General features: G+C 45.6%; 1 protein-coding gene across 3 annotated transcripts; it reads right to left on the bottom strand.

Moving 5' to 3' along the window:
- Positions 1-12155: 12155 nt before the first annotated feature.
- VIT (vitrin) lies at positions 12156-113150 on the bottom strand. Of its 3 annotated transcripts, none has more exons than XM_078056182.1 (15): positions 112876-113150; positions 92376-92445; positions 83831-83902; positions 69811-69967; positions 64321-64454; positions 59594-59671; positions 53662-53853; positions 48577-48633; positions 39522-39584; positions 35504-35651; positions 23278-23381; positions 19736-19962; positions 16733-17246; positions 13233-13422; positions 12156-12903 (listed from the first exon to the last, which is right to left on the bottom strand). In XM_078056182.1, the coding sequence occupies exons 2-14, from the start codon at positions 92431-92433 to the stop codon at positions 13244-13246; spliced, it is 1983 nt and encodes a 660-aa protein (XP_077912308.1). In that variant the 5' UTR covers positions 92434-92445; positions 112876-113150; the 3' UTR covers positions 12156-12903; positions 13233-13243. The 3 variants fall into 3 exon arrangements, with proteins under 3 accessions (XP_077912308.1, XP_077912309.1, XP_035977393.1); XM_078056183.1 differs by having other exon boundaries at positions 12156-12249; XM_036121500.2 differs by having other exon boundaries at positions 12156-13422.
- Between the last annotated feature and the right edge of the window lie 5795 nt (positions 113151-118945).

Genomic DNA, 118945 nt, shown 5'->3' with positions numbered 1-118945 from the left:
AAGGGAGTTGTTGGCATTGGTCCAACTGTTCAAAATGTCAAGAAGGGTCCAGGCCTCTTTTTATTCCTCTTCTGCCCTTCTTAGAGGATTGGATTTTCATCTATTGTTTGGTTTCAAGATGGCTCCCACAATAGCAGTCATGCTATCCAACCTCAAGGCAAGAAGAAGGTAAAAAATGGGGAAGGGTAGTACTAATTAGGACTTTTCTTCTTTTGACAGCAAAGGAAATCTGCCCAGTGGCCCTCCAGCAGATTTCTCCACGTATCTAACTGGCCACAACACTGCCTCCCTACATTTAATGGATGTTGAGAAAGTATCTCACTTTTCAGCTTCTATAGTAGAAGATGGCAGTGAGAAGTCAATTTCAAATGGATTTTGGGTTAAACCACAAATGTTCTCTTTCCCAAATGCCCCATTAGACAGGAATCTCTTTAATCACTCATTTCTATTTTGCATTTTCCCTCATTTTTTCTCTCTCACCCTGATTATAAAAGATAATATATGTAATTTGTAGACACTGAGTCCTGATATCCTGACTCTTGAGAACAGTGCCTCAAATCACCTTCCAAATGAGACATTCACTTTTTCTATATGATATCTCAATCATTCTAATCTTGTTTGTTCATCCCCTGTTTTGAATTCACTCACTCTCTGAAGAATGATCAAACAAATCCTCCTAAGTAGGCTTCCTTTCACACAAATCCTGAGGAACATTGTTGTCTTAGATATAGCCTTGAGTTTGTCCCTAAGGTTGTTTAAGTTTTCTCTCAGTCGATTAATGACTCTTCTTGCATTCTTTCTACTCCAAGAGGATTATCTTTTATACCTTAGAAGAAGTTGGTTTGTTTTCCTAAAGATGCTAAATAAAAACCTTAAGAAATGTCATAAAAAATAAACATCTTTAGGCATAAATTCTTTGGCCCAACCAGTACCAAAAAACCCCCTAAATTTCAACCTTCTGATATAAAAAATGTAGGCCTCCTTTACTCTTTATAATGAAAGACCAAATCATGCTTCTGGCCAAGTGAAGTAACAGACCAGATTTATCTCCCCCCTTTAAACAATAGAGGGGAAAAAAAAACCACAGTAGTTTTCATATATTGAACAACAGCCAGAACAAGGCAATAATTCCTGAGAAAGAGGAAAACAAGTTGTGGCCCTAGCTTACTGCCTAGCGTGTCCCTGACATGAGGTAAAACCTGGCAGAGCCTAGAGGTCTTTGTGAATTGAAGAGACAGAGTTCGGAGTTTGGTGAGTCCAAGATAGCTAGAGATTTCAGGACAGCATACTACTGGAAAGCTCTGGAGATCTGAACTGGGTCTTCCCCAAGTCTTCAGCTAAGTATTGATAAGTATAAGCATATGAGGAGCCTATCAGAGGCTGAGGAAAGAATCACCTAATAGATAGGCAGAACAATCCTCTGATGTTACACAGGGTTGGGAATAGTTCATGTTTCCACCAGGCACAGTAGAATATATTATAAAGTTTGAGGCATTAGGTAGAGGACTCAGAAGGATATTATTGCCTCATCACTGTGTAAAAATTCAGCCCTAGGTTAAAGGTTGCTTTGGCTCTGTCTTAAAGTTTAAAAGTAAGACATGAAAAGCTCAAATACACACACACACACACACACACACACACACACACACACACACACAAGAATATCTAGTTCCCAAAAAGGTAAAATTCATAATGTTTGGGATCCAATTATCTGGTATGGGAAGGAGCAGGAAAACACATCCCAAATGAAGAGAAAATGTAATAAATTGAAAATAACCCAGAATTAACACATGTCATAGAATTAGTGTTGCAAGTTTCTTACACTATTTGTGAAGTAGCATAATATATAAATGTATACCATTGAATCTAAAGCAACCACTTAAAGAAACTATAGCTAATATATATATATTTATTTTAAATAAATACATATATATTTAAGATTTATTTATTTTAGAGAGGGGATAGGGGCAGAGGGAGATGGAAAGAGTCTTAAGCAGACTCCACGCTGAGTGCAGAGCCTGACGCAGGGCTTGATCTCATCACCCTGAGATCATGACCTGAGCCAAAACCAAGATTTGGATGCTTAATTGTGCCACCCAGGTGCCCCTCAAAAAACTATAGCTAATAAGCCAAAAAAGGAGACAGAATAGAATAATAATAAAATACTCAATTAATCCAAAAGAAGACAGGAAAAGGAAAAGGGGAATAAAGAACAAGTATGACAAATAGAAAACAAATAGCAAGGTGCTAGATTACTACATAAGTAATCACATTAAGTGTAAATGGTGTAAACACCATAATTAAAAGGCAAGATTGACAAATTATATACAAATAATGAGACATTGCCTACATAAAATGCCGCATACAAGAAATCCACTTTAAACATAAAGACTCAAATAAGTTAAAAGTAAAAGGATAGAAAAAGATGCCATACCAAAAGAAAGCCTCAGTGACTATATTAACATCAGACAAAACAGATTTCAGAGAACAGGGATAAAGAGGTTTATTTCATAATGATTAAGAGGTTAATTCATCAAGAGAACATAACAATCCTAAAAGTGTATGCACCTAATAACAGAGCTTCAAAATAAGTGGAGCAAAAACTGATAGAATGAAGGGAGAAATAGACAAATCTACAATTATAGTTTTGGAGATTTCAATATTCCTCTCAATAACTGAGAGAAGAAATAGACAGAAAGGCAATCAGGATATGGAAGACTTGGCTAACACTACCAACCTAATTAACATTTATAGAACATTCTACCCAACAAGAGCAGAAAAACACTTTTTTTTTTCATGTGCCAAGAACATTTACCAAGATAGACCATATTCTGAACCATAAAACATGTCTCAATAAATTAAAGAGGGTCCAAATCATACAAAGTATGTACACTGACCACAGTAAAATTAAATTAGAAGCCAATAAAAAAAGGTGTCTGGAAAATCCCCAAATATTTGGAAACTAAATAACATACTTCTTAATAACCAAAGGGTCAAAGGAAAATTAAAAAGTATTTTGCCTGGTAAGGATGTGGAACAAGAAATCTCATTCACTGATAGTGGGAATGCAAATGGTACTGCTACTTTGACAGACAGTTTGGCAGTTTCTTACAAAACTAGACCTGCTCTTAGCATACAATCCAGCAATAATGCTCCATGGTATTTACCCAACTGAGTTGAAAGGTTATAATCACAGAAAAACATGCATATAGCAGCTTTATTCATAATTGCCAAAACTTAGAAGTAACTGAGATGTCCTTTGGTAGGTGAATGGATAAATAAATGGTGGTACATCCAGAAAATGGAATATTATTCAGCACTAAAAAGAAATGAATTGTCAAGCCATGAGAAGACATGGTGGAAATTTAAATGTATATTACTAAGTGAAAGATATGATTTCAATTATATGACATTCTGGAAACTCTGGAGATATTAAAAAGATCAGTAGTTTTCAGGGACTTGGGAGAGGAAGGATGAATGGGCAGACCTCAGAGAATTTTTAGGGCATGAAACTATTTGTATGATACTATAATGGTGGATACATGTCATTATACATTTGTGCAAACCCATAGAATGTACAACACCAAGAGTGAACTCTAATGTAAATTGTGAGCTTTGGGTAATAATGATGTGTCAACGTAGGCTCATCTATTATAATAAATGTACCACCTGGCTATGAGACCTTGGCAGTAGGGGAGGCTGCATGTGTGGGGGGGCGGGGCACAGGGGGCTGGGCAGGGAGTATATAAGAAATTTCTGTACTTTCTGGTCGATTTCACTGTGAGCCTAAAACTGTTCTAAAAAGTAAAGTCTATTGAAAATATTGGGAAAAATATTTTGAGTTGAATGAAAACAAAAACACAACATACTAAAATTTGTGGGATGTAACTAAAGAGTACTCAGAGGGAAATTTATAGCACTAAACTATATAAGAAAAGAAGAAAGCTTTCAATTCAATGACCTCAGCTTTCACATTAAGAAACTAGACAAAGAAGAGTAAAATAAACCCAAAGTCAGCTGAACAAAGGAATGAAAAAGATAAAAGCAGAAATCAATAAAATGTAAAACAGAAAAGCAAAAGAGAAAGTCAATGAAAAGCTGTATTTTTTAGAAGACGAATAAAATGAAGGCTAATCTTGTAGATTCTGCAGACAAGCTCCTGTCCACATAGGTGGAGGAGGGGACTTGCAATGCCTTTTCACACCCAAGAAACATGACAAAAGAGGTCTCTGGATAATGAGAAATACCCACTACCATCCCATACGCAGGTGGTGATCTGCTTCCAAAATTAAGTAAGATCTGTGTTCTTCAGTGAGGGAAAAATATAGGATTTCTTTCTTCATCCAGGAAACTTGTTCTTACCTAGTCCTTTGAGAAGTTTCTATATATACTTGCAAGCTCGGAAACAGTATTTCTTTAAATAATTCTATATTTCTGACTTCACATTTTAGACATCCTTCTTTCATCCTCATCTTCATTCTTATTCAGAATTTGTAAATTTGAGATTTCTTCATCGCTTCAGTTTATTTCATTCCATGGCTTTTTAGCTTATTGGCTTTCTGTTTCCTTCTGTAGGTAGCAAACCTTAAATAACTGATGTTTTTTTTCCAAAATATTGGTGCATGATTTTATTGCATTTACTTAAATTATGTTGTATTTACTTAAATGATTTTTTTTTTTTTTTTGAGGCAGACTTGGGTTTAAACCTGCTGTTTATCTGATATGTGATGCCGGGACGAGACAGTCTCTGAGTCTTTACTTTCCCCTCTAAAGTATGGTGCCTTCACGTCTATTATCCCAGTTAAGTCCCTCAAAGATGGTGCGAGGCGTGTACGGAAACCCCTCAGGAGGGCCAGCTTCGCAGCTTCCTTTCTCCTCCTCTCCAGCCCAGCAAACCTGGGGCAGCTGCTAACAGGGCCTATGTAACCTGCTGCAAGAAACTGCACCGGGGAGAGTTCTGGACCTGGTAACCAAAAGCAACACATTACAAAGACCTCTTGGTTTAAAAACATTCATAACCTGAATCTTTCCAGGTGATTTATTTAGAAACCTCCTTAGAAAAGGAGTCAAACTAAAAACGAATTTTCTCCATTCCTAATTTTTCCCAGAAAATGAGATTTATTTAAAAGAATTTGTGGGCAATGCCATACTTAGGAGGAAAAGCTAAGAAAGCTCCCTTTTAATTCCCCAAGTGTGCTTTTCAAGATGCAGCTTTGCTCTTTATAGAGGTGAGTAGATCCCAACGGGGAGAGCTGCCGCTGCCGCATCCCTCTGCCGTGGCCGACGTCACTAATTGATTTTAGCATCTCTTTCTTTAAGGGCCCTTGGCCTCACTCTCTCTTCATATGCTTCTTTGGGCAGTCATTACTACCGGTGCAAAACCTATGCGCCACCCCAGCCCAGGCTTTCCGGGTACCAAGCCAGTGTGGTGAAGTGTGATTGCAAGCATCCACAGATCTCAAGAGAGAATTCTTTGTTCTGCACTTACGCTTTAGTAAGAAAGAGTTCCTCAACTGCTGGCAGATCACATGTAGCTGGGACGGGGGACTGGGGTAGGCCTTGGCACTGTTGTGGGTGTGCGGGATCCGGGGCGACCAGAAACTCCTGGGAGGGATGTTGTGGTAGGAAGGGCTTTGGAGGGCATCTGGAAAAAACAGCCGCTATCTGGGAGCTAGTAGTCCGCACGTAGCAGGAATTATTGCCATGGCTGGGGGGGGTGTTTGCCGCCCTGCAATAGGTTCGACAGCTACGGACACCACCGACCCTACTGGGTTAGACGGCCTACTACACAGTCAGGCCCTCGTGTCCCACAGGACCTCAAAATGAAAGGGGCCAGATGATGGGCAACGTGGGTGGCAGGACACCAATTCCAGAGGGCAGTGGATTCTCTTTATCAGCTGCAGTTCAACCCCAAGGAGGGGCCAGGTGGAAAGTAAATCCTAGGCTTGCTAGCACACTTGGTGCCACGTTGGGACTTTGTCACTGACGTCTGTGATTGGCTTTGCTCTTGTCCCCAGGATTCCCCTAGGCCTCCTCAGCCCGTAGGAAGGAAGGCAATCATCGGAACAGTAGCTAACCGTTCAGTGGCATGGGCTTAGCCTCGCTGCCATACTGCAGGACCCAGCATCTTTGGGATCTTGAGGTATGCCTCAGGACTGCTCCTGAACACGCCTGTGGTCCAGCCAGGACCCTCTTGGCTGCTGGCCGTGTGGGCATCCCTCTCTTCCCCCTGAGGCTGCCACGGCTCCGGCATTTTGTGTCCAGGATCAGAACAACTCCCAGATGAAAAGGCTGATTTTTCACATTGGGAGAATGACGCCTCTCTGCAGAGGGAAACAGGCCTGTGGGTGTTCCAGGCCTTGCATTTAGGTCAGAGGAGCTGGAAGGGTCCCCCATGGTTTCCACATGATGGTTGTCTCCTGGTTCAATGAGGGTATTCTCTTAGGAGAAAACCAAATTGCACTGCCGCTTTGCCCTTTAGAAATTTCTGTCTGCTCATTTATTTTGCTTGGTGTGTATCTTAGACGGTCATTACCACAGTGGTTTGTGCCTTTGACTTGTCCCCGTTCCCTCTTTGGCTTTAAAATGCCACACAACCCCCCTGTTGAGGTCGGAAAGAAACTCCCTTTCACTGGGATTTCAAGGAGAACTTGTAGAGTATTAGGATAATTGAAAAAATTGATATCGTAATATCAGGATACAGGTTTACGGATGCCTTGGGAATGTCAGACTAACAACAATTATATTGATTTTGGGTCTTGTTTTGGTGTTTGCACAGTTTCCATGGCTTCCAGACCTTTTCCCATTTCTGTGCCCTGGGCAGTCATGTAAAGGCTCTTTGTTGAGAACCCAGATTCAAATTTGCCATTAACCTGAATACACCCTGCTCACCTCAACCAAGTGTGAAACTAGAGGAGTCACAGAAAGAAGCTATTCAGCTGGAATTGTACTTTTTATAAGAAAGTCTCAGCTGCCAAGCAGAGTATAGCATTTGCTTACTTGGGCAGCTTAGTGCCTGCAGGCCCAGTTTGTGTAAGAGGGATGGCAGGGGGTAAAGCTAAGCTCAGTATTTTTCAATTATAGGACAAGAAAGAAGGAAGGAAGGAAGAAAGGAAGAGAGGGAGGGAGAAAGGAGGGAAGGAAGGAAGGAAAAAGAGAAAGAGAGAAAAGAAAGAAAAGAAAGAGGAAGGAAGGAACGAAAGAAGGAAAGAAGTAAGGAAGGAAGGAGAAAAGGAAGGAAAGAAGGAAGGAAGGGAGGGAGGAAGGAAGGAAAAAAGAAAAAAGAAAAGAAAGAGGGAGGAAGGAAGGAAAAAAGAGAGAGAGAGAAAAAAGAAAGAAAATAAAGAGGAAGGAAGGAAGGGAGGAAGGAAAGAGAAGAAGGAAAGAAGGAAAGAAAGGAAGAAGGAGGAAGCTAGGCAGGCTGGCAGGCATGCATTAAAATTGTGGTATTTCAACCTTATTTGTTTTCCATGTGGATGGCTATTTAAATAGTCCATTTCTCCTCAGTCAGACCTTCATACTAAAAACGGAAGTGGATCCCAGCAGCGTTTCTGCTTCCCTGACAGTGTGAACAGTTTTCAAAGGCTACTGCCTATAAACAAGTAGCCTAAGTGTAGCCATCGAGGTGGAGAGAAGTGAACGTCTTAGAGAGACCGCCATTGGTTTTCTGGGGTAAAGTGTCTAAACAAAGCAAAGGGAGACTGTGTTGCTGGAAGACTTTTATTCAGCCTGGAGTTGGTTTTCCCAACATAGGAACTCGTGGACATGCAGTCACTAGCATTCCAGACAACTGGATCATTCTAGGAACTTCGAGAGGTTATTAACTGCAAGGTGGTCAGATAGAACAATGTGAGTGCTGGTGCCCAGCCAGCCACATCGGCATGGTCTCCTGGGTGGCCCTGCAGCCTTCAGGAGGCTGCTGCAGGGGGTCAGTCCCTAATGGGCCGGAAGTTTCACTCTTTTCCCTCTCTGCAGGGTTGTTGAACACTTTCCAGATGAAGATCGTTCTGGAGGAGGGTACAGTGAGAGGGCTGCCTGCTTTTTCTGTCCTGTTCCTGTCCCTCCTCCCCTTTTTGAGGCTCTGCTGTCTCCCTGACCCTGGGGTTCATGAGTTACTCCAGTTTCCTTCCCAAAACTCCCCTCTGCTTGAGCTGCTGTGAATGGAGTTTCTGTTACTTGCCACCGAGAGAGCTTTACCCAGTGGAGCCTCCCATGGCCTGGCCCCTGCCTCTCTCCCCAGCTTCCTTTCCTGACACCTCACATTTCGTGCTGTCACTGTGTCGTGCCTCGCCTTTGCTCCTGTCTTTCCCTCTGCTGGGACATCTTCTCCATCGTTCTTTGTCTGACTGAAACAGACACACCCAGCTCAGGAAGCCTTCCCAAGTGTGCCTGTCACCTCTCCTATCAGTCAGGTGTTCACTGCCTATCTGTGTGTCTCCCACGCTAGCCTCTAAGCTCCTTGGACGGGGACCAGGTCTTCTCCATCTGTACCCCAGGGTCTATTACAATGCCTGGTACATAATAGGTGTTTGTTCACAGAAAACATGTTTGTTGAAAGAAACTTGGAAAGGTAAACAGAAAAATGGGTTTTCATTTCTGCAGAAGTGAGAGCAGAAAGTGAGGAAGAGAGTTACCCTGTGGGTAGATACCCAGAAAGGATTCTGGTCCCAGAAAAAGAGTGCTTGTAATGCACCGTAGTAAACCTCAGAGGGGCATTCTAAAGAGTGGTGCAGCGTGGATGGAATTAGATCCTCTTTTTCTCTTGCCATCATACCCTGTTTCTCTCTTCCCGAAACATCTCTGCCTCCCATTCTGCCAGTGCCATTGTATTAGGGGTTGGCACTGTTGGGTGACTTAGATTTAAAGTTCTCATTCCCTGTGGTCCATGTCCCTCATGACATGTATGAATGGTGTTGGCTAATGAGTAAGGAGGTTGCTGGAAAATGGGTGGGTCAGGACTCTGAATCCAGAGAGCCTAAGTCTATCTGAGCACGTCGGAGAGGGCTCCAAACAGGAGGTGGCATTTTTACTGAGACTTGAAGGATAATTAGGAGTTTAACAAGAGGATGGGGAGCCCAATGTGTTCGAGGAGCTGCAGGGACTGTGGACAATAGGTTAAAATTACTCATCTTAAGTGAGGGCAAGGTGTGGGGCGCCTGGGTGGCTCAGCCGGTTAAGCATCTGCCTTCGGCTCAGGTCATGATCTCGGGGTCCTGGGATCGAGCCCCGCATCGGGCTCCCTGCTCAGTGGGGAGTCTGCTTCTCCCTCTCCTACCCCCCCTTCCCCCGCCCACCACTCATGCTCTCTCACTCACTCTTTCTCTCTCAAATAAAGTCTTTAAAAAAAAAAAGTGAGGGCAAGATGACTGTCCAGAGAATCAAGGGGGATGATGGGGGGAAGTGCCGTGTGCCTTGGACGTTTAACAGACTCTTCACTTTGTACATTTAATAGATCCTGAGAGTATGCTTTGCAGAATTATACATATACTTTAAATTGTGAAGCTTACTAGAGAACCTTCTGTGCAGCTACCATTAACAAGAAGCAAAGTGGTTAAGTATATAGACCCTGGAGTCAGATTGTCTCGGTTTAATTCCCAGACCTGCCTCTACCAGCTCTGTTACCTGGGGCAAGTTACTCGACACCTCCGTGTCTTGGTTGCATGATCTGTAAAATGAGAACAATAGTACCTCTCTCAGCAAGTCCTGGGGATAAGATAAGTGAGTTAATACACGAGAAGCCCTCAGAAGAGTGCCCCGCGTGCAGCACTCACTCACTGCCAGGCCCTAGTATGATTTCATTTCTCATGAGGTTGTTTGCAATCACCAGCCGTGCACTTAGTGCACGATCCCATGGTAATAATTACATGATTTTAGGTGTTCATTTGGTATTGTTTCCCACTGGACCGTGAATTCCTCAAAGGCATTAGTTGAATAAATGTCTCTTTCCAAAGTAATGTAATTCGTGCTTTCAAGCATATTTCCTACTTACTACATTTTTGTGTTGGTAATCCAAGGGGAGAGCTTTTCTTAGGATTGTGAGGGGGAAATAAGATTAGCTGGAAACTCCTCCATGAGGCTGGAAAATCCTTGCACACAGAAGCATTGTCTTCTGTGTAAACCCATGCCAGCTCCTTGAGACTGTTGGTGGAAAACTTGCTTCATGGAGGTTTTGTCCTGCTCAAAAGAGTTTAAAGAGCCCGGAGAAGTAAGAAATATCTGAACCTTCAACCTTGTCCGTTTGGCTGGACATTTTTTAGCAGAGCCTTGTTACAAAACTTTTAGCAAAGAAACTTCTTTCAAAGGGCTCTAACTCCTGAGAGGTGGGAAAATAAAGTTGAGTGGAGTTTAGACATCCTATGTACCCAGAGAAGCTGGCCCAGTGCTCCTTGTCTGCTTGTTTTGGTTGCCTTGGAGGAGAAAGGGCACAGAGGAGCTTTTCTGCTGAGACCACGGAACGAAAGTTAGAGTTGCCTTAGGAGATTGGCTCTGAGTGTGCAGGGCCCAGAGGGCTCTGCGAAGGCTGGACCACAGCCCACAGAGGACAGACCAGGTGCGTGCGTGTGTGCGTGTGTGCGTGTGTGTGTGTAACATAGGGATGGAGGTGTGGGTGGGGCTTCTGACCCCCAGGAAGGCGGGCAGATGAGTCAACTGGAAGACAGAGATCTGAACTGTGGTTCTGTCCCTTTGCATCTGCATGACCTTCCACTGGCCTGGTTTTCCTTTTTTGCCATTGGATGGTTTGAGGTGGATTGTGTCTAAAGTTCTGTTTCTAGCGTTCGGATTCTGGTTCTGCCTCAGCACTGTTGGGCACAGTTTGGGTTGAGAAAGGCAGCATTTCCATCCAAGCTCCCCACGTCACCCATCAGCACCAGGACCCTTATCTCCAAACTGCTCTGTGCAACCCTGACCTGACCCAGGCCCACTGCCACGCCAGCCTCCCTGCTGCAGGGTGGGGCACTCCCCTCTGTAGTCAGCGAGCTCCCAGAAGCTTCAGCCCTTTCTTGCCCCCCGCCCCCCCACCCCCGGCTCATCTGCAACCTCCAAGGGGAGGCTGTTGATTTTCAGCCCTTGATTTTCAGGCCTAGGATGGGAGAGGCCCGCTCCTCTCCCCCTTTGCCTTTCTAATCTCCCTCCTTCCGTCCACAAAGTCCCCAGCTCCCCTGAAGAGCTGACCTCAGGCCTTCATCCTGATCACTGCTGTCTTCTCCCAGCTGGATCACTTCTCGTTCACTGAAGGTGGTGAAGCTTGGCTCCCTTCTGCTCTCTCCATCCCAATTGCCGTTGCCGTCTGTGGTGACTTGGACATCCTCAGACAGCTCTGGGAACACCACAGCGTCCGGGCGCATTGACTACCGCACCTCTGGTGCTCCTCTCCTCCACACGCACTCAGGTGTTCGCTGACAGCATGTACACGATGGGCCCATTTAGAGAGGTTTCATGTATCTTTAAAACTGTGATACCTATAACTAGAGCGACCATATAATTTATTTTCCAGACGGGGACAATTTTGTGAATGAAAGAAGACACCGAGATAATTAAGATTATATTACTTTTGGAAATATTTCCTTATTGATGACAAGTTGGCTTTTGTACTAAGGCACCTTACTTTTTGAATATAAAATAATCATATTCAAAAGCTATTTTCCAAAATAAATTTTCCTTCAAACAGTTAAAAAAACTTATATGTGTACATTGAAGAGACATTGAAAAAAACTCTTTTGTACTGATTCTCTGCATATTCAAAACCATAGGCAGAATAATTTTTCCTTGTACTTATTTAAGTTCTTTAATTAGTTTCTTAGCTGAATCTCTCATTAGTAGTGTGTGTCACTAGTATCTTTATAAAGAACTTCTTTTCTGAAAATAGTTTCTGTATTTTGAGGTTTTTGAACAAATTGCAAATTGCGATCGCTTTTAAAGTAAAATGTATGGTTAATGAATTTGAAATTGCTGACACCTTTAATGGATTCTTCTCTGTAGACGTCAATATTTTTGGTTGATAAGACACTCTCCAGGTACTGAGAAATTTGGTAAGCTTGGGGCAAATTCTGCTCAATGGATGATATCTTCCAATTGTTTACGTAGATATTTTGTCCCAAGTATGGACACAGGTGTTAACAGCAGCATCCTTTAACACACACTTTTACAAAACACGATTTCTCAAGTAAGTCATCTTTATTAATGATTCTTTTGAACACTCCCCCAGCACACACAGATTTCATATCCTAATAGATGAATCCTTGGCAGAAGCTGCAAGTAAAAAGTAGAGCTCAACTAAACCCCATCCCGGCTTATTTTAATGCAGCTGTTAATGATAATATCTGGTTAACACATGACAAATGCGGCCCAGTGCTAAAGCTGGGGGGGCCCAGGAGAGCAGGTCTGACAGGAGGGGCTCTCCTATCACACCGACCCGTCCGAAGCAGCTCCGTGGACCTCCATCCGTGCTAGCCCAGCGGTGTTGCCAGGGGGCTCTGCTCGGGCTCCTGCCTCACAGACCCGGATCCCACAGCTGTTGGAGTGGGGCCTGCCGCCCAGCACTGTAGTCTCCCAAGGGATTCTGGGCCAGATCCCCTGGGTCCTCCAGGGCCATTCCTAGACTGCTCCTAAAGCTGCGGGATGCAGGTACACAGTGATTCAGATCATAGAGAAGAGGGAGGTGACTCAGGAGTGGCCGTGCCGCTGCCACATTTTCTCTGCACCCGGTGGTCGTGTTGTTACCGTGGGCCAGGACTGAGTGCAGGGCAGGTGGCCGCGGGGAACGGGAAGAGCAGAGGGCGGCCCTGCCACACAGCCTGTGAACGCTCTCCACGACGCGCTCAGAGTGCCGTCCTTTAAAACATTTAATTAAGCGACTCCTGGATGGTCGTCACAAAAATGAAATTTGTTGAGGGTTACAGAATCCTAATTAGAAATAAAAAAGGAAAAAAAAAAACTTCACAAAAACTCTAGTTAAGCCTGTCATAAGTCCCGCACTCTAGTCTGAACATTTATTTTGGAAACAGTCGTCAAAACGCACATCTCCAGAACCCTCAAAATGATGTAACGTTTTGCCTCATTCTATAAACCTACGATCATCTTTCCCACTCCAAGTTTTGAAGTCTGCAGAACTACACTGGTGAAGAATAGGAAGAGCACATGTGGGCGCCCCGCCCCGCGCACCCTGCTGCCCCATGAAGCGTCGGGGGCTGTGCCAGAGACAGTCGGGAGAGCGGCACGGGCTGGGGCTTTACCTGCTCGGAATTCAGTTCCGAGGCTGCGAGTTGAACTCTGTGCAAATGTTCTGGATGACCCTGGGGACAAACTTGTACAGGCTGTCAAACTCATCTACGAAGAAGGAGTGGTCCTCGGCAGGGTGAGTGGCTATGACTTCCAGCTCGTCCTGGGCAGCCCAGGCGACACCTATCGCGTAGGTGATCACTCCTGTGGGGACAAAGGTTAGATGAAGCCCGTGTGCCCAAGGAGCGGTACTGCGCGTGAACACTTGCCTTTCTGTTGCTCTGTTGGCGCTTGTGTTGGGATGCAAACAGACTCAAAATCAGAAATGCTCCCCAAAGCATAAGCACCTGCTATACACCAACAGTAACAGAATTGATAGAGTTGCTATCTCATAGGAGTTTATAATCTTTGGGAGGAAGAAAACCCAGACAAAATGGAGTAAATAAATACGATTTTCATGTCCACGGGCAGTAGAAGGGATGATATTTTGGGACAAGTGAAACTTGATGCCATGCAGATGACATCACCATGAACATGTCTGCTCTACCTGTGTGTAGAGCCAAACAAAATCTCAGAGAGTTTTATTTGTTTACTTATTTTTTAAAAGATTTTATTTTTTTTAAAGGAATCTCCATACCCAATGTGGGGCTCCAACTCACAACCCCGAAATCAAGGGTCTCATGCTCCCCTGACTGAGCCAGCCAGGCTCCCCTCGGTTTTATTTTATTTTATAATTTTTTTAAAGATTTATTTATTTATTTTATGGGGAGGAGGGGCAGAGGGAGAGAGAAACTCTAAGCAGACTCCACGCTGAGCACAGAGTCCAATATGGCACTCGATCTCATGACCCGGAGATCATCACCTGAGCTGAAACCAAGAGTCGGACGCTTAACCGACTGCAACACCCAGGCGCCCCTCCCCTCAGTTTTAAATGCATCAAAGGTCAGGTCAAGATCTTCCTAACCTAAAACAGTGGAATCGAATTACTTTAGGCTTGAAGGTGACTTTACAAGCCATAAAATGCAATCTCATTCCCAGTGTAGAAACCCTTGCACAAGGACCCGGAGAGAGGGTGACCCAGCATCTGCTCCATCACTGACATGAAGAAAGGTTTTCAAGTTAAGGGAGTGACCAGCAGTGCTAAATGCTGCAGGAGGTCACGTGAGATTAAAACAAAGTGCTCGCTGGATTTAGAAAAAACCAAGACATTGGTAGCTTGGTGAGAGCAGTTTCAGGGGCATAGATGCCAAAGGAACCAAATGAGCTGCTGTGTGTTGAGAGTGAATAAAGCAATGAAGATGTGGGCATGCAGCACATAGAGCTAACCCTTTCCAGAAGTTTGGCTGTAAAGAGAAAGGGAAGGGGAGCAGAACGTGGTGTCAGAGTTTGTTTTTGTTTTTTTGGGAGGGATCCAGCATGTCTAGATGCAAATGGGAAAGAGTGCAGGGGGACCAAAGCTGCAGGACTGCAGTGGGGAGCAAGAGGCCAGAGGGAGGAGAGGACAGACTCAGAGACTAGGCATCTATTCTCAGTGGGGAAGCTGGGAGACTGGTGGGTGGTTCTTGATTGGGGTTGGGGGCGGCTGGCCAGCAGGGGCTTGACCTTACTCTACAAAAGCCTGTTCCCATGCCTGGCGTGGGAGGCTGGCAGAGTGGGGTCAGCTACATGGCCATGAAACAGAGGGAAGAGCCAGGTGTGGCCTTCCTGCCCAGCCACCCGTGGCAGCCCACGCCACCATGTATGTCCAGCATCTCCCCAGTGCCCTGTTCTGCTGATTGGAGAGCAATCCACGCCGCACATGGTTCTGGCCCTAAGCTGCTTTTCAACTGTGGCTCATTAAGCTGCATTTAAGCTGCCAGTCCCTTCTCTTACCTCGCCAGTGTCTTTTCTCTGCATATTGTCTACATTGTTGTCTACGAACGTGAGCATTGGGCTTAAACATGCTGCCCAGCGGCAGTGGGAACAGATTTGCTGCAGAACATGGCTTAGACGGACTAAGCCCTCGTTTTTGCACAAAGATCGAAAGGCTGCCCCCCAATAAAGACAACACAAACGGTATTCGAAATTTAGCTTTTCGGATCCTCGAGTCTACCCTCTTGGGAACCTTCTACTAGCAATTCTGACAGATGGTCAGCCAGCCCTGCTGTGGACACTTCTAGGGACACAATGCTCATTGTCTCCATGTAATTGGCATCTATTGGTCCTAGTTCTTTAAAGCTTCCCAGGACATCTCCCTCAGTCTTCACTTCTCCTGATGAGGAGGCCAAGGATAGCCTTTGGGTGAGGCCAATGGAAGTCCACTTAGAAAAATAAGTAAGAGTGGGGCTGACCGTGAGCTGGAGACAGACGTTTGGACATAGCAGGAGAGCCCTGGGCTTGTAGTCAAGAGCTGGCCCACCAGGCTCTGCCCACTCACTTTGGAACTTTTAGTAGGTTCCTTCTGAGCCTTCAACCATCTCCACTCTGCGGACACGAGCCCAAGGGATGCTGTGACTGCGGGCGCGCAGGCCATCCCCCACCTTGCCGTTGCGAGTCTGCCCCACGGGCTCTACAAGGGTGAATCACCGCTTGAGCCTGCTGTCGGCTTACTCTGGTTTCCAGAAAGCAGAACTGCTGGTCCATTAAGGCTTGTTTGTTTTTACCCCTCCTTGTTTAGGGAAGGATTCGAAGCAGCTTTAAAGAATACTGAAAATCCTGCAAACTAACAGAAATTAAATGCAGGCACAGAAGGGAGCCACCCTGGCCCCAAGTGAGTCTTGTACACTAACACTTATCTATGGGGCGTGGGTGTTCACTGACAACTTGGTTTACTTTTATTATCGTTACTATTATTATCATCACTTGGGGGTTTTCTTCAGGTTGTTTGTATTTTCAGGGTATTTTATGGTACTTTTGAAAATGGTGATTAAACATTGATTCTGTGGAAAAAGGCGTTAAATGTGACTGATTTTCTAAGCATTTACAAAAATATTTTTGCTCATTTTTCATGGTTTTAAACTTTCTGTTGCTCTCTTACAAATTTTTACTTGGAAATATCTCCTCAAATACTTTGGATGAAAATTTCTTTGGGGTCTCCTCAAAACCCCCAACATCTGGCTAGCAGTTGCTTACAAAAAAATAGTACTTTTCTTTTAAAACACTAGTTTTCTTCAAATTTCTAACACAATTTGGTGGTCTTCAGTAGAGATTACAATAATGAGTCAAATTCCTTTTCAGCGTGTTACACCTTCGTGTGTAAGGCCTCCGAGCGTCGGACGTAAAGGAGAGGGTTGATGTTCCCAGTCGCCTGTAGGCCTGGGGTTTGCCACGACACTTTGGAAACCACCTTGGGGCTCCCTGCCTTTCTCCTGTGCTGCTCAGCGAGGCTAGTCGTGTTTAACAACACCCCTAATGTGTTCCCTGTGATTTTGAGCATTTTATTACATGGTAGACAAAACCAGTGCCTAAGAAGACGGCCCCTTCCTTGTCCCACTGGCCCACCATGCCCCAGAGATGCTCAGCAAGACCAACTTACCCTTGTGATGGGCAACCATGGCCGGTATTCGGACGTCATCGTAGGACCTCCCATCAGTGATGAGGATCATTAACTTCCTCTTGTTGGGCTTGGACTTCTTGAAGAGCTGTTCCAGGGCATAGTTTATGGCAGCCCCTGTGCTGGTCCCACCGCTCCAGTAGCCCACCCTATTGATGGCACTGAGGACGTCGGACCTGGTGGTGTAATCTTCAAACCCAAATTCCAGGCGCTGTTCGTAGGTGTACTGCACAGCCCCGATCCGCGTGTCTGTTTCTGAAATCTCAAACGCTTTGGTGATGTTGGCCACAAACTGGAGGACTGTGCGGAAGTTGCCCGTGCCCACGCTGCTGGAGCCGTCGATGAGAAAGCCGATGTCGGCTGAGTTCCAGCAGGTCTTGCTGCAAGCCAGGCGGTCAGTGTCACAGACCCGCTTCAGCAGGGGCTGCACGATCTTGTGGAGGCTGAGCCAGCTCTGCACACTGAGCGAGTAGAAGCCGTTCGTTCTGCACACCGCCTGCAAGACAGAGGGGAGGGGTACTCGCCAGCTCGGGCGTCGAACTCTCCAGGCGGTCACCATGACCCCGACCGCCAGGGCAGGCAAAGAAAGAAGCAGACAGACTCTTGTTTTCTGCACTCTTCTTCCTACAGCTCTTTCTCCACCTCGGTCCACCCAGTCAGATGCCCACTGGGGTCACCCCTGGACTCACTCCTACTCCCTCGGCTGGGTCTCTGCTTTAGGGGAGAGCCATCGGTGAAGCAACTCCTTCAAGAGAGAGGTGAATCACTGGTTTCAGCTTCATATTTATGCCTCTCCGGGCCCCTCGGTTCATTTGTACGGGCAGCTGTCCATCAGACTGGCACTGGTGGGCACCAACGTCTGAGAGGATTAAAGAAAGCTTTTGTTCTGATCGGGAAAACAAGACACATGAGAAATAGCTAGAGGAGTGTTTCCCGAGCGGCCCTGCGCCCAGCAACAAGGGGTCCCACACGTACGTCAGGAGTCACACTAGATGTTCTTGAGAGATTCTCTCATAAACCCCCATCCTAACCCCACAAGGTGGATCTAACTCCCCTTCATGAAGGAAACGGAGGGCCAGCTGTGAAGGGACATCCTTGAGTCCCCGAGACTGGAACACAAATCTCTCTGCCTTCAAAAGCCCAGCTCTGTCCTCCAGACAACCCTGCCTCCAGACAAATGAATATTTATTGACTTGTGCCCAAGTTTGCTCCAGAAAAAACTTAAGGCAGCTGCAAATAAACATGGATCAGCCTGGCCTGTGTGCTCCTGGAAGGGACCAGGCTTGTGTTCCTAAAGTGAAGCGTTTTCTCCTTGCCGCTGTCTCTCTGGGGGTCACAGGGAGAGTCACAGACCTGGGGACTATACATGAAGTTCTAGAATTGACAATTTATTTTAAAACAAGAAATGACTTTAAAATGTCCTAGGAAATATTTTTAATGGGTTGCAAAAACCTAAAAGAGGTTTATAAATCTTTCCATAGCCTAGGTGGTATTTGAGATGAGTGTCCCAGCTGAGCTGAGTTCTAGCCAATGGACAGAGTGGGGGGAGTCCCACCAGCCACTGGCTGAGGTCATGGAGGGAGAAGGCAGTCGTGCTGGGCATGGGCAGGAGACACTGGGCGTGTCAGGACCACACTCCAGAGGGCCTCAAGAGTAATGGGGGACAATGAAGGGTTTGGAGCAGGGGCCCCATAAAACTGGAAGAGCTCATCATCAATATGAGTGGGCTTCACTGTGAAATGTACACCAAACTGGGGAGCCCAGACAGGGAGACAGACCAGAGGTAGAGTGCTAGCTTGCCCTAGGGAGGTGGCACTGGGAGTTGATAAGGCCTCCTGGGATGACTCTGGGCCTCTGGGACAGCTGTGGGGCCTTCATGTGAAGTCTAGAGGAGGAACGAATTTGGTGGGAAAGATGATGCACTTAGCTTTTTACATGTCAGACTTAAGGTTCTTCAGCACATCAGGTGGAGAAAAGCCAATTGGCTGGAACAGATGGCTACAGAGCTCAGGAGAGACCAGGGACGGGGACAGGATGAGGGTGTCTGCTGCTGGTGAGGGAAGGTGGGAGCTGTGGCCTGGCGGGAACTCCAGGGAGAAAAAGCCCAGTGAGAGAGGAGGAGAGGGCCAAGAACCGAGTCCGGGGAAGTCTACATTTAGGGTACAAGACAGGAAAGAGGAGAGAGCAAATGAAATAAGAGCCACATTGGGTCCTGGAAGTCAAGGGGGATGAGAATTTCAAGGATGATCGAGTGGTCAGCAGCTTGGTATGGTGCCGGAAGTTGAGCCCTATCAGATCTGGAAACACAGACTATTAAAGCTGGAAGGGCATCAAAGACATGTCAGGACAAGACATTCCCTTTCTTCTCTTCCTCCCTCCCTTCCTTTCTTTTCCAAGCTGGGGCCTTTTCTTTGGAGGCAGGTTTATGTGGAGCCCCACTGTGTAACACATACAAAAGGTGAGCTGTTCTGTTGCGGTGGGTGCAGAGGCCTGGGTCCCCATCTGTCCTACCCCCATCTGCTGCTAGCTCTCTCTACAGAACCCAGGAGCAGGGTTTGAAAACCTGATCTCCCGACCTGAGCCATTGCCTTCCTTTTCTTGTTTATCAGGTTGTTTAATTTGCAGTGTGTGTGTGTGTGTGCGTGCACATGGGTAAGCAAGTATATGCGTGCCCGTGTGCGTGCTCATGAGAAGCCCTGCTGGGCTGCCTGGTGGAGGTGCCCTGGGGAGCCTCTATCTGAGACCTCAGGGACACCGCTCCTCCTGAGGTGCTGTTGCTGGCCTCAGTTCACCAGGGCAGTGTGGGGTCTTGCTCTGAGAGGGCAATTCCAGCCCCTCACTTACTAGCCTCTCACTAGAGGCTTCCCTGCCTAGAAGTAAGCTCAATACCCGTTTGAAGGCCTGAGAACAGTCTCGATGGCTGTTACAGCTACGCGAAGTGCGGCGGATGCTGGTGTTGGGCGGGTCCCTGGGGCAGTTCCGTACCTTATTCGAGAAGTTGGGCTCCACCATGTACTGCTTCTCGTTCTCAGTGGCACCTTCGACGGTGATGAAGAAAATGTTGATTCCTGACTCTCTTGCGACCCTCGAAGGCTCCTCCACCTTGTCCGTGGGCCAGCCGTCCACAATCACCACGGCCACGTTGGGAGCACTGCCTCTGTTCCCATTAGCTTTGGAAAAGAAGTTCTTGGTCATGTAGGAGATGGCCCGACCTGGAAGAAACCGAAAACTCATGCTTGGAGTGACCGTGATCACATGGCTTGGAAATAGGGGCAAGATCCCAGCGACTTCCAGATGGCCAGAGAAACCCTCTCATGCCCTCCCTTTGCGTGTTTGTTTCTCTTTTTTCCTTTTTTAAAACCACATGAACCATTTGAGGTGTACAGTTCAGTGGTCTTATGCACATTCACATTGTTGTACAACCATCACCACCATCCGTTTCCCTCCCGCATTTCACTTTAGGCCTTTCACTTCTAATTCTCTATTATTAAAAAAAAAAAAAAAAAAAGAGTCTTAGGGACCAGCAAACAGATGAGAAAGGCTTCCATGGGAGTAAGAGGGTCCCTTCTTTGCCTGGGTGCTCGAAGTGCACAAAGCTCTTTCTGGGAGCACGGGGTAGGAGCGGCTGGCCTCGAGGGACAGGAGCCTCTTCTCGGCCTCCTGCAGCTGGGGCTTGGCCAGCCTGGGGCTCCAGGGGCTGTGGGGTGTGGACGGCTGTATTCCAGGTGCAGTGGCGTCTTCTGTCCAGTTCCATGGGAGGGGCATGGGTCCGGCTGGCCAGGGAAGCGCGGTACTCACTGAGAACTGAGGGACTGCATTCCAGCCCTGGCTGTGAGGACCCAGGCAGCCCACTTCAGATTTCCATTTCAGCAGAAAGCCACGGCTGGGAGGTGTAACAGAGCCGCCGACATAGCTTTCCAAAGCACTTGTTTCACACTGTCTAGGACCTCAGGAGTTTCTCACTGAAGGAGGGGGACCGACTGTCCCAGTTTACTGGGCCCCTCCCAGTGTAAGCACTGAAACCCCATATGCTCCTGGGTAAACTGGGATGACCAGGTCACTGTAGAGTTAGCATAATTGCATATAAGAAGGCAGGGCTCTGTGGACTCCTGTGGGGCATGGGGGGGATGGTATATCCATAAATCCCCTGAAATTATACACAATATTTTGTGTATATAAGTATTTATTTAGGTAGAAGAGTAGCTTTCAGGAGATTCTCAAAGCAGTCCTCAATCTAAATAAAATCAATCTGAAGTCTTAAGACTTTAGGACTGGGGCGCCTGGGTGGCTCAGTCGTTAAGCCTCTGCCTTCGGCTCAGGTCATGATCCCAGGGTCTGGGATCGAGCCCCGCATTGGGCTCCCTGCTCGGCGGAGAGCCTGCTTCTCCCTCTCCCTCCGTCCGTTGCTCTGCCTGCTTGTGCTCTCTCTCTCTCTGTTAAATAAATAAATAAAAATCTTTAAAAAAAAAGACTTTAGGACTAAAATCATTACACTCAATGCTTTTTGGTTTTGGCCAGGATTCTGGCTCCACTGGCTAGTGTAATCTTACCTGGTAAATGACAGGATCAAATAGTTACATACGTACGAGCTGGAGAAATGGCTTGGAGACCCCACGTGATCGGGGGGCTGCACAGAGCACAGCCGCTAAGGGGAAACAGCCACTGAGAAGAGAACTGCCTTCACAGCCAAGGGATAATGTCCTTGGAGGCCCAAGGCATCCGGCAGGCCCCTCTGGCTGAATGTTGGATGCCTGTAAACAGAGCACACCCCGGGCCTCACCCAATCTTAAATCTGGAGGTCACGGTCCACTAGTGCTCAACCCCAGATCCCATCCACCTTCCGGCATGTCTTGAAAGCTGAGGCCAGAACTCCGAAAACCACATTGTTGGGACTCCCTTGCAGCTACAGCCCTGGATTTGTGCTAATTTCATGAATCAATGCACACACATGAGATTTAGAAGAGGGAAGCGAGGCAGAGACCGTATGTTCTTTTGACTCTGCTATTTCTGCTGCTGAGCATCTGTAGGGTACTTGACTTCTCTGGGTGGTGCTAGAGGAACCTATGTCTGGTCTCTAGCTTTGTTGCTGTTGGGGTGGGAGGGTGCAGAACATGCATTTTGTGGGTGTGAATGGAAAAGGCAAGGCCTGGTTTGGGGGCTGACGGCTGTAGCAGAAGCCCTCTGATTGCGGGGGCTTCTTGGCTGAGTCAGATTCCCAAAGAGGCTGTGCTGGCAGAATTGAGAATGCAATTTCCTGATCTTGGAAGAGACAGCAGCTCCTTAGAGGTCCAGGTTCTGCAGGAAGCCGTCAGAAGTCATCTCTCAAAGTTCAGCCTCGAGCTCATTCTTCAGCCCTTTTGATTATTCTCAAAACCATTTAGTACCTAGGAATAAATCCCTCTCTGCTTCAACCGCTGAAATGGATCCTGTTCTCTGAACCCAAACCCTGATCAGTACAGGGCAGAAACAGAATATGCTATCCCCTAAAAAAGGTATATGATTTTATTAAGACACCACTCTAATCCCATCAAGGATAAGGATATAGGGTATCTTCTGAAGTTTCAGTTTTATTCCATGATTCATTACTGGAATGTCATTGATTTAAGTACTCAATCGAAAACAAATCAGAAATCAACTCTATCATGTTTACAATGAGGTGATATTGATTTGGGGTCCTGGATAGCAGTGACTTGGCCAGTGTTTGGTTAGCGTTTTTCAAAGGCTCTTCATTTTCAAGATACTACTATACTGGTCTACAGAGATGTACACTGTATCATATTTACAGTAACTTCAAAGATGTTTCTTCAAAGACAGGTCTGTGTGCACTCTATGCCAAGCCACCGCGGCTCACTTCTCCATTTCTTTGGATGTTGATGATACAAAGAGGCTCCCTGAGAGGTAGACAGCCGTCCCAGTGCCCCCAAAGCCAGACCACCATTTATGAATTGGTACGTTGGCACAGGCTCACTGGCAGCCTTTGAGCTTGGTTAGTGTGAAACTGTTTCCCAATGGCTGGTTAGATCTTGGTGAACTGATAAAATGGTTTCTGGACCTGCCCCATGCTGGCTAGACTTGGACCTCTGGTAAACCCGCCACCCCACCTCCTAGCCACCAAGGCTCGGACATCTCAGGAGACTCAGCTTGAAACAAAGAACCTGTCTCTCTTTGTACAGCCGTCACTGTAACAGGAGCTCACTGGAAGAAGATCCCCAAGGGGCGCTGTGGAGCTTTCTGAATGGAATTGGTTATAACATTTAATGTTACATACTTGATGACTTGTCAGCCAACCAGGAAACAGTTATAATAGCAGTACTGCTTGTCCCAAAGAAAGCTGCCAACCCGAGGAACCAGGCATGCTGGAACTCTCCAGCATACGTGTGATAATGATTCTTGCCCCTAAATTCGATGATACTTTAGAAAAAATACAAATATTATGTGAGTCATTTCTTGATGGATTATTATTATTTTTTCACACAGAGGGAGAACCGTGGAAGCAAAATAGAATGATGTGAATTCGGATCACATACCTGCGTTAGAAAGTCCTCCTCTCTGGGTGATTTTCTCTATGGCCATCTTCAGATCCCGGGAATTCATGTGAGTCCTGAGGTTAAATTGGGCAGCAGGGTTGTCTCTGAAGAGTGAGAATCAGAGAAATAAAAATTAGCTGGGAAGTTATTATCTTTGGAGGAAAGCAGAAATCAGAGTCGATTCTTTTATATACAAATAGAATGGAAGCCGCTTCAAAGCCTTAAGCTGCATTTTATAAAATGCCCCACTGTGGACAGAAGTAATGGTCAGATGGGAGGGCTGGGGTCTTCCTCAGTGTGTGTAGAGAAAAGTGGTCTGTTCCAGGCCTCAGGGTTCTAGTTTTGATTGTGCTGCTTCCTCGCTGTGTGACCTTGGGAAGTCACTTAACTTCTCTGGGCTTCGGTTTCCTCATCTAGGTAAATGCAAAGATCACAGCATTCACACTGCTAAAAAACAGGATGACTGTCAAGTGGCATTTTGCAAATGTCAGCGTGTCCCCAGGCTGCCCCAGACCCTCCTCTCCAGGGAGAAAATTCTAGCTGATAGCCACTCCCTGGGTTACCCCTACACTGGAATTGCATCTTAACTGTGGTGTCTAAGAGAAGACATCCCTTCATTTTCTCATTTTATGGTTCCTGTGACTGGGTGAGAATACTCACATCTTACCCAAAAGGTTAACATCTATTAACCAAAAGGTCGGCTGGAGAGGAGGTGGAGTAAATTAAGTAGAGAAACAGAATGAGAATCCTTTTCTACAGAGGAGTCTCTGCGGGTAAGCTGGGCAGATAGGCACAGGAGCAGCCGAGCAGAGGGTGTGGATGCATTTTATGACCAGGTGGGAAGGGGGCCAGGAGGGAGGGGGGCTTTGTCGGGTGGGTGTGTGCTCTCACACCCATGACGAAGTGGGGATGCACAGTAGAAGCACATCTCATAAAGCACTGACACTTAGCCATTGGCAGGCTTCAAGTGAGTGTGACCTCTAAGGTCCCACAGGACCCCGCACTGCAGAAGAGCCTGCACTTGGTTCCATGCTCTCATGTTGCCATCTTGAAATCCTTAATGTTTGAAGCTAGGGCTCTGCAAATTATGTAGCAGGTCATACCTGCAGGTGTCTAAGCCTTCGAGGGGAGGGAAAAGACTTCTTTAAAAAAGTAGACTCCACACCCAGTGTGGAGCCTGAAGTGGGGCTTGAACTCACGACCCTGAGATCAAGACCTGAGCTGAGATTAAGAGTCGGCTGCTTCACTGACTGAGCCACCCAGGTGCCCCCCCAACTTTTTTTTTTTTTTTGAGGGCAAAGACTTTTAAAAGCAGCCTTTCCACGAACACCGGGAATAGGTCTTGGGAGAAGCAGCTCTAGGCAGTTTAGGTGGGAATTCCAAGGGGACTTATAGTGGATTCTTAGCAAGTCCTTGGGGGGACCTGGCAGCGTGGTCACCAGGAAACCAGTTCCCTAGGACTGAGAGGAGACATCCTCTGCCTCTCTCCCCGCTTCCCTCCCCTGCTCCATCCCTATTTTCCGACTTTTCTAGCTATCTCCAGGTGATTGATCTCTGTCAGAGGAGAACTCCTGGAGGCTGGAAGTGTGACCCTCTGCCCTCCCCTTTATTAGTAAATATGAGGGACACGGGCTGGTTCTGAGACAAAACCAAAGCGAAATTCCCAGCAGGCATGCTTATCTCTGTGAGAGGGGTTGGGAAACGGGGAGGACCAGCTCCCTTTGAGGAAGACAAGGGAAGTTTAAAAGAAGCTCAGGGAGAAGGGTGTTGGGGCCAAACCCAACCAGATGAAATGCCACCAGATGAAAACCAAGGATTCGACAGAAACAAACAACAATAATGACAAAGCCAACTGCAGAATGAGGAAACGTGGGCATGCTGGCTGAGTCCGACCTTCCTCTCAACCTGTGTGCGGGGTGAAGCCTCGTGAACTGGGGCTGCAGTAACACAACCCCTGTGCAGGTCACACAGAGGAATCGCACAGAGAAGGAGCTCTATCGCTCAAAGGCTTTCGGGTTTATATTCTTTACAGATCGATATCAGCAAATGCTGAACTTGCCCCCTAGCCATCAAGACTCAAAATGTGGGCTCCATCTTTACTTGCTTGTCCTAGGGCCTGTGAGTCCTGTCAGTAAAATCCTGTAAGTCCCTCTGTCCAAGATCACTTGCTTTTATCCCTCCTCCATATGCCTGCAGCGACCCTCTGAGTTCAGGCACCTTACTTCTTGCTGTTTCTATTGTAAGAGTATTTGGTCTCTGGAGAGCCAACTGTATGCATATCTGCTTAAAAAAACTCCTCCTCTACTCAAAAATCATCAGACGCTCCCATTGTTAAACTTCATATTTTGGCTTTCAAAAGCCCATCCATAATTTAATTCCAACCCATCACGTTCATATGGTGCTCTCTGTCTCCATCTCGGTCTCTCCCTCTCTCTCTCTCTCAGGATAGCCTATATTCTAGGCAGAATGAGTGGCTCACTATTTCCTGGTTTTCTAGCTAGCTTTGTGTCCTTGCTCATGAATCCCCTCATCTGGAAAACCCAAATTCGCACACCCTCCAGATCCAGCTCCCTGTCGCCTCCCTCCTGCCCAGCTTACAGCCTCTGCACCTGACGCTGCTTCTCTAACCCACAACACCTTACACAGCTCATAGCACCTGTAGGCTCTCAGTGAACAGTATTGAAGAAACACACATTTCTTCTTTCTTCTTCTGTGCATCTCTACATCTAAATGCTGGCATTGCCCAGGGCGTATCTCCCCCTCATGCCTCCCTCTTCAGTGTATGCACTTCCATGGGAGAGCTCATCAATTTCAGTCTCCTGGGCTTCAGAGACCATTCACATGCCAACAGCTGTCCAGTGCACATTGGCCGGTCCTCTCTCTTGAACCCCAGATAGACATAAAATGACTCCCATCCATCTCCATCCGGAATGCACTGGGTGGTGCCTGGAGGTGGTCCACAACCATCTCAGGTTTGATATTTCCAATACTGAACTCATATATCTTCCAAATCTGCTCCATCCAACCACCCATATTCCCTTCTGTATTCCCTCTTCTCACTCACTGTCATCCCAGCAGAATGCATTGTGGACACCTTCTGAGGCTTTCTTCATCAAACGCCATGTCCTGTCAGACCAACCTCTTAAATATCTCTTGTCTCTCTTGCATCCTTTCCATCCTCATGTTTGGACTTTGATCTTTACTTTCTTGAACTATTGCTATAGCTTCCTACCTGGTCTTCCCAGAGCGGCCTCTGCAGGGGACCTTTTATTCAATAGGCTGTCATGCTGATCAGAGGCAAATTAACCTGGGAGCTAATAATACCTCTTCCAAGGGGCCTAATTTTGTATTTGTAATTTTGTGCTCTTTTTCTTTTTTTTTTTTTTTTAAGATTTTATTTATTTATTTGAGAGAGAGAATGAGAGACAGAGAGCATGAGAGGGAGGAGGGTCAGAGGGAGAAGCAGACTCCCTGCCGAGCAGGGAGCCCGATGCGGGACTCGATCCCGGGACTCCAGGATCATGACCTGAGCCGAAGGCAGTCGCTTAACCAACTGAGCCACCCAGGCGCCCGTGCTCTTTTTCTTAAAAGGACCCTCAAACTGCATAAGCTTCAGAGTTCCCAAAGTCTTGCTCTTCCCTTGGTGACTAAAGAATATGAACTTTCTCAGGGTCTAAAAAAATAAAATATGAGTCGAGCCAAAACAAACAAAATATTATTGGCTATAAAATGAAAAGTTGCAAAATTGATATTGTCAATAGTAAGTATGTAATTGTCTACCAAACATTAACACAACATCCACTTCATTAATTATAAAATTTTAAACTCATAAAACTTGAATACATTTGAAAATGATTTGTGGGCTAGATTTTCTCCCTTGCAAGATTTCCCGAGGATGTCTGATGATTGTGAAGAAATCGTAGCTAATCATAAGCTAATCATTTGCTCATACACAAATAACTTAAAAAGCAAAAATATAACATTTTTTTTCAAAAGTTTTTCCAGAAAAAAATGTATTTAAATGTAGAACTTAGTCACTTAGTCACATCCGTGACATTCCCCCGAATGCTGCTGAGGAGGCTTAGTATTGAACACTTTGCAGAGCAATCGATTACCTGTCTCTTTCCCATACTACATTTACAGCCAAGTCTTATTTGCAGTAGTTACGTTCTATAAAGTTGCTGCAAACATCAAATTAGCAAATACTGAATCATTGCTCCTAGGGGAAATACCGGCTTAGGTTCCTGTGGGCCTCTGGTCATGACATTTTTGTCAGTAGATCAATATATAAACTTGTTTTATGTACATTTCTGTTGGAAGACACCTAATTTAATGTATATTTGTTAAAAATAATTAATCACATGCAATATTTCTGTTTAATAAAACACCAGCTGAGAAGGGTTTAACAGCTTTCTGACCCTGGATAATGTTACTATAAATTTCCTTGGCTCTTAACTTCACAATCCTGTCCACTATATTGTTGTTGTTGTTTTTCACGTCAGTTGTCACCATGAATTCATAAGTTCAGCTACTTCTCCGTAGCTTCATCAGGCATTCTAGTTATTACTTCAGCATTTTCTAGAGCAGAATCACATACAGATCGGTGGTTTTCCTTTCTTTTTTCTGAAAGTGCTGAATCATTGGTTCATTGACATTGAACTCATGCCTGAAGGAAACTTATTGAGCAGTTGCCGTTTCTCCATAAGTACCTCATAGCCTTCTTGTGCTTAGAACACTAGAGAGCTTTCCAGCACTATACTTGGGGGCCATTTAAAATAGTGAAATCACCAATGAAAAGCACAAAAATAGGAAAAATGTGGCACTAAATAGATTGCGACGAAGAGACTTGTTAACAGTATGGCAGCTGAAACAAGAAGGCAGAACATTGCCTTGTTTGACCTCGGCTGGGACCGTGCTTGAAGCAGCTCAAATCCCACCCCTATGCCGTGCTAGTCTGCAGATGGCTATGAAAGTACCATGAGAATTTGCTTGCAAATATGGAAGCCACAAGCCATGAAGATTGACTGTTACTATCTGAGAACGGGCTCTATGTCCTAGTGTTTCCTATCCCTAGTGCTTAGCATACAGGGAATTAAACAGGTAATTGTGGAATAAATAAATGAGGAAAGCTCAATGTCCTCTCCTTTCTTGGATCATCCTTACTGGAGTTGAACACTCTGCTCCTGAGCTCCACACTGATCCTTCTCTTTATTACATCATAGAGGTGGATGAATCCATCTACAGAGGCAGACAGATCAGTTATTCACATACCCAATGAATAGATGCTTTTAATGTTATTTAGTGTTATTTCTTTTAAAAATATTGCCTCCCTTACTAGATGGTGAAGTCCTGAAAAACACAATCTCTATCATATTTGTTGATTTATTTTTAATGGACTGAAAATTTGGATCAGAGGACCTCTGAAACTCTCCCATTGCTAAAATTATTATTACGGGCAAAGCTACTGAGCCATTCATCAAGGGACTTACAGACAAATGTAATCAAACCACTTAGAAGAATTTTACGTTGTATTCCCTGCAAATGACATAGAGCTTTGTGCATGGTAAACACTCAATAAATCTTTATTAAATTGAAATGTAGTTAAATCATAGGAATGAATGATACATCCTTAATCTGCAAACTGTAGCAGCTCTTGGTACCAGCACACATGGGTGTGTGTATCCTTTTTCGGGATATGTAGGCTGGGGGCCTGACACCCTAGCCAGGTTACTTCTCAGAGACAGAGACTAGTTGAAAAGTTCAGCTATATTTCTATCTAAGCAAACTTCTAATTTGTAATTTTATTACAAGATCTCATTAAAGGAAAACATTTTTTTTTTTCCCCTCAGCGATATCAAAGATTTCCTTTGCAAATAAGAGAAGAAAATAAACGAAGGTTTATAGCTCAAGGAGAAAATAACTAATTGTACTGTTTGGAAGAGAAGCTAATGATGAGAGATTATAGGGAGAATTTGTGCAGGGACAGGAATAATTTGTGACGGGAAATGATGACCCTGTGAGTGTTTAAGAAACAAGAAGAATGCCTGTCAGAAATGGTCCCTGGTGAGCCCGAGGAAGGCTTGGCACCTGGGGGCAGGGCACGGGGATGGATGTCAGTGTGTCCAGGCCTCCCTGATGGTAAAACTCGCCTGAAGCACCTGTTCAAGTACCCACGAACCAGGTCTCATCCTGGCAGCAGGTGGGCATTTTTGTTTGTTTGTTTTAAACAAGGGATCCAGGTGAATCCTATCCTCAGGAAAGTCTGGGAAGCTCTGGAGCCTGGAAGACTTCTGAGGCCCCTTCAGTTGAAGCCCCAGAGGCTCCTGCATTAGCCCCACATACTCGCAGTCATACCGCGCGAGCCTCTCTTATGCCAACAGAGACATACTAGCTGATCAGATCTCCTACAGGCACCAACTTTTCAAAACCGTTTCCTCCTACAAGGCATCACCTTGAGGTTACAATAAAATCACCTGACTATATTGACTTTTCTCATCTTCTCAATGCTAAAATGTGATAATTTATGGGCTTAGTCACTGAGATGAACCATGCCTGTGGAATTGGGAGGTTGTTCTAGGGTGGCCCTGCTTGCCCAAGGACATGCCGGGAGCTGCAGGCTGGGTGGCAGACTTATCCCTTGAATGCATCGCCCAGCTCAGAGCGAAAATGAGTTTGCCCCCATCCTCTCAAAGGACTGAGTGGCTCTGGCCACCCCTGTGGCCCGGGCCAACCTGCCAAGGGACTTGGTACAACTAGCCCCTTTTGAAACGATGCTGGTCCTACATTTCCTAGGACCAGGGCTGGGAAGCAGGGTCTTATAATCAAATTTTGTTTTTAGATGAATGTTTCTGGTAATTAATAATAAGAATTCAATGTACCCACCAAAAAGAAAATTAACCTGCATAGCTCTTCCTGCGGAGGGAAATGTGGACGTGCAATGTGCCGATCGAAGAGTCACGCTGGAACACACTGGAACACGCCCATCTGTACCGGCGTCACAGGGCTCGGAAGCACCACGACACGGAATGTCTGCAACAGACTCCGCGTTTGGCACTTCCTGAACTCGGGCCCCACGCCCGGGGATCGTGTCGAAATGTAGATTCTGATTCTGTAGGTCGAGAGTGAGGTCTGAGGTTCTGCCTTTCTAACAACCTTGCAGATGATACCATGGATCATAAGAGGAGGGAGGAGAACAAGTAAGAAGAATCTGGAGAAAGCATGAGAAAGGCTGGGAAAAGGAGGAGGAGGAGGCCCAGAGCCGGGAGAGGATGCCCCAGATGACAGCACAGGCCTGTGGGAATAGCCGAGCATGTACTCTCTGCTTGCACAATAGAGTTACCTGGGGAGCTCTGAAAATTAATGATGTGTGGGTCCAACACTCAGAAACTCTGATTTAATCGATCTGAGGTTTGGTCCGGGAATTGGGATTTTCAAAAGGTCCCCAAGTGGTTCTAATGTGCACCGAGGTGGCCATCTGCTTCTCTAGCACAATGATCTAGGGATCAGGACGTAGGGAGAATGATCTCAGGGGAGCACTGCGATAAGCCCAGTCAACATGCGATGGTGGCGGGGAGGGGAGCTGGTGAATGCAAGTGGTGGAAGTCAAGTGCAGTCCTTGTTTTATTTTTAACCTCTGGGAGGACTCAATGGGGAGGAACAGAAAAAGCATAGGATTTTTGGGTAAATGTTATTCATGGCTCACTCAGCCTTGAGACGGTGTCCCTGAGGACTGTGGCTCAAGGGCTCACCTGCTGTCTCTTAGAGTGTAGGGTAGAGGCACAGTCTGTGCGGTTCGGCCCCGGAGAGCCGATGACAGGCAGGGGCTCTGAGATCCTGGTAGTTTCTGTAAAGGCAGTGGAGGGCGGGAGAAGACTGGGGTGGGCATTGGAGGGATCTGGGCTCTGGACAGCGTGGCCACTTGACTCCTGGGAAGCTGAGCTGTCTCTTGCCCTCTTGGCAACAGACCGGAATTACAGACTAAAATACCAGCTCCTGGGTATTAACCAGATTCTGGTTTAATAAGTCTGGAATGGGACCCGGGCATCAACATTTTTAAAGCTCCCTAGGTAATGCCAGTGTGAAGTTGGGACCTACTTGCTCTGAGCCCCATGGAGCTGTCTCAGGCTCCAGCCCTGCCCACACCTCCTTTGCTGCAGACTCAAGAGAATGTGCCAGAATGTATTAGTTTCCTATTTCTGCTGTAACAAGTGACCATAAACCTAGTGGCTTCAACACTCATTAGCCTTACAGTTCTGGAGGTCAGAAGTCGGACATGGGTCTCCCTGGAAGGGCTGTGTTCCCTTCTGGAGGCTCTGGGGTGGGGGTGGGGGGCCCATTCTGTTGTCTTTTCCATCTTCTAGAGGCTGCTTGCATTCTTTGCTCACGGCTCCCTTCCCCCATCTCCAAGGCCAGCAGTCGTCTATCTCCGACCGCTCTTCCATAGTCAGATGTTCCTCTGACTGATAACAGCAGGGAAAGGTTCTCCGCTTTCAAGGTCACATGTGATTAGATGGGGACACTGGATAATCCAGGATAATCTCCCCATCTCAGGGTCCTTAACTTTAATCACATCTACAGAGTCCCTTTTGCCATGTGAGGACAACATATTCACAGGTTCCAGGGACTCAGAGGTAGATGAGTTTGGGGGCCACTCTTCTGCCTGCCACACCTGTCCTGATACTCGTTCTTCCCTCCACTCCGACCGTCTCCCACACGGTGGCCCAGCTGACCCAGGGAGCCTCTGGGCATCCTTCCTTCTGGGAGAGGGTGACAGTGAGGGGGCGGGGGGAGCCGCTGAGGATAGCCGCAGCTCTTCAGTCCGGGGCCGACAGGTAAGATGAGGAGGGATGTGCATCCCACCCCAGAGCCACTTTCCAAAACACTGGGCAGCTGTGACAGAACCATGAGCAAAGAAAAGCCTATTTCATTTTGAAATGAAGAAAAACCAGCATTTTGCTTTGTTCTATAACTGTTTTCCAACTGTTGATATCCTAGGGTTGATTACAGAGTTCAAAAGAACTTGTGCAATTCTATTCCATTTATCCTGAAACTGGAGACTAAAACAAAATCATCTTGAAGGTCAGGGGGCACTTAGCTGCCGTGAAAATGCAAGCGGCGTGGCTTCATTCATTCCGCAGGCTAGAGTTCACCGAACAGCTACTTGCTCTGGCTGTTCTTTCACTCAGCCTTTCTGAGTCCCCGTTGGTATTAAGTGCGATCATGAGCCTGTTGCTGTGTACTTCTCCATTAGAACTCACGTGCCAGATGAGGGCTCGGTCCTTGGCTTTTTGTCTAAGGATAGTGTCTCCGTCTTCAGCGTGGTGGAAAGCCTCACTTGTCAGAAGCTTTTTGGGCAGATGAGCAAAATCTTCGCTTTGAAGTCAATTCTGTTTGACATTTTAGGAATTAACCCAAGATTTAATATTTGTCCTCCCCCCAGAGGTCATGCATTTCGCTGTGTGCTCTTGGGAAAGTCACTCAACCTCTCTGAGGGCAGCACTGGCCTCTCCTTGGAGGGCTCATCCTTGATGGGCTGGTCATTTCTTTTAGAGCCTCATTTCCTCTCTATCACCAGGAGGTGGAAGCAGGATCTTTCTATGGCCCCAAGGCTCTGTGATTCTGAGAGAGCAGGGCTGATCCCAGTGATGGTAAGGTGGGCATTGCACCAGGAGAAGAATCAGATTCTCAACCGGCCAAGCATTGGCTCTTCCTGCTTTTCCTTTTCCAGAAACACAGACCCCATATCTGCGTTGACTCCTGCCTCCTCCCCTTTTCCGCCCCACTCCCTCCCTCTCTGGGCACTAAGACCATTTGGTAAAGAAAGGATTGGAGGGAACCCCTCAAGGAGAAAGCCAGGAGGCTGAAATCAAGCAATTTCACTTGTGCACGAGGATTTCCCCTCGTGCCTCATCACACCCTTCTTATACCACCCTCCAATTTATTGTGTTCCCCACATTCCACTGAAGGATGCATCACCTCCGTGCAAAACATCATGTTGTTACTAATCACCCCACCTCCTGTCCCCACCTATTTCTAACCGGAACCGAGGCTGGAAGGAAGGGAGAAGCGGCTCATCTAGTCTGTTAGCCCAACATTCATTTATTGGGTGTCTTCCGAGTACAGAGCCAGTCACTGAATCACAGACTATCAGGCTGCCGGAGCCCTAATACATCATCCCATCCACCCCCAGTACTTTATAGATGGCAGTGCTCCCATGGAGAGGTCAAAGCACCTGCTTTAGGTCACCCAGCAGCGCTCAGGCCAGAATTCAAGATATCCTGTCACTAGTTCATTGTGCTTTCCCCTGCGCCCTGTGGCTTAAGGAGGGTGCCGATGATTGATTCACTTCTATGAGCATAAAGTGAAGGAAAACAGACACCATTTCTCTGAAGTGCTCCGAATTAATAAGGACCGGGGACGCAAAAAAGACGAACAGCAAGGCATTTTTAGAAAGTGAAATTGGAAAGCATGGAGGTAACTCTCTCCTGCAAATGGTGATCATATTAGGAAAACGTGGGGGGAAATGGTCTTCTGGGGGCGAGGAGGAGCCTTTACTGAATTGGTTTTCCTTCCTTGCTACATTGGCTCGTTCATCCACCTTCTGACTGGCACACACTTTTCTCCTGCCATTTTTCTTTTCCTTGACATATTTATTAGCTTATTTTCATATTATACTGTAAACCTTAGTATACACAGCTTTTAAAGCAGATATTTTTAATGCAAGATGACACACCAAGCTTTGAACCCCCCAATAAAATTGACCGGGGACATCTGGTACTAAAATGCTTGCATATCCTCCCCAGAGGAGACTGCTCTCTGTTTGCTATCTTTAAAAAGTAGTGCAGGAATGAAAATAGGTTGACATTTTGAAAACAAGAAAACAAGGACCAAAAAAAAAAAAAATCCTATTTTTCTACTTCAAGTTAAAGTCCTCAAGATAGATCCTTTGACATCGAGAGTTGACATTTGCAGCAATTGGTTATTTTCATCTATTTGACTCTGACTATATACAAGTGCCAGGTAACTCATCTACTAATTTTTCTTCACAGGAACAGGAGACAGTACTACATGTGTTATTGGGATTTAATGCTAAAAATACAAATGTTATACGTTCTTATGAAAATAAAGGGTTTTTGATTATTTCTTTTGACAGTTCAAAAATCAATATTCTAGGGCCTTTGATAGAACAACCTTGGTTAAAATACTGCTCCTGGAGATCCTTGGGAAATTTTGAAGGATCTGGAGACCCTCTGATTGTTGTCAGGTATAAATGTTTTTACTTTTTTGGGGGGGGCAGGCAAATAAGCTGGGGCCGCGGCTTCTCAGCAAGAGGCACCAAGGTCTATGTTAGTTTCCATTGTTAAGGTTAAGCTGAAGATCTGTGGGGAAGGAGGGTTCATATTGTGTCCGAGGGTCCTTTGTGGAAAGTGAGACCATTATCCTGCCCTTAATGGTTCCTGGTCAAAAGTCCATCTATCATTTAAGATCTGTGCTTGTTTGCTCTTCCGATTGTTTGCTTATTATCTGTTAACATCTGTATATCGGCGTTTAGGGAGAAACCTATTATTATGAAATAAGATTGACTTATTACCCCCAATAAGAGAAAAGGTTGAGCTTGGATGTCAGTATGAATGCTCAATTTCTACCCTAACTAGAATAATAGGATGGACTGGGGACAGTCACCTGGTGCTCAGCTGACTGATAGAGACCACTCCCCTCCCCACCTAGTCTTCCCCATTACCTGGTAACCTTTTCCAGGACTAGCACAAAGGCCTAAGGCCATATGGAGAAAAGAGAAAGGTCAACCTATAGCACCGTATTTTCTAGGCGTCTTACCTATAGGTGGACAGGGCACAGGGTGCAGTCCACCTTCTTGGCCTACAGAAAAGGAAACTGAGGACAGAGAGGCGAAGCCCTGGCCCAAGACCACGTAGCTTGTTACTGGCTGAGCTAAGACTTGAATCCAGCTCTCCTCATTCCCAAATAAATACTCTCTCTACGAATCCTGAGTACAAATGCCATTTACTTCTAAGTGTTCACTAACCTGTCCTTCCCTTCTGGAAAAGTCAGATTTCTTAAGTAGCACCTGAAATTGCTGCCATTTCTTTCATTTACATTTGTATTAGGGAAGAGGATGAATTTGTGCTATAGGACACGTTGGTATTATTTGTGGCACAAGATTCAGCATGTGGCATCACTCGGTTTCTGGATTAAGAACAGCACTTACCCATACTGAACAACGCCCATCAGTGGACCGCCAGGGCCAATGTCAAGAGCTTGGGCAACATCAGCCAGGAACTGCTTTTGGATTCGGAATCGGCGTTTGCCAATGCTCGAGCTCCCATCAATTAAAAATGACAAGTCAACTTTGCAGTCTGAGGAATGGAAAAGGGCTCTGTTATTCTGATGATCTCTCATTGCATTAACCCAGGCTTTCTCTCCTCTTTCTCCCCCAGGGCCCCCTGAGAATCCAATGCAAAGAAAGTAAAAAGTAATGGCAAGACGCAGGGTATATTCACTTATTTAAGTTCATAACAGATTTTCACTGGGCACCAAGGTCCTGGACACTTGGGCTAGCACTTATTTCTATAACTGCTTTAGAATTCTCTGTATCAGGGCGCCTGGGTGGCTCAGTTGGTTAAGCAACTGCCTTCGGCTTAGGTCATGATCCTGGAGTCCCTGGATCGAGTCCCGCATTGGGCTCCCTGCTTGGCAGGGAGTCTGCTTCTCCCTCTGACCCTCCCCCCTCTCATGTACTCGCTCTCTCTCGTTCTCTCTCTCTCAAATAAATAAATAAACTCTTTAAAAAAAAAAAAAGAATTCTCTGTTATCAGCCAACTTAGAGCCTTCAGAAGCAATGGCCTCCCGGTCAAGTGTGGGAAAGCCCTGAGGATGGTTTCCCCGGCTCAGACCACTTCAGTGCAGACCCCCCAGATGTAGAATTCACCAAGATTGAGTCTCAGGAGCTTGCGGTCTCTTACCCTCATCTTAATTTTGTAGAATTATGTGCTGGGTTTTTATAAAGGTATGAAGAATTCTGCAAGGCCAGTGCTAAGGGGAGGGCAGGAATGGTAGAATGAGAAATTGATACCAGGTGTCTTCACTTCCCCAGGTGAGGCAACCGTAGAATTACCCACATATATCTACACATCTCAGGACTTGTTTGTAGCAAGCTTTGACTTTTTTCCTTTCTTTTAGTTGTGATAAGGACTAGGACAGTTGTTCTGGCTAGGATCTCTGGACCCCTGTGCATACACGAAGGCTATGAGGAAGGCAGGGGGCTAAAAGCTCTTCTCAACCTTTCAAACGCTGCAGGAGTTGGTGGAAAGCCACATAAGCTAATAGTTAATGTCCTCTTTGCTCTCGATTGAAATTACATCATCTTAGTATGATAAAACTGATTATTCAATACTGTTCAGAAGTTCTTATTAGGAGGGGAATGAATCGTTGAACAGCTGCGATTTGGGAGACAAAAATATTTCAAAACAGAGTTCCATGGGGGAAAGAAAGAGAGAGGGACAGTAAAGGTAGGAATTTCTGGGCTGCAGTATCCACGAGGACATGCGAGCAGTGCTGTCCTTTCTGCCTGGGCATGCAGCCACCTGGACAAGCCTGGAGCTCTCTAGGCTGCAGCACGATTGCCCAGGAGGCCACCACTAGGCTTCTCTTCTCTCCGATGCATGTTGCATTGCTTCTGTGCGACCGGGGTCTTCCCATTCCCCAGGAGATCAGTAGGCAGGGAGGGATATAGGTATATATTAAACGAGAGCAAGAAATGGACATGAGTTGACACAGCGTTAAGCAGAATCGATAAGAGATACTTATTAAAGAGTGATACTGCAGAATTGGCAGATTAAGGAAAAAAGTTATATCTGAGAATGTGCTTCATCATCTTGCACTGGCGCCTGGCAATGAAAGGCAGAGGAGAAGTAGGCGATGACAGAGACCTCCTGGGCCTGGCTGACTCTGCTCCACCTGGAATCAGTGCCTTGGCTCATTAGTGGATCTTGCAAACTTTTATTTCCCGTCTGCCTGGACATTCAGTGCCCGCCAAGTCGTCCTGTTCAGCTGGCTTCCCCTGTCCTTTGCTGCCCCCAAACTGCCTATGCCAAAGCATGATCCTGGAGATGAAGATTGGAAGAATCAAATAAAAGCAAGAAGTGAGAGGCTTAACGATACCGTGGAAGCCTGGGAAAAAGCAGAAGAGAAGCAGAACTGTTCTAAGGCTTGTGATGTTGCACCTCACGCAGGGCCAACCCCTTCTTCCGTGGGTCTGAGCTGGCAATGAGAATTGTTGCCAGCAGGTGGCAGTGGTGTTCTTCAGGGCCCCCTGCTCACCGCACCTGTGGTGTGCTGGAAATGAGGACTCCCAGGCTCCACCCAGATCTACAGCATCAGATCCCCATTCTAACAAGATCTCCAGGTGAACTGTGTGCACATGAAAGTTGGAGACGTGCCCCTGGTCAGGGGTTTTCCTTCCAGCTGTCAGCAGATTAGCTCAATATGCTTTTTAAAATGAAAACTTTTTTTAAAAAATAACTTAATTAGAATGAGGCCCAAAGGTGATTTTCTTTTTAAATAAATAAAGCACATGGATTTTGAGTCTCTGTTTTGCTTCTTCATAGACAATTTTTTTCTTATTTCTTACCTCTTGAGCTGTGCTCAGGATTGAAGTGCTCACTTCATAGCTAGGTTTTAAGAAGCTGAGATGCCCTCTATTTGCTTGGCTCTCTTTACTCACTACCCTGATGGCTGACATTGGAATCACCCATGCTCTCCATTTCCCACGATGCTTTACTGATCATGGTTTCAGCTCTGCGTGTGTGCTGAGACCTAGTGGCCTCCTCGTACTGAGACGAAAACATGCCGATAGGAAGATGACATCAATACTACAGGATAGAACTGAGTCACTAAATGTTCAGCATGAGCAATTTATTACTGTCACAGAGGACAGAGGTTGGAGGACAAGGAAGAAAAGGTAAGAGTGTCCACAGGAATCAATCTACCAATTTTCTTAATTGCTTTGGTTTTCTCCAACATATGATTTTATAGATGAATACTCTGTGCTGTCCAAAGCATTAGGCTAGTGTTTCTTAACCCTGGATATGTATCAGATTTGCTTATGCAGCTTCAACAAAGGAAGATGCCTGGGAATCACTCTGGGATGGGCTTCTCAAGGTTTGACATGCAAAGAAATCACTTGATTCAGTAGGTCTGAGGTAGAGCAGGAGATTTTGCATTTCTAACAAGCCCACAGGTGATGCTGATGTGGTTAACCTGGATCCCGGGTAGGAAGATCTAGGCTGAGGGTGATTCAGTAGGTATGAGCCAGGAATTGGGCATCTTGAGTTTTTAAAAATGTCTTCAGGTGATTCTCCTACATAGCCGGGTTGTGACTCCCAGCCCACGGGTGGCTGACTTGCAACGACTCTCTGAGGGAATCTGCAGGTGATCTCCTTGGCCTGCAACACTCAGTTGCCTCTTGGTTTTCCTCTTTTTCCCTGATCCTTCCTTCCTGGTATCTTCAGGTGGCTTCTCCTCCACCTATTTAGTGCTGAAGTTCTTCAGGTGTAAGCCCTCGTTTCCCTCGGTCACCTTTCCTGTTTTCATAACCTTGGTTTTGAATCCTAGCTCATCATCTTCCAACTCTGAATTCCCAGGTGGGCTGCTCCTTCTCAAGTCAGATCTGGGTAGTCAACTGTCTACTAGACCGAATGTCTTGTGGAAGATGGCAGTCAGAAACGATCTCCCTGCCCCCACCTGCCCCATCCTAGTGGTCCTCATGGCAGCGCCCATTATTCCAGTTGCTCAAATCATCTTCGTCGGTTTCCTCTCTCACACCTCCACCTCCAAACCTCTAGATTCGTCCTTCTCTGTCTCCTGAATCTGCCTATTTCTCCGCATTTCCACCTCCAGCTCAGAGCTCTGTCTGCCATCCTGTTCACGGGGCCACTGACCCTGCTGGCAAGGCTGTCTCTTCCTTTAACCTCCTCCTTTGTCTCCCCTTTCCATCCCACCCTGTTGCCATGGTGATGTTGAAAAAATCTGATCCTTTCCCCTTCGTGCACACAGACAGTTTAAATCCTCCATAAGCTTCCCTTTCCCCTTAGAACAAAGTGACAGAAGAGAGGAGATAAATAGATCCAGGGTGGGAGAGAAGGGGGTTTGGGTGGGCTGAGTGTGGAGAGAGGGGAGCAGATCGGATATCACAGCCCCTCTGGGTTTCCAGTTGTCAGTGCACTTACTTGCATCTCCCTGGGATACTGAATCCAAAGACTGTGTGCTTAATTCTTCTTTTGGAACAAATCCTGGAAAGAGCAGTAAAACTTTTGGTGACTTACAAGAACAGGAAGCATCTGGCCTTACCCCAGGGATGGGGACATAATGGATATTCACACCCAGCTTGGGGTTCGGGGGGAGGCTTGGCTTAAGGCTGACTGTGCTCTTCTCCACACTGCCCCCGCCTTCAGAGATAAGAATGAATTACTGACAGCCTACTAAAGACACGGGACTCTCCTGGGTGCTCAGGGGGTTTGAAGTCAGAAGACCTGGGTCTGTTCCCTACTGCCTGTTAACAGAGTCTGAGCCTTAGTTTCCTTACCCGCAAGCAGGAAACACTTGGCCAGTGTAAATTATCCCTCTGTAAAATTCTGAAAATCTCAAGGTCAGGGCATGGGTCTTGCTCATCATGTAAACCTTCACTGTGCCTACCCCATGTAGGTCCTTGGTCAACATTTGGTGATTGAGTCAATGAACAAAGATGGGTGAGACACATGGACAATCTAATGGCAGCAGATATAGACTGAGGGGAGGACCTAAGATCCCCAGTAACGCAAACAAGTAAGAGGGTCCAGAGAGCAACCCCTCCCCTCCACAGCCTGAGGTTAGAGATAAAGCTGCAAAAGGGTTTTGTGCTTTGAGAGTGTGCATGCGCGCGCGTGCGCGTGTGTGTGTAATTTCAGGCTCAGGAGTTTTCTTTAGAGCCATTTACATGGGAGCCAAGTTCACACATGTATCATTTAAGGGATTAAAGACAATCAATGAGAATCTTTTCAGGCTCAGGAAGGCCAGTGAGTTTCTCAGGGAGCACCAGAAGTTGGTCAGTTGGTCTCCCTGTTGTTGGGATGCCCGGGGGCACCCTCCCAGAGGCTCTGGGAGAGGAGGAAGGTGCTGGAGGTTCTGCTCGCTCTTGGCTGCGGTGAGCTTTCTCTAAGCTTGTTAGTTTTTCCAATTTGCCAAGCACATGATTTCATCTTTCCATGAAAGGTCAATCTGCTCATCCCACTTCCTCCCATCATTTTAAAAATTCGCTTTGGGTGTCTAACGGCATTTCTCAGCCAGGAGCCTCTCAGAGAAACTGTCCAAGGCTCCATGTTGGAGGGAGGGGGGAAGAAATGAGAGGCCAGCGTCCTTTCCTCCACCCCGTTTCTCCCTACCAGTAAAATCTGCCCTCAGACCGAGAGCTGGATTTGCTGTTGGAGTTTCAAACACTTAATTCAGTAAAAAGCGAACAACACCCATTCACGTGAAGGGAAAGCTGAATACCCCTCTGCAAAGAAAGAAGGGGAAATAGCAGGAAGTCAGGGTATACTTCGAGATGGAATGAGCATTGAAGCCTCATTTGGGAGCGAGGAACCCACTCACTCCCGTTGTAGATCTTAGTCTTCACGTTTCTCATTTGTTACCCGATGGACAAGAGTGGCCTCTGCGCCACCCGCTGGCTTGTCAGACTCTCCTAATTCTGTCATCCTATGTGTCTCCATCTAGTCATGGCCAGGAGGTTGGGCTGCATAATTACCTGCATCTAAAAGGACCGATCCAGGTTGCCACAAGTCTATTTCCCCTGATTTTCAAAATTAAAAAGAAGCAAACTTGTTATTTAGGTGAAACCAGCAGAAGCTCTCAAATGAACTTCCAGGATGATAACATTTTTCAGTTGTGGCAGAGAGTTCAGTAAAGGAACATGGGACCAGGCTTTAGAAGGCCACCTAAAACCTTTAGGATTTTTCTCTTGGAAAACTCTGAAAACCAAAGACAGAAACATCTTTGCCTTTTCCATTCTTTCACTGTGCACCAAGAATCATAGAAAATAAGAATCCCAGGATTCGAGGGGGCCCAAAAGCTCACCCAATCCAAACCAATCTCCCCCAGCATGCTTCTACAACATCCCTACCAAGTGACTGCATGGCTGGTGCTTGAATACCTCCAGGGACAGGGAATTCATTACATAGTCAACCAAGATAGTACATTCCTTCTTGGACCACTGAGACTGTTAGAAAATGTTTCATTGTATCGATCTGAAATCTTAATCCATCCCTCTATCCATGCTTATGAAGCACCCACTATGTGCCCAAAGTCATTTTAGGTACCTCTGACTTACCCATCTGTTTATGTTCTCTTCCTTAGAACGACACAGAACAAATCTAGGCCCCTTCAGAGGGCAGGTGGTCCCCTCATTTCCTGAGTATCTGCTTCTCACGCCGTGCCACCTGCGCACTAAATAGCAAAGCGGCGCCTGGCCTTTCAGTAAAGTGGTGAACGCCCCCACTATAAGCTGGTGCTGATAAAGTAGAAGGGGTGGTCGGGAAGGGGTATTCTTACCCTGCAGTCCCTGACGGCTGTGGGGCGGTCATGGCCAGGAAGCGCTCAGAGGCAGCACGAATGTGTTATGAAGCCTCAGAAGGACACCAAAAATAGCTGTTTCTCTTCCTCTATCCCTTCTCTGCCCACCTCCCCAGCTCAGAAAGCTGAGGGCCTGATGGGCCCATCAGCTTGGCTGCATGCTGCAATGATGAACACACTCAAAAGAAGTGGTATTTTCCTTCGTATGATGAGGATGTCAGGCTATTTTGAAAGGCGAGTCTGTGTTCGTGCACATTCTGAGTTCATGGCGAGAACGGAGTTTAATTTGGCTCAGCCATTAACCAGGTGTATGACCTTAAACAACTCACAGACCCTCTGTGAACCTTAATTTCTTTGGGAATAACATTTGCAGGTTGGGTGAGATGATCTCCCAGTTCAGATTTATGATTAATAGGTTTAAACCTTCTGCTTCTCTGTCGCCACCTGCTGGCAAAACACGCCCTTTCCCTAAAAAAAACCCAAAACAGAACCCAAAAACCAGGGCTGGTGGCATCTCCGTTTTTGCTGGAGGCTCTCAGCCCCCTCGAATGCTACAGAGAATTACAATGCTGGGCAGACTTCAGCAGGAGGGAAACCGTTCGCTGACAGCAAGGATCTCCAAGCCCTCCTTCCTGTCCTGGGCGCCGGTCCTTCTGTCGGTGCCATTTATATTTGTTTGGGACAAGTATGAACCGAATCGCTTTTCTCCAAACGCCGAGGGCTGACAAATATTTGGACAGCTGAGACTTGGTGTTTTTGGACTTGGTAGTAATGGCACGTCAGTCTGTGGGAACGCTTACATTCTGGCGTCCAGGAGGAACCGGGTGATGGGAGGATGAAAGGCAGGGCAAGGCCCATCCTGGGTCCACCAAACCCTAGCCGGGAGCCTGGGGGGCGCGCCCACCTTCTCCGACCTTAAGTCTTCTCCTGTGTAGAGCTGAGGTCGTAAACACTTGTCCTGACCTGCCTGCCACGGAGGGAAATGTGTACAAAAGCACCCCGAAAGGGGTAAGGCAGTCTTAGAACACGAGCCCTAATGTGTGCGGCCGTGCTTGCTCGCTCGTCTCCTCCACCCCGTCCGCGTCCCGGGGAGACACTGGCTCCGAAGGATTCCCGGGGTAAAAACGCAGAACCACCAACACTCCGAGAGCGCGCTGGGCGGCAGGCACTGGCCATGCCCGTGGCAGCGGTAAGTCACAATAAGCCCGTGACTTGGGTGACAACCACGACCCCGTTTTAGAGGTGAGGAGACCGCGGCAGAGGGCGAGGTGGAGCTGCGCCGGGCGCCGGGCTTACCCCCACTGGTCCTCACTCCCGGGAGTCGTCGAGCCGTGAGCATCGCAGGGTACTGGGTGAGGCCCCGACGAGACCCCACCTGCCCCACTCCCCGTAACTCACACTAAATGGGACGGCCCGACATCCCGCCTCGGAGATCCTGGTGATGATCTTCGCTCTGGCTCCAGCTTCTCTTCCCCGCCCATCTGGGAGCCACCAGCACAGGACCCAAGCGGGAGCGACGACACACGGCCCTCAGGGCTCTGAAGTCTCATGGGGCGGAAGCGCAGGTGGCCCGGAGCTTCTGCCCCAGAGATTCCCCTGGGCTGTGGGGGTGAGCAGGCGGCCGTCGAGGGGCAGCGGGCCTCCGGGGCGCCTCCGGGTCGCCTCCGCCCCGCCCTCCCGGTGGCCTGGCTTCCGGCCTCGCGCCGCCCGCTTCCCTCGGACGGCTCCCTCTTGCGGACGTGAACCGGCGCGCGCCCGGCCAGCAGCTGGCCGTGGGGTGTCCCCGCGCAGTGGTCCACGACCCTGGGCTATCGAGGAGGCTGAGGACCGTCCGAGGTTCTGGCGCGAGCTGTCGTCCGGGCGAAGCATCCACGGTCCTGGGTTTGCACACATGTTACCCTCCCCATCCACGGTGCTGGGTTTGCACACGGGTTACCCTACCCATCCACGGTCCTGGGTTTGTACACGGGTTACGCTGCCCATCCATGGTCCTGGGTTTGCACACGGGTTACGCTCCCCATCCACGGTCCTGGGTTTGCACACGGGTTACCCTGCCCATCCACGGTCCTGGGTTTGCACACGGGTTACCCTGCCCATCCATGGTCCTGGGTTTGCACACATGTTACCCTCCCCATCCACGGTGCTGGGTTTGCACAAGGGTTACCCTGCCCATCCATGGTCCTGGGTTTGCACATGGGTTACCCTGCCCATCCACGGTCCTGGGTTTGCACACGGGTTACCCTGCCCATCCATGGTCCTGGGTTTGCACACATGTTACCCTCCCCATCCACGGTGCTGGGTTTGCACAGGGTTACCCTGCCCATCCACGATGCTGGGTTTGCACACAGGTTACCCTGCCCATCCACGGTCCTGGGTTTGCACACGGGTTACCCTGCCCATCCATGGTCCTGGGTTTGCGCACGGGTTACCCTGCCCATCCACGATGCTGGGTTTGCGCACGGGTTACCCTCCCTGCGAGCTCCATGTGAGATACTGGTTTGGGACCTGGCCACCTTTTCTCACGCAAACGACTTTAACTCCATGGTTGGGTTTCCAGGCCAGTGAAGCTTATTTGATCAAACATGGTAGTGTGAAGCTGAATGGTTCTGAGGCAAAGTCATTGAATTCTAACTGAAATTATCAGGGGCACCCCTCCCTCCCTGGGAATCCAGCAGGAGCAGCCATGCCCGCAGGGGGTCCCCGTCCCCGCTCAGAGGGCCCAGAAGGAGGGTAGAGTCTGGCGGCAGGGCCTCGAGGGGGCAGAGGACCAGAGGGTGGGACCCTCTACCTGTAGAGGCAGAAGTTCCCGCAGCACAATTCTAGAATCTGAGAATATCCAATTCATCTCTGTAGTTCTAACCCAAAGCACAGTGTCTGACATACAGCATGCTCAGTAAATTGGTATTTTTTAAAATTGAAGAATGGTTCCTCTGCAGTGGATGTGTGTGTGGGGGGGTGTGTGGCTTAAATTGGGGATGTGTGAAGTTACATCAGTGGGCAGAAGGCATAGCGGGAGGGGCAGCAGGAATCATTCATGGGTTTTAAGTCTGGTGTCCTGTGGAGCAGAGGATAAGTATTGAGGTCAATGACAACCTCATTAGGTCCATATATAGCTGCTCGTGTCTGTTAATGGGTTGCCCTAAACACAGATGAGGTATTTAGTGGGGCTCATGAGATTTGGTCCCATGTGGTGTATTTTTATCAGTGATAAGAATAGAGGCAGGTGGCATGTTCATCAATTTTGTGGATGACATGGGGTGCCTGGGTGGCTCAGTTGTTAAGTGTCTGCCTTCGGCTCAGGTCATGATCTCAGGGTCCTGGAATCGAGCCCTGCATCGGGCTCCCTGCTTGGCGGGGAGCCTGCTTCTCCCTCTCCCTCTCCCCCTGCTGTGTTCCCTCTCTTGCTGTGTCTCTGTCTGTTAAATAAATAAATAAAATCTTTAAAAAAAATTTTTGTGGATGACAGAAAAGTTGGAAGGACAGTTAATACACTAAATGACAGAATTAAGATTCAGGAAGATTACAAGAGATGAAACTAAAGGAGAATTTCATAGCGATAGGTGTGATATTCTAAGTTGGGTTCAAAAAACTCAATGGCACAAAGATGGGATTGGTGTGACCCACTTCTCTAGAAGAGCAAGAGAAAATGTCCTGGTGGCTTGAGTTATTGCCAGTTCAGGAGGAGATGAACGGATGGGCTGACAGGACTTCTGCCAAATGCAACTTGGGATGTTTTCATGGAGGCGGGATATTTAGGCTGGGAGAGGTAGTTCCCGGGCACACAACCCTCGTGGGATCGCATTCTGCTCTGGGTGCCCTGCTCTGCGTCACTCACAGACTGTAGTGTAGCTAATGGGTGTACCGCCGGCCACAGAAGGACCTGTGGGAGGAACTGGAGAAATTTATCCTAGAAAAGATGGGACCTAAACGTGGACATGAAAGCTCCTTTCATATATTTGAAAGGCTCTCAAATTCATGCTCTTAAAAATGACTGAAGATCCCAAAGGGCTGTTGTTTGTGGGGGTCATATCTATTGTTTTTATCATATTAAAAATTGATGTGTTCTCTCATCTGAAACAGAATATTAACTATTTCCCATTTAATGATAGAGCTATTCTGTTTTAACATACTTTTTATGAGAAACAGCTGTTTTTTTAAAAAAACAATTCGGTGAGAAGAGTGACAACTTTCTTCAATGTCTGGCATAACAGAAGACAGACCGAATCTGATATCTGTTCCTCAGTCTGTGTGATATGTTGTTTTGGTTCAAGTACACAAAGAAAATCTGGCCTCACAAAGTTGTGTGGTAGGAGAAGGGAGAACCTTACAGAATCCCTGGAAGCAAGGTCCTCAGAAAACACTTTGAGAAGCTCCAGTTCAAACAAATTAGGATCTGTGGGCCTGAGTTCTAGAAAGTTCTGTCTAACAGTGATGGGGCTGGGAAACCCCTGACCGCTCACTCAAAGTTCTCTGACACTGGCGGAAGCCTCTATCTGGCGTGCCCCAAGGGATTTATTTGTTTGGTTTCAAATGAGACCAGAGGTACTTTATGCAATTCTTCCCAATCCCATATTTTCAAGATTTTCTAGGCAAAAAATTGGGTGACTTGCCTGATAGGCATGATTGTCTCTGAAGGGAGAGCCGGCAGAAGGGCATCTAAGTGTTCTGACCTGCCTTTACTCACGGTGTGTGAGTGGCTTCCGTCCACCTGCAGGAGCCCCAAGGAGGCTGCAGGACTAGTGAGGTCTGGGCGCCCGCGGGCTAGGAGGTGCTCCCAAGGCCAGGGCTCTCCGGGAGTGGGTGGGAGGCTCAGAGCAAAGTGTCGGGGATGATGATGGAGGGAGAGGAGCAGCAGAAATGGGTAGGATTTGAGGGTTCATAGGGAGCTGGGAGCATCTGTGAGGCTCAAGGAGATAGAGCATATGGGAGCGTGAAGGAGAAGAGAAGGCTCAGAGCTAGAGGACCAGAGGCAGTAAAGTTCGAGACAGGGAGTGGGATCAAACACCGCAAGTAACCTTGGGTTGTTGGCAGTGACAAAGAGGAGCTGGAGAGCAGGTAATGTGCCTTGTTGCACCCACCCCCTTAAGCACATCTGATTTGCGGTGGTGTATCTGGGTATTTGAGCTCAGTCTCCGAGGTGGGTCCTGGGCTGTGCAGGGTGGGGGCACAGCCACCCAGCTGGGGACCTCTCAAACCAACCCAGCCCGGGAACACTATTGGGTGTCCCGACTGCCAGAGATTTTCTCTCTGACACACTGAGAACAGACAAAGCAAAGAGACATTTTCTGGAGGTGAAAACACCCTGGCCTGCCCCCAAGCTCTGGTGACGTGGAGATGAGCTGCCGAGGCTAGCCGCGAGTGTGGAGGGAGAAAGGTGTTTGCCAGTGCGGTGGAGCCGGGGCGGTAAGCAGCCGGCAGCTTCCCCGGGTTGACCTGTGCTCTGGCAGGTTTCTGGAAAGCAGCTCGGGGAGAATCCTGACTTTGGATACCTGAGGGGATGACACAGCACCAGCTGATTCACATGCAACCTGCAAGCTGCTCTCTTCCCTTTATTTGCCCCTGGTTCCGCTTTTCCTCGGAGGTCGGTCAAGCTGTCTGTGGTTGGCTCTCCTTTTGGGGGTTGTGGAGGAGGCAAAGATCCTAGCCATGGGGACAGGAGGAGGGAGTGCCCTATGCTTGGCTGCCTGAAGAGTCCCACGGGCCTGCTGAAGGCTAGGATGGCCTTGGAGTACTTGCTTTGCCCAGCGATCTGATTCTTAAAACCCTTTGTCCAGGACAACAGCGTGTCCTTTGGCAAAGGTACAATTGTGCAGCTCCTATCTGGGGGCGAGTCCTGTCTGGGGGCTCCCGTGGAGCCCCTGCTCTGATCCGGTATCAAAGCCAAACAGAACCTACAGTCTCCAGGAATCTTTTAACCTGCAGAGGACAGACTGGTATCCCCCAGCAAGAGTAAGGCCTGAACTCTTTTCCTTGGGAGGTCCAGACCTGCCCCCCCCGCCCCCCAGCAGTGCCTTGGGGCTGCAAAAGGTATCAGCTTGTGGCCCAAGCCCTGAGCAGAGTGTGTAGAAACCATCCAGCCTTGCTGGATTTTTCCTTTCTAATCTCTGCAGGCCTCACGGGCATTGCAGAGAAGAGAACTTGCCTCATCCCTCTGCAATGCCCGTGTTTCGGCCAAGCCTTTTAGGGATGCGCACAGAAGTGAAGAAAGGAGAGTCGGGAGTGTCATAATTCATAGAATTCCTGGAGGCGAGAGAATGCGTTTCTATTCCCCATATCAGAGAAGCACCCAACCGAAGTCGGCCCTGCCCTTTCCTAGACAATGCTAAAAAATGTTCTCCTTCTTTTACCCTAGTTCCTCAAGCACATACCCCAGAGAGTATCCCTTTTCAGCTTTATAAGAGCCTTGTTACTGAATCCTTAGGAATTTCGATCACAACCTCCACAAAATTGCCTGGAGGGAATGACAACTGGTGAAAACCTTGCTTATTTAATGGCTCCCTTGTTTTCCTTTCAAGTTTCCTTACAAGTGGGGCCCTTGAGCAGTATCTTCTGTTGGAATCACTGGTTTAAGGCTCTCTGTCCAAATCTAAATCAAATGGCAAGGATCTGGGAAGACAAACGCCACAGAAACACGCTCGACTTCCACCAGGAGCTGGAAAGGTGAGTTCAGGTCCTTACCTGGACTGGCGCGGCCGCTGTTCTGGCTGCTTGCGGGAGAGCTGGGGGACCAGCGATCTGTAATAACATTGCACTGGTCAGAGCATGAATTTTAATCTGTTCTCATTCTTTCCATGATCCGACCTAGCAAGACATTACCAACCAAGGTCAGAACTAAGGTAAAGCTTTGTCCTTGGGTGGTCTGAATCTGCCCCAAGGAGGCCCTGAAATGGAAAAAGAAGGGGGGTGGTGGTGGGGATTTAACTCAAAATACTGACTGAAAATTCCAGGTAATAATAACCCCTGTATTTCACAATTGTCAAAGTAAGTATCTTTTGCTAAAGGGCCGTATTTTTTTACACTTCATTATTCTTACAATAATTCTCCTCAACTGTGCCACTCCTGAGGAGGCTAAAGTAATCCTTCAGTAGCAATGTCACTTAACATTTCACAATTTGCTCAAATGGCGTTAACATGGTATTGATGCAAATATCATCTTTTTTTTTTTTTTTTTTTTTTTTTAAGATTTTATTTATTTATTTGAGAGAGAGAGAATGAGAGACAGCATGAGAGGGAGGAGGGTCAGAGGGAGAAGCAGACTCCCTGCCGAGCAGGGAGCCCGATGCGGGACTCGATCCCGGGACTCCAGGACCATGACCTGAGCCGAAGGCAGTCGCTTAACCAACTGAGCCACCCAGGCGCCCGATGCAAATATCATCTTAAAGGCACACAATGGGTTATCCTCAATTACTTCGTGAGAAAATCAAATACACTTCAGCATTCATTATTTATCGGGCAATTTCTCTGAAGCAAGGCTTTAAAAGGGACGCAAAGTCCGTTTTGGGGGAAAGGGAACCATGTGAAAATGAGCTGAGGGAAAGAACCAAATTTCACAGAGGGGAAGAGACAGAAGGTCATGGAACAGTATCAGTTCCTCAGAAAGCCGAATCTATCCACAGTCAACGTTTCACTCCCTTTGACTTTGTTCCAATTATTTGAATACGGACTCAAAGTAGCTTTGTTTTCTCTCCAATGGTAAAGAGAACACGTGCTCCCTGTAAAAATACGTACCATGTATGGTAAGAACTCACCTGCAATCCTTCTATCCTGCAGCTGCTGGTACGCACCCATGGCGTCAAGTACTGTTGCCCTCTCTCTAGGCACACGTTCTCACGTGCAGCACACAAGTACCAAAGCGAGATCAGCACCCGTGCCCTTTTGTCGCCTCCTGCTTTGACCGAACAGTCTGTCACGGGCCAACCTCATGTCAGTAAGGGCACATATTCACCAAAATGTTAATAGCTGTGTGGTAATCGCTCTAACCATTCTGATGGTGGACAACTGAACCGCTGATCTTTATTTTTCTATGAGGAACAACACCTGTGTCCAGGCTCCTTCTCACCCTCAGATGATAATTACCTTAGGATATACTCGCGTAAGTGCGAATTCTGGGTCGCTCACAGTTCTTCCACTGTGCCTTGCCTGGTCATGACCTTCCCCCATTTTTCTATGGGAAGGTTCCTCTTTTTCTTGCTATTTGTAAGATTGGATTTTAAGAAAACAAGATAAACCTTCAGAGAGGAGATAAGTGTTGGCGAGAAGGGAAATCGCCTGTGGGGGGCGGGAAGGGCAGTTGGAGATGCTGGTCTCCCTCGGCCTCCCTGGAAAGGTGAATGCCCACAGCCATCCGCATGCCTTGCCACTAGGTGGCGCTCTGCTCCCCTCCTTGGTCTGCCCCTTCTTTGTGGACAGACGTGATCAGTTAGGTCTCCTGAGGCAACTGTGGCACTTCTTGGAAGGAACCTGACTAGGAAAATAATGCCCAGCAAAGCAACCCCACCCTTGGAAGCCTGTGGTAGGTTTAGCTGACCCTGCAGCAGGCCTTTTCCAGAACTCTTTCTTCAGCGTATCTGTGGATCTGGTTCTACAGGCGGCCCCCTCTGGCCCTGGGCTGCGGCCCTGCAGCTGCCCAGCTCCCATCGGTGCCTGTGTAGTCCTTGGCATCTCCCATGACGAACAGAACAGCCTCGCTCTTGTCCCTCCGAGAGGTCTCTATCGCTCTGGCTCTTGGCTCCCCTACCCCCAGCCTTGACTTGTTCCGCGCTATCTTGTTAGGTTTACCCATTCATGGGTCAGTTAAGGGGTGTCCAGCCCCATCTTCCTTGTTCTTCCACCTATATCAGCTCCTCTCCCTGGGCCGGGAGAGCCCCTCTCTTTTCCGGCTACGAAGTTTCCACTTTCCACTAGACTCCCTCCAAGTTCTTACGTTCTGTGTGAGCGGCAGCTCTTTATCTCGTTGTAGAGCAAAGAGGACTCACAGACCCCAAATGCAGATTGTTCCTGTTCTGGCTACACACTTCTAGGTGTCTAGAGCTGAAGCGACCTGTTGCAGGGATCTCGGTACAATGTGTTCCTACGTGTGGCCCAAGATCCCAGAACAGTGCCTGACACATCGTAGGCAGTCAATAAATATTTGTTGATTGAATAAATAAATTAGCTTTTACTTGGCCACCCCATCCACAACCAACTTCTAGAATCTTTTGACTCTAGTCACATATAAAAAGAGAGGGGAAAGCCCTTAATAAATGTAGTAACAACAACTCACTTGTCTATCAGCAGTAGAAGAGTTACTCTGTTAGAGTTGGCAGAACATTCTCAATTCATTTGAAGAAGAAAAGGGATTATCTGTGCACTAAATATTATTTAATTTAGTTGGGCTAAAATATCACAGCAAGTATCTATGGCCATACATTAATATAGGCATTCATGAAAGTAGATGGGCGATTACCTGGGGCTGGGGAGGGAGGGATTAGTTCATGGGCACAGGGTTTCTTTTTCTTGTTCTAGAATCGGTCACGGTGATGGTTGCACAACTTGGTGATTACTAAGAACCACTGAATTGTACACTTTAAATGGGTGAATTGTATGATACGTGAAAAGTATCTCAACCAACTGTTATTAACAAAAAGACATAGGCCTTCAAACACCCATTTTCACTTCTCTTCGTTCCTACAGAAAATCCTTTGAGTTGGCAATATCATTTTTTCCTCGCCCTCTGTCCCCTCCTCCCTGCCCAGTTTGGCCCCTTTCTTGGCAGCCACGGTGGGTGCGGGCCGGAGCCCTCACTCTGACTGTTTGCCTGGCAGTCTGTGGGGCGGCCTGGGCGCGGGGGCTGGACGAGGTTGAAGAGGGAGGCCGATGGGCTGGGAGGCTGCCGGCCAATGGCCCTGTGCCCCGGCCAGGAATAATGAGACTGTGCCAGGGTGGGAACCACAACCTGAGGTGGTTGAGGTTTCTACAAGCACAGGCCCAACGTGTCCCAGGATTTCCAGGCTCCCAGTGTAGCCAAATAAATATGCCACATGTTTAATTATATGTGTTATATAAAAATCGACCTCCTCCAAGGAGGCCCCAGGAGCAAACAACTTACTCAAGTCCTCCGAAGTCTTTGAAAGAATTAAGGGCTCTAAAAGTCAAGAGCCTGAAGTTCAGAAAGAGGAAAACTCTTCGCTGTGGGGCTCCCTCATCCAGCGTCCGTCCTTTCTTTCCTTCCTTCCTTCCTTCCTTCCTTCCTTCCTTCCTTCCTTCCTTCCTTCCTTCCTTCCTTCCTTCCTTCCTTCCTTCCTATTTCTCTCGCTGGCAGGCACCCTGAGCCTGTGCTCTGAACACCGGCCGGGGTTACACGGGAACAGGATGGGGGGCGTGTCCTATGTATTCCAGACAGTATTTTTATGGTATTTTTATTTGGGGACTTTATATCATAGTTTCTTCCATGGGTCATTCATTGAACGGCCTGATAATACTCCTAGATTCGCAGAGTCATTAGGAACATTGAATAAAGGGGTGCGCGGTGTGCGCGGCCCGGGGAAGCCTGGACCGACCTGCGTTCCACTGTTGTTGTTACTCATCGCAGCGGGAGTTGGTGGTGCCCAACGGCCTGCTTCTGCGACGGCCTCATCCGTGCCTGGGGCGCTCGTGGATGGCAGGGGCGCCTGCTGCAGGCCAGTCTCAGGAGACCCCGGCTGCTGGGGGTTCCGCTTCTCAGCTGTGTGAGCTGGGCGGGCTTGCTCACAGCCCTGCTGCCCGGGGTCCTCATCAGGACGAGGGATTAGTCACAGTAGAAGTCGTCCATCCACTGCGATCTACTGCAGACGGCTGGTATGAGGATGTCCTAGGCGAGTGTTTGTAAGGTGCTTCGAAGAGTGTCTAGCGCCTAGCAAGTGGTGATATTATCAGAGAAAAGGATGAATACATGGCTGGGCTCTGATACGTATGGGAGGGGGGAGGGCCACGCTGTGTGGCAGAAATGTCTGGAAGCTGGAGGTCACATTGAAGATAAGACCCCGGCACTTCCTCCTGGAAGGAAAAAATGGCCCCAGGTGGGAAATATTTAGAAAGGCCTGCTGAGACAGAAGTGTCACTCCTGTTGCGGAATTTTCCAGGCTCTTGCCAGAATATATTTACAAGTGAGAGGGGTGCTTATTAGCCTTGGGCGGCTGGCATGTAAGCCTGTGTAGAAACTAGAGATGGGGTTCTCAGATGAGCTCTTAAGGTCCTGTTTGATGTACTAGAGATTAATTTCATAAAATGGACTTTGGTAAAAGCTAAAACATGACTTAAGAGATGGATGCATAAAAAGCAATCAGAAAAGGAAAAAAAAGTAGCTCTCTGGTTTTCCCTATAGGAGTTTTGTTTTGTTTTGTTTGCTTCTAATATTTGGAGACTTCCGGGAATATACAATGTGTCACTTAAAACCCAACAGTATTTCCACTGAAACCACTATTCCTTCAGCTGAGCTCTAGGAGAAATGAGGATTTTGCAATAGGAAGCTTTTGTGTAATATTCTACCTTCCACAGTCCCGCTCTTGAATCTGTCTTCAGCCCCTTCTACATGGTTTGCTTAGCTCATAGCTTGGTCCTGAATTAGCATTAGGCTCAGGTCTACCCCTTGAGTCTGGAAGGACACAACCGCATACTCCTGGCCCAGGTCTTAGCACGAGCCCTCACCCAGCTCAAAAGGTGGGAGATGGGCACTCCACACAAGCATTCAGAAAGCCCAGTCTCCTACTTTGCTAGCACATGACAACACACAGTCTAGCTACTGACCCAGCTCCCAGCTCCTGTGGCCCACAGGCTGTGGTCTGAGGCTGCTGGTGGTAGAACCTGTGGATGGGGATGGCTTTGGCAGGCTGGTGTGGGTGGCTTCGGTGGCCGGGGCTCCCGTTACCTGCATCAGGGTGACTGGCTGTGTGGTTGTTCCTGGGACTGGTGGCTTCTGATAGGCTTTTGTTGCCTCACCTGTAAAAGAGACGAAATGATACTGGGGCCTACAAAATCGTTGGTAGGCTCTTGAGTACAGAAACAAAATAAATGTTTATTGAACGCTAGGTTTGAGCAAAGATCTGTGCTAGCTGCTGTAGAGGATAAAATCCACCTGTCTGAAAGGAATGTACAACCTGGATGGAGCAATGAGCCACTAAACAAACCAAACACTAAATAACAATAAAATATTTAAACAATTTAAAAAAATATTTAAATACTACAGCAACATAGAGAGGGTAGAACTCAATTAACAGTGAAATTAATTTGCCAGATGCCAGAAGCAATGGTTCATGAACTTTCTTTTTCTTTCTGTCTTTCATCCTCCTTCCTTCCCTCCTTCCTCCCTCTCTCTTTCTTTCCTTTTGTGTCAGTTAGCATTGACCTAGGGATGGACGAACCCTTGGGGCTTTCTCTATGATTGACTCTTAGAGAATGCATTCTAGATGTTCTAGCTTAGATTGGTTCATGGCTGGTCAACTAACTCCTCTGGGTCCCAGTTTTCTCATCTGTAAAATGGGGTGACAGAAATAATTAGATGGTAAGGATCATCTAGATTCTACTTCTAAATTGGGCTCTTCATTCATGTGTAATTATTTAGATTGTTTCCACGATTTTAAACAAGTCTCAATTTATTAGTATTCTGGGTGCCCTGACAGTTTCTCTGAAGGTTCAGGGCAAGGGGACAAATGGCTACCCAGTGGGCATTGGCTGTTGAATTGACAGCCATGGGTCTGTGCCAGAAGGAGACACAAAATGGCCCCCAAACTGAACAGCGCCCCAGTCCTGGGAGGGAACAACAGCCACCAGTTACATGGGTCTCCTGAGCCCCATGGCAGGTACGCCAGGTACGGAAGCTGCCTCTTCCATTGTCTGGCACCTGCTGGCATTCCTTGGTGTGCGGCCACCCCCCCTCCAGGCTTCACGGCCGACATCCTCAGGTATCTCTCTGCTCCATCTTCATATGACCTTCTCCTCCATGTGTATCAGATCTCCCTCTGTCCCCCCGCCCCAGACGATTCAGGATAACCTCCCCATCTAAAGAGCCTTAACTTAATCCCATCCGCAAAGCCCCCCTCCCTCTCCCTGTTGGTGTTTTGCCAGATACGGAAGAATCACAGATTCCAGGGACTAGGACAGGGGTATCTTTGGTGGGGGGACATTTTTCAGCTTACCCACCGCATCCTAGCTCTAGCTTTTGACTCTGCTTAGGGCTGATGCATCTCTGGTCCACAAAAAAGCAGCCAAGAGGACTGCATGTGAGATGAGAAGGCGCTGCACGCTTCTGTGAACCACCCAACTTCCCCTTTGACACCATACAGCACGCGGGGAAAATGGTGTCGGCCCCATGGCCGCGGACCAGCCATGCGGACAGACGTGTGGCGGGGCATGTAGACCCACTACCCAGCACTGGCATCTGGGCGTGTGTCACCCTGCCGCCGCCACCTTCTGCAGGGATCACAGCAGTGACTCAGGACAGCAGGCTGGCCGACGGTGCCCCGGGCATGGGTGGGAGTTTGGCCCTTCAGTCTGCTCTCGCGGGGCCATCGGGGCAGGAGACAGATCTCTCATTCACCCTGTTGTTGCTAACAGTGGGTCACCTTTAAACCTGCCCATAGACTGTGCCAGACAAATTGCTAAAGAGCTGGCAGTGGCCTTGGGGGTTCAGCCAGTCTTCACACCATCCTTGGGCAAGACCGAACCTGTGTGATTTATGACATTTCCGTGACTTCAAAGGCAGTGAGCGTTCATAACAAGTCCTAGGGAAGTTTCTAATTTCTCCAGAATAGTCCTCTGTCTCACCCTCCGGTAAATGCCATGAAGCATTAGTGCCTCGGCAGGGGGATGCAGGCCCAGGTTGGACCTACTTCATAAAGGCAAAAGCCATTTGACAGAACGACTTGTATATTTTATGAAATAGGATGAAATTATTAATTTGGAAAGCAATATATAAAACCTACAGTACACTTTACTTGCAAATTATTAATTAAACCATAATTAAATTAAAAAATAAAACTTCTAGCAATAATGAACATTTTTGCCACCTTACACTTATTAGATATTGAAATTATGAATTATTTTTTTATCACACCATTGCATAATTCTGAGGTTTCTAAATACCCCAGTCTTCCTTTACTAATACTGATTGCTGGAGAACAGATTAAATATCCTGATGACAGCCATTTGTGTTACTTGCTTAAAACAGATACTTTCAAGCATGTCATCAATTCAACCAACAGGTCCATCTCTGGTTTTCCATGGTCTCCCACGGGCTGTTGTTTCTGCTTGCTCTCCTGCACGGAATAGAACTGTCTTTAAGATGAAGAGAGAAAAAGCTCTACCCCAATTGCTCCCGATTCCTTACTGAACATAATGCTGGATGTGACCCAAAATGAATTCTTCATAGTACCTGGTTCCTTTTGAGCAAATTAAAATGAAACCAGTTGGGGTGCCTGGGTGGCTCAGTTGTTGGGTGTCTGCCTTCGGCTCAGGTCATGATCCCAGGATCCTGGGATCGAGCCCCGCATCAGGCTCCCTGCTCGGCGGGAAGCCCGCTTCTCCCTCTCTCACTCCCCCTGTTTGTGTTCCCTCTCTCACTGTGTCTCTCTCTGTCAAATAAATAAATAAAATCTTTAAAAAAAAAATGAAACCAGTAAAATAGTTTCTCCATATAATCTCAGATACATGGAAGTTTCATGGAAATCTTTTCAAAGATTTTCATGGGAAAACATATAAAAAACTTCCTTTAGGCTGTTAACATATCACTCTTTGGACGAGGTCATGAACAGTTTTTTTTTGTTTTTTTTTTTAAGATTTTATTTATTTGAGGGGCGCCTGGGTGGCTCAGTCGTTAAGCGTCTGCCTTCGGCTCAGGTCATGATCCCAGGATCCTGGGATCGAGCCCCGCATCAGGCTCCCTGCTCGGCGGGAAGCCTGCTTCTCCCTCTCCCACTCCCCCTGCTTGTGTTCCCTCTCTCAGTCAAATAAATAAAATCTTTAAAAAAAAAAAAAGATTTTATTTATTTGAGAGAAAGAGAGTGAGAGAGAGCATGAGCAGAGGGAGAGGCAGAGGGAGAAGCAGAATCCCCACCGACTAGGGAGCCCAATGTGGGGCTCGATCCCAGGACCCCGGCATCATGACCTGAGCTGAAGGCAGACACTTAACAGACTGAGCCCCCCAGGCGCCCCGAGGTCATGAACAGTTGTAGACAACTACCTTCTCAGCAGCAGTAGGAGGTCCTCAGAGCTCCCTACACTTGATTCATCATTAGATCATAGTGTTAAAATGCAGACCCCAGGGTCCTAACCACATAGATTCTGATTCACTGGATCTGGGATGGGCATTGGAAATCTGATTTGAGGACCGCCAGGCAATGTTAGACTGGACTTCTGACTTCAGCTCTCACCAGCTTGGCCACTAAAGTTCTTTGAGCCTGGCTTCCTTTGCTGAAAAATGGGGATGGTTGGACCTACCTGGCAGGGCTGTTGTCGTAATTAGAGATCACGTCTGCTTGCCACGTGGTAGGTATTCGAGCAATGGCAGTAGCTGACGTTTGTCATCATGTTATGTCACACGTCTCCTTGCCCCAGTGGAAAACAGTGCTTTCAGTAGGTGTCAAATGTGAGGCGCCATGAAAAAGACACTGAAGCCAGTTTAACAGCAATGCCTGGAGGTCGGAGTGATGGGGAGGACTTGGCTCTTCCCGCCACTCACTCACTACAGGCCTCAGGATTACACACGGGGGCAGGAAATCTACTATTCATTGAGCATCGACTATGTGCCAGACAACTGTGACGGCCTCTCTTACATAAGCATTCACATTTGATGTTAAACACAATCCTGGAAGCCAATCCAAGAATTCCCATGTATTCCAAGAGGTCAAGGAATGTACATAAGGTAGCAGAGCCAGGATTTGGACCCACATTTGTTTGATTCCAAATTCTGTATGTTTTTCCTCAAAAGGGGAACAAAGTGGAAGGCAAGTCACAAATAGCCTCAAGATTCCTGAACGTGGTTCCCATCAGAGGGTGGCCCAAGACCACTGTAGAGTTCTGGTGGAAACTGTCTTACTCTCAAGACCGGGGCAGGGGGTGGTCTTGGTGGGGATAGACAGCGAGGGCAGGAGGTTCTTAGGAAATCAAACATATCATCATAAACTTCAGCTTGATTTGCCTCTAGAGGGAGGGGCTGGGCCGATGACCAAAGGGAACCAGGAGGGGGGTTCTCCTGCCACTCTTGCTCGGCAGCCTCTAATAAAGATTTACTGTCCTTTTTCTTTTACTGTAACGCCAGCAACGTGCCTTCTTGGGTTCGATGAGCTTCTACAAACCAACACTTACCTGTTTGTATTTAGCTCAGAGTAGCCTGAGACTCTAGCCAAGTAACAGCTGCCTGCATGATGGTTGTTAACTGCCTGGGGAAACAGCATCTAAGTCTTAGGAATGTCCATCCTCGGCAGGAGCTGCACCAGGCAAATCGAGATGCTTTTGATTTTTATTTTTTGAAGGTGCTTTCTACTTTTTTGAGTGAGATATTTTCCTGTGGAAGAAGGTTATTATGCTTTGAGGGGGTCATCCTAACCTGATTTACCTGTTAACTCACAGTCTTGGAGGGATTAAGAAGCATTTTATAGGGGCATGCCAAGACCGGAGGAACCAACTGCTGGCCCTCACGTCTTCATCTCATCTGCTGCCCCCACTTTCTGTAGGAATTTTATCATTTGGGTAGCCACAAAGGGGGCCACCTTTTTACGGTTCTCACTGGGATTTTTTTATTTGAACTGGTGAAAGCTTACTCTTTAATGAGACTATAATTTTAAGGAGCGGTTCCTCTAGAAGCTGGGCGAGACCCCAAGTATCCCTTTTATGTGTATGTTGGAAAGGGATGTTTATCCTTTCTCTTTGTGTGGGAAATCAAAGTGCCCCCAAAGACAACAATGCATAGCCCAGCTCCCGCTTTAACACAGAAACCTAGGAAAAGGTATTTTCCTTGTCTGCGGTCCACCTGTACTCCCTTTGTGGTTCACAGGAAGCTGGATCCACACAACCTCATAAACAGTGTATCTTTGGCTTGGGGTATTTCCATGAGTTGCTTTCTGTGAACACATACACCACACCATCCCCGTTGCTTCCCTTCATTTCCTACCTGAGCAGAGACAGCGTTTCCCGTCTCAGCGGCCAGGGGACGTTTCTAGACAGAATGTCCTGTCATCTTCTTCTTTTTTTTTTTTAAAGATTTTATTTATTTGACAGAGAGATAGAGAGAGCACAAGTAGGAGAGCGGCAGGCAGAGAGAGAGGGAGAAGCAGGCTCCCCACAGAGCAGGGAACCAGACGTGGGGCTCGATCCCAGGACCCTGGGATCATGACCTGAGCCGAAGGCAGACGCTTAACCGACTGAGCCACCCAGGCACCCCTGACCTGTCATCTTCTAAAGCAACAATACAGTACAGTCTAAGGCAGCCATCATCCTGAATGCAAATGACACAAACATAGATGTCATCTTGGAATTGCAAAAATAAAACCCAAAAACTAAAGCATCATCCTTCAGCCTAGCCATCTGATCCCCTTGATTTCTGTGCCCATGTTCTTGGCACCTGTTATAATATTGCCGGAGTCAGTGGAGCTTGACCAGTTAAGATGTTAATTTCTATACTACCTCCTAAAACACGTGTTTATAAACTTGGAAGGTTTAGATGAAATCACACGTGAACACTTGCCTGTTTTGGCAGGGGGGCTTTTCGTTGATGAATATGTAAGAGCCGATGGGTAGGTTACACCCTTTTGGGGTTTACTTTCTGCAAAAAAGAAAAAAAAATGGAAAAAAATGATTTATTTCTAGAGCTAGAAGTTTTAGATGGTTCTGTTCTGGTAAGTTGATTCCCTCCTTCCTATTTATCTCTCTGGAGTTCAATAAATCCGTCAGTCTCCCCTCCCCAGGTGAATTGTTGATTACAATAAGAAAGTCAAGAGATGTTTTGTTTTCCTATAGAGCCTGTGTTTTATTAATATTAGAAAGGAAGCAATAAAATGTCCATGACTCAGAGTTCCCATTAGTAACCCTTATTCTGCTCATGAAGATGTGACATATAAGCTAAGGTTTTCATACATGTGGTGTTGAATGTTTAATTAGGTCAGTAGATGGATGTAAAAACACTCCCCACGCTCTCCTTCTGGATGCCCCAGAGCTCTGGTCACAGGCTAGCCTTGCAGAATAGCTCTCTTTCCCTTTCACGGACCCTGTGGGATCCATTTGAATTCCATGGCACTAGAGAAACCTAAAAGTAGGTTTCAAAATAAGCATTTGTTGCCCACCTAGGGAAAGAGAGTTTAGAGGCCAGGTGACGAGAAGGAATGTTAATATGTATCAGGGAAACAAGGGAGGCATAAAAAAGAAAAACGATCAGGTGATCGGGGCTGGGTAAGGAGGTACCATGCCTGATAGGACTGAAAATTGCCTGAGAAGGCTGCAGTCTACAAAGCCTCCCTCCACCAGGAAATGATGCCTGACATTCCACCACAGGAGTTTTGCTCCACAATGAGATGGAAAGTGTCAGTTGGGATATAGAAGCCTCCCCTCACCCCCAAAGGTGGGGGATCCGTCTCACTTGGTAACTGTCGGATCAGCATCTAGAGCAGTGTCTGCAATGTAGGAGATGCTCAATAAGTATTTGTTCAGAAAAGGAATACCTTAATGCTTAGATCTCTGTTACAACTCAGAGGGGTCTCACCTGTTATCTTATATTTACATCTGATAAGGAAAGAATTTTAATGTACAATCTAAGGAAGTAGTTTTATAGGATAGGCCTGGGGAGGAGATAGTGAGGAGTGTCGTATGGAGAGCCTGAGGGGTGGGACAGAATCTAGAGCACGATTTTGCCAAAAGCCCTATTGATACAAGGGATTGCAGAGTCAGGAAGCAGACGGAATGACAGGGGCTCAGAAAGGGCCTGGCATTGGGAATAAGAACCTCTAGGTTTCTGTTCCAATTTGCCATTAATTAGCTGCTTCAATCACTGAGACTCTCATTTTTCTCATTCGGGAAATACGGACAACGATATGGGCCAATTTACTACATTAAGTTGTAGGGATCTAATGAAAAAAAGAGTTAAACTCTTTTGGAACTATATGTTACCAGAGAGATGTGAAGATTCTATGCTGACATTACCTATAAATATCACTCAAAGTGGTGATGAGGCAAAATGTTTGGGCTTATGGAGCCCATCTCATTCAAGTCCCCCCCCGCCCAGCCCCGGGGGAACAGAGCTTGGCCTTTCCAGGTCCCCCACCCTTGTCTGGGCCTCCTCCAAATAACAGTGATTGAGGTTATTTCGGACCCAAGGAGGGCCCCACGGTTGCAGGCCTCACTTTATCAACAGAGCGCCCTGCAGAGACATCATCTCCCTCTGTTTACTATTCTCGCATCTGAAATCCTCTGGTTCTTTCTGCTTCTATTCAGAAGGAAAAGGAACATGAGCTCAGTTTTCTGAAATGTGGATCAAAGAACAAATGGGCTGTATTAGGAGGTCCCTCTCTGACCTTGCCTATCCCTGGACTGTCAAAAGATTGTGCTGACCAAAAATGCACATCCCAGGTCCTGCTCCCATCCCCGCCCGCCAAAGTGAATTAACTAAAAGCACAGTGATCTGTGAAAATTAGAAATAAAAACCTAGAGAGAGGTCACGGAGGCACCTGAGCCCTCAGAGGAGGATTCGGACCCAATCCAGCTAAACTTGAGCCCCCAGATAGTGGGGAACAAGCCTTGGCTACTGGCCAGTCAATGCCCTTATGCTGCAATGAGCTCTCCCTGTTCACCCATTCGGAAGAGGCTCCTAGCCGTTGCAGAAGCACACATGTTTGTTATAATTGGCAAGAAGCGTTTTGGTTAAATGTCACTACGTGAAATGAGGGGACACGGAAGTTGAGATTTATAGGGAATAATCTCAGCAGACTGATTTTCATTTACAAAACTCCAAACATCTCTACTCTCTTGGAGTTAATTTTTCTTTTTAAACGTCTGTTGGGATTCTTGAATTGCAGGCTATGCACTTAAGATTGAAACATTCTTACTTAGCCAGGAGCAACTTGGTAAACACCTATGTAGAGATTATATTTCTCTCTATATTTGACACATTTGGATTCTAGATATTAGCATTTTCATATGGCCCCTATTCTGCATTCTCTCAGATGTTTGATGACTTTCCACTATCTGACATAGAAACCCATTTAATTTGAGCCCTGGGTGTGCAGAATTCTGCAGGCAAGAGGAAGCAGGGACTGCTCAAGTTGTGAAGAATCCTAAAAGGTCTCTTTGTAGTTCTGTTAAAACTCTGGTCCATGGAGGATAGTAGGAGTTGGGGCTTGGGACACATAAAGGTACCAGAAAACTACCTAGACTAGAAGATCTACTATGTTACAAAATATTTATCCCCTCCTTGCTTTAATTGGTCCTTCCATAGGTGGTTCCTCAGGAGAGTGACACGGCTCCTAATCTTGTTGGGGTGCCGGGAAGCTTTGTTAGAATCTATTTAAAATCATGTGAAGCCTTTTTGAAGAAAATCGGGAGATTCAAGGCCCAGAGTAAGGCGAGTATAAGATGGTGATAGGACACTGTGTTGTGCTCAAACACCAATCAGGACATGTCAAAAAAAAAAAAGCCTGAAGGGCTCCCACTGGCCAAACTTGGAAAATCTGAGTGCCAAAAAGAACAATGATAATAATGGATTATAACATATTTTCGAAAACAATCCATGAGTCCATAGTGGTACTCGAAAAAATAGGTGTAGAGAGGGGGAAATACCCCTCTTCTTTATAGAAGAATACTTGCTAATAAATGTGGAAGGAATGACGGGATTAGAACAATCATAATTTTTTAATTTCTAGTGCAATTCTTGCTACTGCAAGGATCACCGACAGATGTTAAAACCATTAGGTGAATTTGTTGGGGAATGAGTTATTCATGCTGTTTGGAAGTATCACCCTACAGATTACTTATTAATTACAAGGTATCTTTACCATGGAGAGAGATTGTAATGTATCCCACCAGTCAACTGTAGCATTACCAACGACCGGACAAACTGGCATTATTGTGCCTCCTGAGAGGGCCACTGCGATACGGCAGAATGGACAGGCTGGGATACTACCTAGGTAGGACCCTTGGCAAAGTGGTTAACGTGAATCCAATCATGAGGAAATAGCTGGACATGTTTGTGGTCCCGATCGTGAGACACAGCACTAGACAACTGGCTGGGACTTCAAAAATGTCGTTGCCATTCATGACCAAAAAAGGTGGTGTGGTGGTAGCTCATTCTAGATTAAAAGAGAGTAAACAGACGTGCCAACCAAATGCAATGGATGGTTTTTATTAGACTGTGGATCAGAAAGAAAGAGAGAGAGAGAGAGAGAGGGAGAGGAAGGGAGGGAGGGAGGGAGGAAGGGGAGGGAAGGAGAGAGGAGGAGGACTAAGAAGAGGAAGAACTTGCTATGAAGACTATTTTAGGATAACTGGATATAATTGAATAAGAACTATTTGTTAGATAACATTATTGTATCAGTGTTAATTTTTTAGGGGTGGTATTGGTAATGTGGTTATTTAGGAAAATGTTCTTGTTTTTACCAGGTGTGTGCTGAAGTATTGAGAGATGAAGTGTCATGATGCCTTGCGGCTTATTTTCACAGGGATTAGAACAAAATAAAATAAATGATAGGTAGATAGATAAAGCAAATGTTGCTAGGTGAAGGGAATGTGGGTATTCATTGTAGTGTTCTTTTAATTTTTCTTTCAATTAAAATTCAAAATAAAAGGTTAGGTTGGGGGAATGTCACAAAAATAGGCAAGGGCAGGTCATGATAATAGATACTTGGTTACCTTTTCGCTGTGAAATCACACTAGTCATTAGCTCACTGACATCACCTCATTGGAAGAGAGAAGTAAAGAGTGAAAATGATTGTCTGCAAAAATCCTAAGGAGCTAGAGAGTAAGAACTGACTAGTTAAACAATTAATTAAACAAAAAGAAATCTCAAAATAGTAGCTTAGTTCTCTAAGAGCCTATATCCCTATCCATTTACCAGAAATATCGAGAAATGAGGATCCAGATATGAGACATATTTGGCCTCACTAAAGGAATAGTTTAAAAAAACCCAAGTTATTAAATGTAATTCACTTCATTAAAAGTTTGACTGGATTTACGGGTAGCTGCAGTGTGTTTAAAATGAGCAATTGGAGCCTTTAATATTTCCAGACTTTGTAGTGATTTATCACCATCATTATAATTTATTGTTTCATGATCCTAATTATCGGAAGAGCGGATGCTTCAGATTTTGATGAAATGAGTCGGGCCACGCACTAAAGCCAACAGAACATTGAAAAGAGCACACTTCATCCCGTGAGGTCACTTAGGCCAAGCGGCCGGGCACGGCGGGGCCTCTCCGGAGCACGGGCCTACCTGAGACAATGAAGGACTCTCTCCAGCGTGGCAGCGATAATGACTGCACGCCATTGGAGTAACTCCCTTTGTAGCCAGATTGTCCAGCGACTTTCCGAACAAGTATTTTCCCTCCTGAATTATCAAGCACGCCACTATGAAGAGAAACAAAAATGTGAAGAACAGAAAAATACCGTTTGACGCAATCAACCGACCATCAAACCAGCCTCTGTCTTTACTGAAAGATACGAAAGCAGGGAGATTAAGACGAGGTTTACCCTGACTTGCAGCCCACCCCCCAAGAAGGGTGCCTCCATCGCATGGCCCAGCATCTGACCTCGAGGTCAGACATCCTCTTTCTTATTATCAGGACCTGGTTGTTTCGTTAGGCAGCAATTTCTCTTTGCCACCGCGCCTCAGATTTCTTTTCCTTGGTTTCCTCATTCCCACTAGTTCATTCTTTTAAGTAAAACGTCTTTCCTGACCATTTCTAATTTGGTGTCATGACATGGCAGAATGACTCCTGCTATTTTGAAGGGTGGCCATGATATTTTGCAAAACACATTATTCCTTTTATTTTGGGCCAGGGAAGGGAGGTGTGCAGCTAAACTGAACTCATTAAAAAGATTCCCTCCTAGAAATCGTTTCTTTAATTTCTACGATTTTGAAGATTTTAGATCCTGATGTGACAGAGACTGACGTATCTACCTCTTCACTTGCACGTGAAGCAAGGCCTCCATTCTGGTTCCTCAGCATCCCTTCCCCTTGTCCTTTCTTTGCCCCAGAAAATGGCTCCTGTGGGTATCTGTGATTTGTAGCACACAGGCAGCTAAAAACGCACTTAGATTTGTTCTCATCAACACTCTCCCTCCCCTCCAGGAATGAGAGTTGCCGTTTCCTGCCCTCCCACCTTCATGAGTCAAGAACTTTCAACACTCAACTGCTCAATGACCCGGAAGGAAGGAAAGCGATAATAGTACTTGACATATAGAGCACGTAATTGCTTTAAAATCATCCCTGTGTGAGGTTTCTCGCCGGCTCCTCCCGGCAAACCTGTGAGTTGCAGAGGGAAGGCGGTGCTATTGTTCCCATTTCCCAGAATCGGGCTTGGACCAGTGGAGTGACTCAGTCCAGATTTTGTAACTGGTTAAATTGCAAGGGAGGGATTTGAACCCAGGTCTAGCTGACCTGGAATCCTGGGTTTGTCCCACTTGGTCACAGTTGCCCCTCAGAGTCCAAAAGCACAGGTACCTCCTGATGCCAACTCCTCATCTTTCCAAATCTTTTTTTTTTTTCCTGACCTGGAGAGATTTTTATTTATTTATTTATTTTTATTTATTTTTTGAGGGTCATCTTTCCAAATCTTTGTGACCCTGCCCTCTCTTTTCTCTTGGGAGCTCAGAATCTGTTAGCTCAGGTCTCCCAGGTGCAGCCAGGCTGGTCTCAGCGCCCCCAACAGAGCACATGGTTTCCACTCACGCGTCTTGTTCAGGCTGCTCTTTCCCTCTGGAAAACCAGCTCCCACTTCTGCCTGACGAGGCCCAACACTTTCTTCTCCACAGAGATTCTGAAAAGACTTGGCTCCATCCCTTCCTAACGATGCCTCAGACTCTTGTCTCACAACCCAGACTCTGATTTTATTTGGTCTTGTGAGATTTCCTAAACATTTCTTGAGTTGATTTTTGTCTCCCAACTAGATTAGACGTTTTTCTTAGGGAAAAGACAGTATTTTATCCTTCTGCGTGCGTTGGAAGGCCTGTCGGTGGAGTATGGATGCCACCCACAAGGGCTTATGAAAGCCAACTGTTAACTTTCCAGGATTGTGAGAGTTGGTTCACTTCACACGGTAGCTTGAAATCAGCCATGGTGGGAGGATTTAAACCCCTGAAATTGATAACTCAGCACTACCCCTGCTTTGGGGGAGCTGGCCATTCAACATTGACAAGCACGGCCCTTGTGTAGGCTGAACATTCTATTTATTTGAAAAAAAAAAATATCCCCTGCTCCCTTTACTTATAATTAATGGGGAAGATAGAAATAACAGCTTTTTTCTTTCCCTCCCAGGAAATTATTCTGCCCTTGGTTTCATAGTCCATTGTATTGAGGAAATGTGTGTGGGGGCACTTGGTCTCCTGTTGAAGTGAAGTCCGAAGCACGGCAGGTGCCATTCGCAGTGAGGGGGGAGGGGGGCCTGTGGTGAGCTTCCCTCACGCTGTTGGAGGAAATGGGAAGGGCCCAGGGGCTTCTCAAGCTGGACAGGGCTGCTGACGCCCCATCTGAGGGTGATATGAGACTGAAAACCCAGCCTTCAGGGAAGGTGCAGGACGGAACTATGGTGTGCTCATGAGATTTCTCTGTTGCAGGCAAGAGGGATGCCTCATCTTGAGGATGGACTTAACTGGAGGATGTGGATCTTCTCAGATATTCTAGAGAAGGGTAGATGCTGGGGAGGTCAGTGGTCTATAAACTCCAGATGCCAACGGCAGTCCATGGAGGTGGAATGCACCAGAGACTCGACCACTGGAGGAGACACTGGAGGAGGGAGAGAGTCTGCAAGAGGCTGTGGTTTCACTTAGGAAGCAGATAGGAGCCATGGTACTTTGGAGAATTTATGTAAATGTGACCTCATTTCTATCCTCACTCAGGGATAGCACCTCATATATATTCTCTGAAAGAGCAAAAACCGGTTTCACTTCTTTGCATCCTCAGATGCCCTGCTTGATGCTAGACATAGCCTGAAGATTCCTGTCCTCCCTGACCCCGGTGCCAGGGGCCTGGGCTCAGCTGAGGGTCAGCTGCATGGTTCGGAGAAAAGGGCTGGGATTTGAACAATTGCCATTCTCAGGGTAGGCATCTGGTCAGAAATCAGCATGAAGAGTGCTCTGCATGGGGGTTGCCCCCTCATCGCCCCATTGGGGAGAAATCTTCCTTCTCCCCAGCACTTGGTCCCACTCTAAATACAGAGGTTGATTCAGGACAAGACTGAGCCAAAATATGATGCCTCAAATACATTCATCATCCCTTTGGTTTGAAAGAATCGAGGGAATCACTCATAATAAGACATCTGATTATGATATATTGTATGAATATTAAATCCTAAAGCTAATCTGAATGTCTAAACCAAAGTGTGCTCTCTCCAGCCTCCCAGTTCTGATCATGGGGGGCTCTGACAGGCCAATATTGGAGGCCCCGTGTGTACTTTCTACTCAAGTTCTCTGTCTTGAATCCTGCCTTCTGAAAACAGACTTGTTCTGTGTGTGAAAAAAAAACAACTGAGAGTATCCTAAATTCCTATCTGTTCTCCCTTAAGACCTCTATTCATCCTTCTCATGGACAGTGATACTTCTTTCTGAATAGAGTTTCCCACTAGATCAGACGCTGGTCCAGGAAGTTTCAAAGGGCACTTGGTTGCTCAAGTAGCAAATCTTGTTTTTTGAAACATTCAAGTTCTTCTCCACCCCTCTACCCTCCTCTATAGTCTCTCCACGAGTTCCTATACCCCAATCCAAACGCTGGGATTGCCGAGTCCTGGTCCTTGTCAATACCCTTCTTATTTTGTCCCCGGTGGTGTGTCCATCCATCATAAAGCTGTTCCGACTCTTACTGGTCCAAAGTCTGCATCCACCTCCCTTTGTATATTAAGCAGTACTGGGGCTCCCCTGTTCTTATGTAAATGTGTCGCTTGGGCTCTGGACTGGAAGTCCCGGGACATGAGCTCTAATCCTGAATATGCAACTAACTAGCCATTGAATTAGCTTCCTTATTTCTCAGCTCCTCTTCTAACAAATGGGAATGTTAACAGCAGCCTCGTGGGGTTGAGATGATGCTAGAAGGAGAGAATCACAGTGCAAGGGATTACTGTGATTATGACGACATCTTTGTGAGGCTGGATTAACTCATGCGACTCTGACCTGCCTGGGAAACACAGAAAGGCAAGACAGAGCCAGCAAGGGACAGAGGAAGCAAGTGCCAACCATTTTGGATCCCAGCTGGAAAAATATAGGTGACCTTAAGACAGGCTCGGCCCCTGCAACAGACATCAGCGTCCACACAGACACGGACTGGAGAGTGCTCATGGTGTGGATGCTGTTCGGGCACGCACACGCATGTGTAAGGATGCATGTGAGCATGCACATGTGTGCAAACATGTGTGGGAGCAGGCATGTGTGTATTCGTGCACACACACGTATGGGTAGATTTGTGTAACTCTTTCCTTTTTGCATGAAATTTCTTTCAGAGTGAAAGCAAAATATTTTTTCTACGGTCTGGGGTTAAGAAACAGGGTTTGGTATAGTTTTTCTTGAATGTTTCCCTACCTCTCCATAATAGAGCCTTCAGAGTCCTGCTCCCGTTGGAAAATCAGTCAAGCTCATCAGCCCTCCACAGTAGCGGTGAGGAGGACGGCAAACAGACTCTGCTAGTAATTCTTAAATCTCAGTTTACACATAGACTTTGTTCTTGCTGCTTCCCCAAATTTCTGAGAAGCCACTGACGAGACACCTGGAGAGGGAGTAAATTTTACATCTTTCCCCCTCTCTCTGGCAGGGATAAATGGATCCATCACCTGACTGGTGTGCAAGTAAAGAGAAGGAAAAAGATCCTGAAGCCCGAATACTTCAGAAACTTTGCCCAGTATCTGGTGGCTGAGCATTGATTCCGGAGTTGTGTCCCAAAGCGTCTCAAAGTGGTGGTTAGGAGCGTGGGCACTGGACTTAGGTTTGAGTCCCCACTTGGATACTTGTTAATAGTGCAGCCTTAGAAAAGCTAGTCAGTCTCTCTCCTCTTTAAGATGTGGGATGTGGATAACAGTAGTAGCTACCACATAGGGAACTGTGAGGATTAAATAAGGTGACATAAGTGAGATGCTTGACATGGACACTCTTAGCCTTATTATCAAAGATAGGAAGTAAACATGCATCTCCCTGAGTTTGGACTCCCAGCCTAAGCAAAAAGGTCTGAGGATTCTGTGAAGGTCACTTCTGCCTCTCTTCATTTAGTCAGTTACTTAGTTCAAAGCATGTCCTACTTCCTGTCCTCCCTGGAGCCCAAACCAACAGCTGCCCAAGCAGAACCACCTGTCACCCTCTTCCTCACTTTTCCTGTTCTACTCGTCTCCAGGCCATCACCACTGCTGTGACATTTCTTCTCCAAATTTCCAGGCCTTCCTTAGTCACATCCCTATTATTTCCTCATTCAGTACATACAGGTAGAATAAACATGCTTTATGTCACCGAGAACTATGGTTTCCTTGTCATGAACATGAGAAAGTAGAATTCTCCTCCCCATCCCCTTAGGGTCGGGGAGAAGTCAGTCCTTTCCACGGAGCACTGTGAAAGGAGATCTGGGACCACGCATGGCTTCTGCGTAATCCCATGGGGTAGGGTTGCCACAAGAAGTACTGGATGCTCAGTTACATGTGTACAGTGTTGCTTGCTCAATCAGGCAACCTGCACGGGGAGCTCCCTCCCCACAGCCTGACTGCTCGTTGTTAAGTAGCTTGGAGCTACCCACCTGTGAATCGCGGCACCACACACGCTTGAGTAGGATGCATAGATATCCGTGCCATAAACGTGGTATTTCGGGTCTTGGCATCCTGCCGGACATTTTACAACAAACTCAGGATTGATTATCTTTCCAGCTTTGACATCGCAGTTGATCTCGGGCACAGCTGGGAAAGCAAAATGAGGTCAAAATTACACTTAGTGGTATCAGCTTATATATGGGGTGACTCTGTTAGGTCATAACTGTTCATTTACTTAATCTCCAAAAGCCAGAGCCTGGGCTGACCCTGGGTCCTCTCCATATAATGAAAGCAAAGATATAATTAGGACATTCCTCAGACCAAAAGAACAACAATGACCATCAGTTGCATTTAACCTGCTGAGAGCAGAAACAGAGGTGGAATCTTGTGCTTCTCCAGACAATTGAAGAGGAGAACTCTGGGAAAAGACCCACCTCCAAGGGTCAGAAATGTCACCTTGAGCCCATGGCTGGAGAACACTGGTTTTTCAGATGCTCAGGAGCTAGCCCAGGAAAAGAGGGACCTCTCAGACAACCTTACAGGACAGAGGGAAGGCATTTCAGGAAGGGTAAATGAGGGAGGCTGGGCCCCGGTGGCCAGGAGGCCAGGACCAGGTTGGCCTGCTGCCTGAGAGGCCCTGTGCTGGAGCCGGGCAGGAGGATGGAGAATGGGAGGGCTGGGCCAGGTGAGGGAGGCGGCAGTGCTTGTCTTCTGTTCAGGAGGTGGGGCACAATGGAAGGTTTTTGGACGGGGAGACAGATAATGAAAGAGATCTTTGGTTGTGGTCCTAGAGAACGGGTCCTAGATCCAGGTCAAGATGAGAGCCATCTTTACTCATCTCCCTCAACACTTGGTGGAAAGTGTGGAAATCCCCCATGGAGCATCCAGAAGAAATTCATTCTTTCCTCTCTCCTTTTTGGCTTTGTTGCAGCCATTGCCAGACTAGCACTGTCCATCAGGCAAGTCTTCCAGAGCTGAGAGCTTGCCCGGGAATGAGGTGGCACAGATTGTCTAGTGGCAGTACCTGAAAGGGGGACTTGCTGCGTCTTTCCTGAAAAAATGGCCCTCAAAACTCCTGAAGGGAAAGGTCTCCTAGACAATACTATCCTGGTGCCCTTGTAGCTAGGAATGTCTTCTGTTCTGGGCCCCGTTCTTCACAAGGGACTCTGAAACATGAGCACAGTTCAGAGAGTAAGCAGGCTCAGGAAGAGTCCAGAAACCATCAGATGTGAGGGCTGGCTGGCAGACGGCGCTGTTCGTCCACGAGGAGGTGAGAATCTGGAGGAGGAAAGGGGTCCTTGTCTTCCCAAGTAGGACTGTTGTGTGCCATGACACCAGACGGCCAAGGGAGAACGAAAGGGGAGATTTTCTACAGAGGCAAATTCTGCCAAGAAGAACTTTCTAGTGCCTGAGGTTGCCCCTGAAGGAAGGGGCTGCCTCCTGAAGCAGTGCATGCTCTGAAGCATGCGAGCAGGGACTGAACAGTGAAGAGGGGATTTCTGCATTGGGTGGGAGGGAGAAATAAAGCCCCGCCCAGTGCTAAGAGTCCGTGATTACACACAGGGATCCAGGATCTCTGCCAGGCCACCCACCCTCTGACTGGGTTACCGAGATGGTCTCAGAGTTGTTAATGGCTTCCAGCTGTATCCAAGACACACACTCTTTTCTTTTTTTTTTTTAACCCTTATGTACCTGGACAGAGCAGAGTTGCGTTTCACTCAGACTACGGGGAGAAGTGAAGTTAGAACTCCTGCTCTTTTCCTAAACACTCCTCCCAGTCGATCTTGGCCATGCAGGGCTGGGCCAGCATGGAAGCCCTTCTCCTGGGGGTGGGGGGGGGCAGGTCTGATCGCAGGCTAAAACAACTTGTGGTCTCGGTTAAGAAGCCAAGCCCTGTGCTCTGAGCAGCCTGCGCGTTTTCTCCTCCCTACCACAGGTGGCCTCCTCTCCAAAGCTGTGTTCCTTTTATCTTTCATTCTTTTCAATCCTGATACTCAAGGCTGCATTTACTATTTTGAGCCTTAGAATATTTGTTTATTTTTTTTAAAAAGGCACTTTGGGGCCTAAAGACGCCAGTGTCTTCTCTCCTGAAATTAGTTAATTGATCCCTGGGTGTAATTGGATGTGCTCAGCTCCCCTCCCTTCTGCACCCCACTCCCCCACTCCCAAATGCATCTGCTCCTTCACCTGGACACAAAATGGACCTGCCTTCTTGGTTCTCAGGTATTTGAACTAGGAGGTGACCAGCTCTGAACTGGGATTTAATGTGGATGTGACTTTGGCTCCCAGAGGTTTTGGCTCTCCTGGCAGGCCAACCCAAATTTTCTGGAGTGGAGAAGTTAAAAGGGGGGGAAATCTAGAAGCTTACTGCATGAGTGTTACACAGTGATCAAAGCTACTGAAAGACTTCAGGGTATTCACAGTACAGGAAGGGGTTTTCCATGAAATAGTTGGTTTAAAAAGACAAGGGGGAAAAGGTCACATGGGAATATTTTGCTTCCTGCTAATCAAGTTCCCCTTTCCCTTAAGGGGTGTTTGTTTGTTTGTTTGGTCTCAGTTTTTACAAAGGCCTGGAAGTAAGTTAAATGAGATCTGCTTTAACTGCACCCAGTTCGATCAGTAAAATCAGTGACTTAACTGGACCCCTAGCAGGGAAAAATTAAATCAAGCACATACGCTCATGTGCTTTGGAAAAACAGGGCGCAATGGCAAAGTGTGGCTAAAGGTCAAATATTTGTTAAATTTGTACAGAATATTAAGCTGGAGAGAGTGAGCTAATTAAAAGTAATTGCCAAAATCACTGGAAAGTGTAATGTCTGAATCCGGCCTCTGGAAGTGGCAGCCATTTGCATCTTTTTGGCCACTCTTCTTTGAGTATGGAAACCACGGTTTAGTTCTTTCCAGTATTCACCCGGTTGTTTGTGAAGTCGTCTGTTTTCTTGTAACCTCTGAGAATCTTTCCTCCATCCACTTAAGGCCCAAACGAAGTGACTTCTCTTTGCATTTCCTCTGAACACTTTTGAACTATTTGATCCTACACCTTAGGTTTTCCTTTTTCTTTCTCTTTTGTTGTTCAGATTCATTTTCGTGTCTCCCTTCACCTTTCTCTGGGTGTTTTCTCAGATGTGCAGAAATAAGACTTCTTTAAGAGGACAAGTAAAAATTAAGGCAGCTCAAGAATACCCCACTGTTAACCTCAGGAGACAACTTAGTTAGAAGTCATCAAAAGGTTTCCTGCCAGGAACGTTTTCAGAAAGCAAGGCAAGAGCCTCTCCCATTCCTTCCTGAGTCATCGCTGTGGTAGTTAGGGAGCCCAGAGATCCTGGAGTTGCCCAGAGCTGCTTGGGTAGAACCTTTGCACAGAGACCTGTTCCTCGGCCATGTGCTCTTCTTCTCCCTCACAGGATGCCTTGCCTTCTCATGGTCGCTATCACTTTCATGACACAGCTCAACATCAGAGCATCGCAGAATCCACCAAGGATTTCTTCCCAGAGGCCCTTGGCACCAGCCACAGGCAAAAGAGAACCATCTGCAACCCGGATAGTTAGAACTAAAAGATGACCTTTAGATGCTGCTCCCTGAGGTCCTGTGATTGCTGTATGGATCTCAGAGGGTCCGTGGGCAAAACCCGTAGTGTCTGAGCCACTATTTCCTGCAATACTGGAATCTTAGAGGCAGCACTGCGTGTGCTCCTACCCTGGGTTGGGTCTCCTGCCTGATCTAAGAGCGGATCAGGTGACGGGTATTCAGACCAGGTGATGTCACATACAATAAGCCAATGACGCAGCAGGCCAAATCAAAGGGAAGACTCTACTTCTTGTTTTCCATTTGTCTCTTTGCTGATCCCAGGCAGGCTATGTTGCTTTTGGAAAACAGATTTCCTAATCCATTCAGAGAAAGCCATTGTAAGCTCGCCTCCTGGCTGCTTATGAGGAAGAATTGTTATAACATAAAAACATTTATGCAAAAGTAGTTTTGATATGAAAGTTGATTTTGTTAGACTGTGATATTGAAGTAGAGCAAAATCCTACTTTAAGAGAATTATACAAAAATGTTAATTTAATGAAATAAAAATGACCATTAAGGGCGCCTGGGTGGCTCAGTTGGTTAAGCGACTGCCTTCGGCTCAGGTCATGATCCTGGAGTCCCTGGATCGAGTCCCGCATCGGGCTCCCTGCTCGGCAGGGAGCCTGCTTCTCCCTCTGACCCTCCCCCCTCTCATGTGCTCTCTCTCTCTCTCTCATTCTCTCTGTCTCAAATAAATAAATAAAATCTTTAAAAAAAAAAAAGACCATTAAGTAAAATTTGAAGATGAATATTTCCTTCTCCTTGATCCTGACACCCAGTGACAAAATCATGGTAATCTTTCCTTTATAGTGACTTCTTTTGCAAAGCATTCTTTCCCATTTTTCTTAAAGTCCTCAAACTACCTTGAATCTCTGTGTAAAAACCCATCAATACCTTTTTGCTGCCTCTGAAAAAATTCTAAAATCTGTAAGGCCTTTCCATAGTCCCCTCCACAGAACTTCTGGGCTTGCCACTACAGTTGCTGATACTTTCCAAATGCATATTATCTTGCAAACCTGGCTTGGATCATTTCTCACACCTGGAACCCTTTTTCCTTTTATCTGTTTAAATGCTACTACTTTTCAAGGTCCCAGTTTCACTTGTATCTTCATTCACCTACTAGAATATATACTCCACAAAGGCAGGGATTTCTGTTTTGTTTACTGCCAATCAAGAATGTCTGCTGAAGGGCGCCTGGGTAGCTCAGGCTGTTAAGCATCCAACTCTTGGTTTTGGCTCAGGTCATGATCTCAGGTTCATGAGATCCAGCCCCATGGCAGGCTTCATGCTCAGCAGGGAGTCTGCTTGAGATTCTCTCCCTCCCCATCTGTCCCTCCCCACCGCTTGCATATGCCCTCTATGTCTTTCTCTATCAAATAAATAAATAAAATATAAAAAAAAAGAATCCTGAATGAGTGAATGAATGAAACCAGTCCATTAGCAAATCTTATTAGTTTTGTTTCTGAAGCTGCTATTCCTCTCTACCTCTATGTTGGTCCAAGTCACCAACATTTCCTGTCTGGACTATTAACATAATAGCCTCGTATCTTGTCTTCTTCCTTCCATGTTGCCCTTCCCTTTGCCCCAGTCCTTTCTCCATTGCGCAGCCAGTGTGATACTTAAAAAAAAAAGTAATCACATTTCATCAATCTCCTGCTTAAAACCCTCACTAGCTTCCTATTGCCCTTAGGATAATGTCCAAGCTCCTTGAGATGTTCTACAAGGCCCTAAAGGATTGGTCTCTGTACTCCTGTCTACTTAATCTCCTACCACTGGTACTTGGTGATGAGAAGGTGCCAGCCAGCAAAGGTCTAGAAGAAGGACCCTCCAGACAGAAAGAAGAACCAGGGCAAAAACCCTGATGTGGGAATGGGCTTGGTGGTTTGAAGAACATAAAGGAGGCCAGTGTGTATAGAGAACAGTGGATGAGGGAGAGAGGGGTCTATGATGCAGTCTGGGAGGTAAGCAGGGGTCAAATCATGAGAGAATTAGATGAATTAATAATCCCGCTATAACCAAGAAGTCAACAAGTGTTCTTGCTAGCACTCTTTTCAGGACTACACATTAGTTTTTTTCAGAAGAAATTTCTTAATAAGCCTACTTGGGTTAGAGGCTGAGCTTCCAAGGGCCTGTGTGTGGGCTGAACTCTTCAGAGAGGCAAGGAGAAACATCTACCCATAAAATCGTCTTGTTATTCAGGAGAGAGTGGGTGGGGCATGAGATGGTTAGGGAGGGAGGGTGAGGGTAGAATGAGCTGGTGGAAGATTTTACGATCCATGAGGTGACCTCATCTGTTGGTCCTTGAAAATCTGTAGTAAAGACTCCAAAATAGATAAAACCTCAGATGCAGGGAAGTTTCTTGTAGGAGTTAGTAAAGTAGCTGAGTCACAGGGCAGGGCAAAACAGGAAGGCCATGGGAACACAGGAGTAACTAGGTAGAGAAATCATGAGGAAGTACACTGCAGATGCTCCAGAAATCATGGCGCATGCTCCAGACTTCTAAAAAGAGTATAGAATTGGTATTTACACAGGCTTAATCTGGCATTTGAGGACCCATGGTGGCCAAGCTAACACTGGGATGATGAAATTATAGCGTTAGTTCATGGTGGCGTTGGATTTGAACTCTGATGTCTGATTCCAGCACTGTCCCACACTCTCACCTGAGCCAAGCTTTTTGCCAAGTTGTGAAGCCGTGGGGGGTCAAAGAATATTTTCCTCTGGTCATGAAAGATTTCTCAAGAAGACTATATCAAGCAACAGTCGAGGGAAACATAAGACATATGATGGAAAATGTTTATAAAGACAGACCCAGTAAAGAGCACATGCCTCAACAGGTAACTCCAAGCCCAAGCCTTAAGCACGTCAAAAAGTCTGTGAAGTTTGGTCCTTCTAACCAGGCTTGAGACAATACCTTTATCCATATGCCATGGAAGGACAGTGAGGAAGGAGTGATTGGATAGCGGAGGTTCATCTGTCTGTGGCGACACAGCTTTTGGGCAGCTGCAAAAGTTTGTGTCTCTAAAAATAACCTATTTCTAGTTCACTAAGGACTCTAATACACATTTTTTCACTTGATCTTTACAAAACCTTGAGAAGTATATTGTTTCTATATTTCAGAGAAGTGCGTTGACTTGCTCAAGCTCAGGTATCAAGTAAGTGGCAGAGGGAGGACCTGAACTCAGGCCCTCTGGCTCTAAAGCCAAGACTTTGCCACCTCCACCTGGTTGCTTCTTCCATAACTGAAGAGAAAGAGTTAAATTGCTCTTCCCTACTCTAATCCTACAGGACTTTTCTGAACTCAAAGATCACTGACAACCATCAGCAGGTGAATATTTCTTGCATAGAGGTTATGTGTATGTGTGCGCACACACATGTGTGTGTATGTGTGTGTGTATGCATCTGTGCATTTATCCCATTGTTTTCCTGTTATTCCTGAGAATTGCCATGGTAGAGTTTACCAACTAAAAAATTGCACCTCTCTTCTCACCCCTAGAAGGAGGGCTAGAAAGTTAATCCTCTTCCTTTTTCATGGTCTGAGAAAGGGCACACACACCGATCTGTGCAGAGGATGCACTGGTGTTGGCACCAGGTTTCTAAGAAGCTAGCACACACTGGGGATTACTTACAAGTTGCTGCAGCTAACAACATGCGAACCTACTCAAGAAGCTGTGTGCGTGTTATACCCAAATCCGACAACCACCTCGAGCTGTATATCTCTTCATCAGTGTCCAATGCACTAAATAACCAAGTCCCAGAACAATTACCTCTTCATGCCCAAGGCAGTACTGCTGGGAATCATCAACCTTTCAAGGTTGATTGCAAAGATCTTTCCGTGCCTTACAAGGTATTAAGGTTAACTTATTGGAGAGAACTATGTGAATTAAAGGTTGTACATTTCACCGCAAGCTAAGACTATTTCAACAGACTCAAACGTAGTGGAAATATTTCAGAATGTAGCTTCACTGCCTGTGGAGAACATCCTGCTGTTGTTTATCTTGCTGATTGTTGTCTTCATCATGTAGATGGCTCTGAAGACTCTGAGGGTCCCCACCGTCTAATGAATGGCCAAGAACAAAGCTTCTCTGAATGGCCTTGCCTAGTCCTAACGCACGTCCCAGGTGCATCTCCCAGGACTTCCACCACACTTAAACCAACCACCTCACTCACTATATCCTGACCTCACCTTCCACTTTTTCCCCAGGATATCTGGGCTTAGTCTACCTGGAAAGCCCTCCACCTATCTCTGTCTGTAAAATTCTACTTATAGTTCATGTCCTACCTCAAATGCTCCTTTGTGAAATCAGTATGAACGCTACTCATATATCCCTTGTTATTCTTATGTAATAATCACCACATTTTGCTTTATTTTATAGTGGATTTTTGTTGTTGTTTTTACTGTTCATTTGTCTGTCCATCCATTCAACATATACTCAATGAACACTAATTAGGTCTTCATGTACTTGGCATCGGGCTCCTTGCTCAGCGGAGAGTCTGCTTCTCCCTCTGCCTGCCACTCCCCCGTTTGTGTGCATGCTCTCTCTCTCTCTCTCTCTGGCAAATAAATAAATAAAATATTAAAAAAAAAAAGAATGGGTGATAAGTACAAAACAGAGGAAGTGCAGCACACACAGGAACCATCCAAACTAGTTTAGTGTGTGTTTGGCAATGGGAATTGGGTCCAGGAAGTCTCACCTCGGCATAACTTTATTTTATCTGACACAAGATTGGGTGGTCAGTGAAGTCAGAGAGACTGCAGGCTGGAGAGCTGGTACCACGTTCTAAGGAGCTGATCGTCATGGCTCTCACCGGTGCGGTGCCACCTCATCTGAACCCACTCTTCACTGAAGCCATTGCTTCTGAGGCTATTCTGGGGCTTCCTTCCATGTAGAAAAGCTACTGAGGAAATTTGATAACTTAAAAGCTTTTTTCTTTCTCTACAGGCACTGACGGGCAGGGATTGTTCGAGAGTTGTTGGCAGACTAAGGGGAAACGTATGATGTGTTTATTACAGTGTGGGCTGAAATATTCATGAGTTGAAGAGTAGGCCCTTTTTGAACACATAATCTACACATAAATGAAGTTAATCCTTAAAATTCATAAGGTATCGTGACTGCCTTCAGAGAAGAGTGTTACGAACACACCTAAACCCTTCAATCATTTGAGGCTTTCCACAATCCAGAAAAATGTAGCCACATTTTGGTCATTTGTTAGAAAATGCTTGAACAGGTTTGTGCTGACTAAATCTACCACTGACGTGCCTCTAAGGAAGGCCAGCTCCATGGCTCGGAAACATAATGGGGAAACGAGAACCTCGAAAAATCACCTCTAAACATAAACTTGGTGAAACTCTCATTTCATAGAGTATGGTGAACTTTACCATGGACCATACAGCAGGCTAATTTATTGAGACATTAACTTATGTTTATTTTCATTGTATTTTTTCCCTCATACTATTCTTTTTTTTTTATTAAGATTTTATTTATTTATTTGACAGAGAGAGAGGGAACACAAGCAGGGGGAGTGGGAGAGGGAGAAGCAGGCTCCCCGCTGAGCAGAGAGCCCGATATGGTGCTCAATCCCAGGACCCTGGGATCACGACCTGAGCCAAAGACAGCCACTTAAGTGACTGAGCCACCCAGGTGCCACTCCTTCATACTATTCTAAGAAGGTAGTCAGGCATTTGTCTTTAAACACCTCTGGAACTCAAGGTTGCAAGAGGGAGGGCAGAGTTGCCCAAAGAAAACTCTCCCTCAGGCATTGGGAATTAGTCTCTCCAAATTCCCCTTGTTTGAGGGCACTGGGCTTGGTTGGCCCAAAGAGTGATGGAGAGGAAATGATCTAAGACTGGGAAGGTGGGAGTGGGCAGGTAGGTCCCAGTAAGGGAAATGATCCTGTTCCCTAACAGCTGCCTTGGAGGAGCATCATCTTGGAGCAATACCTGGGGTGCCCCTCAGGGTGAAGCCTTAGGCATGGGACTGCCCCATCTTTCCCAAGATGCCACCATTCAGAAAACAATGGAGTGCCCAACTTCTACAGGTAACATGGGCTTGGACACTGAGCAGTGCAGGGGATCTCCCTGGATGTTGTTGACTGCACAAGGTTTCTAGGAGCTGGTTCGGGGAAGGAGGAAGCCCCTGTAATGATGGAATTTTGATTTCCCTGGAAATTGGCAGTTTGGAGTTCGACTTGATTTGATTTAGAAAATGAAGTGGTGATAAGCCAAGTATGGTGGAATAACATTGTCCCCAATACAACTGTGTATGGGAAAGCAAAATTATCAGCTTGAAATGAATGGGCATGTGTAAGAAGGAAGGAAGAGATTTGTAAGAACTTTTCTTTCTTTCTTTCTTTTTCTTTCTTTCTTTCTTTCTTTCTTTTTCTTTCTTTCTTCTTTCTTTTTTTCTTTTTCTTTCTCTCTCTCTCTTTCTTTTTAAATCTTTGTTTTCCCTTTTGTAAACCCCCCCATGTAAGATTATTTTCTACATGTACTACCTTCTTGTTTCAAAGAGCCCCCAGTGGGGCTGAGTGATGTCCATGAGGGCCCCTGGGAGGGCCATGGGCAGACCAAAGAATTGGAAAAAGGAAAAGGAGATAAGAAGAAACAGAAATAAAAAAAGAAGTATGGGGGAGAGAATGTGACAGTTGCCTAAAGCAAAGTGACCCTACTTGTACACCGAATAGACGCACTCACATGGTGTATGGCTTCTGGCCAGACCAAAGGAAGATACCCATGCTGGTTCCTCCTTTCCTGTTATCTGCACAGCTCTTCTACTCTATTTCCTATTCGGTCAGCCTGTGATCATCCCACACCCCGTCTGCCTCCAGGCAGCCCTGGCGGCTTGGCAGAGGGACTGGGAACAGCCTCCGGGGTGGAACCTCACACAGACCTGCATTTCCAATCTGGCTCTGCCAGCTCATGGCACTGGGTCTTGGGCACTAGATCCTCAAGACTCAAGAGCCGTGCTGCATGCGTAGTAGGGGTCAGTGGCCACCGAGCAGAACTCTCCGATCACTTTCTTCTTGTTACTTCACCTCCAGTCCTCTGGGTGGTGAGGGCCGTCCGTCTTGCAGGAACACTGGTGCCAGTGGAGGGCTGGCTAGAGGAGAGGTCAGAGGGCACTGAAGGGTACCCGTGATTTTACAGTCGGATCTGGAAGCAACCCTGATCTGGGATAGCTCTCTGCTCCACGGGTTCTCAGATGTCAGCAGGCACTGGAGTTCCTGGAGGGCTTGCTAAGACACAGAGGGCTGGACCCCAGCCCCAGTGGGTCTGATTCCCGCAGTCCGGCTGTGGGGGTGGGGGTGGGGGGCTCGGGCAGAAGGTCGCAGGTGCTGCCGGTCTAGGAACTGAGGGGCACTGGCCCAGGCTGTTCTCACACCGGGGCCAGAGTGATTTGTTTAAAGCCTGGCTTTTATGATTTCCCTTCTCTGCTTAAAACCCTTTAGCAGCTCCCTGTAAGATGTACTCTGAGCTATCAGCTGTAAGAGTAAAACGGCGACGTTACCTCCAGAAGGAGCTCAGGGGCATCCAGGCATCCAGGAGACAGGCGCAATCATCTCCCAAGGAGATAAGAGATGTAATTGTTCTGTCCCCCACTTGGCTGGACCCCTTTGTGTGAGATGCCGCTCAGACATGGTAGACACTTTCACCGTACCCGTGTATGCGTATAAATCTCCAAGCTTTTTCTCACTAACAAATGGCGTTCTCTCTCCTCTCTCTTCATTTGTTGGCAGGGAGGGTTTTTTGGTTGGCAGGATGGTCTTATTTCCCTAGCACAACCCTAACCAGCTTACTCTTCTCTGAGAACCACCCTGCAGCCTGGGATGATGCAATGAGGTTCTCTCTCCCAGGAATGTGGACTCAGTACTGAGAGACACAGTGTGCACGGGGGCCGGGGGAGGGGGGAAGGGAGTGGGGGAGACGGAGGGACAGGGAGAGGAGAGGGGAGACAGTGAGGCAGACATGTAGAGAGAAGCAGAGGTACTGATTCTTGAGGGCTTGTCATCTGGGGTACAGTTCCACTGAGTTCTAGCTGCCAACCCGCCACGAGCCGCTCCATGTCCTACAAAAATCCCTTTTGGATTTATGCTAATTGCAACCGACATAACCTGCACGGAGATATTCCGGTTGCCCTCATGAGGAAGTCCAGATTCCTGGACATGGTAACAAAGGTCTCCACGATCCCACACCTGCTTACCCCCCCATCTCTTATCTCAACACATTCACTTCCTACTCTAGATTTCAGTCATACTGGACTACTTTTTAGCTCCTTCCACTCTCCAGGCCTTGAGCATGCTGTTTTCTCTCTGCTTGTAACATTCTTTCCTCCTCATCTTTGCCTGGTCTATACCTATTTGGTCTTCACATATCAGTGTAGGTGTGTCGTTTCCTCCAGGAAGCCCTCCCAGATATACAGCTTCTTCTCCATGTTCCTGGAGTACCTTTAGCTGCCTGGTGACTTGTCTTTCTTTCTCCCTAGATTTTGAGCTCTGCGAGGGCAAAGGCTGAGTCTCAATCGCTGTTGTATCTGGGAGTCTAGCATAGTACCTGGTACTTGGTGGGCACCCAGTAAATACTCGTAAAATGAATGAATGGTGTGCCTCCTTGCCATCAGTCACCTACCCCAGTGGCAGATTGACAACACTAAAAAGAAAAAATGAAAATTGCTTTGGCTTCAAGCTATAGACTGTCAGTTGTTAATACTCTTGAGGTAAAGAATCAGATACTACCATGGTTTGGGAATATCCTATTACCTTCATTGTATCTCCCCCCCACCCCCTTATTTAATGATTGTGCCAAGGTTTCTAATTAGAGAAAAGGCCTCATGCATTTATTGATTCAAATGTGCTGCATCACCAGGGAGATTTTGAGTATAAGGTTAGAATTTAGCATATCAGAAACTCAATCCATTTGAGATCTCTCAAAGAGGTTTGCCCTTGGGTCATTTAGCACAGCCTTTCATAGTCATTGAAAACCGTTGTCATGGTAATCATGGAACCTTTCATGATTTTTGTATATGAGTTAATGAAGATATTGGAAACAGCCCAAAGGAATTCATACTTGGGTGTGCATTTGTCTCCATATTAACCCAATCATTGTTTTGAACACACATCTGCCCCTGGGCTGATTCTCTTGGCTCTCGGTACTGACAGGAATAAATAAGGAACGGACTCCTTTTTAGTATTTTAGGCTTGGAGGCTGTGGCTGGCTGCCCTTTTGGTCTCATTTCAACAGGAAATCCCACATGGAGCGTTTAAAGGAACAGAAGGAAAAAAGAATGGTGTGTGAAGCAAATATCTTTCTTTTATTTTGGATTATTAATGTTGCTGATTTCAAGCATCTAAATTTAATGCCTATAAAGAAGTTTCAGTTGTGGAGAGCACAGAACATTAACTATATCTATGGCATTTCTTTTATGGTCCTTTATAAATATGCCTTAACTAGGCCTCCATCAAGTCTACAAATTTAAGTCCAGATATCTCAGTGTGCTTACAGCATTTGAATGTGAGCATTTCCTTCTATGTCCTGTCCTGCTAGTGATTTTCCAATATCCATTCTCCCTTCTTTCCTGTAATACAACCCCATACTTGTAGCTTAGGCATGTGGATGCTTGAAATCAAGACATTTCCCATTCTCCCTTAACGCTGGCTAGTGGTATTTAAGGAGAAGTGGTATATTTGATTTCCTGGACTTATCTCTAAAGCGATGGGTATACATCCTTCTTCATCCCTTCCTACCAAATGGAACATGGACATGATGGATGGAGCTGGGGCACACATTTTGGACAATGAGTTGAGAGCCATGTTGAGGAAAGCAGAATGACAAGGTAGAAGGAGTCTGGGTCCCTGAAGATTGTGAGGCTTCCATAAAAGCCCAGACTGAGTATGTTTACAGGAGAGAGGAAGAAACTTCAGTCTTATTTAAGCAGTTGTTATTCTAGATTTCCTGTCATCTAATCTTAACTGATATACCATCCAAAAATGAAATTTATTTTTCCTCTATCCACTGATTAGGTGTGAAACCTTCTGGGCTTTGCTGTGAGATTTACCTTCTGATCCCAGAGCATGCTGGAAGGAGGGCAGATTTGTATTAGCGAGACTAAATTTTCTGGTATGGGGAATTGACATTTTCAATGGCAAGAAAATACCTACTCCAGCTTAGCCATAGAGACACAGTGTTGCCTGGTCTTTGTACGTGCATTTTGAAATGTTCCAATATAATGGAACCACATATCTTTCACCTAAAATCAGCACTCCTATCTCAAATGCTTTTTGGAATGAAGTAGGTGATAAATAATAATCATTACTAATCCGTCTGAATGCAAAGCAATTGAAGTAAGACAAAAAGTCCCCAAACCTTCCAAATTATCTGAAACAAGTACAACAGCCCTCTACATGGAAGGCACAAGCCTTATGCTAATGAGGAATTGCAGTTTTACTTACCGAGCTTGGGCCTTTTGATCTTCTTTATTTGAGTCATGCCTTTATTTGAGTGTATTCCAGTCGCCAGCAAAACTACATGGAGGAAATGAAAGAAAATCTAATCAATATCATTTTACCCAAACACTTTCTCTCTTCTGACCCTTATTGTTGCTTCCATCACATGTTAAAATAGTCTCATAGGTGGAACTAATGTTCCCTTAAATGAAGGTTGAGGAAATAAGATGAATAGTTTGTGTACTTATCTTGGCCCCTGCTGAAGGAGGCCTTCCAAAAACACCTCCTGGGCACCTGTCCTCTGTTCTGCTGCTTTGTATTTCACCACACCAAGTCTGCCCTCTCTAGTCTCCAAAGGAGGAAATGGGGGACCCGAGAAGTACACTCATTTGCTTGGTGCCAGAAATAAACGATGGAGGTAGGGTGAGCCCCAAGCCCTTCTTGGGCTCTTTCCTCTTCTCCACACTGGGGTTCCAAATGGCTAATTTTCAACTGGTCCGAGAGCCGCATGCGCATGCGTATGTGTGTGTGTGAGGGAGAGAAGGAAGGTAGAAGGGAGGGGCTGTGGAAAAGCCCCAGGGGAGGGCTGTCTGGGAGAGGAAGACAAGGGGAAAGTGGGCCGGGGAGAAGAGGGGGACTGGTCACAGGGTCTGAAGGGAGACCAGAGTGTCCCCTGGTGGTCCGCTGGAGCAGCACCAGCTTCTGTGCCCCGTCAAGGTCAACTGCACGTAGCTGACCTCCCTCCTCGGAAACGGGAGCAGAGCAGCTTTGGGAGACTGCTCTCTTGAGGAAGTATAACAACAGAGGGAGAACGGGGAACTCTTTATCCTTTTTAGTTCAAAGTCGCACTACCAGCTTGAGCCTTGTGTTTTTAAAAAATAACACTGACCAGTTTTTTCTTATTACCAGAATAGTACATGTTCCTCACAGAAGAATGTAAAAAACACTAGGAACAGTACAGAAAACATAGATGAACACAAAAGATATAATATTTTCATTTTTTCTATTTGGTCATGCTCACACTGTTTACAATGTTTTTTTTAACTTATTTCTACTTAAGGATATATACAAACATTTTGTCTTGTCATTAAATGTTCCTCTCGCAGTAATTTTGAGTGCCTGAAAGGATTGCAATGTATGGATGTACCATAATTTAGTCAACTTCTGACTTAATATAAATAGCTTCCTCTTTGTCCTGATCCTTTGTTATTTCCTTTATTTAAAAAAAAAAAAAGATTTTTATTTACTTATTTGAGAGAGAGATAGCGACAGAGATAGCGAGAGAGAGTACAAGCAGGGAGGAGGGGGAGAAGCAGGCTCCCCACTGAGCAGGGAGGCCGACCCGGGACTCGATCCCAGGACCCTGAGATCACGACCTGAGCCCAAGGCAGACACCCAAGCGACTGAGCCACCCAGGCACCCTTATTTCCTTTAAATAAATTTCCAAATAGGATTTCTTGTCTGGAATATATGCCCACTTAGAATTTCGATATGTATTGTGAACATTTCTCATAGCAGTTTTTTAGTAGTAACGTCTAAAAATGCTCACGTCTCTGTCCCGACGCTAATTCTACCTGTAGATGGAAAAGCAATGTTTTCCTTTCAAAAGGCTAACCAATTCTGTATTCTTCTTCCTTCCTCTCCAAGCATCCTTCTACCTCACCCACTGCTTAACTTGCCTCTATTTTAGCCACTTTTTTGAGAAACTCACTTTCTGGGTAGGGTTGGGACTCCAGAGGTAAACATGGAGCGATAGAGTAATCAAAATAGGCATTCTACTTCGTGGTGTGTGTGTGTGTGTGTGTGTGTGTTTATCACAACACAGATATTCAATTTAGGCATAAATGGAATTAGGAATTCTTTTTTTTTTTTTTAAGATTTTATTTATTTATTTGACAGAGAGAGAGAGAGAGAGATCACAAGTAGGCAGACAGGCAGGCAGAGGGAGAGGGAGAAGCAGGCTCCCCGCTGAGCACGGAGCCCGATGTGGGGCTCGATCCCAGGACCCCGGGATCATGACCTGAGCCGAAGGCAGACGCCCAACCATCTGAGCCACCCAGGCGTCCCAGAATTAGGAATTCTTGATTGGCAAATAACTTTGAAGGAAAATGCCACCAGGGTTTTTTAAGAAAACTTTTATTTATCTTGTGATTATCTAGCTAGTCTGCACCAATTGTGCAGCTCGTGAATTGCCCCCAGTTTTGACGAGTAGCATGAGCTGAGGCTGGACAGCTGACATACCATGTCTTGCAAGAACAGACACATGAAAGAGAACTGAGTAGGAACCACAAGTCGAGCCAAGCGGAATGAAGGCAGACATTTTTTAGGTGTTATTTACTTCTGGGGTTTGGGTGGGTGTGTGTCCTGGAGGTCTAATTTTTATAGTAGTCTCTGTGTCATTTAACTCTGTGTGAAGACACATCTTCGTTTTATACACAAAAACAACGAATCCTAGAATATTTTAAAGAACAAATACTAAATAAATATGTAGAAGAAAATTAAGCAAGTTAACTAGAAAGAGTAATTGAAATTGTCATAAACTTGGGTATCAATTCTTCTGGAAAATCAAATACTGTCCTTCTGGGCCTCTGTGCTTGTGGCAAGTGGTTTATAAGTCTCCATATCATTAGGACTATAAATATTTCAGTAAGACCACCCCATCACTCGCATTTGCTCACCCACGACCCTCCAGGCTGAAAACACGCATAGCTGGGTTCAGTTTTACCGCAGTGGTTAATAAAGTCATTATTTTCAATGGTACACAGAGGCCCTTTCCTAGGCTTAGACGCTTGTTAATTAAAACTCCCCAGAAACCACTCCTCAAGGGGAGGGCTGGTCAATAGGCTGAAAATATGCTTGTGCCCCGGAGTCTTCATTTCTCATCTGTAAGGTTTCTCTTGCTACACTGAGGTGTGAACTGAGTGTTGAATTTGGGAAAGGGAAAAATCAGTCTTGTGTCGCTTTTCTTAGGAAGCCAGGCAGAGCACGGGGATGGATGACTGATACTCACTTCAAAGTACAAAGTGGACCACGGGTCTGAAAGCCATTCCCTTCTGCGGGAGTTGCTAGTTATCAGGCTACTGAGGCCATTAGTGTCTAGAAGGCTTGAGGAAATTAAGTCTAGAGTCCAAAGTTCCAAGGCAATCATGGTTTATGGAATTTGCAGCAATACTTCTCAGCTGTTAAAAATTCGGTGTTCTAGTTTTGAATAACATTGACTAAAGTTCTCACCCTTTGACAGCAGTGCTTGAAATTTCAACACAAACTGAATGTTGAAATTACTTTTTCAAATAAAAGATTTCCTCCCACTTCTCACTCCTTCCTCTCTAGAGTAGCCATCCGTATAGTTAAGGTGGCTGAGGCATAATTGTTTTAAAATTCAATTGAAATAAATTATCGTCCATATAGCTCATAGATAGAGAAATGCAAATGAATTAGCTTAAAACAATGTTCAATCTCATTAATGGTAAAAAATGCAAGCTAAAGCCAAACAACAGGATAGTTTCCCATGTCATGTCAGTAAATACTGAACACAAGATTATACTTAATCCTGGCATGGGTTTGAGATTAGGGCTCTTAGGTACACTGCTGGTGAAGCTAAGCAGGTGGAGTCATTCTGGAGAGCTATTTGGTAATATATTTCAATAGCCTTAAAAATAGTTACATTCTTTGTCCAGGAAATTATACCCCTAGGAATATATCCCAAGTTATAATTAGAGATATGACAAAAATTTATGTAAAAAATGTTCACTATAGCATTATTTATAATGGCAATCTGGAAATAATGAAATGTTGGAAATGTCCCAACGGTAGGGGTATTCTGAGCATTTATTACAAATGATGTGTTTAAGAATACTAGATGAACTGGCAAATGCTCAGCTCTAACCTGAAGGATGATTCTGACAAAATTAGAATATATGCAGAAAGAAATGAGTAGAACAAACACACCAAATGGTAATAATGATGGCATTGTCATTTCTATTTTATATTTGTATATTTTTCCCATTTTATAGTATATTCCATATATAAATCCCATATTTTATAGAGAATATGTTTCTTTTACAATTAAAAAAGACAAGATAAATTGTTTTTTAATTGGGTCATATTGAAATCCCATAGACTTATGACAATGAAAAGTGCATACCGAAATCATCAGTATGGTTAACGGGCACTCGTATCCCAGTCTTCCGGCCAGTAATGAATTTTAATCAGAATTCACTTACTTTCAAGAAAGACATAAAGTGCCAGGACATCTAATCAATGACTGAATCAAGAAGTACTTACTGAAAATTTATTATGTGTCTACAACTTTTATAGAAATGCCTCCATGTAGCCCATAAACTCCAGGGCCCCTCAAGATACCAACTCTAGTGGTGTTGACAAGGACTCTCTCCTTGACCAAACTTTAATGGGGCTCCTCCAAGCCCTCTTCCCAACTGGCCTTTGACCTTGGGCTTCAGTCTTCCTCCTTGTTGGTCTTGCATCACCCGGTTTTAGCAAGAATCCTGTTCAGAGAGAATCCCTACCCTTGATATCTGATCACCGTGGTCTGCCTTTAGCAAGAATCCCCCACCCTTGATGTCTTCTCTCAGTAATTTCCATCCACTGACCCCTGCAACCTGCTGCTCGGATATAAATCTCTGTGTTCCTTGTTGTATTTGGAATTGTGCCCAGTTCTATAGTGAGATCCCCTCTATTGCAGTAGTTCCTGATTAAAATCTGTTTTTACCACTTTAAACACTCTCCAGCTCTGGTTCTCTTTAAGTGTCCACAGTGCCTTCCTGAAAACTGATTTACAAAGCAGATCATTTTAAAGCAGTTCAAATTTCCCCCATGCTTTAATTTGGTATTATGTACTCAATGAAACATCTAGCATCATATAAATCAGAGCTTCATAGCAAAGACAGGACAACTCATTCTCTACAATCGTATAAATCATAAAATTATGCTTCAAATCACAGAATACTAAAGCTGGGAGGAGCTTTGGAGGTTATCCTTTTATTTTATAAAAAGGGCACAAAGGTCAAGGTTACCACCTTGACTAAAGCTGTAGTTCTTCGGGGGAAGAAGCTGGAACCAGACCGCAAGTTTGCTGGCTCCTGTCTTAGCCTGTTTATTCATTCCACTTGCTTCCCGTAAGCGCAGCTGTTGATTACACATGGTGCTCCAAAGACAGCATAAAACTCTGCTGTTTCTTAAATTCAAGGATGTCTAAAACAAACATGCTAGCTCTGATATATATTAAACACTTAATTGACATTAATTTAGAGGGTTTTGGGGGGATCATTGGACAGTACTGTGTGATATTTGATTCATAGTACATATATATTTTGGTCTTTTGGCTAAGTTTCTAGGTCATAGCTCCCCAAACTCTTGAAATTTCCTGAATGATAAGAGCAATAGGGGCATCTTTTGTTATAATATTTTGTTTCTTGTCCTCCATTCCTGAAATCAGATCCATAAAGGTGAAATAGATGTCTTGCTATTCATAACAAGCCCCTTTCAATCACAATTGAGTTTATGTTAATGAGATAACTTTGGGGAATCCCTAAAGATGAGAGAGCTGGTTGCCAGGGGAACCAACCTCAAATAGAGGGTTTTGGTCCCACTCTGATTTCTGGGCAGGGGAGAGGGGCTGGAGGTTGAATCAATCACCAAAGGCCAATGAGTTAATCAAGCATGCCCATGTACTGAAGCTTCCATAAAAAACCCAAAAGGATAGGGTTCAGAGAGCTTCCATGTTGATGAATCAGAATGCTTCTGCATGCCACTCTGCTGGATCCCAAACTGCAGAGGGATAGAAGCTCCTTTGTTTGGGACCTCGCCCCATATATCTCTTCATCTGGCAGTTGGTTTGTATTCTTGAATATTCTTTGTCATACACTGGCAATCTATAGTCGTGTGTAAACTGGTTTCCTGAGTTCTGTGAGGCACTCTAGCAAAGTCATCAAACCCAGAGAGGGGGTCATGGGAACCTCTGATTTCTAGCCAGTCAGTCAGAAGCACAGTGCCAACCTGGACTTTCTGTTGGCATCTGAAGTGGGGTGTGTGTGTGGCAGTCTTGTGGGACTGAGCCCTTAGCCAGTGGAATTTGATGCTGTTTCCAGGTAGACAGTGTCAGAATTGAGTTGAATTGTAGGACACCCAGCTGGTGTTGAGGAATCGCTTGGTGCAGAGCAAAAACCCACACATAGGAATGAGGTGCAGAGTTGGACTCTGATACCTTACAAATCTAGCATCCCTGAGAATAATTTATTTCACAATATTTCTTGAGTACCTATGAGATGCGCTTAGCACTGAAAATGCAGCAATGGGCAGGACACAGCTCCTGCCCTCAATGAGTTCACAGCTTTGGGGGAGACAGCCTAGTGGCAAGGTGAACACCGTGCAGCTATGATGAGAATCAATACAGGGCACCGTGGAAGCCCTTAGGAAGATGTGATCAAATGGGGGGTGGAGGGAAGCTTCCTGAGAACCAGTAGGGCTTGTGGGGGTGTGGGAGCGAGAGGAAGAACATTCCAGGCAAGGGACCCAGCATGGTCAAAGGCCTGGAGGGGAGAAATGATGTGAGCCCTGGGGGACTAACAAGGTCAGTATTTTTTAGGTCCTTGGAAACCAGAGAGGGCTCTGTGGGGAGTGAGGAGAGCAGAAGACAGCAAGGGCTATATCAGGAAGGCCTCCCCAGCAAGCAAGGCACTTTTAGAGATGTGGACTCCATCCCAAAGACAAAGGGGAAAACGGAGGAGTTTAAATCAAGAGTGGTGGTCAGACGTGGTCTTTAGAGAGATTAATTGGGGTGTGGAGGAGAAGGAGTTAGAGGGGTCAGGATTTGGGTCAGGGAGGCTGTCCCAGTACTGAGGAGAGTGACAGGGGAATGGCCATGGGATGGAGACAAGCAGATGAGTAAGAGAGATGCTGGGGAGGTAGACATGTGAGGACACAGAGAGGGGATTGTGTGACAGGAGTCTCCTTTGCCTGCTTTGATTTCTCGCCTTCTGAATGAGCAGCCCTGAGGGGAGAGAGTTCTGCAGAAAGGCAGGCTGCGAGAGGCCGGGGACGAGGAAGGACAGTCAAGTCTCCATTCATGGTTCTGTGATATGGGGGACACGCAGAGTATGAAATGGCCTCAGGGTTTGCTTGCTTTGTGTGTTTTATAGGAGCTAAACCCTTCCTATTTCTGACTCCCCTCCTGCCCTATGTAAGAAACCCACTAACCAATGGGGGAGTGTGAGAGGCGGTAGCCTCTCAAAGGACAAGGTGGGAATGAAGGATCCTGAGCTCCAGGGTGACTATTCATTAGCAGGTTGGTGGGGCAGTCTGGACCAGAACCCATATGGTCCCTCCGACTCCCTGTCTAGTCTCCTTCCACTGTGTGAGCGCCCTCTTGCCTTCCCAGTGTCACCTCTTTCTCTTTCGTTCCCCAACTCTGCTGTGTAGACCCCCTCCACACAGACCTGGAGCATTCTGACTATATTATGGGTTGAATTTTGTCCCTTCTAAATTCATACGTTGAAGTCCCAGCCCCCAAAACCGAATGTGACCTCATTTTGAAATAGATGTAATTATTTAAGTTCTGATGAGGTCGTACTAGAGTAGGTTGGGCCCCTAATCCACTATGACTAGTGTTACAAGAAGGGGAAATTTGGACACACACAGATACCCCACCCCACCGAGGAAGAACACCATGTGAAGACACAGGCAGAGATTGGGGTGATGCCAACATGTGCCAAAGATGGCCGGCAAACATCCAGAAGCTGGGAGAGAGGCATGGAGCAGAGTCTCCATCACTGGCCTCTGAAGAAACCAACTCTGCAGACACTTTGGTTTTGGCCTTCTAGCTTTTAGGACTGTGAGCGAATATAACTGTGCTGTTTCAAGCCACCCAGTTTGTGGTATTTTGTTGTGGCGCCCTAGCAAACAAATAGACCGCCCAAAAGGTCTTTGCACCCTTCCCTGGTGATAGTATCCCAGTGATCCACAGGGTCACTCCATCCGGCGCAGCCAGGGCACAGCGGGGTCAAGATTAATAGAAGATTACCCTTGGGCTTAACGCTAAACCCATCAATCCTTTTCTCTCTTCCGGTTGAGGTGCTGCTCTTCGAGAGCCTACCTGAAATTGTGTTCTCCGCTGATCATGGACATGGTTTTCATCTCTAAAAGCATGAGTCACCAATGGTACATGTAAGGCCATGTCAGCGATAAGAATTTTTTGTTTTTGAGAAATAAGAAACAAGATTTCTAACTTCAGAATCTGTAAATATGCTCCATCTGAAACATTTGCTGGTTGCTGAAGAAGGCAAGATATGTGTGTAATATGTACACACATGTGATACGTAATTTTGCTTTATACAAAAATATATACACAAGTACATCCTGAATTTGATCTACACTTAACATTCTCACTTAAACATCTCTCTAAAATGTTTATCATAAAAAGATACACTGTACTGTTTATATGCTCTGTCTTGGTTTAAACCTTTTCTTGGCAAGATTCTTTGGACCTTAGGAAAATGTTAAAAGCGTATCCAGATACACATATAAAAGTACTTACCAAGGAACATTTCAATAACAGATGCCTTCATAGTGAGGACAACAATCCCCATAAACATCAAAATGGCACCCTAGAGAGGAAGAAACAATAACACCATCACATTTCAGCCAAGAGTTCTGAGTTGGACGCTTAGAGTATGGGGAGGGGCCCCTTCATTTTGCATTGCTCCCTGGGGTCTCCGGATTCCAAGCTGCAGCTTTCTCCAAGGAGCCCACAGAGATGGCAGAGGCCAGCCTCACTGATACCCAGAGAGTCCATCCTCAGGTAGAAATCCCACTCTAGCCACCAGCTCCCATTCTTCAGAGATTTGGTCTTTCCTTAGAACTGAAAAGGAAATGACTCCATAATTTCGGGAATAGATTCAACCAGTCTTCAAATTAGGACAAAAGCTACACTTATGGTATTGAGAGAATATTTTTAGATTACAAATAAATGATGCATTCATCATTCATGCAACAAATATTTATTGAACTCCCATTATATGGCTAGGTATTGTTAGGGAGGAGGTGATAAAAATTGAGCAAAGAAATAGTTCTTGCTCTTAAAAGATCTACAGTTTACTAGAAGTGGGAAAACATACGTAGACACAAATAACCTTAACATTAGAAAGTGTGCAGGCTCCATAAGGGAGTATAAGGGGAGTTTATAGACCAGAGGTTCTCAAACTTTGATGCATATTAGTATCATCTGGGAGTTTTAAAAGACCCTGATGCCCAGGCTGCACCTCAGACCAGTTGAATCAGAATCTCTTAAGGTGGGGTCTAGGCGTTAAGTTTTTTAAAAGCTCCGTAGGTAATTCCAATGTGCTGACAAGTTTGAGGACCAGTGGTTTAGAGCAAGACTTCCTAAATCTTACATGCATAGGAGTCACCTGGGGATCTTGTTAAAATGCAGATTCTAATCCCAGTAGGTCTGGGATAGTACCAGAGATTCCCCAAGAAACCAGGAAATTTTAGAGGAAGGAGAGATTATGTCAGCCATGGGAAAAAGAGAAAGTCTCCTAGAGGTGATAACAATTGGGTCATTTTGAAAGACAAACAGTTTGGACACGCAGAAATACGGAGAAGTGGCCCCAAGAGGGAGGAACAGCACTGACAGGAGCTCAGAGGTTGGGAAGCAGAGTGGATATGAAGATGCTGTTGATCTATATGGGGTTTCCTCCTTCTCTTGAGGCTGTGAGGAAACCCTAAAAGGTTTGGTCATACTACCATTACCCATTACATAGAGCATATACTATGTACTCTATATGGTCTTGAATCTTTACAATAAGCCAGTGTGGTAGATTTTATGATCCCTTCAGGAAACTAAGGCTAAGATAAGTTTCTGGTCACACCCATGGTGACCAGGCAGTCAGTAGGACCAGATTGGGGGCGGGAGTAGTGGGAAGGATCTGCCCTGGGCACGGGCAATAAGGAAGAACCTTGTCTAGAGAATATAAAGCTTAAGATTGGTATGCTTTTCATTATCTTTATAAGCTAGCAATTCCAAGCAATGCCAATAATAAAGCACCCCCACCCTCTGGGGTGGATGGCTCCCGTTACATCCTCTTTGCCTAGTGCCACCGCTGTGTGGCCTAAATCTGGCATTCACACCCTGCATGCCACTATGCCCCATGGTATGCTGCTAAATCTGCTCTCTGGGGGAAAAAAGCCCCAACTTGTAGCATTTGTTGATTTCTGTGTGTAAATCTTCCATGGCTGATTTTGAAGCCACCAAAGTAGAGAATTGAATACACAATCTGGTACTAGCTAGGTCCAGTGCAAGCTTATATCCAATATTTAGATTCAGGACTGTGCAGATTTTATTAATAAAAAGCAATGATCAAATTATGGTCGAGGTAGTAATACAAGTACCTGATACAATTAACTTAAATAAAACTGTTTAGTATATGAAAGATTTTATTACAAACAATTAAATTAGGCAGCAAGAGTAACCTCAAACAGAACTGATGATTTTGTTAATTTCCAGCAACAATTGCAATGTGTTAAATTTGCTAATAAAGGTAATTGACTACTGGTTACATAATAGGCAGATAACAGTTTTTAGTTTCAAAATAGAAATAAAACCATGTGTACAATCTATTTGCAATTTGTTGCTTAAGTAGCTGGGTTATGTTTTAGAAATAGGGTGATAACAAGTAATATTTTGTTTGTCTTTTACTATTTTGAGAAGCTCCAGAACAACTTACGTGTTTTCAGGCTTACACACAGTTACGCAACCAGCCTCCTAACAAGGCGTCTCCTTCTCCCTCTGACTCCACGATCCACACAACAGCCAGCATGACCCGGTTCAAAGTACATCATTTCACAGCATTCCTCAGATCAAAACTCTAAAGTGCTTCCCACCTTACTCAGAATCAAAGCCAAAGTCTTGACAAGTGGCTTATGACCCTATGTGGCCCCCTGACCTCATTTCTCCCTCACTTATTAAGGTCTGGGCGCACTGGCCTCCTGGCTGTTTCTAGAACACACATCTCATGGTCTCTGCACTTATTGTTTCCTTTACCTGGATGCCCTTTCTGCAGATGAGAACATGATTTATTCCTTGATTTCTTTCAAGTCTTTGCTTCAATGTTATCTTCTCTTGAGACGTCTCCTTATCACCTAGCTTAATTTTATAATCCATCTCCCACCTACCACCAACTGGTACACCCTATTTTTTCTACTATTTTTTTAATGTTACTATTGCCACTGACATACTTTATAGTTTACTTATTTATTGTTTGTGTTCTCCACTAGAATGCAAGCTCCATGAGGGTAGGGATTTGTACTTGATATTTTATGTGCTCAATAAATACACATTGAATCAATGAGTGAGTAGCAAAGGCTCTCTCCTTTCCCTAGGAAATAAAAAGAAGAAACAAAACAAAGATAATCTTATGAATACACTAAAAACTAGTGAATTGTTCACTTTCAATTTATGGCATGTGATTTATCTCTCAATAAGCATTATCGATAGTCAACAAGCAGAGGGAAAATGGATTGCAGAGAGCAATGCTTGCAGATCTGTCTTACAACTTTAGGAGACATGAGGGATCTGATCTTTCCACACTGGGATGGGTGGATAAAAACAAACAGGATTCCAGGAAACACTCTAACCTTGGAGGAGTTTTCACCCAAATGGTGACTCGCTCGTGATGGAACGAGACCAGAATCACTCTGATCTCTTAGAATCAGAATGTTTTCAGACCTCTTTCTCACCACTTCAATTTCTCTCCTTGTTTGGTCTAGTTACTCATAACGCTTAAAACATAAAGGTGCCTTTTGAAATGTGTGTAAAAAAAATTCAAACCCTCTCTTAACCATTGCAGAGGTTGGGATGAGGATGGCCACCAACACCATTAAGCAGTCCTGCAGACTGTCTGTGCCACAAATCCACGCACAGGAATGCTGGAGCCCAACAACCCTACGTGCTCACCGGGGTTCAAAGAGAAACAATTGGAGTTTCCAAAAGCATGTGTTCCTGATCTGTGAATTTATGGATTCTGCTGTGAACTGTAATATAGAGTCCTGAATATGAAGTTCTGATGAGGCAAATGAAGCTTGATGGTGAGATAAAAATCCATACCAATGTAGTAGAGTAGCCAGCCAATTTAATTCAATCTCTTGTTGCCCGGAGTTAGAAAAGAGCAAGTTGGTAATAAATAATAACATCACCTTATATTTATATGGTTCTTCAGGGTTTTTTTCCTCCCATTTTTTTATTGGGATAAAATACACAAATGTAAAATGTACTATCTAAACCATTTTTTAAGAGTACAGTTCAACAGGATTAAATACACTTATAATGTGCCATCATCAGCACCATCCATTTCCAGAATACTTTTTGTCTTGTAAAACTGAAATTCCACGCACGTTAAATAAAAACTCCTCATTTCCCCCATCTCCCAAACTCCCATTTCCCCCAACTCCCAAATGCACCACCAGGCTGCATTCTACCTCTAAGTACTTCATTTAAGTGGAATCATACACCTTTTGGCTTTTTGTGACTGGCCCATGTCAAATAGTATAATGTTTTCAGGGCTCATCCATGTTGTAGCATATGTCAGAATTTCTTTCTTTTTAAGGCTGAGTAATATTGCATTTCATGTATAAGCCGGAGTTTACTTATCTGTTCATCCGCTGATGAACTCTTGGTTTGCGTCTACATTTTAGTTATTGTGAAAAATGCTGCTATGAACATGGATGTACAAATCTCTCTTTGAGACCCTGCTTTCAATTCTTTTGTGATTATTATACCTCAAAGGGAAATCTCTGGATCATATGGTAGTTTTATTTTTAGTTTTTTGAGGAAACATCATACTGTTTTCACAATGGGGCTGCGCCATTTTGCATTCCCTCTAACAGTGCACAAGGCTTCCAGGGTCAGCAGAGTCTCACCAGCACTTCCTGTTTTCTGCCTCTTTTGATAGTTGTCATTCTAACGGGGGTGGAGTGGCATCTCATTGCAGTTTTGATTTGCATTTCCCTCATTATTAGTGATGTTGAACATATTTTTGAGTGCTGGTTGGCCACTTGTCAATCTTTGGAAAAATGTCCATTCCAGTCCCTTGCCTAGTTTTGAATTAGGTTGTTTTCTTGTTGTTGAATTTTAGGAGTTACCTATACTTTCTGGATATTAATCTCTTATCACATATGATTTGCAAATATTTTCTCCCATTTTTTGTACTTTGTTTACAGTATTTTGGATGCACAAGATTTTTAGATTTCATAAAGACTAATTTGTCATTTTTCTTTTGTTGTCTATGCCTTTGGGTGTCATATCTAAGAAGTCATTGCCACCTCCAATGATTTGCAGCTTTTGTCCTCTGTTTTCTCCTAAGAATTTTATAGTTTTAGGTCTTACATTTAGATCTTTGATCCATTTGAGTTAGTACTTGTTTATGGTGTTAGGTAAGGGTCCAATTTTGTTCTTTTGCATGTGGATATCCTCTTCTCCCAGCACCATTTGTTGAAGAGACTATCTTTTCTCTATTGAATGGTCTTGGCACCCATGTCAAAAATCATTTGACCATAACGTAAGGGTTAATTTCTGGCTCTCCATTCTATTCCATTGGTATATATGTCTACCTCTATGCCAGTCCCACACTATTTTGGTTACTATAGCTTTGTAGTAAGTTTTCTAGATCAGCAATTGTGCATCCTCCAGTTCGCCTCTTCTTTTTCAAGACTGTTTTGGCTAATTGATGTCCCTTGAGGTTCCATATAAATTTTTGGATGGGTTTTTCAATTTCAGCAAAAAACATTATTGGGATTTTGATAGGTACTGTATTGAATCTGTAGATTGCTTTTGATAGTATTAAGATCTTAACAATATTAAGTCTTCCGATTCATGAATATGGAATACGTTTCTATTTATTTATGCCTTCTTTAGTTTCTTTCAGCAATGTTCTGTAGTTTTCATTGTACAAGTCTTTAACCTCCTTGGTTAAATTAATTACTAAGTATTTTATTCTTTTTGATGCAATTGTAAATGGAATTGTTGTCTTAAATTCCTTTTTAGATTGTTTGTTGTTCATGTATAAAGATGCAACTGATTTTTGTGTGTTGATTTTGTATCCTACTACTTGACTGAATTCATTTGTTTATTCTAACAACTTTTTTTTTTCCATTCTAACAATTTTGTTGTGGAATCTTTAGGATTTTCTACAGATAAGGTCATATCATCTGCAAACAGATAATTTTACTTCTTCCTTCCATTTTGGATATCTTTTATTTATCTCTCTTGCCTAATTCCTCTGGCTAGAGCTTACAGGGCTATGTTGAATGAAAGTGGAGAAAACAGGTGGGCATCCTTGCCTTGTTCCTGATCTTAGAGGAGAAGCTTTCAGTCTTTCACCTTTGAGCATGAGGTTTGCTATGAGATTTCATATATGGTTTTTATTATGTTCAGGTAGTTTCCTTCTATTCTTAGTTTGTTGAGTGTTTTTATCATGGAAGGGCGTTACATTTTGCCAAATGTTTTTTCTGTATCAGTTGAGATGATCATGTGTTTGTTTTTCCCCATTTATTCTATTAACATGATGTATTATATTAATCAATTTTTGTGTATGTTCAAACATTCTTGCGCTCCAGGAATAAATCCCATTTGGTCATGTTGTATAATTATTTTAATATGCTGCTGAGTTCAATTTGCTAGTATTTTGCAGAAGATTTTTACATCGATATTTATAAGGGATATTGTATTGATAGGGGACACTATAGTTTTCTTGTAGTGCCTTTGTCTGACTTGGTATCTGGGTAATGCTTCTCTCATAGGATGACTTAAGGAGTAATCCCTTATCTGCATTTTGGGGGAAATGTTTGAGAAGGTTTGGTGTTAGTTCTTCTTTAAATGTTTGGTGGAATTCACAAGAGAAGCCATCAGACCCAGGGCTTTTTGTTGTCAGGAGATTTTTGATTACTGATTCAATCTCCTTACTAGTTATGGGTCTATTCAGAGTTTCTATTTCTTCACAGTCTTGGTAGGCTTTGTGTTTCTAGAATTTGTTCACTTCAGCTAGATTATCCAATTTGTTGGCATACAATTGTCCACAGTACTCTCCTATAATTTTTTTTATTTTAATAACAGTGCAGTGATTGCTTTAGAGAAAGAAAACTGGGTAAATGGTGATCAGAGACAGAAGTGAGTTTGACGGTTTTGTTCTATTTTAATCCTTACTCTGTGCATATATGTTAATAAGTCAGAATTAATAGAATAACTTTTTTTGAAAATTTAGCATAGATAATGTTGATATCAAATGAGAAGCTGCAATAATCTCCTAGCCTACTCCTTGCTCTCTGCTCTCCAGGCTCCAGGTCACCCTTCCCTCCAGCTGGGGAGGATTGGCTTCCTAAAGCATGGGTCGGATTGTCCATTCACCCTCTCAGACTCCTTCTTCACAGTCCACTCATTGTCTACAGAATAAAGCCGGAATTCCTCAGTGAGGCATTACAGACTCTTCCTGAAACGGCCCCACTATATTTCAAACCATCACACTGCAGCAATTTGCATACCTGGGGTCCGAGGAGGGTCTTTGTCTACATGTAGCACTTCCATGTCTTGTCCCGTGCTCTAACTATTGCCCTTTCTGGAATACCTTCCACTCCTCATCTGCCTCTCACAAGCCTATCTGAGGTTCAGCTCATGGGCCACCTCTTCCTTGTAAATCTCTCTGACCTCCTAAATTCAAAATGCATCTTCTTTCATGCATCCATTTAATCATTCAAAAAAAGTTGTGTGTGCGCTCTGTGCTAGGCAGAGAGGAGCAAGATGCAGGTCCACTCACCAAGTTGCCTAGAGTCTTCTAGAGGGAGTCTGATGCACCTTCCTCATAACTAACACTGATGGAGCACATGACATGATGTCAGTGATATATTAATTCATTTGATGATCTTTTCAACAACCTGATGAGGTGGGGGCTACTTCCTGCCTTAATTTTAGAGGTGGAAATGTGGAGGCATGCAGAGGGTGGGTACTTTGCCCAAGGTCACATGGCTGGGAAGAAGAGAACTGGACTTCAAATCAGGCATCCTGAGCCCAGAGCCTTGCCTTTGCATTTCACCACTTGCAATGGCTGTTTCATAATAAGCAAGTGCACTTCCCTCAACTGTTCTGATGTAATTGGTCTGAGTTGGTATTGATACTGTTTTAAAGCTCCCCAGGTGGCTCCCCTGTGCAGCCAGAGTTGAGAATCTCTGCTGAAGAGCAAACAGTAATGGCAGAAGGGGTGGATGGTCAAATAGGCCTGGGGTGTGGGGATCGGAAGGAGCTTGAATTAGTTGAACTGGCAGGTTGGAACACAGTGAGTGGTGAGGGAAGGACAGGACCCAAGGGACTGAGTAGATTCAGGAACTGGGAGCTGCTTCGAGAGGCCAGGAGAGGATTCGGACTGTTGAGAGGAAAGAAGGGGCCATGTTGGCCTTGAATGTCACGCCTAAAGAATGTGCAGTTGATCCTTTAGGCAATAGGGAGACATGGAAGACTTAAAAAATTATTTTTGCATTCATCATTTTTAATAAGCCCCCTAGAGGTTTACTTGAGCCCCTCACTTGCAGAAAATCTGCCCTAGTGGGCGTGTAAGATTTATGCAATGCTGGTGTGTGTCTGATCTATGACGCTACAAGGGGGAGTACCTAACAATACGCTTTGTCCACAAGGCAGAAGGAGCCAGTGTCCATCTGGAAACATTTAATAGTTATGAGAGGCTTGTGCTTTGTTTCCAAAATGCCAAAAATCCCCTGAGGACTGACATCTCTGAATGGGGAGAGGCCACATCTGCAGCCTTTCTTTCTCCATCTCTGCCTGATGTAAAGCCTCAGCCGCTTGTCAATGGATGTGGGTTGATCTAGTGAGGTCGGAAAAAGGAAGACTGGTCCTAGGAGGGGCCTTTACAATGTGGAGGTGGCCTTGATCTGCATATAAACCTTCACACAGATCATATTCCTCTGGGCTGGGCCTGAAACACTGCATTTCTTGTTGCCATGATACCAGCAAACACTATTACAATCCCCCAGGATTTCGTGAAGGAGAGGGAGAGAGACAGAGAGAGAGGGAAGAAGGGAGGGAGCACAGAAGCGAGCCAGAAAGCATGGTGGTTTTTCTTTCTTTCCTTATTTTCCTTCTCTTTCCAATTGCTCCCTTCTTTTATCTTTTTGGTTAAAGATTTATTTATTTATTTATTTTAGAGCGGGTGGGAGGGGCAGAGGGAAGAGAGAGAATCTTAAGCAGGCTCCATGCCCAGCAGGACACAATGCAGGGCTTGATCTCATGACCCTGAGATCATGACCCAAGCCACAGTCAAGAGTTGGACGCTTAACCGACTGAGCCTTCTTTTGTCTTAAAGAAATGCCAAGAGAAATGTGCAAGCCAAATAGGCAAGGGAGGCAGGAGAGGTTTTGCCTTTTCTCCATGTTGGCTCCAAAGAATGTACCAGGCTACTTGAATATGTGCTCTCCATCAGGCTGTGTGGACTGGACGCTGTTGGCTGCCTAAGCAGGGCAGCCGCTTCCCCACTTCCTCTTTCCTAACAGCCCCAATTTGATAAGAGGAATAAATCCACACAGATGACTCAGAGGAAGCTGATCCATCCCCAGCTCCTGGGGTGGATCCTGATTCCAAGTCTCAGCTAAAGATTGTTTATATACATTCTCCCCCTTGCTGGGGATTGCCTCAGAACCTCAGCTTGAGCCCATCAGCACGGCATCACTCTCCACGTGATGGAGCCTAGTTCAAGGATGGGCTGTGTCCTGAGTGGTATCAGACGCACAGAATGGAAAGACTTAGTCCTATGTTTTTCGGGGAGAGAGGTTGCCTCCCTTGTTGGTCTGCTGGCAGCCATCTTGTGACCATGAGACAAGTCAGTGTGAGGAACGAGTCAACACTAAAAGGTGGAAGGCAGCCAAGTGAATCACAGAGAAATGGAGCTGGAGCTCTGCCTGTCTTGTGCCCGGAGGCTGGGCCCACCTCTGGACCACCTGATGTGTGAGATAATGTATTTCCCTTTCAGTTGGCCTTGCAGGGAAAAAAGTATTCCTGACTGTTTCCTAACTCACAGCACCTGTCTTTTTAACTGGAGAAGACTAATAATGCCGGAGTCTGTAAGATGCTTTCTCAACAAATCTCGCATCTGAATCACCTAAGAACCTCTTGAGGAGGTAGAATGGACATTATTCTCCCTATCATTCCAGGCAGTGAAGTGACTTGTCTAAGGCCAGATCTCTATTTTAGTCTCGTGCTCTTTTTACTATATCAAACCCCTCACATAACTATTATTGTAAATTCCAAATAATTCTGTGATTTATTATATACTATTATTATAAAATTAAAACTCCACTCCTCATTTGTGTCGTATTTTGCATGTTTAAATGCCTGGTGACATCTAGGATTTTAATCTCTAAAGACACCTGAAATAAATGTCTCAAATATTATAGTCAGTTGCAGAAATAACACTAGCAGAAATTGTGTGTCTCGGCTGGTCTGGCAAGAAAAGATAACATAGGCCAATCAAGAGCTCCCTTGTGATTTTGGAATCAGGATCCTGAAAGCCTTGAAAACTATGGGAGCCAACCTGAAGGCCATGTGGGGTCCTGAATGAGACGGAGAAGGTGAAGGCAGAAAGAGAGGAGAAGAGAAAGCCTGTGGCTCTGGGAGAAGCAGGGCGAGAAGACGCTTTGGTTTCTGGCCACTTCCCACATCCCATTTCCAGTCTGAAGGAGGTCCAGCTGGACCCAGTCTCCTGCGCATGACATAGATGTTTCTGGGCCCTTTTACTCCAGCCAGTTGGAGTTGGTTTCTATTTCCTGAAGCTTTGGTTCAAATCCTTTTCATCTCTGTTGTTTTAGTTATCTGTTTCCCTGACATGATTAGTAGGAAAATGAAAACAGTTAAAATGAAAAGGGCTCCTGTGCCCACCTATCATTGGTAGCACCAAGCTGGGGTCTGAGAGGCTGTATCCAACTCAGGAGCAGGGCTCTGGGAAGAAGTGTGACAGAGAATCCCGTAAGCTGTGAGGACAGCCCCAGAGAATGAGGAACACAGCCCGCACATCTGGAATGCTCTGGGAGGCAAACATGGGAGTGGGTGACCTTGAAACTATGCTGTCAGAATGTCACTGTGGAGTTCCCGGTATGTTGATGACCATGGTTCACAACCAAGAGTGATTTTGCCCCCTCCCCTGAAGACGTGGCAATGTTTGAAGACATTTTTGGTTGTCATGATCCGGGTGGGGCCTCTACCTCTAAAGGGTAGAGGCCAGGGATGCTGCAAAACATCCTGCAGGGCACAGGACAGGCCCCACAACAAAGAACTAATTATCCAGCATGACATGGGCATAGTGTCAGGGTTGAGAAACTCTGATTTGTGAGAATTTTTTTTCCCCAATGTATTTCTAAGAATGTCATGCTTACTGATTTTCCAACCTAGGAATTTTCCATCAATATAGGTGATTTTTTTTTTATAACTAAGATATGAACAACTCAGGATCACTTTCTCCAGGACCACTTTTGATCACCATGTACCATCAAGTCAAATCCTAAAGCAGCGATGTTTACTCGTGGGCAGTGGGTGGGTTAGAGAGGTCATCCCTGTGTTCCATGACTGAGTTATATCCATGCCGTCAGGCTCATTGATCCATGTGGCATGGTTCTACATGTCAGAACACCAAAAAGGGACAGCCTTTTTTGGTGTGCATGTTTCAGACCATCATTTTGTATCTCATTAAGAACCTGACATATGGTAATGCTTACCACATCCACAAAGCCTTCAACCAATAGTGATTTCTAGTGAGGCTGCAAACAGTAATTACGTCTCTGAAGTGGTAGTTTAGATCCTATATTGCCAGTAGGAAAAAAATACTAGTTTGCAGGCATGCCCCCAAATGAGCTCTAAAGAACTGCTTCCAAGAGTTATTTATCCTCCGTAATAGAAGGGCAGTCAATCGGGGGAAGGGCTGAAGACCTTAGTAAAAGACGAGGTGGACCATGACCGCTCCTCTCAGTTACTCTGGAAACGGTGTGTGTTTAAAAGATTCTCATGGAGCTTTGGAAGAAGAGCTTCTCTCATCAGAAGCTTCTTTACCTAATGTGTTTGACACTGTGGAGTAGTCCTGCCTCCTCCCACTGGGTTTTCTCCCTTGGGCTTTGAGGTTTGTGGTTGCCAAGGGGCCATCCACTGTGAATTTGGAGCCGTGTGTTTGGATCAGTCCAGCTGCGATCCCCAGAGCCTCGACTGGCCCGAACACTCTGTGCTTTTTGGTCTGCCTTCAATTCTGAGGCACAGAAAAAACATTCTTGGGTCTCATATAGCCTTCCAGCTGAGGTGGGAAGGAAGATGAGGGTGTGTCTGTAAGGTCCACAGCATCTTCCCGTCGGCCTCTTGGTAACGAGTGGTTTCATCGCAGATGACAGGGTCCTAGCTGTCCCCATGCAGCGGAGAGGCAAGTGCAGGGCTGTGGGTCAAAGCACGTTCTTGAATCCCAGCAACCACAGGCTCGGGGTGGGGTGGCGGGGGAAGGGAGGGCGTGGAGGGGGGCAGTCACTGTGGCTGAGCAACTGAGGGGATGGAGGATGGGGAGAACCAGCAGAAGGAGTTGTTCTGAAGCAGGAGACCCAGGGAGCTCCGAAGGGAGCCATGCGGCATCAGGCTCCAGAGGCCCTCTCCAGACCCTTCTCAGCTCTGCCGGAGGCTTCCAACCCTCCTTCACGTCCCTCCTGACAGTTTTGGCCCTGCTGTCCAGTGGCCTGTTACATGAGATGGGATTGGTCTCTTTGTTCTTCGTGGGAAGTTTTAGAAGCTTCGAGTCCACTCCGATGACAACAGTTGCATTTGTTGAGTGCTTACCATATGCTCCCCGCTACACATGGGCCATCTTGTTTCATTATCACGATGCTCCTACCAGCTAAGTACAATTATGCCTATTTTTCAGAGTAGGAAATCGAGGTTTAGAGAATTTAGTGAGCTGTCCAAGGACAATGGACGCAGAGCAGCACCAGAATTCCATCCCAGGCCTCGCATTTAACCCCATTCACTACTCCATTCTGCCACTCTCCAGGATGGGTTCACTTTCCTTTTCACCTTGACACATATATCCGAGGCTTTTTGAAATACTCTGTTGACAATAGTTCAAGATGCACACTCAAAAATACAGACATTGTGTGATACAGTTGTCTTGACTGTAAGGTCAGGAGATTTTTTTGAGTTCTATCTGGGCATGAACTCACATAGAGCTTTCTCTCTCACACAAATGTTATTTAGGGTAAAGTGATGCACCAGGCATATTTTTAAGTTTAACCAGGCATAACACACCCATCTAAATAAACATTGGAGTGTATTGTAATTGACTGTGTAATGAGATGTTAAAACCTTCTGTCTTAACTTCCCCTGAGACTACGTGAGATCTACTTCCATGTTCCCAAGTGGTCTCCTTGACAGTCGTCTCACGACTGTCTGTCCCCCTGCTCCCCTCTGCATCTGGGGACGGGGAGGAGGAGGGAGAATGCCAATAACTTTCTCTAAAGCATCCCTGCTGTCCAGTCTCCAGCTTCCCTCTTGCCTCCGCCAGCTGTGCTGTGGTCTGGAGGGAGGCAGGCGGCCAGGCATCCCGGCTCTGGGTCACTATCTTTGGAAGCCCAGCTTGGATGTCCAGTAGCCCCATTTGAGATGACCGAGTGGTTGTGTCTCTAGGGCTTGGGGGCACAGCGGCCTGGTGTCTGGCTCATGATTCAGACGCCCACAGGAGAGGGAAGAGCTTGTGGCAAACCAGCCTCTGTGTCAGCGTCAGCCTGGGTCACTTCAGGTCCTGCCCAAGCCAGGTGCACGGAGGGCTGAGGAGGCCACAGCAGGGGCACAGGAGAGAGGGAGTGCCGGGTGTTCGGAGGCTGAGCAAGGAACCCCGTAAACCCCCAGCCAGAGCAGATCCATAGGTAACAGCACCTGGGGTTCCCAGCAAATGGGGAGCAGTGCCCCAAGTGAACAAGAAACCCCTGTACGTGCCTGCCAAGCCCAGGGAGCCCGGGCGCCAGCTTACGTCAGTATCCGCTTACAAGGCCCTTCAGTCCCCTTACCTTTCCTCTCTGTACCCACTTCAACTCTGGACATGAAGATACTGTTGTTCGCGGCCAAGGGGAAGGGGGTAGAGGCACCGAGCAGAGAAAGAGAGAATCCAGCCCTGCCCCCTTCCGCACAGCAGCAGTTAGGCCCAGGGGCAGGGTGAAACTTGAAACTGTGAACGCCACTCCTCAGTGTTTAAGCACTACTGAAGTGTTACATCCATGTTAATGGCCAAACTGATTGTTTGGAGGTGTAATGTGGGCAAGGGCTTTTTAAAAATTCTTAGTGTGGCCTGAAATATTAAGGGACCTACTCAGATTTCATCCAGGGCAGAGGCAAGAGCCGCAGGTGGAGTGTGTGAGTGGGCAGTGGGGGGCTCCTGGGGGAACTTGAGGAGCACTAGGATAGTGCCCTCCGCGTCGACTTGTCCAAGTACTTCCATACGAACTTTCCTCTTCACTCTGCCTGCTCCAGAGACCGTGGCCCTCCCAAGCATGGTGCTACCTCAAGGCCTTTGCATTTGCTCTTTGGTCTGCCTGGATTGTTCTTCCCCCAAGTACTCACATAGGTTGCTCCATGGCTTCCTTCACCTCTCTCTCTCTGTTTAAATGTCCCTTTATCAGACATTTATCTAACCATGCAGTGCAAATCATCACTTCATCTCCCTGCTCTGTCCAGCCTCTTTAGTCTAGGTTTTTCACAGCCATAATACCACCAATGCTCCCCAGATTGGCAAGCTCTAGGGGAACGGAGACTATTTTGTTCACTCTTCTTCCCAAGCATGTAGAATTATAATGGCACATGATGGTGGCCCAATAAATATTTGTTGTTCCTGTCATTCAGTGTTATCTCTGCTTCCCCAGATTCCTTTTACCTTTTGGACTATAGATTCACTCACTCTATTATACAAGCAAAGCCAGTCTGGGCAAGCTGACTCGCACCTTTACTTCCAAAGCCTGTTTTCTGTCTGGGACACAGGAACCGGAGGAGGGAATTCACTTAGCATTGAGATGCCAGTGACCTGATCTCTTGGAAACTATACACTGGGTTCCCCTGAAGGAATAGTTTCTCTCTCTCTCTCTCTCTCTTTTTTTTTCTTTTTGAATCTGAGAAGAAAGAATGCAGAGAGTCCCTTCCCACTATAGCCTGAAGGGTGGTTTTTATGAATTTTTACCACATGTCCACACAAAACTTTAACCTTTCTTTCACTGAAGGAAGGAATTTGAGAAATTTTTACTAGAGTCTTGTCAATGTAGAGACCCTTATCGGGGAAAGTGCTTCTCTGAAGTCTGAGTCATTAGGAAACAAGTTTCTTTCTGTGCCTTGCTGCTAACTTAGCACTGGAGTGAAGATAAAGGACACCTTTCGGGAACCAGCTACTCCTAGGGCTTGAGAACGAGCTCTGCACCTCAGCCTTCCCCCGAGAGTCAGGTTCTACCCAACACACCTGAAAAGTGTCCTTAAGCCAGGAGCTCATCTAAGAGTGACGGAAATAAAAAAACCTCTGTCCCTCTCCATGAGGGTTACTCCTGTGTCTCTACTTGCAGGAAGGAATAGTTTCTTTGGAATTTATTCGGCTTGAAGACAATGTTTTCAGGGATGGCAAAGATTAATTTGGTACGGTGACAGAAAAACCAGGAGCATGTGTACTCATGGCCTGGTAGGCTAAGAACGTGAGCTTTGGAAATAGACTGCTTGGGTTTGAGGTTGAGCTCCGTCGCCTACTAGCTGTGTGACCTTGCACAACTTAACTTCTCAGTGCCTCAGATGTCCCATCTGTGGAATAGGAGCAGTTACAACCTACCTCATAGGGTTGCTGTTAGGATTAAATGAGTGAATATAGAAAGAGGGTTTAAACCAGTGTCTGGCACACGAGAAGAGCTGTGTAGGTGTTAGCAAATACGATTTTTTGTTGTTCGGTGGTGGTTAATCGTGAGTACCGTCATCAATCTCGTCATTTTTAGCTCATCCTCTTGCAAACATGGTGCATTTGGACTCCAGCTGAAGACTCTGCAGAGGCAAAGCTGCCCAGGTTAATTACGGCTGATTTGGGGACTTGTTGGTGAAGGAGCCACATGGGTTTGGGACTGCCATTGAGCTAAATTCTCCTAGGGCTCCAGAAAGGGAGCGATTCTACACCCGTGTTCCTTCCTTCTCTCTCAGAGATTTATAAGGATCTTCAGCCCATTCTCATGGAAATCTTCTAGATGATGGTAGGACAACTGAACCAATCAAATAGCGGAGGAACGATATCTAGCATTTTCAAAAAGAATTGAAAAAAGCATCCAGTGAAGTAATAGGAAGCAGAAAGGAGCCTACACATTTTTTTAAAATTGTAACATCAAAATAAAACACAAACACCAAAATAGTCCCTAAACTGAATCTAAACCAAACTAGTATTCCTTTTGTTCCAAGACCCGTGGCTTGTAGATTTGACTCAGAAGAGGACTTTGGCATCCCATTATCTCAGTTCACCTTTCTCCCTGAGGATATTAGCACTGGAATGTGGCAATGGATTTCAGCCGAGCCACAACATCTGCTGTGTGGGGGATTTGCCTAATGCAGGATTGCCACATGATGTGCAGCTTTTATAGATCTCAACTCAGAGCATCGCTTGGTGCCTGCTTTGTGCACTCCCCAGGCAGCCCCGAGCACTTCAGATAGGCAGTCTCTAAGGAGATTTCTTTAAGATTTGCAATCTGTTGAAGTGGAAAAGTTTTCTAGTTGATTAAAAACAAATTCTAAATCCCGTATCCACAACTGTTTGTGTAAGGGATGAGGTAACTGTAGAAAAATGCAATAAACAAGACCAAAGTAGTCTTTGCTCCATTGTGAACATGGACCTCTGGGAATCTCGTTGGATTTTGGTCCTTCACTTCCTGGTCTGCAAACAGAACTCACCTAGGTGATCTCACACTGACTTAAATGTGTGTGCGTGTGTGTATTTTTTAATTAAAATTTTATTCTTCAGTTCCAAAATTTGTTTGGTTCTTTTTTATGCTGTGTCATTGTTGAACTTATTTTGTTCTTATGTTGTTTTCCTGATGTCATTAAATTCTTTAGCTGTGTTCGCTTGTGAATTCTTTGTCGGGTCGTTCATGCATCTCCATTTCTTGAGGGTCAGTTAATGGAGGTTTCCTGTGTTCCTTTGGTGATATCATTTCCCTGGTTCTTCACGATGCTCATAGCTTTGCGTAGGTGTCCAGTTACCTCTTCTAGACTTTATGGCCTGACTTCAGTAAGGGGAGGTTACTTTGGTCAGGTGTCCTCACTGGTGGGTCGAGGCATGCTGGGGCGCCCCGTGACCCTGGGTCCAGTGGGGCTTGTGGTGCCTCTGGGTCCAGGGAGGTGTGGCTGCTGGGGTCCCCAGCCTTGGCAACCGGGTAGTCCTTGGTGAGCATGTTGGGGGTATCTGCAAGGGCTGTTCGGGTCCTTGGAGACCAGGGTAGGCAGTGGTGCCAGCCAGAGCGGGTGGTGTGCACGCAGGAGCTGCAGGGGTCAGCTGCAGGGGCCTGGGTCGCGACAGGGGCCAGGTGCAGACACAGGTGTCGTGGCAAGAACCAGCCCTGCTGCTGGCGCTCTAGCAGGTGTGGGCCCCTGGCTGTCCTCGTGCACTCCCGTGGCTGCAGGGTCTCGCCACGCGCTGTGCACAGCGGTGGAGGCTGGTGACAAGAGTTGGGCCAGCAGGGCACAGGTGCACCCCCTGGAGGGGCCAGCTGCAGGTGAGCCCAGGGATGCAGGCAAGTGACAGGAGTTAGGGCCGGATCCGGGCTGACAAGGGGCTGTGGAGGCCCCGGTTGCGGGCGTGCACTCCTGCAGCTTAATTAAAAATTAGGAACCAGCACAATATCCAACAGCCATTGCTGACACCACAACTAAATTTGTCCTGCTCTACTGCTCCTTTCTTTACCTAGTCTCTGCACTCACAGAAGCTGCTCATCGCCACGTGCACAAGGACCTGTCATACCTGTAAAAGGTAGCAGGTTCCCTGGGCAGTTCTCTAGCTCCCCGTCTGTGTGTTCAGAGGGCCAGGAATACCACCACCTCCTGCAAACCACAGAGGGACCCATTCTTAGGCAAGGACAGGGGGGCCCTTGGGGCTCCTCGAATTACAGGCATCACAGAAGCTGCCTCTCTTGCTTATCATTTGCTGATTGATGAATTAGCTCACATCCTCTGGATGAAGAAATGGCAACACATTTCTAATAATTATATTAATATCACATACTTTCACAAATCTGTTTGCTTCCCACATCCACAGGGTTAATGTTTAAAAGTTTGAAGAGTATTACAATTGATTTGCTTCACAGCGGATTGGATTTCTTCATTCCAGCTGCATATAATAAAGACAATATTTGCTAACCTTTGGGTGCTGACGGAGTACCAGCACCAGCAGAAGCTTTTTGCCACAATCCCGTGAGGTAGGCACTAATCACAGACACCTTTTACAGAGGAGACAACTGAGGCCCAAGAGAGCTTAAGTAACTTGCCGAAGTTAACACATTTAAGAAGTGGTGGGTCCTCTTGCCAGACAAACTGCCACAGGATCCACACAGCCCAGGACAGGCCACTTGGCCTTGGCCTTGCATGGAAGGCCTTAAATTTAGATATTTGATACTCTCTCTACACAAGGGTACACAGGTAGTCATAGAAATGCACCAGGAAACTGAAAGAAGTCTGTTATACAACTTGGGCCACACTGTCCTTAGTAACATATATATATCATAATAATATGGTAATATAATATATACACATGTATATACATATATACACACTTATGTTATATTTATATAATATGCAGTTACGGTAGATTTCATTTTTGTATACTTCAAAAAGTCATTAGTTACGTAAACATAAATATTTTAAATATACCACAGGTTCCAAACCCCATTTTGCTACTTCCTCACTTTGTAACGTACAGGGGCCGGGCCATGTCTTGACATTGGCGAGGTCCCAGCGCACAGAACCATAGCATTAGGAGAGAAACTTAGAGACGATCTTGTCCAACTTCTTCATCTCCTACGTGAGGAAATGGAGACACAGAGATGTGGAGTAACTTCCCCAAGCTCACACAGCTGGAACGCCCTTCTCCTGACAGATCACCCACCGCCATTGCTACCTGGCTTCTGCTTCCAAGGAAGCGAGCAGAGAAGTTACACATGTGGCCACAAGTAACATCCTGGAGGCCACGAAACATTTATTTTGAGACCAATGACTCCTTCCAGTGTAATCTGGTTTTGAATATGGGGTGGGGGGGGGAAGATTACTTGTCTATAGAACTTTTCAAGTTTCAAAACCCTATTGGAGCTGAGAGTCAATATTGAAGCTCATGACCACCGTGGGAGGGATGTGGGCAGGCACTGCGGTTTCTCCTTTGCAGATGGGGAAGCGAAAGTCGGGCACGGTTGCTCACCTTTCCCCAGGTGACTCAGCCAGGTAGTGGCAGAACCGTTACCCTTACAGGACTCCAGGCTTGCAACAGTGCGCTAACCCTTCTGCTTTCCCGCGTCCCGGTACGTCTGACAGGAATTACAGATGACAACAGCACAAGCATTTCTGTCTTCCCGATGCTATTCATAAACCATTTTAAACTCAGTGTGTTTTTTTCTGAAAGAAACTATTCTTCCTGTAATCAGTAACTTGGCAAAAGAGATCCCTAGATCTTCTAAATGATATTCCTGGAGTGAACGCTATTTCAGGATGGATACTAAGCATTTCCAATGTTCTTTAGGTGTTTCCTTTCCGTGGTGAGGTGTAAGATATATTTAAATCAAGCTTAGTCTGGGAAACCAGCACATTGCAATTAAAAATGCAGCCCTTTAGTCTCGCAATTCTCTGTCTAAAGCCCTTTTACAAAAGAGGGTATTTTAATTCAATAAATAACAGACAGGCACGTCCAACTTTCCTACCGAAGGAGGCGTAGTCACCCCTCGCAGCTAACGTACATAACAGAGAAAATACACAAACAAATAGCGTTTGATCTTGCTTTGCTGCAGGGTGTTTTCATCTTTCAAGAGACGGAGGGAAAAACAACCTCAGAACTTTACCACCAAAACTTCCAAATTTATTGCAACGCAACGTAATGGCAAAATGCTATTTTCTTAACATTCACATTTTTGAATAACCACCACAGCCAAGAATGCCTGGTTTTATTTTTACAATAAACCCAAAGAAAATCTGGAATTCCACTCTCGATCTGGGGATGGCAAAGATGCCTGGGTTTTTTGGAGGAAAGGATCGAGTCTAACTATTCAATCTTATCCTCTCTGTTTAACCTGTGCTTGAGTCATTTATTCCATGTTTATACTAGTTTGACACAAATCATACTTAAAAGAGATTTGTACCCTTTTTCCCTGGGCAAATTTGAGCTACAATAGTAGACTTAACAATACCAGCCTTTTCTCGGGCTTATCAGTTAAAGAAGCTTTCAGCCTAAGAAAACACTTCCAGTAGAAACAAGATACAGAATTGTACAACTAGCCACATTCCACTGAGATCTGTCTGAGTAGAGAGAAGTTTAGATCCACACTAAATCATTTCTCTTCACTTAGCATCAATGTGTCCTTTTCTCATACTGCTTTTCATTCTTTGTTGGAAGCAATTTGTTACATTGCTATCATATTCCATAGAGGAAGCAAGGTATAAAAAAGGGTAGCATAATAAAGAGACTTATGTCATACTTTCCAACTTGTCTTAACCATAATAACATTGGTTTAAAAATACAATCAAAAATCTTGTTCTAATCTTATCTCAGCACAATTCATTTATAGTGGATCTACATAATATTAGTTGTTTACAAGGATGTCAACTCCCCCCACCCCCTCCCAATTCTCCTGAGACTAAAATTTGTACAGACTGATTACTTGCTCAAGGTATGTATTGTAGTTTCTTAATGATAAATACATTTTAAGGTTTTTATAATAAGAAATGGAAAGCAAACTATCTACATAGCTTAGTAATTCATCAGACATACCTTGTTTGAAGAGAGCAATTTTTTTTCAAAAATTTTCCACCACACAGAATGAATATCCTTTTTTCCTTAAGCTTTTCTGCATCACAAATCCCATCCAAATTATTCTAAAGAAGAAACAAGAAGAGGTCCAAGCAACTTTTCTCTTTTCTCAGAGGAGCTAATCAAACATTCCCATCAACCTCTCAGCACTTTGAAAAGCACATTTTAGCCACACACACACACATGCACATGCTCACACACACACACACACACACTCACACACTGCTTCTCACACGGGTTTTAGTGCTGAATTAGGCGGTCCTCTTTCAAATTTCCACTCCCACTTGCTTTTCTTTGGGGTAAGGATTTCTAAATATTCTTTTCTAGCCTAAAGCACACATTTTCAGTAAGCAAATTCTATAATTAGAAAATCTAAAAAGTGGAAGAGAAGTGCCTCAATAAAATGGGAAATAAAGCGTATACTTTAAAAAGGACTTACACGGGGCAATTAAATTTTCTCTTTCTTTTTCAAATGCCAGTAAACAGCTGATTAAACTGCATAAGAAAGAACACTGAACACTGCCAATACCACCAAGCTGGTTCTACTGGGCTCTCACTCTTAGAGTTGAAAACACTTACTTTTCCTACATAGTAATGCTATTTTTGTTGTTGTTGTTGCTTAGCTCACTTCGGTCCTTTCTGCGTTTTGGCAAGCTTAATGAAATGACTGTAGTCCATGCTGCTAGTAACAGGACACAAGATAATAATAGTGGGAAGCAAAACCTGCTCATGTTTCAAAAAACTGATGGTGGCGAGTTCACATCATAAGTGAAATCTGCCAATTTTAGTTATTATTGGTGTCATCAGTTAAAGTGAAGGGATTCAGACTCAAAACATGCACGGGGGGCGCCTGGGTGGCTCAGTTGTTAAGCGTCTGCCTTCGGCTCAGGTCATGATTCCAGGGTCCTGGGATCGAGCCCCACATCGGGCTCCCTGCTCGGCGGGAAGCCTGCTTCTCCCTCTCCCACTCCCCCTTCTTGTGTTCCCTCTCTCTGTGTCAGATAAATAAATAAAATCTTAAAAAAAAAAAAAAAAACCATGCACGGGCATTAGCATATCATACCATTTAAAAAAAGACATACATGAAAGCGTACATCTGGCACTCCTTGAGATTCAGATGGGTATCAGTGTGACCCAGCATCTCCTCTCCAGCAAGCGGGGAGGTAGCACAGAGCCATTTCTCCTCCTGCTGGGGAATGTGCACTCTGGCAGCCCCAGAGGAGAGCCCTCCTTCCCAGCAGCCCTATCTGTGGGCGCTGAGATTGCTCCTTATTTAAGATTAACATTGGAATGCTATCTAACTTTTTCCCCTCCGTTTGGTTCTGCATTTAAATTATTTCTTAGTTCTGTTTCTTCCTCCACAAAACCCTGAACCTAAGACCATGGGTAGGAAGGATGGTGCTGCCCACATGGAGGACGTCTTGTTCCACCATCAGGGGGTCAGGGAAGGTTCAGATGAAATGGCAGCCCAAACCAAATTAATAATAATAATAATAATAATAATAATAATAATAATAATTGCCATTTATCGAATACTTACTTTTGCTACGAACGGTGATAGCCCTCTACATATATCACCTCATTTAATACTTAGAAGAACCTGAAGAGGCCAGTACTATTATTCTCATTCCTCAGATAAGAGAACTGAGGCTCAAAGAGATACTAACTTTTCACCCAGACAGAAAGGTAACAACTGGGATTCAAGTTCAAAGCTGTGTGATTCAGAGGCAACTGGGCTGTGTTAGCTTCTATACTCATTTGGAGCTTCTTCTCTTTCACTAATTTGTTATCTTGTGGTGAATAAGGCAGAAATCAAATGCAAATGTATTGAAAAGCAAATGAAGAGATGCTCAAAGAGAGATGCAAATTAAAAGCAACGATGTGTGTACGGTGATGAAAACTTTTGGAAATACAGTAGTCACCCCTCATCTGTGGGGGACATATTCCAAGATCCCTAGCGGATGCCTGAAACTGACGATAGTACCGAATCTTATACATACTATGTTTTTTCCTATATGTACATGTACATACCTATGATAAATTTCGATTTAGAAATTAAGCACAGTAAGAGACTAACAACAATAACAAATAATAAAATAGGATAATTATAACAATACACAGTAATAAAGTCATATGAATGTGATCACTCTCTCTCAAAATATCTTACGGTACTGTACTCTTCTTGTGATGGTCCAAGATAGTGCGGTGTCTGTGCAGAGTGAGGTGAAAGACAGAGGCACTGTGACATAGCGTTAGGCTACTGTTGACCCTTTGGTGATTCATCGGAAAGATCATCTGTTTCCAGACCAGGTTGACTGTGGGTAAGAGAAACCGCAGATCAGGGAGACTACTGTAGGTATTGATGGTTGTACATTATGAATGTAGTTAATGCTAATGCGTAATGAACCTAAAATGGTTAGACTAGCAAAGGTTTTGTAATATGTGTTTCATAATAAAAAGAAAGAGAAATTCCCTTTATTTGTTTTTTAAGATTTATTTATTTATTTGAGAGAGAGCACAGAGCGTAGGGGCAGAGGGAGAGGGAGCGAGAAACCCAAGCAAGCTCTGCACTGAGGACACAACCTCACACAGGGCTCCATCTCATGACCCTGAGATCATGACCTGAGCCAAAACCAAGAGTCAGATGCTTAACCGAGTGCCCCAAGAAATTCCCTTTTTAAAAAAGTAATGAAGGGACACCTGGGTGGCTCAGTCAGTTAAGCGTCTGCCTTCAGCTCAGGCCATGATCCCGGAGTCCTAGGATTGAGTTCCACGCCGGGCTCCCTGCTCAGTGGAGAGCCTGCTTCTCCTTCTCTCTCTGCTGCTCCCCCTGCTTGTGCTCTCTCTCTCTCTCTGTCAAATGAATAAATAAAATCTCAAAAAAAATTTTTTTAAGTAATGAAATATCACCTTATTTTCATCAGATTGACAAAAATGAGAAAGCCGGAAAATGCCCATGGCAGACGTGTGGTGGTCCTGAGGGGCTGCTGGAGGTGTGGGCAAATGTGACCATTCTAGAGAGCCATCTAAAGTACTTAGTCACAGTTCATGTGTGCCCATGGACCCAGGAACGCTCTTTGTAGTCCTCAGTGAGCTCCTTGCACAGGGCCATGAGAAATCCATCCCTGGAGAACTAAGGAGTTAAGTATGGGAAATGCACAGTATGAAATAGGCAATAGGGCTGCCTGGGTGGCTCACTTGGTTAAGCATCTCCCTTTGGCTCAGGTCACGATCCCAGCCGAGAGTCTCAGCAGAGAGTCTGCTTCTGCCCCTCCCTCTGCCTGCCGCTCCGCCTGCTTGTGCTCACTCTCTCTCTGTCAAATAAATAAATAAATTCTTTAAAAAGAAAAAAGAAATATTATGCAACACCTAGAAGCAAAGGACTACATGTGGGGCTTGAGCATCAGTTCCCCAGGCCAGATCACCTAAGTCTGACTGTTGGTTTCAGCACCTGACATTTGACAAGTAACCTAACCTCTCTGTTTCTTAGTTTCTTCATCTGTAAAATGGGAGTTACACAGAGTTACGTATCACAGAGTTACGACAATTAAGGGAATTAATATTTGTAAAGTTCTTGGAATCCTACCTCACATGAGGCAAATACGGTATTAGTGTTTTTTAAATAAGTACAACGTACATCAACACTACTGTATTCATTTTGTGTTGCTGGGTAACAAAGGAACACCAAGTTAGCGTCTTAAGACAACACCCGTTTACCGGCTCACAGTTCTGTGGGTCGGAAGTCCTGGCATGGCATGACTGGGTTCTCCGCTCAGGGTCTCACCAGGCTAAAATCAAAATGTCGGCTGGACTGGGCTCTTATCTAGACGCTCGGAGAGAGAATCTGCCTTAAGCTGGTTCAGGTTGTTGGCAGAATTCAGCCCTTTGTAGTAGTGGATTGAGGGCCTCAGTTTCTTGTTGGCTGTCAGCCAGGGGTGCTCTGAACTCTAGAGGCCACCCCACTCCTCCGCACACAGCCCCTTCCATCTTTAAGCCAGCCATGGCATGTTGCATCCTTTTCATGGTTGGCTCCTCTCTGACTTTCTCTTCTGCAATAAACCAGAGAAAACTGCTTTTACTGGGACTCTGTGATGAGTTTAGGCCCACTGCGTAATCTTCTTATCTTAATGTCAACTGATAGGTAACTATAATTACATCTGCAATGTTGCTTTGCCACGGAACATAACATAATCACGCCCCAGGGGCAAAGATCATGGGCCATCTTAGAACTCTGCCTACCATAGCTATTGATTTTAAAAACATTACTTTGAGGGAAAGTAAGAAGCAGAATGAGAAACATAATACAATACTGGAATGGTTAATTTTATGTGTCAATTTTATGTTTCTAACTTGCTAACTGCAGATCCTGGATTTCTCAGCCTCCATGTTGTCCAATTCTTTTTTTTTTTTTTAAAGAATTTATTTATTTATTTGACAGAGAGAGACACCGCGAGAGAGGGAATACAAGCAGGGGGAATGGGAGAGGGAGAAGCAGGCTTCCCGCGGAGCAGGGAGCCCGATGCGGGGCTCGATCCCAGGACCCTGGGATCATGACCTGAGCCGAAGGCAGACACTTAACGACTGAGCCACCCAGGCGCCCCCATGTTGTCCAATTCTTTATAGTAAATCTCTCTCTCTCTCTCCCCTCTTGGTTCTTTTGTCTCTGGAAAACCCAGACTATTACAAATGCAATTATGAAAATTAAAATGATGCACATAAAACAACAATATACATTTTGCAGGAACACTTATCAGTGAATGTGTGCTCAGCAGACCCATGGTACTTCCGAGCCTCGTACTTGCTATTGCTGATGGCTTCGCTTGGGTATCTGCATGGATCACCACTTTGCTCACCTGTCAAATCCTGAGTGAGGCCCTGCTTGGACACCCTGGTTATTTTATTTTATTTTATTTTTAAGATTTTATTTATTTATTTGACAGAGAGACACACAGCGGGAGAAGAAACACAAGCAAGGGGAGTGGAAGACGGAGAAGCAGGCTTCCCGCCGAGCAGGGAGCCCGATGTGGGGCTCGATCCCAGGACCCTGGGATCATGACCTGAGCTGAAGGCAGACGTTTAACGACTGAGCCACCCAGGCGCCCCGGACACCCTGTTTAAAATGGCACCCATTTACCCCCCAGCACTTCCTCTTCCTCTCCTCTGCTTTATTTTTCTCATAGTGTTTATTACATTTTAACAATATTTCCTATTCAGTTTTTCATTGTGCATCCTCCTCTAGAATGTAGGCCTGGGAAGGCAGAGGTTTTTATCTGTTTTGGTCACTGACCTATTCCTCCTAGCTCTTTGAACTGACACATGATAGATATACGGTGCGTATTAGTTAAATGATTACAAATACATTAGAATGCTTGCCTGGGAGGGAAAGGGAAAGAGAGTGGAGAATTGGGATAAAATGGAATAAAAAACATTGTAGCAGAAGTCCCAGAGTCTGGTGTGGATGAGCGATGATGTTGCTCAGAAGTGACTGGACCTGCCACACCCAAGGCCGGCAGCAGCCGTGCCCAAGTAAAGGTCAGGCTGGGAACCTCAGGGAAATCTCTGAACCTCTTTAACGAAAATATGATCACAGCTTCCCGGTAAGTGGCCTTGAGCTTGCTACTTGGCATAAACTGAACTTCTAGGTTGTTTCTAGTTGAGAACAGAATTGGTGATGGTTCAGTTTTTCCCGAATTACTGCTTGAGTTTGTTTGGCTTATAAATCGCCTATGGATGCTTGAAAGCATCAGTTCTTTCCTAAATAACTGTTTGTTACTACAAAACCTAGTGTCCCGGTCTTTACTGTATCCAGTACAAAAACTCAAATCTCTCTTAGAACATTCTCTATCAAAAGTTTTTATTATTGTCATGAACATTGAACTTGATGGCTCTTTAAAATACTACCTCATTTTTTTTTTTTTTTTCCACTCTGGAGATAGAACTCAGGGAAATCAATGCCCTCTTCATCTCACAAATCCATTATTTTATGTGACTTTTAAAAATGCAGGATGGCAATTTAAGAGTCTAAGTAATG

This window comes from Halichoerus grypus, chromosome 10 (assembly GCF_964656455.1).
Source record: "Halichoerus grypus chromosome 10, mHalGry1.hap1.1, whole genome shotgun sequence".
NCBI classification, from domain to species: Eukaryota; Metazoa; Chordata; class Mammalia; order Carnivora; family Phocidae; genus Halichoerus; species Halichoerus grypus.
This window is presented reverse-complemented; position numbering and strand designations above follow the sequence as displayed.

What these genes read in the sequence shown, in the direction of transcription:
- VIT (XM_036121500.2), bottom strand. Translation starts at nt 92,433, where the DNA reads ATGTTTATGGGGATTGTTGTCCTCACTATGAAGGCATCTGTTATTGAA. An exon ending in TGTTATTGAAATGTTCCTTG is followed by an intron (nt 83,903 to 92,375) that starts GTAAGTACTTTT and finishes TCCTCCATGTAG; the next exon opens with TTTTGCTGGCGACTGGAATA. An exon ending in AGTATCCCAGGGAGATGCAA is followed by an intron (nt 35,652 to 39,521) that starts GTAAGTGCACTG and finishes TCCATTCCTCAG; the next exon opens with ACTGCAAAGTTGACTTGTCA.